This window comes from Centropristis striata, chromosome 11, assembly GCF_030273125.1.
Source record: "Centropristis striata isolate RG_2023a ecotype Rhode Island chromosome 11, C.striata_1.0, whole genome shotgun sequence".
NCBI lineage: Eukaryota > Metazoa > Chordata > Actinopteri > Perciformes > Serranidae > Centropristis > Centropristis striata.
In genome coordinates, this window is record NC_081527.1 from 31,406,416 (window position 1) to 31,531,984 (window position 125,569).

At 37.6% G+C, this 125,569-nt stretch overlaps 5 protein-coding genes across 14 annotated transcripts; 4 read left to right on the forward strand and 1 right to left on the reverse strand.

Annotated features, from left to right (window-relative positions):
* The first annotated feature begins 5,785 nt into the window (after positions 1–5,785).
* On the forward strand, positions 5,786–17,989 carry LOC131981005 (nucleolar protein dao-5-like). The gene is made up of 32 exons (XM_059345299.1): positions 5,786–5,825; positions 6,011–6,063; positions 6,314–6,340; positions 6,492–6,551; positions 7,613–7,666; positions 8,212–8,265; positions 8,545–8,604; positions 8,694–8,735; positions 8,826–8,891; positions 10,320–10,391; positions 10,479–10,529; positions 11,341–11,445; positions 11,859–11,927; positions 12,021–12,077; positions 12,583–12,651; positions 12,788–12,856; positions 13,017–13,088; positions 13,206–13,268; positions 13,378–13,518; positions 13,705–13,776; positions 15,085–15,144; positions 15,319–15,375; positions 15,712–15,780; positions 15,901–15,975; positions 16,057–16,122; positions 16,572–16,643; positions 16,755–16,802; positions 16,896–16,967; positions 17,342–17,401; positions 17,496–17,570; positions 17,657–17,722; positions 17,804–17,989. The coding sequence occupies exons 1-32, from the start codon at positions 5,786–5,788 to the stop codon at positions 17,879–17,881; spliced, it is 2,094 nt and encodes a 697-aa protein (XP_059201282.1). The 3' UTR covers positions 17,882–17,989.
* A 339-nt stretch (positions 17,990–18,328) lies between these two features.
* LOC131981006 (eukaryotic translation initiation factor 3 subunit A-like) lies at positions 18,329–29,417 on the forward strand. The gene is made up of 18 exons (XM_059345300.1): positions 18,329–18,351; positions 18,462–18,546; positions 19,273–19,344; positions 19,432–19,491; positions 19,858–19,926; positions 20,037–20,099; positions 20,189–20,260; positions 20,394–20,450; positions 21,210–21,281; positions 21,370–21,429; positions 22,064–22,132; positions 22,373–22,435; positions 22,742–22,804; positions 22,922–22,993; positions 23,594–23,633; positions 23,814–23,862; positions 24,472–24,886; positions 26,145–29,417. Exons 1-18 carry the CDS (start codon positions 18,329–18,331, stop codon positions 28,020–28,022), a joined length of 3,282 nt encoding a protein of 1,093 aa, XP_059201283.1. The 3' UTR covers positions 28,023–29,417.
* An 8,414-nt stretch (positions 29,418–37,831) lies between these two features.
* LOC131980771 (putative ferric-chelate reductase 1) lies at positions 37,832–47,376 on the forward strand. Its single transcript, XM_059345071.1, has 7 exons — positions 37,832–38,152; positions 38,609–38,709; positions 39,983–40,189; positions 43,137–43,247; positions 44,794–44,935; positions 46,033–46,167; positions 46,816–47,376. The coding sequence occupies exons 1-7, from the start codon at positions 37,933–37,935 to the stop codon at positions 46,866–46,868; spliced, it is 969 nt and encodes a 322-aa protein (XP_059201054.1). The 5' UTR covers positions 37,832–37,932; the 3' UTR covers positions 46,869–47,376.
* Positions 47,377–48,291: 915 nt separating this feature from the next.
* Positions 48,292–60,309, reverse strand: LOC131980259 (heterogeneous nuclear ribonucleoprotein C). 6 transcript variants are annotated; one of them, XM_059344479.1, is made up of 9 exons: positions 60,168–60,309; positions 56,875–56,977; positions 54,855–55,123; positions 53,012–53,045; positions 52,267–52,314; positions 51,907–52,073; positions 51,377–51,490; positions 51,095–51,255; positions 48,292–48,907 (listed from the first exon to the last, which is right to left on the reverse strand). In XM_059344479.1, the coding sequence occupies exons 2-9, from the start codon at positions 56,877–56,879 to the stop codon at positions 48,800–48,802; spliced, it is 906 nt and encodes a 301-aa protein (XP_059200462.1). In that variant the 5' UTR covers positions 56,880–56,977; positions 60,168–60,309; the 3' UTR covers positions 48,292–48,799. The 6 variants fall into 6 exon arrangements, with proteins under 6 accessions (XP_059200462.1, XP_059200461.1, XP_059200459.1 ...); XM_059344478.1 differs by having other exon boundaries at positions 52,267–52,317; XM_059344476.1 differs by having other exon boundaries at positions 52,973–53,045.
* A 1,555-nt stretch (positions 60,310–61,864) lies between these two features.
* Positions 61,865–113,706, forward strand: LOC131980791 (zinc finger protein GLIS1). Of its 5 annotated transcripts, none has more exons than XM_059345090.1 (9): positions 61,865–61,961; positions 84,935–86,064; positions 94,084–94,245; positions 98,837–98,950; positions 101,546–101,654; positions 103,643–103,799; positions 109,947–110,077; positions 110,167–110,265; positions 111,087–113,706. In XM_059345090.1, the coding sequence occupies exons 2-9, from the start codon at positions 85,174–85,176 to the stop codon at positions 111,227–111,229; spliced, it is 1,806 nt and encodes a 601-aa protein (XP_059201073.1). In that variant the 5' UTR covers positions 61,865–61,961; positions 84,935–85,173; the 3' UTR covers positions 111,230–113,706. The 5 variants fall into 5 exon arrangements, with proteins under 5 accessions (XP_059201073.1, XP_059201077.1, XP_059201076.1 ...); XM_059345093.1 differs by having other exon boundaries at positions 61,873–61,961; positions 84,940–86,064; XM_059345091.1 differs by lacking the exon at positions 61,865–61,961 and adding an exon at positions 65,810–65,885.
* Positions 113,707–125,569: the final 11,863 nt, after the last annotated feature.

Consider the following 125,569-nt stretch of genomic DNA (forward strand, 5'->3'; position numbering starts at 1 on the left):
CTATACTCCAAAATACATTAATATAAATATTATAGAAATAGTTCCTTCTTGAAAATGCTCAGTTCAAGATCTATCTGGGTGAAACAGGCCAAGTACCACATCATTCACACTAAATCAATCTAGACTGATAAATAGAACCATAGGCAAGAGTTAGAATATGTATTTTGATCTTTGGGTGCACTGTCACTTTAACTAGGCAGCAGCTACATGTGGAAGTTACTGTTTGTAAAAAAAAATGACTAGCAACTAAATCCTTACATGTAATTTTAACCAATCTGAGTTTGAACAGCTGGTGCAACACAATAAAGGAAGACACAAACATAAAATCTGTCTGAGGAGAAATAAAGGGAAAACATGATGGGGTTTTTTTTTATCAAGGCTCCTAAACGTTTAGCCATTGGTTTTTAATCATGTTATAGTAGATGGTTAAGGTTTTCAGGTGTAAAATTAATCTCTTGTTAGATAACTGGAAAAATGTCAAAAACAGCCATGTCCTTAAAAGAACTGTGTGCCATTTTCTTGTTATGTCATTAATATTTTAAAGACTCTTTACTTCAAAGTAAGCTCTGATGATGTCAGCTCTGTATTCTGTTAATGAACTTCATATTTATTTTTCTGGGTGGAGTTGGTAATTCGATGCTACCTTTTTATGTGCAATAAAGTACTGTAGTAAAGTCTGTAATGAAAGCAAGCAAACACTTGATTTCCTTCTTCCGACTGCTTTGCTTTAACTGAAACGGTATTTGTTCAGTGAACAACCAAGATTAACTTGTTTGTCAAAGTGTCCTTCAGCACTGTTTGCTTTGCTTCATTTGTAGATCTGGTAGCTGAAAACGTCTCAGCATTTCTGTCACCCTTTACAACAATTTCTATACTACTTTTACCTTGTCTAAATGCAGTTATAAAATGAGGTTTGCATTAATGCTGCTACAGAGAGCGGTGGATTTAAGTCAGCATGAGTATCTTGTGTTTTTTTTAAACCACACCCAAACAGTCCAAACTTGCTCTGTGCTGGTGTTGGCACCCAGTTACACTTGTAATCACACCCAACAGTGACATCACAGCGCACTGACCTCACCCTGAGGTACATTCATACATCATAACCACTGGAGGTAAAAAATAAAATAAAAAAGACCTTCAGCTGGTGTTATGTTTGACACCAAAGAGTATTATTGATAGGTGGTCAGATTTTATAAAATTATCCTATAATAATAATAATGATAGATAAGTTTAACTTGAAGACTGATATTTTGCACATACATTTAATACATATGAGGGCTGGGTGATATAGGAAAAAATATATATTTTTAACAAATTCAATATTAATAATGTTATGATATTGTAGGGTATTGGTGCTTTCAAAAATATTAACAAAATATATTTGTGTTAAATATAATCAGTAATGACTAACAATAGAACAGACAGTCTGGAAAATTCCATAATTTTACTGTAACGCAGCATTAAAAAGCAGGAAAAGACAGCGTTTATGCTGTATTACAACAATTAAAGTGTAAAATAATATCTTGTCTCGAATCACAACATCACTATATATCGATATATTGCCCATCCCTAATATATGTTGTTTTTGAAAGACAATTAATGAAAAACAAAAGATCTGAAATTTCAAATTGACAAAAGTATTCAGACCCTATGACTTGAGCTAAACACTTAATCTGAATTTTATCTATAATGATGCAAAAATGATCCTGTCCTCCAATATTGTGAATCAAATCACAGTTGTAATATCAGTCAAAAATAATCACATTTAGATACTTTTTGCAATTTGTTCAGCCCTACCTATGACACTTGAAATCTAAAGCTCGGGCACTTTCCATTTCTCATGATTATCTTGTTTCGGTATGTTTCTAACCTTGAGTGAGTCCACCTGTAATCAATTCAGTTGATTGGACATGATTGGGAAAGAAACACCTGTCTGTATAATGGCTAACAATTCATATAATAACAGAACAGAGCCAATACTGTCTGACTGCAATGTCTATTAAACAGTTCAATTAATAAAGACAAATCAAATAAAGTGATGTCAAACTCCTTGTTGTGACTTGTGTCAGTGTTCAGACTCCCAGCAACATGATTCATTAATGAGTTTTTTGTTTTCTATTTTTGGAGCATCACGTTTTAGGTTTTTCTACATGTTGTTCACTCCTGTGAAATTGATGAGTCAGAGTCACATAGTGGCTGAGAAACGCGTTTCTCTCACTCCCACGGATGGACAGGTAGATACGAACTGGCCACGCCCCACTCCCAGGTGAGTCGACAGCCGTCACTAACACAAAGGTTTCACATCTCGCATCTTCTCCTCTCGACTGCAAAAAAACAGGTGAGATGTTGGACTTTTAATGCAGCCTTTCATCTCAGGAACAATAATGAGTGACTGAGTTGTTTTATGTGGCAGGAAGCCGCTTTGTTATCCCACAGTTTGCGGATTTATGTCTCAGAAGCTCTCAGGGCGTGTTTAGGTTTGTCTAAAATGCTTTGTTTGACCTGTGAGTGATGTTGTGTTTGGGTGGTGTCGGAAATGTGTAGATTGCTTAACATGAAGGTAAATACTCTTGTGAAACATGGAGGCATGAAATGTGCAGATAGAGTGCACATGAGTAATTGAGATGTACATCAACCACTGATGCTGACAGTGATGTGGTTATGAGTTTTGCATTTTTATGTGGACTAAATAAATATTACTTGCTTTTTCCCCCACAATTGTTTATATTGTTGCATTTTGGGTGTACACAAAATCACATAACCAAGGTTTTTCTCTGATGTAGTGCTTGTGTAGTTTGATATATTTTCAGATTAAATAGGATGTTGACACTGGGGCTGGTTTTTCAAATGTATCAATACCATAGACTGTATAGATCAATACCTGTGTCAATTAAATTGTAACTAGTATAAAAAAAATTTGCTTGCTATCCAACCTTGATGAATATAAAACACATTTGAAACTGCACTGGTTTAATCAAACCGTAAACCATTTTTTTATGTTATTACAACCAAAGCTGCATTTAACAGCTTAATCTAAAACAGAATCAAGACCTAAAATATGACCAAATATTTAAAAGAAAGGATACAAACATAAAGGATAGAGCTTTATTAATCTGAAAATATGTTTAACACCAGAAATGCTAAGTGTACTTAATAAAATAAAAAGGTTTTGCAGTTTGCACAAACATTATGTAAAATAAATCAGATATTAATAGTCAAAATAATTGCATTAATGAATTTGTAAGGTACATTTTACTGTTATAAGTGAATTAACAAGAAAATAAAGTAGAATAATTATAGTTATCATAACAGAATTATTTTCCCCCGCCATAACACCTACTTGAGCTCCTCCAATTTGTAGTAATATTTTAGTACTGATGTGCTGTAATCAAACATGTATCTTCAGTGTCAAAGTAATATTTTTATTGTGAGAGAAATTGTAATCATGAATCTGGAGCCATTTTAATCATGGTGTAAATGAGAATTAAACATTAAATGATTCAAACGTGTTATTGCTCATTTATTTACGAATTTTATTATATGATTTATGATATATTTGGTTAATTAGTAACCGTTCAAACAATAAACTAAAGCGCTTAGGTCGGATGTGACTGGAGCGGTGAGATTTCGGAATTCTTTGCGGCGCTCCTGAACGCCTCATGCGTGCAGATGTTGTTGTGGTGTGGTGAAGTTTTTAAAACTCCTGGGAATGTCGTGACAGTGAAGGAGTCGTCTCAGCTTTAACATATTTTATATTTTTGGCTCAAAACTTGATGTGAATTATCTCTCAACTGTCTTCAATTAATCGGTAAGCGAAACCGCCCAGTCTGACATCAACGTGGCTCAGCTTCAATCTCTTTTAGACGTTAATTCTTTATAATTTACCGACCGTTTAAAAGTAGAGAAGCGTATTATTTTAACGGTTAGCTAACGTTAGCTTGACGTTTTTAGCCGTTAAACTAACGTTAGTTAATACTCAGTAACTTAACGTTTAGGAAATGTGCACTGTAGTACTTCTCCAAATGATCCAGACACTGTCACACTGTTTCTTCCTGTACAGTTTTTTCCGATCAGTAATAGAAGAATAAACTATGTAACTCGTACTTGAACTATACTCAAACGTTGTACTTGAGAATTAACGTTACTTTAGTGCTTATTTATACTCCATTACTTGTCATTGTATTGCATACTGCTGGTCATATAAACTTGCAGATCGTCACACTGTTAAAATAATCGCCTAAGTCATTTTTTGTCAAAATTGTTTTGTTTTTTTGCCTAAATCATCTCCTCATGACGTCAGCCACCTATGGTAAAATCACCTACATCCTCAGTTGATCAGATCATGTGATTTTACCCCTTTAAGATCATGACTTCTTTGACAATTTGCCACATTCATAGAACCCAGCAAAGAAGAGCTAGAGGGAGATTGTTTAATATTGGTAACACTTTACTCTGTCTACATAAGAGTGACATGAGCGTGTCATAAACATGACATGGGGTGTGTCATGAACATTAATGACATTTTGAAGTAACATTAATGCTCATGATACTTGTCATGTCATGTTTCTGACAGGCTTGTGTGACTCTTATGTAGACACCTTCAAAATAAAGTGTTACCATGTCTTGCTTAAGTCACAAAGGCATGTTCAAAAAATTGCCTAAGTCATTTATTAAGTTACATAATTCACACACAGTGTTATTACTATGCCAATAGCCATCACTTGTTACATCTTTTTTGAGTGAAATGATCAATAAATGCCATATGTTACACTTTTGGTAAACTTTTACAAGTTTTTTGTGTTTCCTGCAAAACTTGAAAAAAATTGATTATTTTAACAGGGTGACGAGATAAAGATTAAATTACTTATAAATATGATGGATTTGTGCTGAAACTGGAGTACTGTTGGATGCAGTAGTACCATAGACTGTAAAAGTAAGAGTAGTTCTCAAAGGACAGTTTCTGTCTGTTTTTATGTTCGCTATGAAAAACGTGTAAACAAATACTTCCAACTGTACTGACATGTTAAACCTACAGTGAGTCACTGGTACTAACGTAAACAATAACCTTTGTATTCCATTACCTTTCACTGTACTGCTACTGAATACTGTTGGTAGAAGGCCTATACTCTGTTATTTCATTTTGTTATTTCACTGTATTGCACACTGCTTTGTACTACAAACACTTTTGAGTATTTTTGGATGCAGTACTACTCAAGCAACATTTTAGTCGTTTGTGTTTTCTAAAAGCTTGATTTTGTCGATGCACAGTAATGTCCTAAGATGCAATGCACAATGGAAATAGTGGAGCTGCTGACAGCTGAAAAACATTACGACAGATTTTGGCCGGTGGTGGCAGAGCTTGAGGTAGAAAATCAAGACTAATCTTTGAAAGAAAAAAGCTCTCCCCTTAAAGGGAGTTTTTTTTACACTTGTACTTATACATAGTCAGTGTATTACTACAGTAGATGGCAAATTAATATTTTCACAGATTTACCTTGTAGTAAAAGCAGTACCTATGCTCTCTCCAAACCAATGACTCCTTTGTGAAAAACATCGTCATTTTACCTCACAGAACAGACCTTGGCTAATGTGACGCATCCATATTTTTAGTGTTCGTATTCTTCTGCCAATTTGAATATAACAGAGCTATCTAAAAAAGTGTAAAATGTATGTGTAACTCATAGTAACAGTCTCCCCAAACTCTAAATTACATAGATGTCCTGTATATACTGTATACTGAAACCAGTATACTCTGTCAACTACTCCATAGTACATACAGTGTAGTATGGAACTGGTACACAGTACCTGGCCTAAGCGGAATGCAGGTATTATCAGTGTTATTAATTGCACCTGTGCTTTCCTGTTGTGGCATGTCATAAGGTATGCTTTGTGTAACAGTCAAAGTTAGTGGTAGTGTTTGTCATTTACTTCCATCAGGTCCAGTTGGTATTTCAAACAAGTATTCCTCACAATTACTCCTGTTTAAACTTTATTTCTTCGTGTCTTACAGAAAGGATGGAGCCGTGTATGGTAAAACCAGAAGTCAAAAAGAAACCAAAGCCGGTAAGAATATTTACATCTAACACCTCATCATTCTTTAGAAGTAATTTCCCTGCAATGAAATTAAAATATAGCTTCACCAGCTGTCTACCTTATCTTACACTGAACAAATGCACAGCACAGTGTGAATACTCTCTAAAATGGATTGTAGATTGCATTAAAAAAAATCCCAAACTCATCATACTATAGATGAAAATATGACCTACTGCATCATGTAAACAACACACACTCATGCTTTCATCTGTGTTCACAGCCGAAGCCTCCACCAAAGCCTACAGAGGTACTGTAATAAACTCAGACCTTTGATTAGCTATGTGACAGAGTTAATCATGTGTTTGCTTGTTTGCTAAAGTGCATGAGCACTACATGAGTAGTTTAAAAAAATATATAACTGCAGGATGGCTTCACATTACAGTAAACTGTCTTTACAGGTCAAAAGAAATGACCCAGAAAAAACAACTCCTCTGGTGCCTCAACGACCTACAAGCACCGTAAGTTTAGCATTTATAGACCACCAGCATGTGATGTTGGCCAACTTTCCTTAAACATCTGGTAACATGTCTCTGATTTCCTCCTAGATGACAGTGTTTTATTGTTTACCAATCATGGGTTTATCTTATTAAAATAGACTAAAAAGTGTTTACATGTCAAAATAAAACATATTAACCCTTTTCTGACTTTGTTTCATGATATTTTTAAGCAGAGTTAAGTCAGCAGGTGGGGTTTCTGTTAACAATTAAATAAAACCAGTATTTTTTGAACAAGGTTTTTATTTAAGATTTTCACATTATACAAATTACAAACATAATACAAACAGAAACTAATCCCTAGTTGCCACCCCCCACCCTCCCATCCACCAGACCTGTACCGCTAAATCAAAGACAGTCATTTAATGTACTTGTTGATAGGGTGAGTCACGTAAACAAAAATAATGGAGACAGAAAGAACATATGTGAGATTACAAGTAAGAGGTTAACATGTATTACAGGGTCACATTTTCCGCTTCCATTTGGTCCACAAAATCCAAGAAAGGCTGCCAGGTTGCATAGAATTTCAAAACAGACCCTTGGAGAGAGTATCTTATTTTTTTCTAGCTTCAGATGTTGCATAGTATCTCTAATCCAATGGGAGTATGAAGGAGGAAGAGGGTCTTTCCATCTGAACAAAATCAGTCGTCTGGCCAGTAGTGTGCAAAAGGCCACCACATTAGACTTAGAATTATTAAATTCACAGCCTGTGGGGTGATACCAAATAGAGCAGTAAGAGGGGATGGATCTATCGGCTCCATTAATATTTTAGAGAGAGTATTGAAAATTGACTGCCAGAAGATAAAACCAGTATTCAAGCTAACTCTGCTTTCACTCCAAACACTGTCAGGCCTTTTTAGGTTTGAGTCACTTCTGTGAACTTCCCTTCTGTCACCTCAGACAGAGTTTGGAACATTTTAGTGCAATGCAAGCATTTTAAATTTTTATCATACAACTTTAAAATAACTGTATATTTGTTGTATATCTGTAAGATGTTGTAAGATGCTGTTGTGTTTTCTGTGCAGGAACTCAGTCAGACACAATACAGAATGAAAAGAGCAACAACAACAAACAATGAGGTATTTACTGTATGTTGTTGTTATTCAAATGATTTGTTTTGCTTGATAGAGAGACAGAGAGAAGAAATCGTGAGTGATAAAGGTACTCAGATTGAGCATGGGACCTTTCACTCTCTCCTTTTTTTAAATACTGGAATATCTTCGAAATGCCACAAAATAATTTTGGGGACAAAATTGGGGTAATTAAATTACATTTTCAATATATATTTTTTTTATATAACCCAAAATTACCATCTGCTGTCCTTTGACCCTCACTTCAAATGAGGAGAAACTTGAATAAAATAGAAGGGACTTTTGAAATGAAAGATAAGGTTTGTGTATTAATCATCAGTATAATTACTCATTACTCAAAAATGTTAAGTAATTAATATTAATATGCAGTATATATTCTTACTGAACAACACTCTTATGATGTCTATGTTATTGATTTTAACCAGTATTCTGTCTGCTGTTGCATTCATACACTTTGTGTATTGTTGTCCAGATAGTCGAAAACATTCTTTTTTAATTTGTGTATTATCACCTTTTTCCATCTCTCCAACCAGGCTAATGGAAACCTGATACAAACTCCAGTTGTGCCTCCAAGACCCACAGAAAGGGTACAGTACACCCCTAATACTCAAATACATAGTGATATTTATTATTACAACACAATGTTCGTCATCTTCAAAGCCTTTTTTTAAGTCCACAAATATTTCTAATTGAAATTAGAGGTAAATCAGCAACTTTGGAGTCTGTATTTCGGTGTGGGAACCGTTTACAGTAAAGAATCACTCTGAGTTACAAAAGGTTTCATGTTTCTTTCCTGTTCCAAATACCTTTATTTTTTGTTCCCCTCTGGGCTCTTTGCATGTGTGTGTGTGTGTGTGTGTGTGCAGGAACTAAACGCCACGACCAGAAACAGCCAACGTAGGAGGGTCCAGGATGAGGACACACAGGTACACACACAGAAATAATGAAATATCATGTTCCTCCTTGGGTTGTTTATGTACATTTCTGAGTGAATGTCCTTCCTCTACCTCATCAGAGCCAATCAGAAGCTCCTAAAGACGAAGCAGACTTCAAAAAGGTATACAGTTGGAGTTATTAACTGGCAGCTCTGACTTTTTTTAATAAAATGTCTTCTTCTTTATTGATATTTACATATCCTTTATTGTAGAGTGAGGAGTCGGTCCTAACTGGTCTGTTTCGGCGGAGCCAAAAGGAGAAAACGCCCACGTTCACTGTAAGAAATGCACCTGCAGTATTCTATATGTTTATTTTTACTAGTGCAGTGCCCGTAGGAAGTATGTATTGGTGTAGTGGGAGATTGATTAATTTTTCAATTATGGCCAAATGAGGTTGTGTGTGAAAGTGGGATTTACAATGAGGTGCAATACTCTTGCATAGTGTTAATATACAAAGTGTATATTGGGTACATGCAGACCACTACAACATCTGCAACTCCATGAAACACTTACTTTTCATAAGTTACGCACACCATTCAACACATACACATTGAACATTGATATTCGCTGGAATATCGAACCTTGTAGCGCACTTTAAAACTCCGAAATATAGGAAGGCTAAATAGACTTACAGATGAGATGAGTCAGCCGTGGAAATCCAGAGCGAATTGGGTTACTGACCAGGTGTAGGCCTATCACACAATGGGGCGGAGCTCCCCTAAAAGGCGTCCGATCGGAAACAGTGCAATGCTAATGCGAATAATGATATTTTGAAAAATGAATTAAAAAATCTTCAAAATGGAGGATGCACACCTAGGTGCAATGCACAAGCCACATAAGAAGTCTTACGGTCAGCGAGATATGCCCTAGAAACACATCCACACACACAGACGCTTCTTGCTTTTATAGATAGATGCTTATGATATTGAACAGGTTTATTTCTAACTGCAGTGTATACTCCATCCATCATGTATCCTGTTTAATAATCACTTTTATCGGTAAAAGTTGGTGATTAAGTATGAAAATAAATTCTTGCCATCATTATCTAGAGTTTAATACATTTTTACACATTGGAAAAGTATTTCAGTTTTCCCTATAAACAATTTCAAATTACACCTGCCATCAAATCAAGACTGGTATAACTGGGATTCATAAATGGGTGCGTTCATTTACACAAAGTTATACAAAATATATTCTAATATGTAACAATATTATATGTCATCTAACAGATGATGCAAATTAGTTCTTGAATATGTAGTTATTTATACACTGTATAATTATACTACTATAAAAATGTATTCAGAAAAATGTCATAAATTTAAAAAAAAGTTTCATCTACTTTATAACAAATAGAAAGTACAGATGTGTGGAAATGTTTCAAAAAGTGACAGTACCAAAGCTGAACAGGTTTCTGGTGGCAAACAGGTGTGTGTGGGTGTGTACACACATGAGACACAAGTGTGCATTATAGATACAGGTGTGTGTCAGCGGGAAAATCTGCTGTTCATGACTCAGTCAGTGTTGTACAGGAACTGTCTCATAATTAGAAAATAGAGGAAAAAAGACACATAAGGCAAAAACACAATATACAATACAATATATTTTGTTTCAGAGCCTATCTGCATTCTGCACAGTAGATAAATAAAGCAGATTGTCTTTTAATCAGCAGTTGTTGACGTGATGCTCGATATTTCTTTCCTCCTCAGACTTATGTGTCCCATGACTTGGAGGAAAAAACTGAAGATGTCCCGGCCAAGCAGGCTCCTGCCAGGAAGCCGGTGTGTGTGTGCGCGTGTGTGTTCATATATGTGTGCTCCATTGCTTATGTCATCCTCTGGTTTGTGACATGTGACTGTGATTGACAGGGCGGTCTGAAAGGAGTTATGAAAGGGTTGCAAATCAAATCATCACCAAAGGTATGAAGCACCGTCTGGTTTGGTGTTTTCTGCTGGTGGTGGTTGCAGTATTTTGTTATTTTGTAGTCCTCCTGATAACTTTTACATGGAAGCGCTGTTGCTTGTGTAGTGGTGGTGGTGATGGTGGTGTTGATGGTGGTGGGGTTAGTAACTGCATTTTTTTATATACTTGTTGTAAGTTTTTATTTGAAGGAACCTGGATCACTTTCATTTGAAAGATATTTAAATGTGTTGTCTGTGGTTAAAAAGATGCACCTTGATATTAAATGTTCAGAAATGCTTTAGTTTGGGTCAGTAGGCTTTGAGCTTTCTTGGCAGTATAAAAGCAAACATTTCGCTGCAAAGAATTGTTAGAAATGACTGTCATCAAGACTTGAAGCCTCTGTCTAGGCTTGCTAACTTGTAATGTTGGTGATTGTAATCTTGTATTTATTGCTGGAAGAAAAATTGATTTCTGCTGGTTGGACATCCCTTCTCCTCGAAAACTGTCTCGATGGAAGACAGAGATGGCGAGCTGTATTCCATTGGATTAAGTGTGTTATAAAATGAAAGGAAAGCTGGACATTCATGACACAATATGGACTCCTTATGAAAACCTTTATGATAACCTTTAAGGAATTGTTGCTGAGGTCTTCTGCCTGGTGAATTCTTGATGTTAGGAGTAGGATTACCTGGATTCTTTAGGACATTTAACACAAGTTAAATATATGATATTGTTTCTATGAACTCCACTGAAGCAGAAAATGTAAATGTTGGCGTCTTCTCTCCAGGATGATCATATCGTGCTGAAGATTGTTGTCTCTTCTCTAAGGCCAGCAGAGATCCAAGTCCAGATCCCAGCACGGAGGGAGCCGGCTCAGAAAAGGAACAATCGGCAGAAAAAAACAAGCAGGAAAAGAATGCAGAACCCAAACAGGTGAGAGAAAAAAAACAAAAAGTACTTTTCCGCCTCTGCTCATTTTAAAGAGCCAGTTCTGCTTCTGCTTTTTCCAGACAATCATCATTATTCAGTCAATGTCGTGATATTTAAGTTAAAGAGAACAAGAAAGTGGAAATGTATTTTTTTTATCTGATTACTTTAAAAGCGCACAGATGATAACCACAAGGTGCACTTCCTTTTTAAATACACCATTAATAAGTGTATGCATGCAGAAGTTGATCTACAAAGCTGAATGAAGAAAATCCTGCACACTGTTGTTGTACACTATTCACTGAATATTTCACATCAGATATTCAGAGAAATTTGAGCTAATATGTGCTTGTTATTATCAATTTGGATGACATAATTGTTTGTTATATTTTCATCACATTTCTCAACCTTTCGTTCAGGACTTCGGGGATATGATTGCTGGAATGTTCCGGAAAACACCCAAAGAGAAATCTTTTCCTACTGTGACGGTAACGGGAACTATTCTGCTCATTTTATGATCATAAAATCTTTCAGTTTGTCATAGCCTCTAACTATTTTTGTTTTTGTCACTTCAACTTCAGATCAGCCGAGGAGACAGTGATTCTGAAGATGAAGAAGAAGAAGAAACAGAGGAAAAGGTTGGTAGAGTTTTTCTTTTTCCGGTGTGATGGCTCATAGGACAGAAGGTGTAAATGTTGTTCAGACTGTGAAGGTCTTTGAGGAATATTTGGGATTTTTGGAATTGACAAGGTGTACTTTAGTGTAACGGCCAATCCATGTAGTTTTTCCTGAGCTGCTGAAGTATAATCTTTACAGACAGCTGTTTAATTATTAAAATGATATCTTTGAGGATTGATCAAGGCCCCAGAGTCACTATGAACTTTCTCATTTCACTTTAGGCAGATTCCTGATGCCTTTTACAATCAGTGGGGAAATAAAGTCAACGAATAAAAGCTTCCAGTACCTGCTTTACTTATGTGTGTTTGTATCAAAGTCAGTGGTAGAAAATGTTTTTTCCTCCTCTCTCTGAGGCAGAGTTTAAATAAAGTGTAAACTCTGTGTTTATTTCTGAGATGTTTTTTTAGTGTCTGCTATGTGTATCTGCATTTGTATTATCACAAACAAACTGTGTATTTTCTCCAGGAAAAGGGAGGCTTCTTCTCTGGCATCCTTAAAAAATCCAGTAAAACAACTGATGAGACACCTGAACAGGTGAGTGATGAAAAACAGCTTATTCCTTATTGAAATACAGCAAAAAAAAGTTGAAAGTTAATGTTCATATTTTATATATGTTGTCTTTTTTGTCTGTTTTTTTTCACTTTTCTGTAATATCACATTTGTGTTTCAGGACAATCTGAGCGCTCACAGTGAGCTGTCCGCCAGCAGCGACAGTCTGTCTGAAAAAAGCAGCAACAAGGTGAGCAGCTTTGTGCTAACACCAATAAAGTTATCTGTAATTACAGTGTAAACACAGACTAGAAGATTGTCCTGCAAAAGGGCCCCTCATTGACCTGACCATGACCAAAATAAATATTTCATATCTGAGCATGTGCACAATACTCTTGTGTCTGTTTCAGGAAAAAGGAGGAATATTCAGCGGGATGTTTAAGAAGGCACCGAAACCAACAGAAGCTGATCAAACGGACGAGGTGATGAGGCAGAAAAAACTAAATTTATAATCCAACTAATTTAAACAATGCCAAAAAGGTAATAGAAAAATCCAGTGGCCTGATGATAATTTTGAATTTGTTCATTTTGTGTTTCAGGACCAGCGGTCTCTACATGATGATCTGTCAGGCAGTAATGATAATCTGTCGGAAAACTCAAAGGTTAGCTAAGAAATATTGAATCTGTGAAGTGAATGGATTTTAACTGCAGCCTTGTTATCGTTATGTAAAAGTCCCTGAGGATGTAAATTAATGTATCTGATGTCAACAGGAAAAAGGAGGATTTTTCGGTGTGATCCTCCGAAAGTCTCCAAAGGTTCCTGGAGAGGGAACACCAGGGCAGGATAAACAGCTGCTACAGACAGAGCCAGCAGACAGTAATGAGACTGCGTCTGAGAACAACCCCACTAAAGTAAGAGGCTGTATGAAAGCTATGGGTGAAGTGGGGGCTTTTAATCTGAATATTGTAGCATTAGACATTTCTCCTCTGTTTTGCAAACCAAACTCTCAGTGAAACAAATAAAGAGAATTTCACAAGGAAAGCAATAATTCAAACAAAGACAAAGGCTTTGACAGGTAATTTCTTCTTTTTCCTCAGGAGAAAGGAAACGTTTTCAGTGGAATGTTCAAGAAATCTCCAAAACTGTCAGAGGCCCCCCGACTGGAGGAGGTAAAACATTTACAAACTTAACATTCACTTCTGAAGTCTTGGGTCTAATGAACTGTTGGACATGGAGGTTCTGCTCGATTTTTCTTGCCCCTGATCGAAGTAGTCGTTATATTGATATCTGAAAGTTCGGATCCTATTTCCCAAGATATAACATCTGGACTGTTCACACTTCATTTATATTTAATTAATCCAATGTAATTTGCTTGACAACTGAATGCCTTTTCATTAGGATAAAAAATGCCAATATCTAAGTGGAACAATAACGGAGTATTACATTTTTTTTTTTAAATGTGTAATGTCTATGGCGTGGTCGCTGTCTCGGGGCAATTTCTCTCTCTTTTTTAAAGTGGTCTCCTGTGTTTGTTGCTTTGGTGCAGCCTTTGTTTCTATTCTGTTGTTTGTGCTGACTAAATTAACCCATTGGCCATCAGAGTTTTCTTTGTGATGTTGTTAGAAATCTCCCAAATAGCAAAGGTTTTGATATCAAATCACAGCATAGATTTTACTGTGGGTGTTCCTCAAGATCTTGGTGTCTAAATGTGGTATTTCTGAGGGGAGGATTTTGACCATTTTTATCAGTTCTAGAAGTAAAAAGCAACCCAACGATGACAGTAATGTACGAGACATAATTGAACATGGGAATGAAGAAGAAGATTACCTTATTAATCCCACAATGGGGAAATTCAACCTCTACACACAATTGAACACACCACGCAAGGAGCAGTGGGCAGCACATTACTGCGCCCGGGGAGCTGTGCAGGGGGATTAGGTGCCTTGCTCAAGGACACTTCAGTCCTTGACCTGTCAGTACCGATTCGAACCGGCGACTCTCCAGTTACAAGCCCGATTCCTAACCTCTAGGCCACAGACTGCCCAATGAATGGTCTTCATATATACATGCCATAATGTTCTAAACCCTTATACACTTGCATCATTTTTAATAAATTAATACATTGATTAATTAATGAAGATTTATGACAAATTTTAGACAAGAGCAACTTGGCATCTACTGTTGGCCTGCTTTCTCCCCCTAAAAATCCAGGATTCATTATGTATAACTTTTGTGATTTGTGATTTATTCAAAATTTGATGCACTTGAATTAAAAAAAAAAAAATATATATATATATATATATATATATATATATATATATGGCATGTGTCCAGGGGAGAAATTGTGAATTGTGACCATCTTCTTGTAAAGCAGCACATGTAAACATGTTTCTGTGATGTCCTACTTTAACCTGTTTTTGCTCCAGTAACCGGTTTCATTGTTCACACAGGTTGAGTAACATTTTTGTTGTGTTTAGGGTGCAGAGACGCTGAACAGCGAGCTTTCCGCCAGCACTGACAGCCTGTCGGAGAACAAGGTGAGTCTTCATCATCAAACCGACAGATCCTCCACACGCGCCCACATGAGTCACCATTTAGTCACCAAGTGTTAACTAAAATATCCACAAACGGAAGATAAAGAGGTTCATCATTCTGAAAGCAAATAAAATAAGCAGTTATTTTGCTTTAATGTGTTTTCTGCTTCTCTGTAGGAGAGGGGTGGTTTGTTCAGTGGACTCCTCAGAAAGACTCCCAAAACACCTGGAGAGGTACAGCTTCATGTAGGATCACTGTAAATACTGTTCTTATTCTGAAAAGGAAAACAGAACAGCTGCGTCATTGTGATTGTGATTAACTCGACCATGTTGCAAATGAATTTTAATGCCATGTCATAATACCCAACAGGCTTTAATGTTTTATGTGATGTGTTACTGGGAATAAGGGAGATGGTTACATTGAGTTAATAAATGTTGTATGTTAATTTATGTGAATGTATTGAGTGTGGCTTAAAGTTGTGGTATTCAGGGTTTTTTTGGTGTTGTTTTTTACTCAATTTCCTGCTGAGCTGATCTTTCTTTCTAACAGTTTTAAAATTCTTGTTTCAGGAAAATCTGTCGGCACAGAAAGAGCTTTCTGCCAGCAATGATAGTCTGTCTGAGGCTGCAAACACAAAGGTCAGTTTGGTTGTAAGAACATTCTCAGGTATAAGTGGAAATCTGTCTGTTATTCACCTTTGATTCCAGGAAACAACTGAGTAATAATACTTTTAGACTGAATGTTTTTTTTTTCATCAGGAGAAAGGTGGAGGATTGTTCAGTGGACTCCTCAAAAAGACTCCCAAAGCATCTGGAGAAACAGCAGAGCCACCGGTGAGTGAGTGTGTCCAGTGAGTTTCTGAGTCTTCAACACAATTTCATGATTTTCATAAAACATCAATTCATGCGTTTCAGGAACGGGAAGCTCAGAAAGAGCTGTCGGGCAGCAATGACGACCTGTCTGAGAAGAACACTACTAAGGTGAGCAGAGCAGACTACAGAACAGGGCTGTCATGAAATCAAATTTGTGCTTATTCACAATTACAATATTATTGTGTCATTTATAGAAATTTGAAAATAATGCTATCATCAAGTTATTGCTTAAGATCTTTCACTACAATGTATATCTGGACTTTTATTTTGCTTCTTTACATATCACTTTAAGTATTTATTGAATTTCTTTCCCATTTATTGTGTTTTTCCATGTTGTTGTAATGCATTTCCCTATGTAAATCCCCATTGTTATTTATAATAATACCTTACTTTCTTGGAGGTTAATATATTGTACTTTATTCCTTTTTATTCTTTCTTTTTCTGTCTTTGTCATTGTAGTCATAATGCAATGTATTTTCATTTTATAATTGATCCGTACGTCATGTAAATATTAAGTGTGTAAACAAAGCAAATACAAAGTATAAAATCTGTTTCAGGAGAAAGGAGGTGTGTTCAGTGGAAAATTCAAGAAGTCGTCAAGACTTGCAGACAGTCCGCCCACAGAGGAAGTAAGAAGTCTCTTTTTTGGCCCCATTCAGTCATTCCTTTGATATTACTAATTTAATATCACTGTTATTGATGAAATATAAAAGGTTCTGATTTTTGATTGTTTTTCTCAGGAAACACAAGACGAGCTCTCAGGCAGCAGAGAAGCCCTCAACACCAAGGTGAGGTTTTTTTTCTTCAATTTAATGTCAAATGGAAACCATCCTGAATAACATTAAGAAAGATTACTCATTGTCTGAATGTGTATGTTTTAGGAAAAAGGAGGAATATTTAGTGGAATATTTAAGAAAACTCCCAAACCTGCAGAAGCTGCCACATCTGAGGAGGTAAACGTGTAATTTATCAGTGACCTCTTTCAACTCGCATGTTGTATCTTTTTTCTTTTCTTTTTTTTTCAATTGAGGGATGCTTAATGTTTGCTTAATTTAAATTAAAGTTATTATGCCTCATTACTTGATTGGTTAGCAGGATATCTGAAACTTGTTGACAGATTTCCAATCAAAGTTGTAGTGCTGCCACTTTCTTTTTAATGTATTTTGTTTTTAGATTTTTTTCATTTAGTCACTTTTTATTTTGAAGTGTGTTCTTCTTTAGCTTTTTTTTTTTTTTTTTTGCCATTTTTTGTTTATTTGGAGAAAAAGCACAGTAATTAACACGTTTTATTGTCGTTTGAAACTTTAAAAAAATATCCTTTTTTTAGGATGAGTCTCCTGACAGCGATTTCTCTGCCAGCACAGAGAATTTATCTGAGAAAAAACAGGTCAGTGAGTTAAAATCAAAGATGATTCATGATATTTTTTCTTCCTTTTTTATGTGTGAATATTTCAACTTCTTTCCCCCTTGTGTTTCATCAGGAGAGAGGTGGAGGCTTGTTCAGTGGACTCCTCAAAAAGACTCCCAAAGCGCCTGGAGAAAGGACAGAGTCACCGGTGAGTGAGTCCTGGATATGCAACAAGTCCATGAGCCTGCAACACAATTTCAGCAGTCTAATAAAACATTGATGTTTGTGTTTCAGGAAAGAGAAGTTGAGAAAGAGCTGTCGGCCAGCAATGACGACCTGTCTGAGAAGAACACCACTAAGGTGAGCAGGTTTTTTTTTTTAAAGCTTGTAGATGAAATACCTTCTGAGGAAGCGTTCACTGACAATGAACTTTTATTTTAGGAGAAAAATATTTTCAGCAACATGTTTAAGAAGCCACAGAAACCCGCAGAGGGCGCTGCAGCAGACAAGGTACTGTGATTTGATTTATCAAGGTGTTAAATTTCCTGTTGTGGAGGCTGTGGATATTTATATTATTTATATTTTCTGGTTTAATTCAGGAGCTGGAGGTGCCAACAGAAAAACAGTTATCTGGGAGCTGTGATAATCTGTCCGTCCCAAAGGTATTTCAGAAGTTTTTTTTTTAAATAACCCCTTTTCTGTCTCCCTGTTTCTGCTCTAGTCGTGTCCATGTGAAAGGAAACCTGATCACAGATATCAGATAATTTGAGATGATATTGTGTTTGTCTCATCATTGTTCCTGTCGTGCTTTGAATTCAGTTCTGGTTAAATGTGCATGTAATGAACCTTTGTTTGCAGTGTTGTTAGTTAAGTGCTTCACACGAGACAACTTAATAGTAACCAAAAACAATAAAGAAAATGGATACAAAATATAAATAAGACATTCAACTAAATTGAAATGTTTCCATGATCCTTCCATCAAATTTCAGGTCATAAATACATTTCGTACAGATTCATTTAACACCTCATTTTAAATTCTGATTTTTGACTTCTGATTTGCTTTAATTTTCTTTTGTTTCTGAATGTTTTCATTTGAGAGAAATAACAAAAAAAAATTGTTCCAGGAGAAAAAAGGCCTGGCCGGCATCTTCAGATCAGCCAGCATCGACAACCTGTTTGACGAGGTCAGTGTCCACCCTGCAAACACTCACAGCAGCGCCCTAACAGACTAAGGCAACACTGAGGAGACATTGTAGTTGCACATGACAATATTGTTACTTTAAAGATAAGGTTGCAAAGTTATAGTTACATATAGTATCATGTTTTGGGTCATTTTCCATTAGGAGGTCTTTTGATGAGATAAGCACAGTTTAAATTAAGTAAGAGTTTTTGCAGGACTTTTAATTTTGTAATAGTATGTAATGTAGTATTAATAATAGTATTTTTATACTGTGATTACAACTTTGATTACAAAAAGATTTGGATGCTGTGTAAAATGTAAATAAAAACAGTAGGCACCAAATTCAGAGTGTTTGTATTAGTTTGAACATAAGATATACTGTCTTTGTACAGTTTTCAAATACATAAGCAAATAATCACATTCTGGTTTATTTACATGTTAGGCAATGTCCTGAGTAAATACTTATAATACTACTGCTGAAAGGTAGACAATAAATCGACTGCATGCTCTGAAACATGGATGGCTTCCATGCAGAGCGAAATTTGACGTACCTGGCTAAAACATAAACACCCACCTTTCTTTTATGTCGTTTAAGTCTCCTTTGGCACTGACTCTTTACAAGAGAAGATTATCTGCCAATATGTCCCAAATTAAATTGTCCTGTCCAGTAAAAATCATTTATTTTATCTTGGTCTTAAACATTACACTCATTTGCCCTTTCACTCATCAGGAGAAAGGCGGGCTGTTCAGTGGACTTATCAAGAAAACACCGAAAGCGGCTGGAGACGAAGCAGCCGCAGAGGTGAGTGTGTGTGAGACTAGTGAACATCGCTGTCTGTCATGACTGTTATTCTGCATATTTACAATGGTCCATTTCTCTTTTTTCTAGGACAAAGATGACCTGCTGACAGAAAGTAATGACAGTTTGTTTGAAGAGAGCAACACCAAGGTAATGTGATGAGAAATTTTGGTTACTGAACCAAAAAAATGTGGTATGTCCGCACTACAAAATAAATGTTGATTTTAATTCGCTGAAACAAACCAGTCCTTGTGTACATTTTAAAAATAGAATATTTTAAGTTTTATTTTTGATTCAGCCAACACTGAAGGGATCCGTTCCATTCTGAAGAGTCAGCTTTTTCAAAACCAACCTGGCTCAGTTCAAAATTTTGTTTAAAAAAAGCTTGTCATCTCTTCTCTGACATGATTTTGACATCAGATGATTTGCTATTATGATGTTTTATTTTAATGTTCCTCCTGGCATATTTTTATGCAATTTATAAAAATTGATTCTGTTTTTAATGTCTGTTATCAGGAGAAAAGTATTTTCAGTGGCATGTTTAAGAAGTCTCATAAACCAGCGGAGGGGAATGCAACAGATGAGGTACAATAATGAGCCTTTTGCATAAAGTTTTCAGTATATCACACAATTTGGCTTTATATTTCTGTTTTTTTTTTTTTTTTTATGTTTTATTTTCTGTTTGTTGCTTTCAGGAATTAAATGATGATAGGAAGTTCGGCAGTTCTGAGAATCTGTTGGAAGCGAACACATCAAAGGTAGAAAATGTGTGACCATCACAGTCCCAGTATGTTCTTCTGCAGTTGATTATGTTAATATTAACATTTAAATGTTTCATATGTTTCAGGAGAAGTCTGGAGGACTTGCAGGAATCTTCAAAAAGTCTCCCAAACCATCTCCACGCTCAATCGCTACTAAGGTGACCTTTTTTTTTTTGTGATGTGAATGACTAATAGTTGTTTGGTTGTCTGTGAAAGCTCTTATTAACATTTTTAAGATATGTTTTTCCTGTTTGCCCATGATATGTCAAAGTTTTCTGGGTGTTTTCCCAGGATCCTCTCACAAAGGACTTGTCTGCCAGCTGTGACAGCCTCACAGAAAATGCAGAGGTGAGACTTGCTCCAAGTCAGTGTATACTCCTTATGCTGTAGGACACCGTGCCAGAGTTGTTGCCAGAAAACTTTTGAAAACTTATATCAGGGGAAGGCGGTAGAGGGGAAATGATTTTGATCATGCACAGATTTTGCTCTGTTTATAATTTTTATATTATAATAATGGATGGATGGATGGATGGATGGATAGATGGATAGATAGATAGATAGATAGATTAATCCTTTATAGGAATATACAGTGTCACAAACAGCGGACAGACATAACAAACACATTCCCTCATATAGCTAAAATACTTAAAAAAAGATAAAAAACAATAAATACAATAATAAATACTACAAAGTGCAAAGTTATTTTTGTGCATTATAAAACCGTATGGCAGCTGGTAAACATACTAATAAACTATAATAATACCTGGAGATCTTTGACCAAAATGTTGTGTTAGATTATCTTTATGTATTGTTACATATTACAACATAATAATCTTCAGCCTTTGCTGCATCACTTACGTTTTCTTTGTTTTGTTGACAAACTTGTACTTTGTAATGTGCAAACCACAACCCCTTCATGATACCTATATATAAAACCGACAGTAAAAGATTTAAAATAGATTTTAAAGCCATTTATTTACAGTTGTATTTTTACTTTCAAATCTCTCAGCAGGTTTTTGACCCTGTGTCGAACCATTTTGCCTTCTTATGTGAGCCCAACAACAAAAGTTTTGTCAGTAATAACTTGTTTTTTGTTTAATTTTACAGGATAATTTTTCAGCTCTTGGTGAAATGTCGAACAGTACAGATAATCTCATTGAAGCTACAGGCACCACAAAGGTGAGTCTTAATGTAGAGCGCATTATTCTATTTGATTGTATCAGCATGTCTTTGGTTCCTGAAATTAATCTTTTATTGTGTTTAACAGGAGAAGAGGGGAGGGTTTGCTGGAATGTTCAGGAGGACGCCCAAAACAGCTGAACATCAGGTACAATATTATCAGCAACAGGAGGCAGGAAATGTACCATCATGGTAGAAACCTAGAAAGAAGTAATGCTAATCAGAAGATAATTTTTTTTATGTAGAATAGTTTTCCATCGTTACATTTGATGTGATTAGTGAAGGAACTAATGATGCTTTTAATATAGAATGACCGTATTTAATGACTTGAATTGCATGTTATGACATTAATAGTTAGTGTTATATGCTTTTCTGTCTCTTTTCTGTCAATACCTAAGAAAAATCCCAAATGTATAATTCTAACAATATTCCCATAAACTCCTAGAATATGTGTCTGCGAAGCTGTGAAGCAAATGTCTCTGCTACCTACAGTAGTGGAAGAAGTATTAAGATGTTTTACTTAAATAAAATAACTAATACCACATCCAGCAATCAAAACATTAGGTAAAAGTATGGAGGTTATATAATGCAGTAAACTGTCCTTTTTGAATGTGTTTACTGCTGTAGAGATTTGAGGTTGTCCTAATTTTAAGTTGTTTATATATTCTACCATATTGTGGAAATACTCAAGTAAAGTATCTAATATGTGTACATAAGCATAGTACTTGAGTAAATATACTTAGTTACATTCCACCTCTGTCTATATCTGTCTTAATTTGCAGGACAGTTTAGACGAACCCCCAGAAGGAGGCGGGCTGAGACGCAGGAGAACCATCAAGAAGAAACGACGAGTGAGTTGATGTTTACTTTTCAGAAACATCCAGAGACGTGACAGAGAATAGCAGCAAGAACAAAGGTGTACTCCAGCAGCTATAGCACTGGGTGGTTTAGCTTTTATATCATCAAATGTTACTGAAGGACCTGAACTTTAAGATTATTTTTCTTTTGCTTCTCCATTTTAAGATCTTAACTTTAACATTTAAATGTCTTTTCTAATGGACAAACTCTTCCATTCTTGTTTTATTTCTCAGGTCGTGTCGTTCCGAGTCAAGAAAACTCTTCCCAAAATACCCAAACTGAATCTATTGTCACAGGTATGCAAGTTGTTCCACTGTTGCTTTGATGTTTTGTACCCTGATATTCTGTCATTTTTGCTATGTAGAAATCTATGTGCAGAGAAAAAAGTGTACTTGTTCTAATGGCTTGCAAAAACCTTCAGGATCAGTCCATGAATTTTATGAGAAATTAAGCTGGGTATTTTGTTTGTCAATCAAACTCTTCAAAATGCTCTGTCCTAACTTAATTCATATTTATTTTACTTGTTTCTGGTTTATTGTGGGTTCAGTTAGAGGTTAAAATTTATCTTAATGACATTACGGTAATCACATTTTCTCCCACAGAATTCAGACAAGTTGCCTGTTCTTGAGGAGACTCTTGAGCTGCAAGACCTGAACCCAGCACAGGTTAGCTTGTTAATGTTATAAAGTACATATACACAAACACGAACAAACATTTTAATGAGTTCACAAAAAGACTAAATCTTTGTTTCACTCAGGTGTGTTATTGTGTTTGTTTTCCAGGAGAGCACGGTGGAGGTCCAGCCTGTGGAGATGGCAGCTTATCCTACTGAAGGAGACACTTCATCTGAGCTGGTGTGTTTTAGGACATTTTGTCTGGCTTTTTTTCACCAGCTATGACAGCAAAATATGGTCCTGGAGACAGCCGCTGTAGCAGGAACGACCACAGGAGCAGTTTTGAGTTCAATGCTAGGTGTTTTTATGTCCGGCTGCAGTCAGTTTTTGTCACTGTGATCACAAGATGCAATCAGGAAACTTCACAGGTCTGTAGTTGAGATCGAGCAGGGGTGCTGGAAGAATTGGGGAAGGGACCATTGCACCCTTTCTACTTTACGCTCCTGGCTGGCGTTGCAGCTGGTGTGATCTCATCGCAAGATTAGCTTTGGCTTTACTGCTTCTTATGTATATATTTATGATTTCTGGTGCCAGAAAGAGCAAACATAGAAATACTACTAGGAATTGTTATTATACATAACATGCAGTTGCTTTTCAGTGTAAAAATGTTAATAAAGCTGTATCTTAAGTAGATGGGGAGTTTTACTGTGGGTCGCTATCTTATGCACTTTTTAATGGATTTAATGATTGTGGGACACAAAGTAGGATAAAGCATAAACACCTCCGTTTTAACTGCTTCTGTATACATATATTTTCATTGACAAAGATGTCTGTTTTCAGGAAAATGATGTTTTGATGGAGTGGTGGACCACAGTAAAAGGTCAGTATGATGATTGTTGGGACTGTTTGTGCTTGTTGTGTTGCTCCACCAGAAGGATTTCCACTAATTAAAAAATGTTTCTTTTGATATAAAAGTTGAGATATTAAAGTAATCGGCAGTAAAACCTACAAACAAAACCCAGTTCTTGAAATAATTGTTTTTTCTGTTGCTGGTTTCCAGGTTGGGCCGAGTGGAACCAGACAAATTTACATGCGGAGGATGAGGAAGCGTAAGTCTAGTTTCTTTTCTTTTCATTCAAATTTAGTCTGATTTTTCTATTTTTATTTATTTTAGTTTTTTTCATTTAAAATCTTCAATAAAATGCTGCTAAAATGTGTTGCACTGTGCATTGTCAACATTGCACATCTTATGAAACATTTTAACAAACTCGCTAAAGAAGAAAACATAGCTTTTATTAAAAATATGTTCTTTTGGAAGATAAATCTTTAGAAAAAGTTTCTGATTATTAACATTATTACCCAATGAATGCTTGTTTTTGACCAAGAAGACATTAAAATGTGTACATTAATACAACATTAATAAACAATTTTAACAAAAAGTTGAGCTTATATTTCTGTGGCAGACTACCATCGGTAGCAATGTTCGAGTTATCAGCTAACTTTTGTAACTTGGTGAACCCTGCAGATACCAGGTTATCAAATTGCTGTCAACACTGGGGTTCAAATCATAAATCCAGATATTTTAGAAGATGATGTTTTGCTTAGTCCACCTGCACATTTTGCTCAGGACATTAGACCTACAAGCATCTAACTTTAAACCTAACAAAAGCACTGTGTTGTGAGTATGTCGCCCTCACAGCTGTCATGTGTGTGTGCAGGGCGCTGGAGCAGGCAGCTGATCGTGTCTACATGGCAGCTCGTCTGTTTGTGCGTCTTTTCAACCACCGGGGGGCGTCCTTACAGCAACGCATCCTGGAGCTGATGGCTCTGGCCGACGCTGCGGATGAGTTCCACAAAAAAACGGTGCAAGCTGCCGTGGGTGGAGGGGTGGCCAGCGTCTGCGGCAGCCTGGCGACAATAACGGGGCTCATTCTGGCACCTTTCACTTTCGGCGCCTCTATCATTGTCACAGCGGTGGGGATCGGTGTGGCGACGGCGGGCAGCATCACCTCAGCGACGGCCAATATCACAGACACAGTTCACTCCAACATGGACCGAAAGAAGCTGGAGAAGATGATCCAGGACTACCAGGAGGAGATCAAAGACATCAGGGAGTGTTTGGAGTTCGTGCAGGTGAGGAAATGTTTGAGTTTGTACTTTTAGAAAACATCTCTGGTGCATCGGAGGAAGGTTTGAAAGGCTCACTAATCAAATATCTGTTTTATTCATTGTTCATTCAACCCCAGTTTGTCTGATATAGGTTGGACAGACCAAAATGTTGTAATTAATATTTTGTATTTTTTGCTTCATAGATTAATCTGTCAATTGATCTTTCAATAAGAGAGTTTCAAGTTCAATCTATAAAATACCAGAAAATCACACTCACAGAGCTCATTATGTCATCTTCAATTTTTTTGCTAAGTTCGACACCCAAAGATAATAAATGTACAATAAAAAACAGCAAATACTTACCTTTGAAGCCAAAACTGGCAAAAAAGGGGATATTTTTGCTTGATGAATAATTAATTCTGCATCTAAAAGATGTCAATTTATGTTTCACCACTAGTTTAGACACAAGTCAACTCATATGTTACATTTGAAAGTGTATTTAGTGCTTACTACTCACTACTTTTATCCAAGTCTAGGTGCAGTTTAGTTGAAGCTTAGTTGTAATAACTAGAGAGAGAGCCATACATCTGCTGGAAAGATGCATATGTCAGTCATTCTATAGCTTATTGCAGATATATTGATTTTGTGAAGCAGTCAGCTAAACTAGGTCAAAGAAACATCTGTATGTTTGAGGCATTGTTCCACTGTGTACATTTTTAAACCAGAATTCTTCAGAAAAATAATTGAAGGGAGCCCTTTCATATATCTATATAAGGGTATTTATATGTTAAAATATGCAATATTTTATGTCCAGTATTTGAAACATTATCAGCTTTATATAGGCTTTCAGTACTTACTTCAGTGTGAGAAAATCTCAGTTAGCGTAATCATTTAATTGATTTTGCCGTTAGCTAGCTGACATAACAGAAAGGTAGCTTTGTTAGTTAGTGAAGGTATTTTTAATTTAATATCACAATATTAATGGAATTAGATCCATTACATTAAATTGAGATGTACAACATTGTTGTTGTTTCTTGGGTTGGTTTACTGGGATCTCAATTCTTAATATTCCCAGAAATTCTAAGAGTATCATTAGAATATAAGAATATAAATTATTTTATTCTCAGTTTGTTTGTTTTTTTTAATTAAACCTGATTTTTGGTGTAGAATTTTGGGACGAAATTCTGAAATCAGAAATTCAGTGATATAATGCCAGGAAGTAATTAAGGTTTTCAAATCAATCACGGGACAGCATTCAACCCTTATTCTGTGTCTCTTATAGGACGGTATGGACACCCTGCAGGAGTGGGACTTTGAGAAATACTCAGAGAGCGCTGCCAAAAAAGCTCTGAACCACAACCTCAAGCATGTGATGAAGGAGGGCGGCCGTGCCGGGAAAGCCCTGATGATCAACACTGATAAGCTCATCAGCACCGTGCAGGTTTTAGGTGCTGCAGGCGGCGCCGCCAAAGCTGCCCAGGCCATCAGCGTCACCACAGGGGTCATGTCGGCGCTCTTCCTCGCTCTAGATGTTTTCTTCCTCGCCAAAGACTCCCACGAGCTCCGCAAGGGCGCCAAAACCAAGTTCGCCACCAAGATCAGGGACGTATGTAAAGAACTTCAAGACGGCCTCCTGGAGCTGAACAAAGTGAAGACGCAGCTGCAGAAGACCATGGACGGCATCGAGGTGGAGGAGTACGAGGAGATCGAGGAGGTGGAGGTTGAAGTCGACGACGAGGACGATTTGGAGTCTGATCCGAAGAAGCTGGCCGAGCTGGAGCAGGAGCTGGACCTCCTGGAGGAGAAACTGGACAAGAAGGCTGAGGAGGAGCAGAGGAAGAAGGCTGAGGAGGAGCAGAAGAAGAAGGCTGAGGAGAAGAAGAAGGCTGAGGAGGAGCAGAAGAAGAAGGCTGAGGAGCAGAAGAAGAAGGCTGAGGAGCAGAAGAAGAAGGCTGAGGAGGAGCGAAAGAAGGCTGAGGAGGAGCAGAAGAAGAAGATGAAAGAGATGGAGAAAGAAAATTTGAAAAGCAAGAAGGACAAGAAGGAGGAGAAGAGCATGAAGGAAAAAACAGAGCTAGAGGAAAAGGAGAAGGAGGAAAAGGATAAGCAGACCGAGGGGAAGAAGGGAAAAGGTGAGGGAGAAAGCAAGGCTTCTGATGAGGAAAAAGAGCAGAAAAAGGAGACGATCAAAGCAGTCAAAGAGGAAGTTTTGAAAGAACAATCTCTTAAAGGAAAGAAAGACAAAGAGACTGAGAACCGTATTACAGCTGGGAAAGAAAAGTATGAGAGCAAGCGAGATCAGGCAAAGGCAGACAACAGTACAAATAAAATGACAGACGAAAAAGAGAAAAATAAAACTGGAAAAGAACCCGAGGAATTAAAGAGCAGGTCAGGCGATTCAAAACGAGAGGACAAGAGCGGAAAAGGATATTCTGAGTGGGTCAAGGCCGATAGAGAGAGTGAAAGGAGTAAGAGCAGCAGGGACGATGAAAGAGCGATGAAGCCTGAATGGAGAGCAGCGAATAAAGAGAAGGAGGCGGAAAGTGCAAGTACAAGGAGGCACAGCAGCAGCAGGAGTGACAGAGATCGACCCCACAGGAGTGAAAGAGGGAGCAAACATGAACCAAAAGAACAGGAAAGAGGCAGCAGCAGAGAGAGGAAGCAAAGTGACAGGACAGAGAGCTGGAGGAGGACAGAGGAGGAGAGAGGAGCGAGGGACTGGAGAGCTGAGATAGCAAAAGGTAGAGAGGAGAAGAAAGAAGGAAGAGAGACGGAGAGAGGGACGAAAAGGGAAGATCATGGAAAAAGCCATGTGAGAAAGGAGTCTCACCGAAGTCACGACGCGAGGTCTGAGCATTCAGAGAGAGAGCGGGAGAGCAGGAGGGAAGACTCAAAGAGGAGTCACCACAGGAGAGAAGCAGCTCCACATGACGACCACCAGGAAAGGGGAGATGACAAACGAGGGAGCAGGATCGAGAGCGCGAGGAGGAAGTTTGAGAGAGCGGGAGGTGAGGAGGAGGAGGAGGAGAGGGGAAAGAGGAGAGAAGATGTAGCGAGGAGCGGGAGTGAAAGAGAGAGGAGAGGAAGCGACAGACAACACGGCCACCGAGGATCTCGACATCGATCCAAGGACCTGCTGGAAGACGGCCTGAATATTTAGCTTTAAAGAAACATTTTCATCCTCACGTTAAAGAGATAGTTGGATTTTTTGATGGAAAAACACCAGCTTGTTTGTAGTCTTTAAACCAATCACAATCGTCTTGGGTGGTGCTAAGCCCAGGATACGGTGACGGAGAATGGCGTCTAAAATAGGCAGCCAAGTGCAGGCTTATCCAACAGTCTACATCCAGTGAGAATAAACTGTACACTAAATTTAGAATATTTTCTTTAAGTCAGACAGCCGATCAGAGAACTGAAGCTGTTATCTACGCTCTCTTCAAAGCCACCAGACTCCACTGACAAAAACTGTATTTTTACCTTGCAGAACATGGGAGTTGCTGGTCTACTGCTCCCTCAATAAGTTAGTTCATTTTTCTAAATATTCTTAATTTGGTGTGGACTTATTTTCTTTAGGTGGCTGAAATATATTTTGCTGCTGCCCCCATCCGCAGCAGTATGCTGCTCAGCTTCTGTGCCAGTGCTATGCAAACTGGGGACGTAAATACAGTAAATAACTACTAATAACTACAGTAAATAATACACTGACTGTAAGTACCTCATACAGAATTAGAACTATCCCTTCATACGTCAGGAATTACATCACAAAATAAATTTCCTGCCAGTTCAAAGTGTCTGTTGTGAAAGAGTTCAGTATATCTGATTCGGTCATGCTGGCTCGGCCATCAAGATTTAGATTTGTAAGTTCTACTTTACTAGTGGGAGATGGACAGTGATTTTTCAGCAGAGAAACTAATTAATAGTGACTTACAGGATAGTTTTTTCTATCACATTGGCGTAAATGGGCTTCCAATGGGCTGCTACTATTTTCCTTATAACTTCTTAATGTTATGGTAAACCTCACACATTTAAATGTATTTTTAAAACCTCTGAATTATGTGTTTCTACATGGTGACTATTATTTCTATATTTCTGGTGTTTCAGGGTAAAACTATAAATTTTAATATGGACTGTTTTGTGTTTATTGTTTTTATTTCAGGAGAAAAACAGGTGTTTGTTTCATGCATTTGTTATATTTCAGGTAGTACAAAAACTTGCCCTGGGGAATGTACCTGGACGATAGACTTAGATAATGGTTTCTGTAATTACATCTACTTATTTTATTTTTTTTAAATCGCCCGTTACAGACAATTCTCACTCCGTGCACTTTAACCATGTGACACCTTCTTCAAGTCAAGTTAAATGTACTTTCTTTTTCTTTTGTATGTTTCTGGTATGTATGTATGTAATTTTTTCATTTTTGTCAGTTTTTTTAATCACTGGTGTCTTCTGTTTGATATTTTATATGTTCACTGTATGTATTTTTATATGGGTAAATATATTCTATGGTGCTGGTTTCTTATTGAACAAATAAATTATTAAAATTATTACAATCTAATGCTATTTTGGCTTTTTAATTTTGAACTACACTTTCTGCTCTTCACTTGACTGTACAGACGTTATTTGCTATTAGATAAAATAACATCCACAAAAATTAAATAAGCTCTCGATATTATTCACTCAAACATAATAAATCTATAACAAATATATCCATAACAAAAGTTAAAAAAAGAACAGGCTTGTTTTCAGACTTTCAAAATGGATTCCTTAATGATTTTCTGTGCTGTTCTGGGTTATTATAACTGATGACCACTGGGGAGCGACATAGAGCTGAACCAGAAGTTTACTAAAGGTCTGCAATTGTCTGCAATTATTTAAGTACAGAATGGATGGCAAACTCTTTAGTTACAACATTTATTTCACAGCAACAATAATTTGTTACAGATTGCAGGTTTCAACAATTTAATTTATACAAAACAGGATGGCCGATTGAATGTAGTTGAAGTCTTTAGATACAGAGAGTTTTAAAGTGAACACTGTCCTTTAATCAGAAGAAATGATTTAATAAAACATTTAGGATGAGATACCTATGTTACTAAACTAAAGAAAAAATAATTGCTCAAAATAAGTGAGATATAGATGTTAACACATAACCTTGTGTCCAAATCCAGTTTAGGAGGCTGGACAAGGTTTTTCATTGACTTACACGATTCCCCTTGAAAAAATATCCCCTATCCTTAACACAAATCTTCCCAAAACAACTATTTATATATATAGAAAAATAAAAACAAAACAGACGCCACATTTGATTTCAATCCGTGGCTTTATTTAACAAAGGTGGATCTAATCTTAATCTAGAGTCTTTTCTTTGTTATCGTAAGAAGATTTTCTTATCTTTACGGTCTGTTGTCTCAAGGCCGGATATATTTTACTAATAGTATGACATACAATATGATGGAAGACAGTGAAACAACAGGCCTATATTTTGCTCTGGTCCCTTTCAGGAGCTACAGGGTGTTGTGACATAAAATGTATACTAATATACATATATTACAGTGTTTCTTACAAGGGACATTTAATGTAAAAAAAAAATGCTTTTAATATGTCAGGTTTTTTGGGTGGAAATTAAAAAATGGGCATTTCAAACTTACTCATAGAGTAAAATTAGAAAAGGAATGGGTTAAAAAAAACGGTCAAAATCCAATCAGTTAGTCACCTGAGGTTTAATGAGTCACTGTAGATCGGATTATGTAATATTCAATAGAGAGAAATGAGCTGTTTCTGAAATATTTTCCACCTCGTCATCGTGTGGAAAAAAATTCAGATTCATCAGATTCATATCTCACATGTTCACAAGTCACAGGTGATGATAGTTATCTCACTAAAGGGGGGAGGAGTTTTTCACACAGTTGTGGCAGAATTAGAAAGAAATGGTGGCACAACAGTGTAGAACAGGAAAGTCTTTCAGGCTTCACAACATTTTCTATAAGACACCTCCCTGAGGGAACTTCCAGTATAACGTCATTTCTTTTATTCCAAAGCGAAGATCTTTTCCTTAAAACTTAACCAAGCAGTTTTGCCGCCCAAATCTACAATTAGCAACAGTGGCGGTGAGTGCATTTAAACGGTAATGGTGGAAGAACTGCCTGTCATGCTGTTTCTCAGTGTAGAGATTCTACAGACTCAAGCAAAGTCGTTCTGCATTTTGCTGATTTAATAACTGTCGGACTCAAGTGAAAAGCGTGGTTCTGATGATATAGTCCACTTGCCTTCCTTTTACCCGAGTGTTAGTCACACAAACAATACCACATATTTTAGGTCTCGCCAATTTACACCTCTGTTACTACCTCCAAAGGCGGTACAGAGCCAGGATCACTTGGTCCTCCAGAAGCATAAATATCCCGGCTTGAAACTGCAGTCTGAAAGGTGCTACTAAGTGGACTTTATTGTTCTTTATACCCCGTATTCTCACTTTCTCTTTTGCCTTTAAACCCCACAATGTAAGACTTTCACCTTGGTGATGTTCATGTTTCAGCGGCTAATAAGAATTAAGTTGTTTTTGGGCGAGGACAGTGTCTTCAACAATGCCGCTTCACACACAAGTTGAAAAGTGAATCTTTTGCGTTGGCACTGCAGAGTGATGGAAAACTTTCACTGCCTGTGTGTCACAGACAACGAGTCCGTAATACTGCAAATGTAAATACATTAATCAGTGATCTATAGCCTTAATCATTGTGTTACCTCATTTGGAGATGGATTGGGACTTAAAAAATATTTATTCAAATGACAATCTTTGAATGAATGAAGTATCTTTATTTTAAACATGTTTAAAAACAAAACAAACAGATTAAAGCCCACAGGCCTTACGACGAAGTGCAATGATGTAATGAAAAAAATAAAGAGCAAAAACAAGGAAAGCCTGTACGAAACCTTGACGTCAGTCCCAATAAACAAATTCTCCAGGCGCTTAAACTTCATGTTTGAAAAGGAGTAGGAAGAATTAAAAACGTATTTATTCCAACCCCTTATTATGTTTATATATACAATTGAAACCAGAAGTTTACATACACTATATAAAAAGACACATATGCTTTTTTTCTCACTGTCTGACATGAAATCAGACAATCACTTTTCCTGTTTTAGGTCCGTTAGGATTACCAAAATTATTTCTATTTGCTAAATGCCAAAATAATGAGAGAAGGATTTTTTTAGACAATTTTTTATTACTTTCTTCAAAGTCAGAAGTTTACATACACTAACATTATTATGCCTTGAAACAATTTGGGAAAGCCCAGATGATGCTGTCATGTCTTTGGAAGCTTCTGATAGGTTTATTGACAACATTTGAGTTAATTCGAGACACACCTGTGGATGTATTTTAAGGCACACCTGAAACACACTGCTTCTTTGTGTAACATCATGGGAAAGTCAAAAGAAATCAACCAAGATATCAGGGAGAGAATTGTGGACTTGCACAAGTCTGGTTCATCCTTGGGTGCAATTTCCAGATGCCTGAAGGTTCCACATTCATCTGTTCAAATAATTATACCCAAGTATAAACACCATGGGAATGTCCAGCCATCATAGCGCTCAGGAAGGAGACGGGCTCTGTGTCCCAGAGATGAATGTGCTTTGGTCCAAAATGTGCATATCAACCCAAGAACAAAAGCAAAAGACCTTGTGAAGATGCTGGCTGAAGCTGGTAAGAGTGTGTCATTATCCAGAGTGAAACGAGTACTGTACCAACATGGGCTGAAAGGCCACTCTGCCAGGAAGAAGCCTTTACTCCAAAAGAAACATAAAAATGACAGATTACAGTTTGCAAATGCACACAGGGACAAAGACCTTAATTTGGTCTGACAAAACTGTAATCTGTCTTTTAATAGAAATAATTTTGGTAATCCTAACGGACCTAAAACAGGAAAAGTGATTGTCTGATTTCATGTCAGACAGTGAGAAAAAAAGCATATGTGTCTTTTTATATAGTGTATGTAAACTTCTGGTTTCAACTGTATATATATATATAAAACATTATATACACACTGACCTACTATGAATGAGCTCTTAACGATGACCTCAATCACATCTGCATGTCTCTGTGTTCAGTTTCTCTAGGCAACGCTTTTCTAGTTGATCCTTTGCACTCCCTTCTTTTCTCTTTCTTGCCATTTGTTCTGTCTTTCTTTACTTTTCACAAACAGACGGAGCTTTCCTGAGGTGTGTGTTTTTCCAGACCTACAGAACAAACAGTTAGTCAGAGAGCTGATCGATGAGGCAGGTATCAGAGCTTCATAACCCTCCAGCCTGTTTGACGAAGGATCGTTGTAGGAAAACAAGGTTTAAAGTCAATACCTTCACACGTTTAACATTCTCTCTGAAGCAGCCCTGGGATGCAACGTTTGGTGTATTATATTTTGAGGACAATATTCTAGAGTTTCCATGGAAATTGGTGGTACAGTGAAAATCATTCAGATTAACTTAGGGACAGTTAATGTGAAATTTAAGGTGTTTAACAGAGTCCTGTTACCTGAAATTGATCAAAGTAAAATCCATATTGTATAGGGATGATTCACAGTTTGAAAAATATGTTTTTTAGAAGGCCAGGTTAAGCAAAATGCTTTTATACAACTGTATTGTTAACAAAAGATCTGTATCTGACATGAAGCCATACTATTATCACATTAATATAAAATCATAACTTTTCAAGACATTTAACAACATTTAAGATTAGTAATCATCAAAGTACCACCAGTACCTGATTCTGTTTATTTACATTTTAGACCAAGCCCAACTTTCTTTTTTATAATCGGGGTGGTATTAAAAAACTGCTATTTACACAACAAACAAAGAGCTTGACGTCACCAGTGTGCTGCTCTTAATCCTTCAATAGATGTCAGACAGCAGAGGAAAAAAACAAAAACTTAGTTTCAGTCACAGTCAGGAGGTTTCAAAGTAGGCACCTGCCAATCTGGTTCTTATTGGTGCCAGGAAATACAAATGTGGGCCAAGAAAGGGAGTGAAGAGTAATGTGGAGGCAGGGTGTGAATGTGATAAGGAGAACAAACATGATGCTCAACATACCTTGGTTGGTTCAGCCTTAATGATTACCACTAACGCAAGCATTAGGAGGGTAGTTTTCATTTAACTGCTATTTGAGAACACTGAGGGATTAAAGGATTGATTCAAGTATTTGAAACTCAAACTCCAGAATGTAGACTTTGATCCTGACTGCAGCTTAAACATCTAAATTTATGGTGTCTTTCAAAGCAAAATACAGTGTTTGTTAGCAGGATTACAGGAAAACATATAGCCTGATTTTCATGAAGTTCTTTGGAACAGTGCAGCCTGACTGTTAGTCTGTACAAAGTCTCTCTTTATCGTCTTTGTACAGTTTTTAAAATAAAAATATGTCACAGAGAATCATCAAATTGTCACATTCTGTTTAATTTACGTTTTAAGCAACGGCCCAACTGTTTTAAAATCAGCGTTGTATTTGAATAAGTAAATTCTAAGATTTCTACTGTGATAAAGTTTTGTACTTAACAACTATTGACAAACTAAAAATATTCGTAGCTTTCAGTTAATCTGTTATGTATGGAAGCCCATTTCAGTCAATGTGACAAAAATAATAATTCTGTAAATCATTATAATGAGAATTATCCCTAAGCATCTCATAATTAAGAATTACTATATCATGAGTTTGTTTATCACTAGATAGTAAGAGACTTAGTTTCTCATAATTATGAGATACTATAAAACTTTCTCATAATTATGAGATACTAAGTCATAATTATGAGGTAATAAGTCATAATTATGAGATGCTAAGTCATAATTATGAGATACTAAGTCATAAATATGAGATACTAAGTCATAATTACGAGATGCTAAGTCATAATTATGAGATACTAAGTCATAATTATGAGATGCTAAGTCATAATTATGAGATACTAAGTCATAATTATGAGATACTAAGTCATAATTATGAGATGCTAAGTCATAAGTATGACTTACTAACATAATATACTATCCCATAATTATGAGATATTATCTTATAATTGTGACTTAATATCTGATAATTATGATTTAGCATCTCATAATAAAGTTTGTCATCATAATGACTTACAGACTTTATTATTTTTACGTCACATTGGAGGAAATGGTCTTCCGTAGTTATGGCCTATTTGGGGAGAGCTTAACTGTTTGTGTACATTAAATACATAATTCAGTGAGTGAAGCCTATAAATGGACGGTTGAGCTCAGATTACAATGTCGTCTATCATCAACAAAGATTAAATAAACCAAAGTTCAGTCAGTAAAATTCAACAAATGTTGTTTCGCTGTTCCTAAAGTCCAAAAAAGCTGCTTTTGTCATTAACATGAGTCAGTTTTAAACAGCAGTGGGTAAATCTGAACTATCAGCTGAAACACACACTGTTTATTTACAGTCTGTAAATAAAGTCTTTCTGTACAGACACGTGAGTACTTCATGCTCTTCTCCATGCTGCGCCTCTGATTTTATTGTATCTGCCGGCCATACTAACTACTTTGTACTGTATTATAAAGGCACATAATATCCCTTTTATTATATCTGAGAAGAAAACCTGTTAGCTGCTCGCTCTGCTACTTTGTTTACCTCTGAGATTCAGTTTCAAGAAAAGCAAAAACTCTGTCTTTCCCTCTGTGTTATTGTGAATGGTTCCTATAGGAAGAACTATGGGTGCTGAAGGATCTGACCTTTTATTAACAATAGCCACAATTAAGATAATGGCAGCTTCTCTCTGGTGGCTCACAAACAGTGGCCCTCTTGTTTTCTAAAGGAATGTCTTTTGGGGGGTAAAATTCTTCATTTTCCAGAGTTTCCTCCTGTTGTTGAGCACAGGTACGCCCTGTTTTAAAGAACAGGTGACAACAAAAGAAATTTGATCTGTCTGGGTCTCAGGAGACAGTTCAGAGCACCACAATGGGTTAAATATAGTTTCGGAGGCTTCTCACCTTTGACAGGAGGATAATACAGGGAGAAACACATCGGCCGTTCAGTTTTGGTGTTTTAAAAGTCGAATCTACAGACTGCAGAACTATTCCACTACAAGTAAAAGTCCTGCATTCAAAACTTACTTAAACTTAAGTAAGTACAAAAGTATCATCATCAAAATTACTTGTTTCGCAGAACGGCCCAACTCAGATTGTTTTATGAATATTAAAGATATTATTGAATTCTTATTTTTGATGCATTTCTGTAAGCAGCAACTACTTTATATACTATTGTGTGGTTTAATTAAGAAAAATATTTGATCACTTTAAGCTGATCATGTTTTTTTATGTTAAATCTCGACCTTAAAAGTAACCAAAGCTGTCAGCTAAACGCAGTGGAGTAAAAAAGTACAATATTTGCCCCTCAGTACAATACTTCAGTTAATGTACTTAGTTACATTCCACCACTGGTTGGCACAGTTCAAAATTATTAACTTCAAGCATCTGGTGTAACATAAAGAAACATTTCTTTTATCATTTCATCTCTTTTTCACTCTTTTGAAGATACATCTTGTTACTGTTGTATTTGTGGGGTAGTATACCATTTCAGGAAACAAATCCAAACATCCTTGACTGGAAACATGTACCTATTGTAACAGAAATGTTAGAGCACAATGTTCCTTTTTGATTTCATCAGGAAGTTGTCGCGTTATGATAGCTAACATTCTGGTTTATTGTCGTCACTCAGACTGTAACTCTATTCTGTTAGGCAATGATGAATCACGTTGCAGTATGAGTTTCAGTGAACACGTTTTTTTGTCATGTTTGTGTAACACCACACTAAAAAACCCAACACAAAAAGTTTAATATTAGGAAAGCTAATGGAATGTAATTCCTCATTTGACTTTTCTTTACTTCTTGTTTACGTCTGCTCTCGACGTTGCATTTTCATATTAATTTGGGGCAACTTCTTACCACTCTGTAGCTGCACATGTAGCCGTATTTATGGCCTATTTTTTGTTTTTTTTAAAAAGTACATAGTTTTTATTGATTTTTTTTAAGCATTACAAAATGTATCAACCAAGTGCCTTTACATCCAGCAATTACAAAAAAATTAAATAACAATAAAATAAAGGGGTAAAATAATATTAATAAAAACAATAACAGTAATAACAACAATAACAACAACAATAATAATAATATATTAATAAAATAATTAATAAAATGTAAAATACAACACCATAACATAACATAAAAATAAAAAAGGGAAAACAGAAAACAACCATCATCTATGTATCAAAAGCAAAAATACAAACTTGCAAGGCCAATGACAATGTCACTTCATCATTCAATGAGATCCAGGTCCTATATTTTGTCTTTTTAAATTATATTTAATTAGATTTTTTTTTTTCATTTTATCATACCTAAAATCACCTTATGTAAGTATTTTAAATTCCGTCTAATTCTGCATCTATACATATGAACCATATCTTTTTTAATATCTTTTTGAAAAAGAAAACTCACCTGAATGTACTGCATTCACATTTAACCACATAAGCCAAGATTGTTTCAGTTAATCTGACTTATTTTCATGTGATTTTCAGCAAATTCCACGTTTGTTACAATGTTGTTTTTGTATTATTGGTAAAATTATAAACAAAACAAATCTCCTCTTAATAAGAAATAATTACAACAAACACAAAACCCCAAAATCCACAAAAGTAGATTAAAAAAAACAAAGAATAAAAGAACAATCACAAGATAAGTAACATTAATAAAGGAAATGTCTAAAATAGAACAAATCAACTGAAAATTAGTCAGAATAACCATCTTATTTGTTTAACTCACTCTATATAACAGGCCCCAGATAACCAAGTAAATAACAATGAAATAAAAAACCTCAGTTATAGCAAATAGTGATGTTTTTTCTTTGTATTCTATGATATATTTCAATCCCAATATGCATCTTTATTTGTCTTTAAGGTTAATCAGGCTGACAGTCTATAATGCAAACTTTTTAACTACAAGAAACGTATTAACTATTTCTTGCCTTGTGGGTTCAAATTCCTTTCCAGTGAACCAACAAACAGATTTCCCCAACAATGACAAGGCTCTTTTGCTTCCTTGATTACACAATGACTTCCAGGCAGGTGAAGGACACACCTTCGACAGGATGCTGCATCCTGCATCACCAGCAGCGAGCCTCAGTGCTGACGCTTGCTGATTTAAACCGTTCCCGCAGGGATCAGATTCACTCAGAGGAGCAGAAACTGCTGAACAAAGAACTCTACTGCGACTCTAACATTAACTTTTACAGCTCAGGTAAGTTCACCTGGATTCTCTCTGAGTGATAACTATTTATTCATTTATTTATTTTAATAATTCATTTTCATTACTGCTAGTTAGTTTTTTCTTTATTTTTTAGTTTAATAAGATTAACTGCAAGAATAATAAGTAATAGTGGAATATTTGAAAGTCAAAAAAATACTTTTTCCTGTGTCATTTAAGAGACTTTTGGACTTTTCAAAATATGATGATTTAATTAAAGTAGTATATTATTTGTTATAATTGTGCTTAAATGAATAGTTTGTACACATTTTTAATCAAGAAATGTATCTAGTTTAACTAGCAAGTTTTTTATTTTTTATCCTATATCTCTGGGAGAAAAACTTAAAACTTAAACGTTTATTGGTGATAGGCTCTCACATCAGATCTCATTTATCTGATATTTAATATAAATTTTCTGTGTTTTGTCCATTTCCTGTGTCTTCCTGTCAGGAATGGACCGAGGATTGATTTTGTTGGTTGCTGCGTTGGTGGCTTATGTGTCACCGGGTGTCCGAGGAACGGAACATCTGTCCTTTGCCAATGGTACAGAGGTGAGACTCTTTTTCACTTTAATCCTCCACCTGCTTGACAGTCGCACTTTAAACAGATCTTTTTTGTTTAAGAACCACTTTTAAAAATTGAAAAGTTGTTTACAAAGCTGGTATTTAGAGGAAAAAATAGATTTAAAAAAAATCTTATTTCTAAGATTTAAAAAAATGTCCAAATGTATAGTGACGTATCAAAGATCTGGCCTATTTCCTGTGTTTGGACTTCTCTTTTCTTGAGAAAAGTGGGTCAGTTTGCAGAGCAGCACATAATCCAGATTGTTTGCCGATAAGCAGTTTAACTCCCAAACCTGTGTAAATAACCTTGGTAAACAAACACCTTATCACAACGAACAAACAAATACCAGCTTACCAAGTAAAGCATCACAGTTGGTGACGGTATGCTTTAAAGCTGGTTTGTGATTCAGCATTAAACTCAGAAGAAGAACAAAAGCAGCATGTTTTTCACATCTTAATAAGACATTATGATTATAATTTGCAATTTGTGTCTTGCAAGGATTCCAAGAGGAGGAAAAATAGTTTTAACACAACAAACCTTATCAGTAGTAGTCTATAAAAGCTCTTTATTTCCAAATATTAAATACATTGAGATGTCTGATTTGACAAAATATGTCACAGTATTTGCATTATTTTCTATAAAAGTATGTTTTTTTTAAGTTTCAGAGTTGGAATGTAGCTAAGTGCATTAACTTAAGTACTGTACTTATGTAATAACTTAATACTTCAACTGCACTACATTTTAGAGGTAAATTTTGTACTTTTTACTTCACCACATTTAGCTGAAAGTTTTAGTTACTTTTCAGGTCAAGTTTTAAACATGAAAGAATGTGATCAATTTAAAAATAATTATGCATGTTTATAAATGAAACCACATAAACATATATTAGGTAGTTAAAATTAGCCCTATCTGGACAACAGTAAAACACTGCTTACATAAATGTATCAATAATAATAATAATAATAATCTAATAATATATTTAGAATATATATAACAATCTGAGTTCTGCATAACGAGTACTTTTTGATACCTTAAGTATATTTTGATGTTGATACCTTTGTACTTTTACTGAAGTAAGTTTTGAATGCAGGACTACAAGGACTAACTAATACAAGGACTAATTTGTTAGTTATTTCACAGTGTGGTATTAATACTTTTACTTTTACTTAAGTTAGAGATCTAAATACTTCTTCCACCACTGTTTACTTGTAGTTTTACCACAAAATAGTTTCAGCCCTTATTTGTGTGTGTGTCTACCAGGTAAACATCACTCGGGCTGGTTGTGGAGAGACTAAACTATGTGTGGAGACCCCAGACGACTGCGACCCCGCAGGAAACACCAGCTGTCTGTTTGCATCCGTGGTCACCAGCACGCCAATGGCTCCCAACGGCACTACGCTGTCCGTAGAAGTCAGAGGGTACTCCATGGGATACGTCGCATTCGGACTCACTATGATGGCCTCAGAGGTACACACACACAAAAAGCAATGTTATAGTGGCCAATTTCAAACATCTTTTAGTATCTGCTGTCCTTTTGAAGTAGTAAGGTCTTTAAAGGGAGACATTAAAGGTGAATGGGGGATTTTTTTTAAACTTCCCCAGTTTGTTATTTACATTGAGACAATATTTTTTTGCATTACAAGTTTTCTGGAATTTTTATGTTTAGATATGAAAATGAGGTGTTAACTCATTAAATATGTGCTAATTTGCATATACTTCCAGGACATGAATCTTAACATTGGATAAAGAAATTTTCAAAGCAATTATTTTATTTTGTTGATATTCCAAGTTTGTGAGAGAAGGTAATCGGGAAATCTCCTTTTATAATTTCAGAAAATACTGCATTTTCGACATGTTTTTAGGAACAAAATGCTCTATAAATCAGGGTATGAATGATATATAGACAAACCCCTCAGTGAAAACCTTCAGAGTATAGTTAAGAATAAAACCGGTAAGTTTTGTGTCTGGAAGTGGAGTTGAAGTTGAGATTCATGGTTCAGAGCATTAGAAAAAACTTATTTTGAGAAAACGGCCTTTAAAGATTTCATACATTCTTAATGGAAATGATTATTTGAAGACAAAATATTGAATCTAATTCATAACCACAACAATATAGAAGATATAAAACACATTATTTTGTGCAGGAGAGTGGGAGCTTTCTAAGGACGCCTGTGATGATGCGATTTTAGACTACGTTCATTCTGAAGTACAACACTAACTTTTAGTGATTTTAGGAGAACACTACAGGAGCAAATGGATCAAATGAAGAAAAAATGTTTGTTTTGGATGTTTTTTATTTGGGAGAAAAATAGCCCAAAACATCAAAACTTACCGGTGCCCGAAAAATATGTGTTTTTGCCTGTAGTGTCTCGCCTTAAATTTGTCACTTTAAACAGTAAACAAGTAGCCTATGTGTCTGAAAATGGACATATAGAGACCTTTGTACCTTTTGAGTCCAAAATTTAAATTTAAAAAAAAAAATTTCTTCCACCAATTAGTATTTTACTCAAGTTAAATGATACTCATCATGTAAATATTGTGACGCAGCATCTAGTTTTATGTAACACTCTGTTGTCATGTCCAGGCTCCAGGGAAAAGCATATTGACTTTCTGCTTCATTAATACCTTTATTGCTCTTTATTGCCGGCCTGAATGCAATTACCTGTTAAATATTACGCAGCCATGTGAAATTTGACGCGATACAATATTTATTTAGTTGATAAGAACGGCCTGAATAGTCCATTACAAACAAGATGGTGTCTCTGTCATAAAATACTGAAGGCTGTAAAGAAAAAGGCATTGTGTGATTCATAATTTGGGTAAAAGACGGCTCCATTTCTATGGAGCCGTCTTTTATGTCTATTATGTTTTCCGTATAAATTCATGGACCTTAGAGGGTCCGGCCTTTGAATTCAGACACAGCATGGAAAAATGTTTGTCCACCGTGTTTGAAGAAGGCAACAGGTGCTGAATGGCCTCCATTAAAAAGTAGAAGTGATAAACTGGCGCCTTTTTTTTTTATATACTGGATTTGGATTTCGCAATTAAATTTACTAGGACAGTGCCGTCATGCTTCAATGTCTCACCTGCTGTAACTTGACATTGCCAAGATACCAACTGTAATATTTTGTGCACTAAAACTAACACTTTAAAAGAAAAAAACTCACACACTGCCAACTGTCGCCATTAACTGTCCAACTAGCTCGCAAAGCTAACGAGCTAGCATTAGTTACACAACTATCAAGAAAAACACTGGTGCTGGATTGATTCATTTTTGGATGAAGTTAAGTTATTATCATAGATAAGTTTGCACATTTAAAATTACACTTAGGCAGTTTATAATGACCTCCAAGTGCTTCTGGACAGTTTGGTTTTGACACATCAGTTTTTCGTGCTAGCAGCTAACTAGGCATAGTAGCTAGAAGGAGGCTATAATGAAGCTACAAGCTACAACTGAATGTGATGTGAAATGTGGGTTAAGGAAAAGATTTCATACTAAAGTTAAACAAATAACAATAAAACAAAAAACCCTACAATCCAACTGCCAACTTTTAACAATGTAACTGTACAAATAGCAAACAAAGCTACGAAGCTAGTATTATTATTCCCCAATACAATTAAAAGATTTAAGCATTTAAAATTACACTCTAAGCTTTATAAGGTACTCTTGTGTACAGCTTTGACAAATAATGATAAAGAATATATGTGTAACAGATATTAATATAATAGATAGCCTAATATTATCTGTAACATATTCTGTTATGTAAGACTGCTTTGATAAATATTTTAGTTAGTTAATTATTTTTTAGTTGGTTGTGCTCTTCCAGCTGGATTGTTGTTTTATTTGTTGTTGGGTTTTTATTTATTTTATTTTTTTTTACAACTTTTGGAAACTAGCCACAATTATTGATAAGATCCATTATTATGTCATAAAATGTTTCGGGGGAAACAGTCTGTGAAGATTGTGTAAGATGGTGTAGCATCTTGTGGGCTAAACAATAGGAGTAAAAATTACACCTTAGTTATACCTTACTTATAGCTTTTTAATACAATGTATTAACATTACTGCATGTCGTTTTTCATATAAAGTAATTGATTTTTTGCTCTTGTAATGACAAAACATTTCTTAACAACAACAAATCAGACGCAAATTGTGCAATGACTTTCCAGAGCTTTGTGAAACTTTGACTTTGAGCACACAAAGAAATGAAACAAACCCGCAGGGCTCCAGAAACATTAGTCATCTCAGGTGAACACACAGACAAAACGAGACGAGCAGGAAACTAAACAGCTTCATTACTTTACTGGCTTATTTCCAGTCATAACAAAGATGCTGCATGACTGTTGGAATTTGTCATTGTCTTCACTTCAAGGAAGTCATCTCATCTCTTTTCTCCACTCTTTATTTCCTCAGGGTACCACCATGCTATTCATCTGCGCTCAGAACAGCTCAGACAACGGGACGTTCTTCTTCAGGACGATGGACAGAAACAACACTAACAATATGCTCACTCCATCAGAGACGGTGAGGCATTAAATTTAATGCCAAAAACGATTTATTCTATTCATACATAGGTCAATGAACTGGTTAATGTACTACAATCTATACAGATGATTAAGTCACAATTTTATAATTACAATATTAATTTTGATTAAAAAACAAAATCCCCAAAATAAATGCAGTATAATAAATGCACTTACTAAGATATTTTCCACTGATTCAGTTCTCACAAAAGTAAAAAAAAAATTCTAAATTTTTACTCATCAAATAGCTGGACTATATCATACATTTTTATTCACTTTTTAAATGTACTTATTTTATTTTTTCTTGATTCTGTTGTTTGACTTTTTTATGGCCTTACTGTATTTTCATTAGCTCAATCATACAATACTGGCACATTTTGTTTTTCTGATACCTTTATTTGTCTTGATGTATGTTTTGATATTTTATGTTAATAAGAAAAGAAAAAAACATCACCCTGTTCAAATACTTCTGTGAATAATGCTTAACAAAACAGATATTTGAAACAATATACAGACAGATAATGGAGAAATCAAAGAAAACATGTCCAAGAAAGGTGTTTGGGCACCATATGTCTCTTTTGGAGGGATGAGGACAATTCTTGCAAAACATATTCTCTCATCAAGTGTTTTAACAAAGGTGTTTTTGAGACATTTTGATTAAAAATATACCCATAGGTCACCAGTCTGGTTGATAGCTGGTGACTGTAAAGCCATAGCTTATAATTCTGTTGCATTTATTGAGGTTTTTCCTAAAATGTTCACCCACTGATTTCACCATGGACCAATAATAACACGAACAAGTAAATGTTTATCTGAAAAGTCTGTCGTTTTCTGTGTTAAAGTGCTGATAAGAAGTGGATATTTGGCCAGAAACCTTTTAATTGTTCAGTAAGAAGCTTTTATTGTTCGCTTAAGCACACAGCTTTAAAAAACAAAACAACAAAAGACAAAAGATAAGATCATAAAATCAGACATTCAAATCAGAATTAATAAAAACAAATTATTTTTAATTTTGTACCTTTAATGATGTTACTTTTACACACATCAACTTGGAAAATTCAGTTTGTGCTTTCAGCTGCTTTATTAAGAAGCAACAAATGGCAGAACAAATGTGTCAGATTATATTATTATACATGAAATATATTATATTATTACTCATGTAGGTTTTAAATATCTCTGTGTTGGTATTCTTAATTTGCTTACATAAATGGAAACTAAAAGCTAATGTAGTTAATAGGTTAAACAAGCTAAACTATAAAGGATATTAAAAATAATAATAATAATAATCTTATTAGCCCTCAGAGACGGAGCCATCAAAATATTGGACGACAATTGACCAACATTTAACATGTTTTTCAAATCAAATGAGGAAAATGTCTTTTTTTTTAATGAAAAGAAAAAAATTAAGAATAATTTAGGAAAATAATAAAATTCTGTGTAGATAAATTTCATGTTGTACCTTTAAAAAAAAACAAAAAAAACTCTACTGTATTCTTTTTCTTCATTTTTTTAACTTATCTAATCTGTTCTCACATTATCTTCTCTAGAGAACAAAAGAAATTCGAGGCATGGTGACAGGAAATGTGATCAAGTGTGAGTTTGACGTCCCATACGTGAACGCCTCCAACACCAGGTCCAGCGCTGACACCACCTTCACGATTCTCCTCGGGACGGGATCCTTTGATGGAAGTAAGTGGAAACACGTTAAAACACAGAAACCTGGATATATATCAAAAAAATTACACAATGATGGAATGTAACTTTGTACATTTACTCTTACTTACTCTTTACTGTGCACTTTCTACTGCTATTAAATATTGAACTTCTTTACTCCACTACATTTATTTGACACCTTTAGTTCAGTTACCTTTCATAGTTCATAACCTTATGTTTTTTTAGTAAATTAAACTACCAGAGGACAGTGTTAGGGGTAAGAGTACTCAGATTACTTTTTTGTATCACATGTGCACTTTACATTGTTTGTATGTTGCGCTCATGGTTTGTATGATCAATAGGTAAATGGAAAAAATTAAACTGAAGATGTTATGCTTTCCATGTTTTCTTTTGATAAGAGTTAAAGTGATAAAACATCAAGCATCATATTTAAATAGCATTTAAATAGGTCATTTTGAAAGTACTTTATTAAGGTAGTTACTTTCACTTAAGAGTTAGTAAAGTTAGCCTTAAAAGTTACTTTCCCCAAACACTGACGGAGTATAAGAGTACATACAAGTAAAGCTGAAATGATCAGTTGATTAATTATTATTGTTATTTAACTTGTTTTTCATGTAAAAACATTGATGACTTCAGCTTCACAAATGTGAATGTTGCTGCTCATATTTTTAATCATTTTGTTATTTAAATGTTTTTATATATATTTATTATGTATAGAAATATACAATTATACTTATTTGGCAGATTATATATATATAAACAATGATTTGTTGTTGTGATTTCATGTCTAATCTCCCACGGCTCTGACCTTCTCATGTCAAGTCAAGTCAAGTCAAGTCAAAGTTTATTTATAGAGCACATTTCAAAACAACCTCAGTTGACCAAAGTGCTGTACAGTTAGTAAAATAGAATAAATCATACACAAATAGGTATAAATAAAAACAATGAAAACAATAAAATACTAAAAACAGTAAAAACAATAAAATAAAATAGAATAAAATAGTAATAAAAACTCAATCCAAAACAGTGTTAGAGATAAAAAGACAAATAAAAGGGTAAAAAAGTAAAAAAGAAAGCCAAGGATTCTTACCATCATCCATGTAATCACTCAGATGCAATCGGTGCCTTCAACGTGTCGCTGGACAGCGGCCTCCTGAACCTGGCCAACCCGGCGAGCAACATCTCCCCCATGAACGCCACAGCAACGCCATCAACAACAGCCGGCAGTGGAGCCGTCCAGCCTCATGGTAAGCAACACACTACCTTATCATATTTTCACTTTAGTTGAAGCTCTTCAGACACTCTGGTCTCGAAGGACTGTGTCCAAATTAACCACATTTTTTCAGGCAATCCGTAACTGAATAACAGGATGTTAAAAAATCCTGAAAATGTAAAGACTTTGTAATATAATCATTTTCCACTATTTGCCATCCATTTAAAATTCTAAATAAAGCCTAAAGTTTACATTTCCCAAACTTCTTAAATCTGTATTCAGTACTTTAAATTTTGTACACCTGCATGCTTAACATTTCAGAGAATTTTTTTTTTTTTTTTTTACATGATCTGTAAAAATGATTACACAAAAAGGCCAACGTGAAAGGTATTACATTATCGGTAAAATGTTATTTGTCAGGACATTTTATTATATTATTGGTCATGTGATTATATTATTAGGTTTTATTACATTTTTGGGACCTACAGGAGATAAAAAGGAAACACTAATTGTAGAAATAAACCCTTGTCATTGCTAATAACTTTTTAGGATGAACACAAACATGCACCACCTTACAAACACTTTTCCTCTGAGACAAATTTCAGCCTCTTCAGGCACAAACTGTGGTCGCCAGATAACAAACATGTAGTGATAAATACTCTTTTGTCTCTGTCCCTGCCAGCTGTGCTGCTCCTGCTGAGCGTCCTCGGGCTGTCTGTCCTGCTGAGAGCCTGAACGGAGGAAGACGTGACCAGTTTGATATGATGAAGACATAAAAACTGAGTGTCAAACTTTGTATAAAATGTTTTTTAATGAGCTTATTTAGACATATTTAAAGTATATTTTGCACTATGTTTGTACCTAAGATGAACTTTAAGCTAAAAAGATTCAGCTTCACCAACACTAATAATATTGAAGAGGTATTTGCAAACACTTCTTGTGGTTTTAGTGTCATTATTCAATTTTCTGCAAAGGACTTCTACAGTCTAAACTTCTTCAACCGAAAGCCACCCACCTGGTCTCACAGGCAGTTTCTGCAAATACAAACTTACAGACTTTGTCATTTGAAGTTAACTATCAAGATGTTTGTTATACAGCTCAACTTGTCAAACCAAACAGCCAACATCCTTTGTGGCGAGCCTGATCATATTTTAATATTTACATGTGAAACGTACTGTGACTGTAAAATATTTAAGGGACGGTGGAAGAGGTCCACCTATTCTCAAATAAAGGTGAAATTCTGGTTTATTTGTTTTTGTCTGTCATTGACTAAATACTTTTTTCCATCAGGGCTGCAGTTAACGATTCTCAGTTACTCAATAAAGTGCAAATCACAATTTTTAAAAGCTACAAATGTCTCAGATTATGTTGTCTGACCAAGTCCAGATCCCAAAGACATTCAAAAGAGCCTGACAGATATATTATGCTGTACGATATGTGCCGTGATAAAAACGTATGTGGAAATGTTGCTTGGGGTGATTTAGAAATGTTAGCTATTAATTATTATTTTATAGTTAGGAATTGACTTAAACTGAATTATGTTTACTTAACTATTATTCCTAATCTTTATTTTCTGACAATGTAATGCATTGTATAATGTTAAATAATATGTAATACAGTTGTGTTTGAGAAAGTAGCTCTCTGGGTACATTTGGAGAGTAGCGAAAAATCGGTGCATAATCCACAAAGAAAGGTTTGTTCATTCCAGCTCAAACAATTACTATATCGGGCATCATATCCAGTATGGAAGACTATTCCCCTCTAAAATCAGTATCAAAATCCAACATCTGTCAGGCAAAAAGCAGAAAATCATCCCAATTTACATGTCGAAATAGGAATTTTTTTTTTTTGAAATATCACTTCATTAAAATAGTTTGCAAACTTTGTCAATTAAATGATTCGGTATCAGATGGACTACCACTTTTTGTTCTCTCCAAATAAATCCAGCTAGCCTGGGGGTCTTGTTACAAGCTGTAGGGTGGTCCAACAGCTCAAGCTTGTTGTTGTCCACCTTGAAACTTTCGTGATATTGCAGAAGGATGTGTTTCTTTAAAATTAAAACTGAGTTGTTTCTGTGGTGCATGACTTTAGTCTGTTTCATATGAACTGACTTTCACAAAAATTATCGCTGCAGAAAAAAAAAAATACAGAAAAGCGCTTTCCATTTTAATATTTTATTGCAATTTATTCCTTTACAGTTAAACCGAAACTGAATAGTATAAAAAACTGACATTGACATACAGACACACAAGGTCAAACGAACCCACTGATGAAGAAAAACAAAACACACAACCTAAAAACGGTCTTTCCGTAGCTGAATTTCGTCCTCATGTTAAGACATGTCCGTCGAGCTGTCGTCTCTGAGAACATTAACAGTCCATGTTTCCGTCTTCTCCTGAAGACGACGCAGTAAAAACACAAACCGAAACCTACAGCTAGTTATTCCCGTTACAGCAACACTGGACAACTGGCCAAAGTAACAAACAAAACAAAACCAAATCAGCTTTTGGGACAACAGAGTGTGTGCACCATGCTTGTGTGTGTGTGTTGGTGTGTGTGTGTGTGTGCGTGCACTGTTTGCTTTTTGTATCTACAACATGAGTGTTAAAAGTCCGAGTTCCTACTGGAAGCTGTGTGTACGCCGCATGCGTCGGAGCGCCCCGTGCCTACGAGTCCTCTTCGCCGTTGACACTGTCCGCATCGTCGTCACCTTCCACATGCTCGCCTTCCTCCTCCTCGTCATCCTCCATGTCCTCCCGCTCTTGACTCTTCACCTGCAGAGCAACAGATGGTTTATTAATGAGATGTGATTAACTGTCGAGCACTTTATGGGCTATGTTTTCCTCCTTGGAGATTGTACCCGCCTTTCCCAAAACTTTCCTGGAGCATCACATCTCGCTAATTTGACATCTCGCTTTTTCTTTCAAAGTTTTTCTGGTGCATCTTTACAACGGTCTCAGAGCCTTTATTTGTGCTCTGAGGAGTGAGGATACATGACAGCAGTGTTCACAGAAGTCTTTTTAAATGGCCGACATTGCCCTTTATTGGATATTAGTTATTGATTTGATGCTGCAGCTGATCGGACTGATCTGATACATCACACCATCCTCTGGAGTTTTCTTGCCGGAGTGAAGACAGACAGATTAAACTCAAGTTTGTCACGAACCAGTTTAGGTCAACAAAAGAAAACGTAAACTTTTATTTATTAGAATGATTTTTTGTTGTTCTGTTCTTTTATGTATTTTTATTATGTCACACGAGGCCGATCATTTCCAGTGTTCAAAAAAACCAATCATATTCTGAGTTATTTCATCATAATTTACCCATCAGAATATCAAATACAGGCCCAAAAACTAGATCAATTAACAAATAATATAAAACAAGTTGAGGGAGTAGGAATGTGGCTCTACGTGCGACACAGAATAAATACGGCAGCACTACAACACTGCTGCTCTGGCACTGATCACTGTGACTGACAGCTGAGATTCACTGCCATTAGAAAAGGACATCTCTTCATGTGCTGCTTCAGAGGGAAAGATGACTCATGTCCATAAAAACTTGGATGCAATTTAGAGACATGGAGAACCACTTTTCCTGCATGTTTTAGGTCTTTCTCTGATGCCATACAGCTCAAATAATCAACTCATTGTGAAATCCTGAAGCTGCTTATTAACGAGTTGATCATTTGAATCAGCTGTGTTACAACAGCGAGAGGTCTGAAACATGCAGGACAAGTTTTACTGCAGGAGAGGTTTGGAAAAACGCAGACTTGGCACAAGAGTGGGCGTTCAGGGTGTGGAGAGGGAAAGACAGACTCCACTCTCCCAATTACAGGTCAGACAGGTATTTTAAAAAGATAAGGAAGTTGTTTTAACCCATTGACGCCGGGAAAGCATTACCACATTTCTACCATTAAAGCCGGGAGCGATGTTGCGTCACTCTACCATTAAGGCCGGGACAGCGGATATGTCATTTTGCAGTATTTGTATTTTTTCCCCAGCTATTTTCGGTCCCCTGGCCAATGAAATGCAAATGAACATGATCAGAATACATGCGGGAGTGTCGCAATGCAACATCGGACTTTTCCAGAACTTATAAATCATGGAGGAAGACGACTGTAGCGGAGGAGCTCAGAAGTAAGTGACGGAAGAGATCTGATGAAAACAGCGCCAATCATTTAATTGCTGATCCGGACTTTGAACCCTCGGAACCAATCGACCGGCATTTATGGATGAGGAATATGTTTTTAGACGACATATTTTCACCAAAGAACAGACAGATTTGTGGCCATCTGGAGATAATAATATTATTAATAATATATTAATAATAATAATAATAATAGGCTAATTGATTGTGATGATGATATAAGAAATCATGACTGTTTATGTCTTATAATACTTTATGCGTCGTTGAGTACCCTGAAAAGTGCAATATATAAAATGTATTATTATTATTTATTATTATTATTATTATGATAATTAATTTTTTTTATTAGAGTAGGCTAATGAGAACTATGTCTTGTTCTTCCAGTGGTCATATCATGTTTGCATCTTGCTAATGGGCATGTATTAGTATTATGCATAGGATTTTTTATTCAGACAAATGTAACATTTGCTGAGTTTGTTGATTTAAAAAAAAAAATGTATTTAAGGTTTGAACAAATAAACTCAACTTTGTATGAAAGCCACGCGTATAAGCTCTCAAATGCTTTTTGAATTTCATTTTTATCTGCTACAGAGGCTGAAAAATCTATTATTTAGTAGGTGTTGAATTTCCAGAAAAACTTCAGGTTTTAGGGGGTCATTTGAAAATCGCCCATAGGTTTTCCAGGCATTTTTTTCCAGGCGCTTTAGGCCTTAATGGGTTAAAAAAAACATTAAAATAGTGAATGAAAAGAAAGCAGCTCATTAGCTTTGATGCGAAAGTACAAAAACAAAATAAAAACAAAAAGGCATTGGCACCTCTTCCTCCTCCAGCAGATCTCCCTCCTCCTCCTCGTCCTCCTCATCCGTGTCATTAATCTCCTGGCTCTCCCGGTCTCTCTTCAGCCCGTCGTCCTTCTTGTTGCCTGGGTGCGGGGGGGAAGTCACCTCTCCTGGCTCCGTTTTTATCCCCTTAGCTTCTGCCGGAAATGCAGAGATTAAGAGTCAGAGAAATCGTGTGAAACCAATCTGGTCAAATGTGAGTGCATTCGTTTGTGACCATTTGTTCTCCAATAAAACATCCTGCATTTCTCCAGTTACCTGACTTCTTGCTGTGGTCCTTCTCCATGCGCTCCAGGCTGTCCAGCAGGTCGTCCACTTTGCTTTTGATCTGGGTCAACTCCCGCTTGATGGTCTGCAGCTCGTCCACTTTCACTGCGGAGAAAACAAGACGGAGTGTTAGAAAGACATCTGGATGAGCAACTTGAGGAGACAAAGTGCTTATAAAAAGTAAAAATAATCCTTTCCACTGAACATAAACCACTAGAGCCAGGCCAAATGTACTTCTGTATGCGTGACTATTATGTTAAGAGTCACTTGAACGAGAAAAATGCTAATCATAACTTCCCAGTTTCGGCCCATTGAGGCGCAGAAACAACCAGATTTGGCCATTTTGCTTGCTGACAAAATAATTACTGAATTATCAGAATTGTTGCTGGTTAATTTAAAAAATCATTTCTGCTCTAAATCCATCAACTGCTTATTTTTTCTGAATGATATTTATAAGACCCAAGGGAATTTTAATTGATAATATCCCAAAAAAGGATCGATAAAGCTCCAGATAATCTTACTCGTTCTGGATGAAGAAGTCCTCTGGCTGCTCTTGGAGGAAGAGAAGCTGCTCTTGGTTCGCCGGCTGCTTCCTCCGCTCAGGCTGACCCGCGGGCGCTTGGACGGGATCACGGCCCGCGACAAGGGGGGAGGAGGAGCGGGAACACGGGACGGGTACGAATACATTCTGGCATCAAACAAAAGACATAAAATGAAGATTCTGGTGTAGACTTAGGCACTCTGTAGTGGGAATTTACAGTTTTATTCAGCTACTCTTACAGTCAAAAATAAAGGTTAGTTTCAACATTAACAAAACAGCATTGTGTAGACAAAAGCAGTTTCTGTTTATAAAAGGAGACAAAGGGAAGCATTTCACTCACCGGTCGTAATAATCTCTCTGGAAGTCATAGTCGAGTTCAAATGAGGAACTGCTGTTCAGAAAGGAAAACAAAAGAGTCGGTATGAGGATATATCTAGACTAACAATATCTTCTTTATTTAATTATGAAGTAATGTGCAGTGTGGCAGCTGTGAGTGTCAGTGTGACTGTAGGCCTGTCACGATAATGACTGATTACCTATCGTTCGACTCAAATGGACACAGTTTTTTTCTGGACTCAATATATTGTCGTTTACATAAACCATCACCATACTGTCATCTGAATCACCCGCTCACTCTTTTTCACACACGCCTGTTAAAGGAGCCATGCCACTCTTATAGTGGATGCGTTGTGGTTGTAACGCAGACTTTTTGTACTTTTTTTGTGTTGCGTTTAAAATAACGCTGCAATATTTCCAGAGCAGCTGTTTATATTATTAAATTATTTAAAAACGTAAAATTTATCTCAGTGCATTTTTTGTTGTAGGATATTAGGATATTTTGTTTCTAGGATATTTTAATGTTTCTTTTCCACGTTTCAAATCAACTGTAAATCCAAAATTTAATTGCTGTGGAAAATGATGCACTTGGATTATTATGCTCCAGTATCATTTTAACAGTGGCATAAAATGGTCCTAAAACGACATCAACGTTATTTTGATAGTTCGTCCTAAAAAATTTGGTATCGTGGCAGGCCTATGTGACTGACCTGTACATGTCTCCAGCTGAGCGTTTGGAGGTTTTTGACCTGTGTGGTTTGGGTTCTCCAGCCAGGTTGATGTCTGATGGAGGGGGGAAAAAAAGACCACAGATTGATAAGAAAATGATGAAGAGGACTTCCCAGTCCTATCCAGTCCCTCTGACTGCCAATCCAAATATTATTTACCTTTTGATTAGATTTTGAAAATTATTGAAAGAAACTGACACCAAAGCCAACATGTTGGAATGATTAAAAGGAAAACAATGCATTGCTTTCGTTTTTAAACAGCACTGGAACAACTCGTTCTCAGCAGATCCAGGAACTACTTACTTATTGCTGGTAATTACTTGCACTTAAAATATTTGTACACTCATTTCTCTTGAGCTTCACTGTGCAGAAGTCAAAACTAAAAGTCTCAGTTTTAGTAGTTTCAAATGTTTCCCTGGAGGAGGAAAGGTAATCTGGGCCAATTTTAAATCTGAGCTCAAGATGTGAACGGCAAAGTATAATTTGTTAATTGCAATTTACTAGGTAATTGCGCTCATTTGTGGAAAGATCATGTCACACACATGAATCAAATTATTTTTTTTGGTGCTAGAAAACCTGTCCGGATCTTTAATCTTGCAGGGCTTCAAAATAAAGGACCCATTTGAGTTCAAAGTGCACCAGAACTTCTGCAGACATTTTAGCGGTACACAGAAGTCACGGTTCAGTTCATACCTCGGTTCAGACATCACGGTTCAATACGAGTTTGGTACAATGGAGGAAAAAGAATAAAAATGCATAATGCAATTTTTTTATACTGTGTATCAAATTTTTTGCCGTAAAAGCCCAAATTTGGTGGTCTCGTCTAATGCCGCTATTCCATCATATACACTGATTTTAATCATTAGTCTTAAAAGAGTGTGCCTACATGATTGTAAACACGAGGAAATTATTGTTAAGGAGAATAAGGCTTGTATGTTCAATTTACGGCATCACATGACAGCTTTCTTGTACATATGTGGCAGACTCTTATTTTGAAAGCTCTTTTATTTTGAGAGTTATTTCTTTCTGATACAGACAGATAGGCACGTTTCTCTATCACCATGCTGGCATTGTTTGAAGTGAAGTGGGGTATTTAATGTACATGCTGAAGTGAATCACAACGTGTTAATAAAAAACAATTTATCAGAATTTAAAATAATGTAGCCTAATATAATAGCCGGCTGCATGGCCGACAGCCGGCACGTATGGAAAGCTCTGAATATTACACGAGAACGGCAAATCTACTGGGGTTCCCTCTGTGTTGGGAAATGAGTGCGCACAAAGTACTAATTTAGGAAATTCAAAGTGAATTAATTAGTTTTGTATTGTTGTATACTGCATTAACAGTGTGTGGTTTTCACAAAGTCCCACTGCAAGACGGGGTGCAGGGACACACTCTTGTGGATCTCCACCACTTGCCATACTGTAGCCTACATCGGCTGCCTACACGGGTCTGAAAATGGTTCCGCATTACATTAATTAATATCGCACGCAAGTTTTATTGATTTTTATACCATGTATTCTGTGTAAATTCATGCACCGAACTGTGGTGTCCGTACCGTGTCGGTTCAGTATGAATATATGTACCGTTCCAAGATAAGAGTTTTGTGTTACCTTGTGACTCTTAAAGGGGTCAAGTATGTTATGTAAATATCTTTAGACTTTTCTCTACTCTTTGCCATTTTTGTTGTTGATCATTTTACCTCCATAAGACCTTAAATAATACTCCAAAATAAATCAATAAACAAAAAGTACTCTTTATTCTCTAAACACGTTTAACGTGCAATCGGTGACAAAGGACTTTAATTTAAAGTGCTTTTTTCTGATAAGTCTTTTATTAAAAGTAAAGGGACTGAATTCTCACCAAGTACTTGTCCGACAATCATCCTGCCATCCTCTCCATCGACAGCGGCTCGGGCGTTCCTCTCATTGGCGAACTGAACGAAGGCGTAGCCCTTGTGCACGGAGCAGCCCACGATCTTGCCGTATTTGGAGAAGATGGCCTCGACGTCCCCCTTGGTGACCATCAGGGTGTTGAGGTTTCCAATGAAGACCCGGGAGTTGAGGGAGCGAGGGTCGGTCTTGTTGGTGACGTTGCTGCTGGCCATCAGGCTGGCGGTGGTGGGTGAACGACTAAGCGGGAAGACACACACAACAGAAATCCCAGAATTTAGTGGCAGAATGAGTGACAGTCACCCCCTCTGAACTACTCCTGCTGCTGTGGTCCATCAGCCGGCTTTCCTGGGAAATTAAAACATCAAATCAAAAATGGATGACAAAAGGAGAAAACCGTAGGAACTATCGAGTTGATGAGGCCTCCTTGCATAACATGTAGTAGCACAATATAATTCCCTTCTTATTTAATGACGAACAGTCTAAAAATAATCCAGAATGATATAAATTTAATGTGTTAATTTGGCACCATATCCTGGTAATTACCAACCAATTGAAGCATAATTATCACCTTTTCAAGCCAAATATAAAAATGCATACTGACCAGACACTTTGTGGTACTGTATGGCACTAAAATGACACTTGCTCACTGAATTATACATTTTAGTCCATAGCAAAAACAAAAAAAGATGCATTAGTGCATTTAATAAGAAAAGCGGCTCAGACAGTTTTTAGCAGCATCGTATTTCAAGTAGGCTTTTATTAAGTGTGATGCTGTGATTATCATTATGTGATTACAATGGAGTATTTTTTCACACTATAGTATTTTAAGATCATGTACAATTAGTATCAAGCGGTTAATCATTAGCCTTATTTAAATTCATCTAAATAACATATGCCACTGTGTATGATATTGTATTTAAGGACTTTTAAGTGAGCTTTAATATATTTTACATTTAATTTCAAAGACTATATATGGCATCATAACCACAGCTGGTCATGTGTTTTGAAGTGATGATTAAGCAAGGGCTTAACCAAATAGGACTGTATAAATGAAGTGGATGTAGCCTCACTGTTTTAAAATTTTGAGTTTGGCATTTTCTGCCAACACTGACATTTTATATTTAATGTTTACTTGTCGGAGAATATAGATGATTTTCTGAGTTGTTTTTTTAACTGACAAAATGTCTGACATCCTTTCGAGGCTGTTTCCTTTCCAAGGAATCTAAGACTGACATTTTTAAAGCCCAAGTGTTAAGAAAGAACACATTTCAGAACAAGTTTTTGTGAGGAGAGTAAGCCGCTTAGTTCAATTCAAGGTAGCCATCCTCGCCTCCACCTGATTGACAGAAATAAGGCCTGGATTTGACACATTACAGAAGGACATCAGGGCTTGTCAAAATGATATTTCTTATGTCTGTCAAGTCTCATTTTGCAAATCTGTAAGGCAGGCCTCTAGAGAGCTACTGCACTGTATGTTTTCAGGCATCCCCCTCCTCTAACACACCTGATTCGAATGATGACAATCTCCCACTGCTTGCTAACGAGCTTATCATTTGAATTAGATGTGTTAGAGTTGGGATGCAGACTGGTAGTTCTCCAGCAGCAGTTGAGGAATTCAAAGTTTAGCAAAGGTAGGCGATACTGTTTTTTAAACTCAATATTTTGACATTTTGGGAAAGTTTGTTAGTGCTTTTATACAGCATAAAATTAGGGGTGTGTGATTTCTGATGTGGTCGTTTTTCAGTATTATACAGGATTTCCCATAGAAAAGATGTGTTATCCCAGTCTTTACAGCACCAATAAAACCATTACCCAATAAATAGGGCTAGCTGCTATTATTCTAACTGAGGAGGATGTGAGTACTCAGTGGAGCCGAGCTTTGTGTGAATTTGGAGATGGGAAGAGAGCCCGGATACAGCAAACATGAAAACAGCAGTGGCATCAACAGTAACCCCCCCTGGCTAACAGGAGGTCTAATCATCACTCACTCCATAGCGTCTGTGTGCAGGGCTGTCGTCTGTCTGATGTTTGACACTGTGGGCTGGGATCAGTTTGGGCTGGTGTCTTGACCTTCGCCCCTCGCGATTTATACTGAGGTGACAGAAAACACACCTCAGTCAAGCTGAGCAGGGTTATTTTTTTACCAAGTCTTACCTGGTGGGAGTGTGCACAGGAGTTAAGTGACGAGGCCAAAAAAAAAAAAAACACCCTTAAAACTGGCCACTTTGGGACGACAAGGTGAATCTAATGCATGTCTTGAATGCAATATGCTAGTAAACATAAGCTTAGAAAATACAGAACACAAAACAGAGCTTAATCTAACAAAACCATTGCAGTCATATCAATATCCAGACAAAAAAAGTGTACTGTGTGAGTCCTAGCTGGTCCACATGTTTATATTTCCATTTGCCCTTATGATACATAGCTGTAGAAGGTGTTTGTACTATAAAAGCAATGAAGGTGAAGTGCTGTGATAGTAATGTTGGCAGAGAATTTAATGGATTATTGCCAATTTGTAGGCCAAATACGGGTTGTCCCATTTATGCAACACTCCTTAAACATAAAGTCGTATAAGTTAAAAAGGTTATGAGTTACTGGCTTCTAATATATTATTGAATCAAAACTACATGTCGGATATGGCAAAAGAGGTTAACATGAGTACCATTATTAATATAAACCCAATAAAATGCTACTGATGTAGCATTCAAATTTAAGAAAGAGGGAAATGGAAAGTAGATGTGGACAGACTTTCAGGTAAATTAGGGATTTCTGTAATGTGATAAATGCTGGGATACACAATGATTGTATTAATGTTCATATAACGCAGCCATGTTTTGACTACATTAGTGTTTCCCATGTAACAAGCTAAACAATATTTAAATTAATTGGCTTCTCTAAAGAAAATACTACATGGGACTTATAAATGTACCTGAGGCCCAGGAGTAAATGTGAGAGTATTGATTTTAATACACAAACAGCCACAATATTTAATCAGATCAATAAACGTTTAATTAATAAAATGTGTATTTGTAATGTGACATTGGATGTGACATGGAAAATATGTATATATGACATGGAAGATATTTGGACAGAATTTCAGGGAAAACTGAGATTTTGTAATTGGATAAATCATGGGATACAGAAATGTTCATGTATGGCCTTACAGCACCACCATGTGTTTTGAATGCATTAGTATTTTTGACCTAATATAGGATAATTTAATCATTGGTTTCTGTAAATAAAATACTACATTGGGCCTATGAGTGAGAGTATGTGTTGACTTTTAAACACATACAGTCATACTTAATCAGATCAACAAACATTTAATTAACAAAATGTGCATTTGTAAAGATATGTAGCAAAAACTGGCAGTCCAAAATCAGAAAAATCACTCTTGCATCAAGGGAGGGGAGAAAAAAAAAAAATCTACTCCACAAAAAAAAAACTGAGCCACCAATAGCATTATCTGGAGCAAAAAAGGCCACAAAGCAAAATTACCTAAACCATCCACATCACCCCCGACTGGACCCCTTTAATGGAGTTTTTCCAATTTATAGTCAGAACATGGGTAAATCCCTTTTAGGTAATAATCCTTAATAATGAAGGAATATCAGTTTAAATAAAAATGGGCTGGGAATTAATGACTGCTACGATATGAATAAATGTTAAGTAAATCTAAGATAGGACAATATTGTTAAAATTTGTTTCATTATTATAACTTACCCTGGAACAATATTAGTAATTTAGCATTTAATTTTAAGAAACAGGGACATGGAAAATAGAGATTTCTGTAATGTGATAAATGCTGGGATGCAGAACAATCTAATGTATGGCTTTATAGGGCCTCCATGTGTTTAATGTTTTAGTATTTACCACTTACTATAGGCTAAACACTATTTAATTCATTGGATTCGTGTGGCTTGTGGATTAACCTGAGGCCTAGGAGTGAATGTGAGGGTGTGTGTTGATTTTAATACAAAAACAGCCATAATACTTATTCAGATCAATAAACGTTTAATTAATGTGTATTTGTAACGTTGCGTAGCAAAAACTGACAGTCGAAAACCTCCAAAATCAGAAAAAAAAATCACTCTTCCATCACATCAAAGGAGGGGTACAAAATCTACTCCACAAAAAAAAAAGCCAGAATAGCAAAATCTGGAGCAAAAATGGCCGCAAAGCAAAATTACCTAAACCATCCACAACACCCGCCTGGACCCCTTTAATGGAGTTTTGCCAATTTATAGTGAGAACATGGGTTAATCCCTTTGAGGTAGTCGTTAAAAAATGATGGAATACCAGTTTAAATAACAGGTTGGGATGCACAACAATTTAATGTATGGCCCTATAGGACCACCATGTGTTTTAAATGTTTTAGTATTTACCACTTACTCTAGGCTAAACACTAATTAATTGGCTTCATGGGGCTTGTGGATAAACCTGCGGCCTAGAAGCAAATGTGAGGGTGTGTTTTTAATACACAAACAGCCATAATACGTATTCAGATTAATAAACGTTTAATTAATGTGCGTTTGTAACGTTATGTAGCAAAAACTGGCAGTCCAAAACATCCAAAATCAGAAAAATCACTCTTCCATCAAGGCAGGGGCGAAAAATCTATTCCACAAAAAAAACAAACTGAGCCAGAATAGCAAAATTTGGGGCAAAAAAGCAAAGCAAAAAATTACCTAAACCATCGACACCAGCCCGCCTGGAGCCCGACAGCGCCACCAGCAGGCTGCAGTGTGAAACACAGGCCTCCGGGGCTCAAAGCCGGCTAGCATGGCTAACGTTAGCCAACCACCAATCATTAAAAAAAATACCCATCAGACCAGTTCATCTGCTTGCAAAAAACAAAACCTGCAAAATTCTGACAATCTGTAGCCGACAATGTGTGAGGAAGCTTTGATGAGGCTCTAAACCCAAACGAGGCTCTGACGCTGTTAGCTAGCGCTAACTGAGAAGCGTGACAAAAACGCATCAGTCCCGGCAAGGAAAAGTCTTCACAATACACGCTACAAAAACACAGCTACACAAACTTGCAAAAAATAGATGAGACCGTAGCTAAGATGCAATCCAAAGCGTCGTGTTTCTAAAAACCACAACCAGTGTTCGTGTTTCTGCTTCTCCCGAGTTAGCTCAAGCTAGCTACCTCGCTAGCCAGCACATTATGTTCTGTCCACTCGCAAAATAGAAAAAGCATCGTTGGAAAAAATATCCAAAAAAAGAAAAGAAAAAGGAAGGAAAAATGAAAAAAAATGTCTGGGAACAAAATACTCACCACGACCTTTACGAGTAAAATGTCTTGCTTTCGGTAAAATCGGTCAAATTTGTTACTTTAGGTCGTCCTTTCTGAGCTCAAGCGGTTCGAGCTAGCTTTCTCCTCAACACCCTGCTGACGTCACCGGCGGTGGCGCAGTACTGGGAGGGGCTGCTGGTTCTGTATCACAGGGCGGTCCGGGGGAGCGGGGTCAATACCTGAGCCATTACATAAAACTACACTACCGATCCCGGTGTGGCCTGGTAAGTAAAACGTACTCACTTGTTGTCTTGAAAATCAGTTCGTCCTGCCCCCAGCCGACAAGGATTTTCGCCTTGATTTATATTTAAATTACTTTTAATTTAGCCTTGTTAAGACAAACGAACGGTGATATAAGTGATAATTGTAAATCTCATCAAAAATATTTTTTTTGTATGGGTTTAGTTCTCTTGGCAAAAGGAAAAATCAATTATACGCTACAAATAACAGCCAATGTTAACGAATATTATTCTATATTACCTTTTTATACCTTTTGTATATTACCTATTTCTTTATTTTATTTTAAAGGCTAAGCAACACAACATATATACGATCATAATTTATCTATTACAAGTTTAACTTGTTTAACCACTTTTTAAATAATATAAATAGCCTATATATTTAGACTTTGTGCTACATAGAATATATAATATATTCATAATTCAACCTTTTAAAATAAATGTATGCTGAATCAAACGTTTAAGTGATTGTCAAAATTCATGCATAAAAATAGCGACAGTGAAACTAATTAACAATCAAGCTTAATTTGAGTCACATTTGGAGCTGTGATTATGATTTTTCCCCTTTTGTTGTCAGCATAATCTGTAAAAAATAAGGTTGTGAGGGGTTTAACAAACAACCTCTAACTTCACTGAAAGTCTTTATTTCAATTACAAGATTAACAATATAATATAAAATCTGATTTATGATTGTCTCATTCATCTTCTCAATCATTTGATCTTCTCATACACATCAGTATATTTATTAAGTATGTTGTATTTAATCATCACATGTACGTTTGGAAAGAAAACATAAAGCAACAGCCCACTAGTGTATTATCACAGACAGGCAGGAGATGGCGCTTCTGTTCTGAATATAAATGAGTGATGACAGTGGAGATACTGATAATAAACTCCACATTTACAAAGCAAGAACTGATGTTTGACCATGAGCCACAAGAAAACATCAAAGTCAGAATAAAGAATAATGCATTTGGACCGATTACTTTTCTGTGCTGTGTGATTTTGGTTTGACAACAGCAGATGAACTGAATGTTCGGTCTCAGGTTCATCAACTAAAGATGGAAAAGAAGCTTCATAACAATAAAGGTTAATGAGCATTTATTACAAGCCTCTACACACTCAAGGTTAATATGGGCCAGTATTATCAACACTGATAATATTGAGTTTGATTATCTCACTAAATCCAACTCATAGCTGTGTCTTCCTTCAACCTGAGCAGAGGTCTAATCAGCCACAATCATTGGAAACACCTGTGTCGTTTTGCAAGAATGTAATGTCAGACGTCAGAAGTTGTCATTTTATCTCACACAAACCTTGGCGAATCAAACCAATCTTAAAAAACAGAAGTAACACATTGTTCTAACGTTGCAACATAAATCTAATGAATGCAGAAGTAAATGACCCGACATTCATATCCACAGAGAGGAAATAAGGAGCAAAAACAAGACACACCTGTGTAGGCAGGTGGCTGAAGACAAAGAAAGTCAGGTGATCAACAGAGGTGGGAAACTCGCCGAGGACATCTAGTGTACAGGTATGGTACAAAAAAACTTTTCTCACAAATCCAAATGCTTTTTCCTTTTAGTTTCAGTGTAGCTGCCCTAACAAAATATGCACCATTGTATGCGTGCAAACTACTTTATAATAATATGATGCCTTTGACCCCCTGGCCCATGAATATGCTGTGCAAAGGATTGTGGGCCAGAAAAGCATGCTGGTTTGTATACTGCAAATGTGACCGGATGCAGTACCAGGTCTTAGTATTTCTGCATTCGAAATTCTATGTACTGGGACAAACAAAATGTTTGTCTGGCATACTAAACAGCAGGGTAGGATGGGTGTTGGAACGTACAGTCATGAGTAAAATCGTAGCTTTAACTGATAACACAAGTAGTGACATAGCTGCATTACGTATCCCAATAAGTCAGCCTGCTGGTCCCTGGAACTTTACTTTAATGCTGTCATCATTTCTTTTATTAATAACGCCTGTGCTGCTTCTGTTATGACAGTTGTCTTTAACCTTTTCTTGGCTTAAGACTCTTTAAAAATGAAGAGATATCTTCCCACGATCCCTCGTCACAGGTCAGGTTAATTAAATTGTGATGGTTTAATTTATCATTTTATGGGTTATTTTTATATGAGCAGGTTTTTAAAAGGCATGTATTTCTTGTTTATTTCACAGCTGCACATTCATATTAATCCAAACCTTTTTTCAAAAAATCTTAAAAACATGAATGGGGCGCCGCTGTAGTTCACCTGGTAGAGAGTGCATGTTTTTTGTTTGAGTTTTACCCCCAGCCCTTCGTTGCACGTAATCTCCCCCCCCCCCCCCCCTTTTCTGTTTCTCTTTGGCTGCACTATCTATAAAGGTAAAAAGAAAAAAAAAAATCCCAAAAATGATTTTAAGAACACTAAATTAGGCCCATGTGTCTCAAATTTGTTTAATTTGCATCATCAGCAGGTTATTTACAGTTAAATGTTTGAAGTTTAGTTAAATTAAATTAGGTTTTATCTTCAATTAACATCTGTGCTCAATGCAAACACTATTCTCTGTTCCAAAGGTCTTGGGAAAAGCACAGGTGTAAATAATATAACAAACGATGGCTGAATTCTACTTAGCTGCTCCTGTTTCACAATCCTGCTTTTGTGCATGCTCGCTCACTGTCACGCTGTCCGTGGGACACTTGAACAGAAAAGAGCCTTTGGTAATATTAGTAACACCTGTGCTTTTTCTGCTCTGAAAGTCAAATATCTGCTAGGAGAAGAGGTCAATATTTCCGAATGACTTTATTGCACCTGAGTAGGAAGAGGGACAGAGAGAATAAGGATATAAAGCAGAAAAAGACCAAAACCAGCTGTTTTCTGTATCTAGTTAGGAGACGAAAACCGCTACAATGTCCCAATTTTTCACGGAGAATATGTTCTTTTGTGAATTGTTTTCACCCATCTGGTTCCGTTTTGATCACCGTCCCAGAGGACTTGTTTACAGCTTTGTGCATCATCTTGGGATCAGAAATACAACTCTGACTTGCCGTTTCACTGTGTAATCAGATACACAGATAAAAGGTTTCTGTGCCTCCTTTGTGTATTCATGTCAATCCTGACAGTGACAGGAAGGGCCAGATGTTTGACAGGCTGTCATACAGTATGTCCCAGTTTTGATATGATTGGTACAAATATGGGAGGAACAGGGAGTTTACTTCACCTCGCGAATGAGAGGTTAATATTAGCATTATTTTTAACCACAGTGCACGTTATACAGAGCTGACAGATACTGTAGGAAATTCTGCAAGCCAAAAACCATAATATAGTCAGTAGGCTATAAAATTATAGGGATACCAATGGTAATAATAATTGCAATACATCATTTTATATTGGTTTGGCAGATGTATTTGTCCAATGCAACTTATAGTCTTTTTGCACACATTTGGAGCAATTTGAGATTCAGTGTTGTCATTATTGATCAGATGACATTCACATTTTCTTTTCTCTGCCACCAAGCGACTACCAACCCAGTCGTAAGAACTGTTGGTTTTGGACATTTCTGCGAGCCACAGATATGTTGAATATGAACGATTCTGAACCACTGCCACCCGTCTTCATTGTAACCGATGCTTTAAAAATGTCAGAAGCGCAACATTTGTCAATGTGAAAATGGCTATTTTAAACTCTTGAGAGCGCTCTGGTTAAGGTTTGGTAAAAATAAGTTTTAGGCTTAAAAAAAATATTAATTCCAGTCATAACTTCCAACAGTGGGATGCAAGTACTGATTTCCCTCACCTATTTCGAATGTTATCACACAGTTGAACGGGGGCATTATCAGCGGTAATCAGTCCATTAGTTTGGGCAAGTAGGAGCCTGCTACACCTGCTGACAGATTGAGATGGTTGTTATCAGTCGAGAAATGGTTGCTCACTAAAAACAAAGTGTTTACTGTCAGTTTAAAGGCTGCAGTTTCCTTACAACTACACTACAAAAGTACTTATCTAAGGTTAGGGCAAAATAAATTCCTGGTTAAGAGAATATCCTTTAAAAAGTGAAAATAGATGCTTGATGTGAAGTTGTTACAATGATGTACTGGAAGTGATATTCGTCACGTAAAAACATGGCACACAGACGTTAAGTGGCGTTACTGCAGATCGTGACTTTTGTTTTGACATAGGACACAAACATCGGTCTCCTGGGTGAAAGTCCTGGGTTTGAGTGACCCATCCACCTCCCTTCCTGCAAGAGTAAAGAGCGAGTTTTGTCCTTCACACCACTTTTTATTAGCTTCCCCCATCCCTTGGCGTAGTTATTAATGACTATGGCCCCTAGAGGGCGCTGCTAAACAACACACGTTCATATAGCTGCCCATCGATGAGCTGATAATGACCTACTGGCCTACCGGCAGGCGGAATAGCCATAGTTTTTTTTTAGCAAGGAAAAAGTATTTAACAGCTGACCTCAAGATATCTGAATGCAAATGGCTCTATGGGTACCCATGAGTCTCCCCTTTACTGAAATGCACACTTTTTGCTAATGCCATGCAATTTTGCACAAGGTCCATTTTTCACATGTGTTATATATTGCTGCCTTTTTGTACTTAAATATTTCTGCATACTGGGTCCTTTAACAGTTTCATAAATTGGGTATTGCTGGAAAGATGAGACTCTTGTGGATTCAGTGAGCCCAATTGTATTCAGGTGTGATGATGTTTGTCCCTATAGTGGCATTTAAATGCAGTGAGAGCACATTTTTAAACCTGACCTCACTGTATAAAATGACCTCTAGGATAATCACCCCGCCTCATTAAACTTTATAACCACAAACTAGAAATCCAGAGCATTTAGAGGATCCATTGCTTTCCTTTGACAATACAGTGGGTTTCTGAGCAGGTTACACAACAGAAGTGCTCGCCATCCAATCAGCGAATATATATATATATATATATACACACACACACACACACACACATATATATATATATATATATATATATATATATATATACACACACACACAATGTAGATTTAATGAACTAACTCATTTATTATTGTATACCACTTCCATGTGTTTACCAAATTATCTACTGCCTCCCCAACTACAAAGAGCTAAAAGGAGGGGTGAAGTGGAAAAATTAGAAATTATTAGAAAATATTACAACAAAGCCCCAGGTGAGGCTAAAAAGTAGGGATTATATCAGCATATTATTATTATTGAGCTAAGCAGATATATACACATGTAAAAGTAGCCTAAAGTACCTCAGAAACTAACATTAAGTGAATTTGATTGGCTGCATTACATTTTTTGTTTATCAAGACTAAAAAAAAAAATGCTCGTGCGTGTGCGCGCAGCTGCAGACAGTGGGCTCGCGGAGCGGAGAGGCTGCTGTGACAGTGGGAAGCACAATCCGCGTGCAGCCAGCGCGAGGCACAGACCTACTAACGAGCTGTGAACTATGACTGGACGCAACACGGTAAGCACTCACAATGTTATCTTACTGAACTTATACATTAGTATAAAGTTGAAGGAAACGCGCTTTCACGTAGTCTTACAGAGACAATGAAGACATAACCACATGGTTTATTTATTTATGTTGTGTTTTAGCTTGTGGAGAACGTTTTGAGGTTCAGTTAGATAGCCCCAAATCAGGTAAAGTTACTGTTTTTTTATTTTTACAATGAGCATGAAAGTATTAGAAATGATATATTATTGTAAATGTTGGCATATGCCTGTAAACACTCAAAGTGACTTCAGCTGGCACGTCAACCATTGTTTGGTGCTTTGGCAACACTTTTACAACGACTAACATGTCAGGAGGTTGTGATAAATGAGAAAAACTTGTCTAAATAGAGGAAATGCTTGTACAATGTTGTTAAGAAATGTTGTCATCAGGTCTAATTGTACCTCTGGATGGTGGATTACACAATAACTTGTTTTGATTGTGCAACTAGGATTTTCAGGAAGGCAATTAATAGATATGCTGCTCTATACTGTAGTGAACTCTTACCCAAATGTGATATTTTTTCCCTCTTATTACTTATGGGACTCTTCCTTTCCACTCCTCTGCAGCGCACACTGATTTATGTAATGTTGCTGGAATGAAAAGTGCTGCGCAGGGGGTGGAAATCTGGCTTTTCTGGAAGCCAAACAGATGAGGAGGCTTGTTTTAATCATTAGTCTCATGGTATCACTGACATGGAGCTTGTGCTGGGGAGTCATGGTTTATACTCTCAGGCCTGCCAGTGCTCCCACTGCACAGAGGTGTGTGCAGTAAGTGCTGAGTCACACTTAATTTCATCACTCACCTCATTTAATCTTATATATGTGGCAATTAAAGAGGGGTAATAAACAAGATTTGTGCCGCTCCGTAAAGCACAAAAATTACATTATTATGCCTTTGGGGAGGGGGGGTTGATTAGGCTGTTGATCAATACTTTGCGATTATTTCACCAGATGCTCAGATTGTTTGTTCAAGTGCTCACATGGAGCATGGTGCTACGAGCTGGAGCCAAGATTTGTTTCACCCCCCAAAATATTTGTTTGCCCTGGCAGTGTATGTTCTCCTCGATTTCACACCAGGGGATGAAAATAACAAAAGCATTTCGATTTTAGTGCTGACTTTTCAAAGTGTAAACAACCGTTTCATAATGATTACACTCGAAAGTATGAGCTCCCAAAACAAGAGTCCATTGATTCTTCAAGAGAGTTGCAAGATTACTTCCCATTCATTTTAATTAATTTAGTGAATTGGCAGCTGCTCTTTTATATGTGGCAAAAGAAAAAACAACATAAAAAACAATCGGTGAGATAAGGAAATATGGACAGGGAAATCATCGTTTTAATTTTATTCTTTTTATTCATGAGTTCTTCTTATGAGAATCCAAAACCGACTCACAGCTCAGAGAGGAAAAATATGCATGTCAAGCTGTTCAATGATTAAAAAGTCCACAAGTGGATTGATTGAAAGTCAGAATTATAAACCAAAACCAAGTGAGGTTGAGGAAGGCTGAAAATGAAGGCCAGTAAATCGAAATCATGGAAGAGCAAAGCAAATCAATACAGTACGACAAAACTAAAATAAATCCTAGAATGACACCTTGACCTCTTACGTTCAATAAACTGTCCAGAAAGGAGTGTACCGAATTTCTTTAAGATATGGACAAGATGTCATGTAGCAATTTTTTTTAAAAGCAAGGAGAGGAAACTGATTTCCACTCCCACTTGTCCGGTTCATTCTTGACCTTAGAAACAGTCCTTGAATCTGCTGAAGACTGTGACGTGTTAGTTGACCTTGAGTCAAAAGTGTTAGATGAAAATTTGAGAGTGTTCCTGACATTGGACAAAGAAAAAATAATCTTACCTCAAGGTCCATTTACAAGCTTTTCATCAAGCTTTTTTTTTTAAAGCCCACAATCTTCTTCATCGGTGAATGAATTGTAACAACTTCAAAAAAGCTGGAAGTGGATAACAAAAATAACAAATATTTTGCCAAATAATCACAACGGTATTTTGGATCCAAATTTTTGGGCTCTGTGTCTGCATGTGTTGGAGCTTTGATTTGATCACTAACTACCCATAACGTCAAATCTTTAATTTGTGTCTTTGAAATCTTTGCCAAACAAAGAAAAATTGAGAAAAACACCTTAATATTAAAACAACAGTGTTTTCATACTTGTCTGAGGTGAAAAGTTATTAATATTTATAATGAAAATAGAACAATGAAAATACAAACATCACTTCCTTCACTTTCTTGCTTTATGTCAGCATAACATGACTCCATTAAAGGCACAGTGAGTAGGATTTTCCTAAAAAAAACAAAGTATAGACTCGTATAGGGAATCCTTCTCAATCATCTGAGTCCCTGCCCCCTTCGGGACATTTCCAGCCAGTGACCGTAAGGTGTGAGGTGACAATGTAACCAGGTGCCAGATCATAAGAATGCATCTAAGTGAAAGCTACAAAAATGGCCGATGTAGTGGCAAAAAAATGCAAGTACAGCAAAGTGAAACCAAGCCCCCAGGAAATTTGTTTTTTTCCCCAAGACTTGCATTGGGAAAGAGACATCTGTAAATCAGTAGATAATTTTTTTTTAGCATAACAACCCCCGCAAAATGATTCATTTTACCATCAGAATTTGATCCCTTCGGTCCGATAATAAAGTACATGGAAGAGCTGAACATTAAATCATTGTATACCCTGTCAAGTTAGCTCCGCCCTCCCTCTCCAGTGGACCAACCACTGCTGCGTGATGGAAATCAGCCGCTAATTTTTCGCAGCATGTGATTTTTTTTTCCGGGAATGTTGCCACAGACACGCTGTTTGTAATACTGCAAATGCAAGGGCCTTCTTTAGTGGGCCAAAGGCTCATTCACCATGGTGTTACCTTATTTTGCGATAACATAAAATTTTCTTTTACTTGTAGTGGAGTATTTTTTTTCAATATTTTTCCTTATTTTTTCTACTTTTGCTAGAATAAAAGATTTGAGTACTTCTTCCACCACTATTTGTGTGTGGATTAAACAAAGGAGAAACAAACCTTTTAATACGTTTTGAAGCTGTTGCTAGGAGTGGTATAGACCAATTATTTGTATACAAACATTGACAATGTGTGACATACCAGTTGCATGAAAAGAGGTTTTCATTATTTTACTGTTAAAAATGCTGTCTCAATATTATAGCAACTTGTCAGTCGAGGATAGGCAAGTATAAAACATGTTTATGTGAATGTATAAAATAATAACATGATGTATGAAAATGTATTAGTACCTTTTCGGCTTTGGAAACCTACCGCACAGGGACATGTTCAAAACAGATCACAACTCTTCCTGTGATTAATTTTCATGTCTGTTTAAGCCGACTTCTGATTCCTTCTGTTAAGGGGTCTAGGTCCTCTCATTTAAATCTTTTCAAGAAAGTTAGCTATTCTGCATTCTATATTTTATTCTGTCAATTATTTACATTACTCTGCACTTTACTGCTTTGCTTTTCTTGCACTGCTGGTTAGTTACTAAACTACAGTGTGTTTTCTCAGTACCAATACTATGTGCAATGACAAAAAAGTTGAATCCAATTTAATCTCATCTAATCTTTTCCAATAAATGTCAAATTATTCCTTCAACCAGCAGACATCCACACTAAAAACACAAATGGCAGTGAATTAAAAGCACCACATGTATAAGAAACAGATTAAACTCTTAAAAGATGTAAAAAGTTATTCGGTCTCTTTTGATTATGTAATCTTGTTACACCCTCTTCTAACGACTTGTGTAAAACCATCTGCTGCAAACACCTGTTGATCCAACTGTCCGTTTGTTGACTTTCACTAAACTGGATTAAGATTTAAGCAACATTTGGAGGGACACACGTTATTACTGCAATTCCCCCTGGTGGCCCATAGAGGTCATTTAAAGTCACAGTTTACTGACTAATACGCCTTTAATACTTGTGTTTATATGACGTAGGACGAGATGACCTAATGTATTTAATTAAGGGTTCAAAGTCACTGAGAGACTCCGATCATGTGGGACGTATTAGTGTTAGGCAAGAAACAAATTTACTCTCTCTTACACAAATATTTGTTACTAAGAAAAAAGCAGCCTGCAGTCTGAATTTGTCACATCCGATCTCATGCTAGTTTGAGCTGCTGTTTTATGACAGCGGTGCCTGTGTTCATTGCACGCTGATGAAATGCTTCGTCACTTGTTTTTCTCAGCTGTCCGGTCCCTACATACCTTTCACGGACATTAACAGTGATTACCCTACAAGCAGAGCTCATTTTTGGTTTGGTTCAGAAATATTATTCCTGGCATAGAGGTGCGTGCTATTTTGCAACACCCAAGGGTGACACAGCTGGGTAATAGGACCCGCTGCGAGTATCAGAGGTAACAGTTTCAACATTGTTTCTGGTGTGCATTAACTGCAGGCCAGTGTCTTTTTAAATCATGTTTACTTGGTAAATTATTTCAAGTCCCAGAACTTTTCTTCTTAGCACAGTCCAGTGAATTAGTGGGATTATAGGAGTTCCAGTTAATACATGGAGGGTAGTTTATCTCTACATGATGATTATAAACTCCAGATTCTTGCTTGGGGTTATTCTCACAACACTTGAATAGAAAACAAATGTATTAAAGAGATGTGCGTGTGCTTTGTATGTGAGTGTGTGTAGCCTCTTTGGTTTGATTCCATATTTAGTTGCAGGCAAACTCTTTTTCCTCCATGGTTGAATGATTTGTTGGATAGTGCTGCAAGAAATATCCAGGTCCTTGGAAAAAGATTACATTACAAGTTAAAAACTGCATTTAAAAGTATAGCTGCAAAATCTTAGTGTGAAGTGTAGAGAACTACCCATTATGTTCGGCAAACGGGAAATACTTTAACTGCAAATTTAGCTGGAAAAAAAGAAAATAATCTACATTTAGAAAAAATATATTTTAATTTGTGTGTATTGTTTTGAGATTGCAGACTAAAATATTTTAGGACATACAAAAATGATTTTGTGCATGCAAAGAAATGCCTGGCAGTATAAAAGACTATTAGCAAGAATTGCGTGAGTAGATATTGTAAACTATTGGTTGCAAATCTGTGGGCACTGTTTACAAATCTGTGTGCATGAATCATTAATCTGAGAGCACAGTTGTAAATCCAAGATCACAGATTTGTCAGTTTATAGAAATAACGCCTGACATTTGTTGCAACGTTTTAAGAGATGTGAGAGGTGCACTTATGTCACGTTACAGACTGTTGGTAATCATTCATTCAGTCAGTATGCAGGACAGGATTTAGGGCTGGGTGATACCAACATGTTCTCACCCCAACTCGTCAAATACTGATGTTTTGTCACGGCCAGCACACAAAACCCCTTTGCTTTGGTTTTGATTCACATTGGGGATGGTGCATGCATGGTACATGCACAGTGGCTTTTTCCACATGCCCAACTGATCCCGGCTCTGTACCGCCTTCGGAGATAGTAACAGAGGCGTTAAATTGGCGAGACTGATCAAGACAGGATCATTGTGAACCAGTGGAGCAGGTAAGATGGAAATTGTGTGACGTATGTGGCTCAGTTGGTAGAGTGGTCACCAACTGATTGGTGGTCCTGACCATGGGAGCCTACATGTCGAAGTATCCTTGGGCAAGTTACTGAACCCCAAATGGCTCCTGATGCTGCGTTCATCAGTGTATGATGAACGGCATTGTGTATGACCACAATGGTGGTAGGTGGCACCGTTTAGGGTTCGGCCACCAGTATGAATGTGTGTTTGAACGGGTGAATGAGCGCACTCTGTAGTGTAAAGTGCTATATAAGTGCAGTCAATTTACCATTTACATACGTTATTCCTGCAACCAACACGACCTGACTGAAAGGGTCACTCGTTAATCCGTAACACCCCATCATTTTTGGACATTTTGCTGTTATTTCTTTCATTTTGCAATTCAGAGATTGTGAATGTGAATGAATCCTATTGCTGTAAAAGATGTGTAGCTCTTTTAACATAATTGTTGTAACAGTGTTTATAGCTTTGTGACTACTTAGGGACTGGGAACAAGCTGAAAACGCACTTATCTGATATAGTATCACCTTATTAAGTTGATATGGTGAATTTCGTAGCAAACAGCTGTCTATTTAAACATTCTCCAGATATGGAGCAAGACTAGCGTTTATTTGGAGTCGTGTTTATGGCCACCAGATGAATCCAAATCTAATATTCACTCTCCTTTTATTACTGGCTTGGTTTCCACCAACTCTTAAGGGAAATATCTGGCTCTTTAGCTGCTAAATCCTCCACTATGTTCACCAACAAGTCACTAAGACAGTTTGACATCCTCTTCATTCTACTTCATAAAGCTTTGTTGTTTTTTTGTTCTTGAAGAGTTTGTAGAGTAAGACACAAGGCTTTCATAAAGGATAATACAATAAAGGTAATTAGTTAAAGTAATTTCCCATGAGGTCTTCAGTGGGAGGTCAGATTTGCAGCAGCACAACAGCAAGAGAGCAAAAAGAGAATTTAAAATTAAATCAGTGCAGCAGCAGCAAACTATTACAGCGTACATGTTGGTAAATATGCTCAGCAACAAAGAGGAATAGTCTTATAAATCAGAATATTATTATGTCAAATTAAAAGTACAGAGCATGAAGCCAGTAGCAACATAATGTACTGTTTTTGCAGGACTCAGTGTTGGGATGTGTATACTAAAGAGAGGACCATGTAGAGGGAGTTGTTGCAATAAAGTTTAAATATTATTACTGGGAGCTACCTAAAACTAACATACAAGCATAACAAATAGAGCAGTTAAATTAAAGAGATGTCAAGATTAATGATGCCTCACAGAATCGGCGAAGCAGATGTACACGTAGCTTCCCTCGCTTCATGCGCTCCCAGAGGAAATACGAATTTAACTTTTTAAAACATAAAAAAAGGTAGTGTTAACAATAATTCAGAGGTCCTGTTGGAAACACAGGGAGAAAGGTTTCATAGGAACTAAAAAAATGTGAGTTTTCAGTGATGCTCAGGCAGAATTTTTTTTGTTTTGGCAGGAGTACATTGTACATTGTAAAGTTGCAATCCTAACCTGGAACAAATGTATTTTTACAGCATTAATATTCATTTTGGAGTAATTTAATAAGCTTCTTTTTCTTTACTGCACTCTCTCAGCTTCATTCCCTCCCCCCTGATCCCAAATGTATTTGCAACATGACTCCAAAACTTTCACTGTCCTTTTTTAAGAAAGCTATTGTTATCTGCCTGCAGTGGTCTGGCACAGAAATCAGGGCCTCATATATGCAGCCTCAGTGGGCCCCTTCCCCTTTTTAATACATCCATTGTCTCGCCTGCACAAATGACTAATCAGCGAGGAAACACATGCATCTGTAATGGTTACTGAATTAATCAGTAGTGTTTATAATGCAATGCAAGAATGTTTCTTCTCAACATACACTCCTGTTCTCAGCCACCCTGAACATAAAACAAAGGTGGAGCAAGGCCATGATGCTTTATTTATCACGCAAGCTATGATGATATTGGTTTGTTAGCCATGTTGCGTACCGATGTTGAAGGGAAAGTTATGATTTTTTCAACTGGGGTTGTATGATTTACTGATCCATAGGCAGTGTATTATACAGCAGAAGGCAGTCAGCATGCCCCGTTTGGGGAAGCAGGCAGGAGTATTGGAGCAGAAGCTATACGCAATGTACTGCTGTGGATGAAGGCAGCAGCAAAAAGTATTGAAGCTATGTAAAAAAAAATATATTAAATATATTTTCGCCACTTCGCCGTCAGATTCCTTTCAGACTGGGAACTGAAGCTTTATGCTTTCTTAAAAACCAGACTATGTTGACCAAAACAGTAATTTTACCTTGCAGAACACAGGATTTGGTGGTCTACCGCTGACATAATTGTTCCGGTTGTTTGTGTAATCGAGAGACTTTGGTGTTTTAAAAGGTTACTTCTGATTCACCAAGGTCACACAATAACGCAAACAAATAGATTTATCAAGGCAGCAGTACACCAGCAACTCTCATGTTCTCAAATTATTCAAATTACTTTTTTGTCAATAGAGTCTGGTGGCTTTTATGAGAGCATAGCTAAAGACTTCAGTTTCTTCCACATAAAGTTAAACAACATTGTCTGAAGGCAAGTTAAAACGGTGAAGACAATCGTCTGCTGTAGATAACATACTGAGTTTGGATAAGTACCTCATACAACCCCACTTCAATAAATCTGAAGTATCCTTTAAGCCACTCTGAGGCTCTGCTTGCAATTTTGTCAGGAGCTGCTTTTTCTCTGATTATTTTCTGTCTCATTCCTCTTTTGGTAGCCTTAATTTACTTTTTTTTTAATGATATGTTTGCCTCAATCAGTGCTAGTTGTTTGTCCACTTACAACTCGTGGACTAAACCATCCAGAGGGGGTGAAGGGCCCTGAGAGGCTTTTACACTTTAAACACATAAATTCCTGTCTTTTAGGTGTTTAGCGCCACTATTCCCCTCACTACTACACTCCTGTCTACGGGTTGTGTAAAATGAATTCTCCCATGACATCATATGGAGGAGTGCTGCATGAAGAGCTGGAAAGTATTGCTTGATATAGTCCTGCCTGATCTATTGGCAGAAACACTGATGTTTCACTGAACGTAGCTCTATAAAAACCGCTAAATGCAAAACACAATCTATTTTCACAAGGTTTCACAGACCAAATACCACCCAAATTTGTTTTGAAAGACACGATGGAGTCAGTCAGTACCCACCACACAAGACTCAGTCTATTGCAGAAGAGTTTTAACAGACGTCTTGTGAAGCTGCTCCTATTTCAAATCTCTGGCAGGCTGGAGAGTCCAAGTCGAGTCCATAGGCGCTCCTACTGCTGCTGCTGGCCGCGCTGTATCTGGTTCACGGGCTCCGCTCACACTGTCTTGTGGTTTGGACCGAACCACTGTCATTTTACTGGAATTTCCTGCCATCTGCGCTCAGTCAAAGTTTCTCACAGATCCACACCTGCTTGTAAATGTTTAGGTCTGCCAGGAGGAGAGGGATAGGTGAGCGCTGATGGAGGAAAAGGGAGAGATCCACAAACGCCTCTTGGCTAGAGTTTAGAAATAATGAAACAAAAACTCACTTGTTTGTAAAGGAAATGTGATTTTGTTTTGAAAAGCTCTTTTGCTGATGCTAACACAGAACGTGAGAGACTGGTTTTAACACCAACTTAAGAAAACAACTGAAACATATTCACATTTCCGGCACTCATAAGTCATTTCCTGCGCTTTCACAGCAATGGTAATATTTACTACATACTGGTGGTGGAGGAAGTTTTCAGATCCTTTGCCAGCGTACAAGTGGCAACACATAAATGTAAAAGTACTCTATTTGAAAAAAAAGGTTGGACATTCTGGAAAAGTTAATTTATCTGTTTGCTTTCTTGTTGAAAATTAGATGCGAAGATTGATAGCACTTTCATGCCTGTATGATAATGTGTAGCTACAGCCAGCAGTTGGTTAGCTTAGCTCTGATATATTGCGTATTATCTACATAACTGGCTGCTACAGAGGCAGATTTTTGACAAACTGTAGCTGTGATTATGATGGCAGCCATGGGATGAAATGGTTTGGACCAGTTCTGTTTGTGGCTGTGCTTTGCTTGTTATGATTATGGCTGTGGCACACTGGGTTTCCCCCAGAAAAGCTGTTAGGCCTGGTGACAAGAATAGTTAGACTAAGGCCAGTGGTCCCGTGGCCAAATGTTTGTTTTAACTGGGGTCTGACGTGGGCCAGTGGCAGACTGATTGCAGCATTAAGGTAGGGCTGTATAGTTTCTTTGATAACAAATTGACAGATGCAGGGCTCTAATATGATCCAAACTGTTCCAAAATGAATGTGGAATGTCCAAATTTCAAATCTTCAACTAACAAAATCATTCAAATTTCAGTTTAATCATTTGCATATTTCTTTTGATTTTTGATTGATTTTGATAATTGCATTAGGTCTCATTTATATGCATATACAATATGAAACAGATCTGGTGTGCGTTCATGAGTGCTTGAATTAATGGCTGAGGTGGGGGTGTGCTCTTAGCAAAACAAGATCCCCCAAAAAGTTAGAAATGACCCTGCTAGCTGGTGCATCAAAGCTGGAAGAGCTACTGGACTAGAGGCAACTGTCATGAGGAGAGGCGCAGCTTGTTTGTAAAGTCAAAATGCGATGGAGACTAGCCACACTAACGGCAAGCAGAGGTTGTGTGTGTGCATTGGTTGTGCTGGTTGTACTGAAGCTACTAAACCCTGAATCCCTGTGGTGTATTGGTGACACATTGTGACTGTCATATCTGATAAAAGCACTGCAGGTTTGATACCCTGTGTGACATAAAGATGCTTTCTCAGCTAATATTAAAAGTAAAGCAGTCACAATACAGCTACTGTAGCCTTACCAACATGGATACAACCACAAAGCAGCCACAGCTTTAACCATCAGAGCCAGACAGAGCAGCTGCGGCTGTGCTCACAGTCGGTGCCTCTATACTGTTGGAGCTCAGCCTTTTGCAAGGAGTAATGAGCAATAAATGCCTGATTATTATATATATAATAATAGCTCTCCGTTCCGTAGTATCTGCAGTATTTTCCTATAAACTGTCTCTGTATTGATGTTTTTTAACTCTCGTTATAAGATATTAAATGTAACCAACATATTATAAGCGAGCTCATATTATGACTAAAATGGGGTAATCACAAAAAAAAGTTAAGACAGAAGCTCACTGTAGTGAAGTGTAGTCACTCAACATAAAAAAAACTGAAAAAAAAACTGGGGGCCCCACATTGCACAGAATTTGTTTTAGGCCCTTTCAGTGTGTGTGTGGTTTTTTTCTAACCTTATGCAGTTTAAAACAACTTTAATCCAAAGAGCATGGGAGCGTGGTGCAGAGGCTTTCCATCTAAGCATAATTCATCATTCATCCAACAAAGTGACAAAGACAATTTACATCCTTATTGGTTTTGGTCAGTTGTAATTTGAATGAGGAAACCCCAAATAATGCAATAAAAAGGTTTGGTCTGATCCGTGTGCCACTTATTTCTGAGTGTGTTAAAATGTTTTTCCAGAAACCAGCAAGAGATGGGCAGCACTAAAACATGTGTACAGGATTTGCAGGAGAGTGGTTACATCGTGCACAGTTAGGGTTTAAACTGGCAGTTAATTATAACTGGACCGGACCAATGCACCAGCAAAATTTATAGTAACACAAAATTTCCATTGTGACTCTTTTGTGAGCTCCATAGTACTTTAAAGTAAAAGTAGTTAAACATCTTGAAATAGAAGTACTCATTACACAAAATGGCTCCAATGACTGTTGTATTGTCATAAAAATATTATTGGCTTGTTATTTCTAATGCATTCATATGTACACAGCATTTTATATTTGTAGTTGGTTGAGTTGAAGCTAACTAACCACTTCAGATACTTATGACTCGTTTAAAACACTCTTATTTTTTTTATTAATTAAAAAGTACTATCTTTCCCTCTGAAATATAGTGAAAGAAGAAGTATAACGTAGCTTCCTCTGTTTGTGTGTGTTTTTGCATGCACACACACAATGAAAAGGTATCTGGTAAAGGCTTTTAACTAGTTTACAAAAAGTAGAAAATGCAGATATGAGAACAATTGAAGAAAGAACTCTCAAAATAAAATTAAACAGTGAGAAAAATTCTGCTTTTAGCTTGGAGATACAGTAGATTTCACATTTCTTGAAGAGCTATTATGTGTCTCACCATAGAAGAAGAGCCCTGGGAGGATCACTGTGTCTAAAGTTAACAGCAACTCAAGCCTCTTGCTAAGGTGACATGCATGAATTCTGATCCAATAACACATTCTTATTTTGTGCAACATGAGCCTGTGTTATTCACCTGCTCCCACTGAGTTTACTTTGACCCAAACTGCCTCTCCAAATCTGGAAAGTGCCAAAGAATTTTTTTCTGGCTAAAACCAGAGCAAAACAAAGAAGCCTGCAGTATTGTGGAACTGGGAGTGTTTGCATATTAAAGATACATATGATCACATTTAGCAAAATAACCTTTACCAGCGCAGACACTGTGAGAGTTTTAGTCCTCTGCACAGTGTGGCCACATGGATTTTGTCCATGACTTGAGGTCAAATAAGGTTTATCGGATGTGTGAATGTTTCTTGGATATTATTAATGCACTGAGATGGACAATACCACAAAATATACTAAGTCATGCCAGAAGCAGATCACACTGATATTAAAAAGTAGCCTACAGAAATTTTCACCCTCTAGGGAGTCCAAGGGGGTGCTCTCCTTGAAGAAAATGTTGTATATTTCAATCTGGTGCACATTGAGAGCAAAAAAAAAAAGAGGATAGATCTATGAAGAACTTTGTGTTCTTGTAAACAATTTAATCATGAACACATTGGTTGTACACGTATATATATAAATGGTGATGACACGGCCATGTAGAGGGGGTCCTCCCACTTCAAGCGACTGTCTCTAACCCGCCGAGTTGATCCCCACAGAAGACTGCACAGACCCAAACTGCTAAGTGTAAGAATATTTTGGTTCATTATGAAACTGTGGGGGGCCGACCTGTAGGTAATTAATGGGCTACACTGGAATATTCATAGAAAATGAGAACTGTCTGTGCAAGTTTTTCTTTTGTTTCAAGCAGCAAAAAAGTTGTAGCATGACGTGTTTGAGTTAAGTTGCCTTACTTGTCATTGCACGTCCTGTAATGCGCACATGTGTGTAGCCCTGCTGTGTTTTTTTCGGTATATTTTCATAGCTTCCTCTTGGATGCTCCCTTATGAGAGTCCAGACCTTACACCTTCGTGCTGCGACTTCACACCCACCACCCAAAGGCTCTGAAACATCCTAAACACAGCAAAAAGAGATAAAAGCAGAGGGCAGGGTTTCTACTCATACAGACACCACCACACACTTCTAGTGGACCTAAGTGATGATTGAGAGGGATTATCTTTCTATTAGTCCATCATTTTTTTTATAATTAATATCTTTTAGCAAAGGGTGGAGCATTAAGAAGTGTGTTCATATACAAAAAACCCCAGTGAAATCAGAACATCCAGTTTCTGATCTAGAATGTAAAAAAAAAAGAAATGATCATCATAAAGTGATTGTTTTTGGCTTACTCTTCAGAAGGAATTACTGTAAAGAAAAAAAACCTTGTGTCTTTCCCTCCTGCAGCATGTCTGCCTCTTCCAGCTGGAGTATCGATATTATCCCGTGGATGGAAGAGTAATCACCTCCTCTGTTGGGGTCTTGTGGTGGTTTTACATTCCTCGCTTCATTTCCAAGCTGTGTTTCCACCGTCATCAGTGCTTTTGTCACCTGGACTTTGAGCAAAGCTTCAAAATTTAGACATGACTTAGTGACATTGGCATCACCACGATATTGCTGCAGTTTCTGATCACTTACTTGGATGGTGCAGGGATTTGTACTTGGCATGTCTTTTGCATTTCTGGAAAAATGGTCATCAGCACCTTTTTCTGTAGACTTGGCTGCAGGAATGAGACTGGCACACAGAGCGGTCATGTTCAGAAATGAGAAGCCAACCTGCAGCCACGTGTCACTCATCAATGACAGTAAAATCTTTGAGCCTCTGGTACACCTGGCCATTGGTATGAGCTTATTGAAGTAAATGTTAAATTGCGTATAAGGCCTTCTTGTTCACAGTATACCTTTTTTTTTATGAAAGTCAGCCTCACAGGTCAATCAGTTCTTACAAACATCATATTAATGTGTCCTTTTTTGAAATTCTAGCACACATTCTCAGCATAATTCATTGCCTTTGTACTCAGTCCAGTTTTTTTTTTCAGGGTAAAAAGATATCGTTCAGCTCTAATCAACAGTCTTGGTTTTTGTGTAGCTCCGCAGCTTTCAGAGTCAGATCAGCAGCTCCAGGTTGGGCCTCTTCCCTCAGTATAAATAAATGTTTCAGGAGGCTCCACCTCATGATCCTCTTGTTTAAGTTTCTCAGCTGAAGCAGTTTGACAGCTCATATTGCTGTGAAATTTTTTTAAATGGTCAAAGACACAACAAAAACAGAACATTTTTCGCAGATGTTACATGAATTACATACAAAGTACAGCATGTTTTTGGAGGGACAATCTCCTGCATATCCTATAAAAGTCGGACCAAAATGAACCTCCATAGTTCTGAACAGAAAATCCAGCTGTTCATCCCACAGCGGGCCGGACTGTGCTCCCAACTCAGCAATGTGTTTGATCTGAAGAGATTCAATTTATCTTATTATTTTTCATTACTTACCTTGACTTTTGAGTTGTCATAAAAGTAAGATTTTTTTGCAGCTGTGTCTTATAATGGAGATGAGGTGAACAAACTGGGTGGTAATGTGCAGTTATTTCTTACAAGTTGCTATAAAAAAAGCTCTTCCTGTAGTGGTGAATGAGTGAGAACATGAGCAGCACTAGAACAGCCATTTGATGTGGGTACAAACTTTTTTTTAAGGCCCCAAATTAATTAAAAGATTAATACTCCTGTCTGGCCAAAGCTACAGATACAAACACAGTCGCTTCACTCCAACTGATGTGTGAAGAAAATTGTATTTTGGCATTACATTACAATATATGTTTTTTTGTTTGTATTTATTTATTTATTTATTTACCACAACCTATTCTAGTAACCATGCTGATACATCAGTTGGGCTTTAGTCAAAAGTTAAGTTTATTTTTTAATTTTTTAGTCATTATTCAAATGCTGGTTGGTAGTGTGAAATGTTGTCAGATAAATAATGTATTATCTGCATTTATTGAGGAATGTATGTTGCCTGATATTTAAGGATACTGAGGGCATTTCTGAAGAGTTTGGAAGTTCGAGGGAAGCAGCTGTTGCGCTAAAGCTTTGAGAAGTGGTGGTGTATCTGCAAGGTTAATTTCCCTGCAATGTTTGAAAAATTGTGGCTGGGGAAAATGAACAAGTAATACTCAACTGTCTCTCCAAACCGACTCTTTTAATCTCCGCCTGCACACTGTCTAACGGTAGAAAACTGTAGTCTTTTTGTAAGTTTCCAAGGTGTGAATGTGAGTAAGTGTAAGAATGTAAAGCAGGCGGCTGTGCTCACTCAATTTCCTCTGGATAAATAAAGGTTAATGACCAGAAAGTAGAGTACATTATGATTTATTAGCACACTCATAGCCCAGAAATTGGTTTCACAGGATTAACATATTTTGAAAATGGAGGCCCTGAGGCACAAATTATTTAGAGAAGTGTAAACTCTCACCCTCCAGCCAACTTTCTCTGTTACCGGGATACCAGTCTCTCATGCCGTTTATAAAAACACAAGCGACAGTTGTGAAACTAGTTACGTAATTCACATGTTTTCTTTAATGGTTAGCCAGCTACATTTATGAGAGTTTGTTCTCTTGCAAACATATTGTCCGAACCTGAAATATACTGCACCTGTGGGTATTTCTACTCACAAAATGTGTCCCCATGTATTTCTTTAAATCCAGGAACTAAGATTTACAACACTCATTTTCCCTCTCAAACACATAAAATCTTGTGATTTATATAGAAATGTAATAAAAAGCAATGTCAGGATTGCAAATCAGTACCTGGAAATACATGATGATAATTCCATATGTCGCAGTGATCCTGCTATTGTTGGTGATATGACAGTAACTTCCTGCTCAACAGAAACAAACTGTCCACTCATGAATGCATAGAAGAAAGACATATGTGATTAGATACAGCATACAGTAAAGACAGTGTATAACACCACATACCTGGCAGAGTAGATAACAGTAGATGCAAAAAAATAACACATCTGTATTTCTTTAATGATTATTTTTAAAGGACCAATACCACATCCCACAGCATCATAACCTATGCTAATTTACAATGCCCTTTCAGTATATGAATGCACATTTAAAGACACCTAGCATTAAAGTACCTTTATTTTGTTGCTGCTGTTGTTTTTTTTGGCCACTTGGGGACAGCAGAACAGCTCAGATTTTTTCCCCCATATTATCATATTATTGTCTGTCACTAGGAATGTTTGATCCATTGTTAATTGTGGTTAAATATTGTTGTTAAATATTGTTAAATATTGATCAGGGCAGCTTTAAATCCAAAGGGTAGCAGGAACGACCAACTTCTCTGTGGTTAGATTAGACCAACAATATTTTTCCTCTGCTGTATTGTTAAAAAAGTTCTCAGACTTGTCTTACAAAACAACTGATTTTCCCAGATCAGTGGTGTTCACATTCATGTGATGAACTGATAACTGTAATTCTCTGCTTTGCACAAACAAGGGTTTTTGTTTGTTTCCAGCAGATGCTGGATTTCTCTGTATAAAGACAGTTTAATAAGATGCACTTTCATCGACATATTTGCCTGTGTTGATGGAGTTCAGCTTCAGGACTCGGCTTCACCACACGAGTCTGTACAATCCACTCTGACGCCTCGGTAACACCGCTGACGATTATTTAAGAAGCACAGGATTAGGAAACTGGATTTTGTTTACTCTCTGTGTTCACATCTCTCACATCAATAAGGATCTTTTTCCCATGTTTGACCTAAACCAAAAAGCACAAAAAAAGTTTGTAACTTGAGAACCAAAGTGCTTATTGTTGAGACAAGTACACATTTGCTTGTCCTGAAATGCCACAGCTGTGTTTAGCTAACCTCAGCAAGTGAGTCTTTAAAAGACACCACATGAGATGAGGCTGCTATTTTATAAAGTTTGCTGGCTCAGTTGAGGCTTTGTGGGACACTTTTCTTAGTTTTACTGTCTGAGTCTTCTTTCTGGATTAGCACCAAAGTGCCTTGTGAACAGACAACTGCTAAAATAAAGCCTCCTTTTGCTATATTTACTGCAAGATTTCACTCTGGTCTTTTTTAGCATCAAACCAGAACTCGTGTAAACATCCACTCTGCCATAAATCCAACACTTAGATTATTAAAAAGATAATTTACCAGATGTATACTTGGATGTTGTTCTCAATCTTATATTTTGTTTGCGTCTAAAAATCCCACAGTTTGCCCTCAACTCTGTAATATTGGTTTTATCTCTTAAAGCCAGCAGGTACTAGGTTGCAATTATCATGTTGCAAACATACCAAACCACTTCTGCTGCACAAGAATCATTAATCCTGTTCAACTTGTTGACACACAGACACATCACAACCTCTCTAATTAAGATTCAACCACAGTTCCCATGACTGCACTGCTACATGACTCTGGTGGGGGGGGAACTCCAGCAATTTACGGGAAGAATCATAAAACTGTAAACCAGACTATACCAGGAAACTTTGGGCATGAACCTACACTTAGTGACTCCTTCGTCAGCTAATATAACTACAGAAGTGAACTTACTCATCATCTTAGCTGTGTCGGTTTCTGGCTCATAAAATAAGCATCCCATTGAATCTTTCCGATGACTAATTACACGTGGCGGGGCTCCTGTTTTTAAATTAATCAATATCTGGCAGATGGCAGAAAACAGTGGAAATGAAGTCTTTTCTAATAAACACTCAAGGACTCTTGCACAGTAGAGCTACTGTATTTGTGACAGGGGTGGGGGAACTTCTCTTTGACCCACTATTTTCCAGCCTCCCTGTCCTGCAGGACTAGCTCGCAGAGAGATGTGGTCCATTACTCGTCCTCTGTTAACAAGCATCTGGACCAGGTTCCAGGCAATCTGCTGCCACACAACGTCTGGCTGTTTGCTGCAAGGGTGGCCTTAATGCCTGCAGAAATGAATCAGCCCCGACTGTTACAGCAGCTCAAAGGAAACCAAATATACACTCGCTGCAGCATCGCACTCGGAGCTGTTTGATTGAAGCCTGTTGACAAGAAGGACGGACACGCTGTTTGTTTTGGTTTTACTTCATCTGGGACCTTCTCTGCTGGTCACTTTGGTCCATTAGTTGTTAACGATTGAACGCAGAGTTGCCGATGTCTGGAAATGAGCGGATAACTCTCAGAGTGTGACACATTTTGGGTTTTATGTTTCAGCCCTTCTGTTGGCATGGCAAGTTGTCACAGCGGCTTAGTCACAGCTTTGCAACATGGCAATAAAAAAAAATCCTGAGTGACATGTTGGAATGTTTTATGTACATTTACTCAAGAACTGCAGTTTTACACATCAAACTGTTTACAGATGTTGGGATGTACTACTTTATGTGAAAACAAAACTTGTATAAAGCCTTTTGTGGTTCCAGAGACAGGGGTGGAAGAAATATTCATATCCTTTACTTAAAAAAAAGTTGCAATACTAGACTGTAAATATCCTACATTGAACATATTACTAATAACTTACTGTGCGCCAAAAATTTTACGAAATATGATTGTTGTATTTAATGTTGTGAAATGGAATTACTTGGTTATTTTAAGCAAAAAGATCATATTTTGGGTGAAAAGTTAAAATGGGTACATATCTACGTAACACATGTACCTATAGAAGTCAACTAACAATTCATAACTTTAAAAAACAATACTGGCTTTTGTTTTTTCTGGGGACATAAACAGCTCCTTGGTCAAAATATTGTGTTTTTTTTATCCAGCCATCCATCCAACCATCATTCTTTCGCGGACTTTGACGCTCTTTATGCTACATTAGCTGACTTCCTCCTTTGCTCCTGTCATAATTATGACCGCCATTAGAGGTCATCGCCCAACAACAAACAGCAACATGGGTTGAGATTTGCCACACCTCCTGGCTCACGATTATGTGGTTTATGTATGAATTATAGTGAATTCCTTTTTGTAGGTGCAATCCATATTTTCCATAGTTTTAGACCATTTTGTACAAAGTGGGTAGTGCAACAGTACTTTTTAAAACACTTTTTGATCTATGTTTACTTGAGTAGGATTTTGAATGCCTGATTTTTACTTGTAATATATTTACATTTTGGTATTGGTACACTTACCTAAGTAAAGAATCTGGGTACTTCTTGCCCACTGGTTCTTATGTGATATGTTTCAGAAAGTGTTTTGTATTGTTTGTCTTCTGAGATGACTCATCTGGGTTTGGTTTCTGTGTCCCACAGTGCAGCACGAGAGATGACTGACCACGCAGCAGTTTGGAACAAATGACAGAAGATTACACATGCTGAATGAGATGATGCCAACCGCTGAAAATGAATCTAATTTGATTACATTTGATGACTGAAAGATGCTGTAGATGGGTTTTCTTCCAATGTATTCCTAAAGCAACTCCAAGATCATCATCATCATCATCATTTTACTGAAAGGATCTCTTGGTGGAAGTCAGCGAGCGGGGGCCAGGATGTGGCCCCCTGACCTCGGGCCTCCAGACGTCCAGCTGACTCTTCCTGGTTTTGGAAGTGTGTTTGAGGATGCAGAAGACCTTCAGGCGCCGCTGTCTTCTGTTGGCTTCTGTCAGTCCTCAAGTGGTCTGGGTGTTTGCTGTCTTCCACGGACTTCCCTGTCCCTGTCTTCGCTGGGCCGGGACCTCACCTCCCTCCTCAGCTGTAAGACAGCTGGATCCCACATAGAAAAGACGATGGAGGACTTTGCCACAATAGCACACACAGAACCTAAAAACAACACCCAGAGGTTCAGCTGTTACCCCCAGCCCTCCCTCCCTTTATCATACATGCTCACCAGCTGTGCCACATCGCCTCCTTTTGGCTCCCCACCCTCCTCTCTGTCCTCTTCCTCGTCATCATCTTTATTTTTTGCCCCTTCCTTGCCTCCTTCTGATGCACATGGTGACAACAAGACTCCTCATCTACAACGAAAGATACAGGAGGAGTATCACTCAATAAAACAAGAGCCTGCAGATGATTTCTCAACATGTAAGAGGGAACCGTTTCAAATTAACACCCAGCAGGGGGAGCTGTTCCACATGGGCCAGCCGCTCCAAGGTCAGGACAGCACCCCGCTTCAATTCCCGAGGCTTAATGGACCCGGAGGCCAGGACCCCACAGTGGACCCAACAGACCAGCTGTGTCACTGGATCGACTGCAGTGCCACTTACAGCAGCCAGGAGGAGCTGGTGAGGCACATCGAGAAGGTGCACATCGACCAGCGCAAAGGGGAAGAGTTTTCCTGTTTCTGGGCCGGCTGTGTGCGACGCCACAAACCCTTCAACGCCCGCTACAAGCTGCTCATCCACATGAGGGTCCACTCTGGAGAAAAACCCAACAAATGCATGGTGAGTCAGTTTGCTTTTGACCAGGTGATCGTGAAGAACTGATTTTCCTTTACTACAGAACCAGAGAACCATTACATTCTGATATATTTTTATCAGCATCTCGCACCTAAAACAAGTCGTACTTGTGAGACCCACTTTCTTGTCGTCCGTTATTAAGTTACTAATAATTATTTTATTAATGTTTAACCTATCCATTTATGGATTCATTTATTAATTAGGTCTTCTAAATTATGTTTTTCATTGTCCAGTTATGTACACTGGGAGCTCTTGTCCACATAAGATTTTCTTTTCTTTTACTGAGCGAGAATCTCTACAGCACTGTGTCTGGCTGCACCCATTAACATTTGGAAATAAGTGCTGCTCCCACGTGTTTTTATTTCTTTAAATCAGTAACAAACGCAGTGGGCGGCTCTAAGCCCAGGATGGTTTCTTCGGCAAAATTGATAGCTAAGACAGTGGAAGGCAAAGAATATTATGTCTGAAATAGGCAGCCAACACCAGTCTACCTCTGGTGAGTCAGACTAACTCAAGGGTGACCCCTCAGTGATGAAGGACGCTTTTCATTTACTTCACTCATGATTTATCCAAAATTTGCAGGGCTGAAACTGCCAACCTCTGCAACTCATCTCCACCAACACCGCTGCAAACATTTTCTGTCAGTCAAAACAAAAATCAACTTTTTCCGACTCCATGATGCCTTCAAATGCGGCGTTGAGAAATTTGAGTGGGTTTGAAAGGCATTAACCTGCTTACAGTACGTCTCGACTTCTCTCAGACTGCGCAGCTGATGATCGAGAGTCTGTTAGACAGAGAGATGATCAAACGGTTTCCTCTCCCCACGACAGGTTTCCCTTACTCATGCATACCAGAGGAAGAAACGTGGCAGTGTTGAATGAATGGAGGATGTGTCTGTTGCACTGAGCACCCTAAAACTTGCAGATCGCCCTGTGGTTATTCTGACAAATGCACTTAATTTATAGTTATTAGGTAGTGATGTAATACACTGATAAATCATTCATTCCTGTAGAAACTAAAACTCCTTCCTGCCCTTTTGAAGTTTCTCGTCTTCTGAAACCTGTATAAAGTTTGACTCCCATGGCCCTTGATTGATTGATTTGGTTTAACCTGTGGTTAGTGTGGCAACTGCAAGTGAGGTTTTAAGACTTCAAGTCCCAGAATTCCTGAGGCAGCAAGCTGTTTGTCAGAAATATAATAGAAGAGCAGACGCTTACATTGTCAATTTTTTCCCATCATTTCTTGATTAACCTGAATCAGATGTATTGTAGAGCAGCAACAATAACTCCATAATAGAAATTGAATGAACACTGAGACTATTTTATTAATTTAAAATCACGTTTCAACATTTCATTCACTTTTCAAGCAAAAATGCCAAATATTGTCTAGTTGCAGCTTCTCAAATTTTGGAGTTTGCTGCATTCTTTGTCTTTTGTGATTGTGCCGACCATAAATTGTATCCAAAAATGGGGTTTAATCATAGACTGTATATAAATAATCGACGTAGTCACCGTGACGTCACCCATTGGTTTGTGGACTGCCCGTTGGAAGCATCAAGTTTAGCGTTGCACTCGTCGCCATCTTGTTTCCGATATGGGGAGCAGACCATATCTGGACTTTGGAGGAGTGAGAGGGATCTGATCACTGACTACAGCCTCTCTACACCTCAACCTGACTGAGAGAAGCTGCTGCTAATTCATGTTAGCATTAACTGGAGCATTAACTGGGATGTTAGTTTTGGCTAGCAAAAAAAACAAAATGTATGTTACTTACCTCAGAAAAATGAACAGCGACTCCTTGGACTGTCTGTTAGTCCAGCCAAACGCTGAACAAGACATTTTTACTGAACAAAACGTTCAAATAAACTGCCATTAAGTGAAAATACAGTGTGAAAGGGTCAAAGTTGTGAGACCAAATCGGTAAACGTCCTCTTTTCTATCTATATAACGTTATATATAACTTTATTGACAATTTGCCGTGGATACGCATTGTTCTGCTTCTCTCCTGATGACGGCTCGCCTTGTTAGTGACCTGTCAATCAAAGGTAGCCACGCCCCAAATCATACGATTCTTTATCTACTATTTTCTTCTAAATGGGGCCATCATTTGAACGATTAACATCAAGTTGTCTTGAAGAAGATTTTTTACTAGCGATTGAGACCATAGTGTTGTCCTAAAAAAAATTTTCTGAGGTAATAAATCAAGTGGGAAGTTCTCTCATTTTGCACTGAAATGAATGGACAGCAATGTTTTTGCAGCCAAACTTAGCACCCCCTGCTGGAATTTTCATTAGAATGCAGTTTAAGGCACTTCCTGGTTTGGCCTCCCTGCTCAGACACGGAGATTGCCGCCTGGGTTTAATTTCAATAAAATCTTAAGGATTATCATTTCGAGTAGCATAAAATAATGTATTTTTATATTTAGAATGAACAAAACTCTATTCTGCCTTTTCAGGTATCTGAGCAGCTGCTGCAGGTTTTTTATTAGGATGATGGATTATAAAATCAATATGACTGAATTTGATAAAAAGAAGCACATGCGTTTTGAAAAACTGAATAAAGACAAAACCCAACCAGTTAAGGTCTGAGAATGGATGTAGACTGTGAGGTTTCTGCACTGACCATCACAACAGTGGCCTTTGAGCCCTGGCATAGCGTCACGTCTGTCATGAGTCATTCTCTGAGAGACAACTTCTTCCGCTTGACCTTCAGTCCGGCTCCAAATCCTCATCCCATAGGGTGAGTAACTCTCTCCGTTACTCCCCAGCGACCCCGCCGCTGTCATCGACCTGAGCCTCCGATTAATAATTCATTCAATTCATAATTCAGAAATCTTCACTCAGGGACACGCTTCCTACTTGACGTGAATTAGCTCATTATTAAAATGACCTAATGTGCGGCCAGCTTGTAAATATATTACTGTGGAGAGTCACCTGCAAACAGATTAATAAAATTAAATCAACATCAACACATAAAAAAAAGTCAGTCACACTTGAACTACATGAATAACGTAATTTTCTTTTCATAAAGCGCTCAAGCCAAAACATGTAAATTAAGTAATTCCTGATGCCGCAATGGAAAAATGAATCTCTCACATGAATGTAGTCAGTGTCTGTTAATGAATTCAGCCTCATTTACCAGCTCGTAATGTCAAGTCTCAGATCAGACAGGTGTTACTCAGCCTGTAAACACAAGCTCCCTAAGCATTTCTAAATCCACCGTGGTGGAGTCATCAGTCATAATTTATGGTGCTGAAATCACATTTATGTGTAGCTGCATTTAAAGGATAAATTCTGGATTTTCCTTACTGTCAACAAATCCAAGGAAAATACCAAAACCAACAATGAGTGCATTTTTATCCACCTGTTTTATGTGCATTTTCAATTTTGAAATTTGGAGTATTAGTATAAGCAAAATGCAACAATGTCCACGGGAAACAAATGTTGTGAATAAATTATGACATTCATGAAGCATGTGACTTCGATGTCCACTGAAGCTTCTGCACTGAAAAGACTAAAAGACTAAAAAATTGCGACAGATTTGAAACAGTCTCCTCATGGCATCACATATCTGATTATTAAAACATAAACTTACCAAAATGTCATATTTCCATCCAGTTTTCTACATTGTAAATTGAGGTTCATATTGTTGCATCCTCTTCTTCTGCAGTGTTATAGTGATTTCCAACTGCTTATCTCAATGCATCATCTCTTAAAAAAACAGTAAATAAACGGCACTGAGTGAAAACAAACATTCATTTCATTTCTTTCCTGGATTTTCTTGATATTCTACAAAAAAATTGTGTTCCTATCCGTCGGAAACCTGGAAAATGACGCTAGTAAGCAGTATTGTCTGTGAAGCCAAACCTGTTATACTCTTTATCTTATACCTATGTGCCATAGATTGTGTGTTTTCAAAAAACAAACATGGAAAACATGTAAATGAGCCAAAGCATTGTACAAAGGTCAGCTTGGTTTGATGGTAAAGAAAATGTTGGCCTTTAACATGAGAGACGATTTGGTTCCCGTCCTCGTCAAGTTTTTATAAAGCGCGACCACAATCATCCCCTAATCTTCACCAAGTGTTTATTATTGACATCATGTCTTCTTTAAGCTCCCATGACCTTAAAGAAGTAGTAATTTTAATCCAAACCATGGTCTTTCCCTAAACCTAGCCAAAATGTGTTTGTGCCTAAACCTAACCAACCAAACCTTAAACACAGAGTTGTCACATCATAACTGATTTATTTTTCAGCAGCGATTCGTAACAGTTTTAGAACACGCAGACAAATTATGTCGTCCAGCTGACATTCTACGTGTCATTAAAGGGCAGCTACAAACAGCTTATTTTGACAGTTCATTTGGAGGACCTGCTGCTAAAATCACCCACTAAAGCAGCTTAAAATGCTTCCCCAACAAATGCACAATTTTCTCCTCTTTGAGTTTGCCAAAACCTACAGTGCCCAGCTGTTTTAGGAATGTACTGAACCTTTTTCGATTATAAAGGGAACTCGACATTACTTATACAGCTTCTATTGAAACCAACTGGGAGCTCAGAGCCATGGACAGAAACTCCTGACAGATGGACTCACAAATTGTTGGTTTGGTCTTTTATGGGGATTGTTGTTGAATATTGCCAGTCTACACACATTCAACAACCAGGACTTGACATTAGCATCCAGCCCGCCAGCTAAATGCTGTTAGAATTCGGCAGTGTGGTAAAACTAAGTCCCTCCCAGTCCCCACTAAGTGTTTAATACGAACTCTCTTCCCTGCGTGGAGGGACTGAACAACCTGTCTTGAAACACAGACCACGGACTCGTGTGTGAGTCAAAGGGTGAAGCAAAGCATCTACAGTAATGAAAGTGAGGCCCTTCAGGCTCAGCCACACCACTGGCCCATGTCGACCATCAGGGAGGTGGAGTGAGGTGTGTGAAACCTGAAAGATGATGAACTATACCTGGGAGTTGATGGCAGGGAAAACTCAGCCTGTAGCAGCATGTTTGTGTACACAACCTTATCAGAGTTATTGTGTGTACATTTTATGTAGTCTTATTTTGGGTCATTTAGATTTAGTTCAAGTAAGTACTGCAAGTAAAACTGTAGCGAACTTAAACTCAAATAAAACACATTGTTCCAACAACTAGATTGTGGCTAGTGAAAATGAATGTCAAGTTCTCTCAATAATCATGATTAAAATGGGAAACATGACAAATAACAGTACTGATTTTAAGAATTGAACTAAATCTAAAGTTGCGGGACAAACCTCGGACTCTTTAAATGTCAGACAGTGGAAAGATTAATGTACAGTTTCCTTGAGTTTCAACAAATTCCTAATTTATAAGTAATAAAGGAAACATTATTCTCTTGGTGAGCGACCAGACTATACAGTACATGTACATGCTGTCATGACGAGGAAATACAGAACATAAACTGTAACAGAGCTTAAACAAAGCTGTGCTCATATTTCAGCTCTGTCAAAGACTTCAGAAATCTGTTTCTGTTTAGGAGCCATATATATTCGTAAGGGTGGGGGTTACATATGTTTGATTTTTTTTTTTTTAAATAATATTTCAACTACAGTAGCCATGGGGTGAACATACAAGGAAGGAGCTTTAAGTCTTTCAAACAACACAAATTGATGTGTTTAAATTTGACCTCACAGCTCAGTTCACATAAAGCTGCTACACATTTATATTAACATCTGATATGTATGTCCTCATTTTCCTACGACATGAAGACTTTCAATTTAATCTCTATGCATGTTAATATACCTCCATGTGTATATTCTTTGTTTGAATTTATATTTTAGTCACTAGCCTGTTTTATTTTTTATGGGTTGCCTTTATTTTCTGTTTTGTTTTTTGTTGTTTGTCAAGGCGATTTCAAGCCTTGAATCAATTAATCACCATGATGTAGTGTTTTTTATGTAGAGACTTATTAAAGTAAACGAGGTGACTGACATTTACTGACTCATTAGCGAGACCTAATAAAACCCCTGGAATGAATATTGGGTAGAAAAACCGTTTCCATATTTTCCTCTGGATTAGTTTAAAAAGGATAAAACGCTTTATTCTTGTGTTTTAGTTTGGGATTAAGACCCGGATGTCATTTAAAGACTTGTTTTCAAAACACTATTAATCCTTTTCAGAAACAAATCCGTACCTGAATTGAATTGTTTTGATATCTCTAAAGTACATGAGGCATTAATCTTATTTAAATGTCATGTTATTCTCCAACAAGCACAATGATTTGCTTTTATTTTGTTTCTTTATTGTTCTCTTTGTTAGCAGATGAAACTCTCTCTAAATGAGTGATGAATAACATGTTTGTAACATTTAGAATGACTTTATGTTTAGAATATGTTTGGATTGAGAATATGTTTAGATTGACCAAATAATGTGAATTTAGAAAGTTTGGCAGAGTAGAATTTTTTTTTAATTCTCTTGAGTGATCGTATAAACGCTCCCTGTTGGCGCTTCTGGAGGTTTAAATCAAACTTTGAGAAATATTTTCATTTAAACTTTGACTTGCATGTCAGAAATGAAAACATTTTTAAGTCCGTGAGATTTGAGATTGAATGTGACACAGTTTCTGTAAAGTTATAAAGCTTTAGTTTACGGCCTGCAGTCTGTAGCCCTCTGACTCTGATATTTGCTTCTTGTCTGGCTCCAGTCCAAAAGAAACTAAAACCTACCACAGCCGTGTGTGTGTAGGTGTGTGTGAGAGTGTAGTTTAGTTCCAATTTGCTATTTGGGAAAAGGCCATTACCTGAAGTTTATGATTCAATAACCTAAAATGTATGAATTTATAGCATGATGTATTGCCTCTTTACTGGCTATTTCTGTTGGACTTGACTTCAGCATAACTCATCTGTAATTCGAAAATGGGGTTTTATTATGTGTTAGTTACAGGCCAACATGCTTTTAAGTGATGGAGCAAGGATTTGTTTGGACAAGAACATAAAGGTTGTGATGTTTTAATTCCTTTTGGTTACCAGAAGTGAGATAAAACTAGGATGTATATACGAAATACTGAAGAGGTCCAATGCAAAGCTGCTTTTTTTTGACTGCAGGAACTTTCCCCAGGGACTAGGAACCTTTGGAGCAACTCATTGTGTTTGACTGCAGGGACCAGGGTCTGAGTGAAAAGTCAGAGAGAGAGCGCCAGAGAGAGAGAGAGAGAGATTGTGCAAGTGTTAGAAGAAATAGAAAGTACAGAGGTTGCTGTGAATGCTGTGAATGAGAAAGCCAGTGGATTGGAGAAAAAAAATGGCCGAAAGCAAAAAAACTGTCAAACACTAAAAACAGATGATTTACTGTGGAAATAGATGTTTCATTTTCCTCCTCTGCTTTCCGTTCATTACATTTAACTTGCAGCAATAAATACTATGCAGCAGTAAATATCGTCACAGTGAGACAAAAACTCAAGATTTTTCTTTCTTTAGATTAAACAGGTGGCTGTGTTTACTGCTGCGACCACCAGCAGCCCTCATGTTGCCTTAACATAAGTCAGCAGAATAGTTAGCCTAATATTCACAGGTCTTTAGACTGCTATGGAAATATAGACTGCAATGGATTGGAGGAATCTTTCAGTTCTGTGAAAACTTGCTCAAAATGCAGCTAAATTCAAACTGCCTTTCATTTTGCATTGTCACATTTTATCCCTAGTTGAAATGTTCTTCTGTGCCTGTGTGACATTCAAAACAAAGCATGCATTACAGGTATTTATGAATACACATTAAAATGTGCCAAAAGTTGGGTGAGTATTCCTGAGCCAAGTGTTTGTATTAGATGATGTTTTGACCTTTAGTGAGGCCCTGCAGTGGGCAGACCTCATAAATCTACCGGTCCCCCTGACCCCACTCTGTAGCTCTACCTTTAAGCTACTTTTAACTGTTATTCATATCCAAGAAATCCTTTTTGAATAAGATTATACATCACTCTCATCACATGGTAGAAGTGTCAGGTTGCAGTAAGACTGTTTAATTATTGTTTCTTTGTCAGTTTGAAGGCTGCTCCAAGGCGTTCTCACGTCTGGAGAACCTGAAGATCCACCTGAGGAGCCACACAGGAGAGAAACCGTACATCTGCCAACATCCCGGCTGCCTCAAGGCATTCAGCAACTCCAGTGACCGGGCCAAACACCAGCGCACACATCTGGACACGGTCAGTAACACCCAGCCACCCACCCTGCACGTTTTTAAGACCATTGAACAGCGTTTTCTATTAGTTACAGTATTGTACACCACCTCCATAGTCAAAGTGAAACATAAAGGCTGCAGCAGCACACAGTCAAACATCCAGAGAAAATAAATTTGTTCAGTTTATCTGGTTAGAACAATTCTAATAAATGTATCAGTTAACTGAGGAAAATGAAATCACTTCAATAAATCCTGAAGCACTGCGAATGAGCCAATTTCAAGTCGTTTCTCCCTGTATGGTTTGGTCTTCATGGTGTGTTGAAAAAATACTTTAATAAGCGGAGTTAAACAGCAGCATTTCAAATTACAGCAACCGAAAACCATTTCATTACAAACATGAGGTAAAGCAGAGTTCTAGCAAGAATTAGGCATTTTTTCATTCATAAGCATCACTATTGAGATGATTTGCAGCTATTACTCCTGCCAACTGCAAGGATGATTGAATATCACAGTTGGAGATTTACATACTGTTGGTGAGCCATTAATTCTCAACTCAATATCTTTTCATTTTCTGCTTTTGCGCTGTTGCAATTTATAAAAACTGGCAGCAGAATTCACCATCTAATAACCATAAATGATGAAACTGACAGGAGAATTTATCAGGGTGATCCGGAGAAGCCAGGTTGATGGTAGTAAATTAAGCTTCTTCAGCAAAAGAAGTTATGAAATCCACCACTGACGCAACCTGAGAGAGAACAGAGAACACAATCCAAATTTTTTAAACTTGCCACGCCAGGCTCCCCCTGGTGCATCAAGTGCCAGATATCATGAAAGAATCGTAGCTCTTTACGTGATGGTTTAATCATGTCCAGTGGTGGAAAACATCGAAGTAGATTTGTTCACGGACAATTTGTAGGTGCATATATTTCTATATTATTATGCTTTTTTCTTCTTTGTTTACAGACAATATCGGATTTTGATAGTAAATAAAAATCTACCTTTTCTCTGTAGATTGTGCACTGATTTTGCACCATTATGCCACTGCAGAGGTACTCAGAGGACTGATTTCATAAACAAGTAACATTATAAAAAAGCAAAAGTGGAGTTTACATGCCCTAAATGCATTTGCACCATGAACTGGAGACGGTATAGATCGTTTATATAGGGCCCCTAGAGTAATGAGATGCATTGTGGTTAATGTAGAAACAAGTGTAATGTAATATAGGTCTAGTTTTGACAAGGAATAAATAGACAATCTTTCTGGTTCTGTTGCATCAATTTTGATACTTTTACAATGCATAAAAAGGTGCAGTGGTCTTTTAGGTAAAGGAAATTCATTTTTCTTCATCGCATTCTTCTTTTGCATAAAGTCATTAGAAACATTTACAAAAAAGTCATGTCTAAATCAAAAAACGCTGCCATTTAACCCATGTTAAACCCACATAACTCAACCTATTTAATGTCTAAAATGAGCTGTAGTTTCTACAACCCTGATTCCAATAAAAACAGAATGCATCAAATTCAAAAAGTATATCCATTTCAACATTAGATATCTTGTCTTTGTACTGTATTTGAGTTCTGCACAGTGTCACAACTTTTTTTAGAATCGGGTTTGTAAAGCTTCTCTCTGCTCTCGGCTTCAAATACAGAGATTTCTTTGTGATATACAATATTTGTTGGTAATAAGGGGTTCGCTTTAATCTAAAGTGCCACAGCTCCCCTCTTTCCTCCTCTTTCTGAATCTAGTACAGAACATTCTGTAGGATTGTGAAACTACATACCTGCTGTGGATTTATTCTATAAACCACAGTTATTTTTACTCCTGCTGACAAGCGATGAGGACTTAGCAGTAATCCAGCAAATCAGATCTCTTATTACACGGGTGAGATGGAGCTGTACGTTGCACTCCAGTGTTATTACAACAAGAGGAGAAAGTTATTTTCTCCTTTTTGTGGTTTCACGCTGGCTAATAGTGGCTTCGCAGTTGCGTCACAAATCAAGAATCAGACACATCTGGCGCCATCACGGAGCCCCAGATGTGTCCCAGAACTGTCTGAATGTAAATAACTGCTGAATATAGAATAACCAGCCAAAAAGACTGGTGTCAATACAAGTTATTTAGGTTTGACTAAATATCTTGTATTGTGTTACTAATGTTACAAATAATAGTGTGTTATGAGAGATTTGTTTCCAGAATGAGGTCAGTCTCATTCCGATGTGTGTCAACTACAATTTTCAGCTCACATAACCTGAAAATTTTGCTCCTTTTGGATGTTTTTAATCCATATATATACGGCCATCTCTGCACGATTTTTGTGTTTTTAAGACTGTGTTGACTTTCTAGATAAATGTAAAACAGCAAATGTTGAAATCAAAATAACAAATTGATTTTGAAATGATAACTGACTGACTTTTGTTTTCCGCTTGTCTTTGATTGTCGATTTATGTCTTTTAACATTTGTATAAATGTGACACTCATAACTGCTCTCTGACATGTATATTCACTCATTTATGGCCTAATTTTTAGCAGCTGACAAAACCACTATGCATGCAAACACTAAGCATGCAAGGACAGTACAGTCTAACACTTAATTTATCCTTTTCGCCTCCCAGGGAATATTAGAAACAGTTCCATAATAGCAAGATATTGGCCAGTTTTTACGTCAGGCATGGTAGAGGAGTAGTTGCTCAGATGTCGAATCTGCAGAAGAGTAATTGGATGCCTGAAAAGTTATATCTTTTTTTTACATTTTAGGATTAATAACAACAAAAAGATGACAAAATAACAAAAAAATGTACATAATCAGTATTATAGTAATGCCAACATGACATTGTGATCATACATGATCATACTTTATCTTCAAACAGCTTTTTGTCTTAAAGTCTGCTAAAAATGTTCACTTCCTCTACAGCTGTTCCCTTAATTCAACCCTTTAAAAAGACATTTAATTCAACTCATTACATTCGATTAACTGGCAAACAACCTATTTTGTCTGTTTGTCTGTTGTTTAAAAACCTATAAGCCTCTGAATGTAAAGTTTTTCATTTAATAAACAGGTGGGTTAGTTGGTTATTGGTAGCACCATGTAGGTCATTATTTTTGACTTGTGATGTTCAGATTCTGGTACATAAACCTACAAGATTCAACTAAATAATGTACATGTGTTTTCATGAGAACTTAATTCAGTCCACCTGGTGAAACACTCAGCAATGACAAAGGGGGAAAAAGCTGTGATGAATTAGATTCATGGAAATTTGCTCATTTACTCATCCAAACGTACGACTCTGAGATTGTGAAATACAGACAACACAATCTCCAAGGGCAGAAATGTGCTACTTTTAAGTAAAATGGTGCAAAAACCCTCTCTATGTAAGAACTTATAAGCATGTTCCTTGATGTTTTTTATAATGTCTTTTATTTAGAAAATTACTCAATTTGGCTAAGCTATGAAAGTCTTCATCTGCTGAAAAGTACCTGCTGAAATAAATGGTCTTTCATTTATGTATACACTGAATACAGGTAGATGTTGAGTTTCAATGAATACGTTTGTTGAACTGGAGGAAATATATCTGAGCCGTTCCTCCTAACTCCTCTCTCTCTTCCTCTCCTTAAGCCTGCAGACGAAAGGTAAATATACATTTTCAGTTAAGGAGTGCGTCATGTAAAATTTGTTGACATAATCTTCCTGTGCTTCCTCTCTCTGTTAGTACGATGTCACACTGAGTAACCACATTTACCCTAAATGTTTGTGCGTACGGTATATTACACAGGAGGATTACTGTACACGGTATCACACCTGTAAACCATCTGGATGTTACTCAACTAAACTTGTACTATTGTTTGTAAACACAATTATATTTTGCGTTTGACATCATATCCATAATCCATATGGTGTGGTGAATGTTGTGACCTGACTTGAAGTATAGAATACATATTCACGGGTTCAGTCTGTACCGTTGTATCAGTGGGGGAAATATCAAGTAATGCCTACGGAACTTTCATGGCATTTTATGGTTTATGCACCTTATACTTTTCACTCCTCTACACGTATTTGACTAGTTACAAAAACAAACATATGATCAATTTATAAAAACCAAAAAAGTAAACCAGTGATTGGTCCAGTTTGACCTTTGCTTCCTTTTAACTGGCTCACGTACTACTCACTGCCAAACTTTGTGTGGGAAAATGTAAACGGAGGCTCTTCGGGTCTGTGTGCCGTAAATTGTTTTGTCTGATTACATGAGGAATCGGACCTGGTGAGAGACTTTCAGGATGTAGAAATAGCCAATTATCACTGATGGTCTCATTTAGTTATGTAGATCATAAAGTGTTAAACAAATGCTGTTTCATAATTGGCTAAAAAACTAATTGTAGCTGCTTTAAGTAAAAAACTTGAACGCTTCTTCCGGCACTGAGTTTGTCAATCATGAACCTAAAATATCATAAAATATCATAAATTAACACCCATAAAATGAATAAATATAAATCATGTTTTCCGAGTATGCACAGAATTATATTTTTGGAGCATAAAAAACACACTCATAGTACCATTTTTTCTCTCTTTCTTTTCTCCCACACTTTTTCTCAATTCTGCTTGTCATTGTTTCGTTCACAGAAGCCGTACGCCTGTCAGATCCCAGGATGCACCAAACGCTACACCGACCCCAGCTCATTACGGAAGCACGTCAAAGCCCACTCAGCCAAAGGCCTTCAGGAGAGGGAGGTCAAGGTAACTACAGCAACTGTGTTCTCACATGTTGGATATTTAGCTGAGAGCAGAACACTGATTACTTCTCACATCACCAACATCTATAATAAAACCTTCTTGTGTTTCTAAAACTAGATTGGGTTACATTATATTAGATTAGATGTGGTTGAAAGGCAAAACTGTAAATAAAAATCTAGTGAATTGGGCTTAAATAAACTGTTTTCTTTTTCTTTTTTCTAAAGTAGTTATTACATTAAGTGGCATTTTTCAAGCTTTTATTGGACAGGGAACACTGGAGAGTGATATACAACAAAGGAAAACTACTGGACTCAAACCAGTGGCATTGTGGCCACATGGTCAGCGTCTTAAACCGCAAGGCCACCATGAAGCCCCCATAAATACTTATTTATTACTTGATGGTCATGTCATCTTTCTCTTTGACCTAAGATGTTTCATTGAAATTGGATTTAGTACGGAAATAACATCCATTTCTATCGAGTGGTTAACCATAAGTTAGGGAGCTGATGTTTATGTAAATACTGTTTCAGAAGCTTTTCTGCCATAACAAGAATAACATTCAATATAAAAACCACAGTTCATGACTTTTTTATGAATATGATCAATTTCAAAGTCTGTATTATAGGCTACAGTATATTTTAAATATACTGGTATAAAATATAGCCAAATTCAGTGTAAATTTTCCAAACTCTTTTATTATAGGTGCAGAAGCAGTGACGGTAACTGAAAGAGCAGCCTGGTCTCTTTAAAAGGACATTTCCATATATTTTGTCCAAGATTATGTTTGTTGTTGTCATATTGCATATATGTTTGTAATCAAAGCCTGCAGGTCTGCAGGGTGGATGGGGGGATGTAGCTAAATGTATTTTAGCCACCTAAAAGGCCCAGCTAAAACCAGTATGAGTATAAGTGTGTGCTGTATGTTTTCACTGCTTTTCATTGCCGTCCGACAGCCCTGTTCATGCAGGGGGAACTAAGGTTGTTCTATACTCTTGCAAAGACCCCAGACTCCATTGACAAAACCAGTAATTTTACCTTGCAGAACACAGGAGTTGCTGGTCTACCGCTACCTAGATCGGTTAGTTTGTTTGTGTTACTGTCTAACTTACCCCTTAAAATACCAAAGTCAGACAATAACACAAACTGAGCAACCTGAACAAAACTCTTGTCTTAACTCCTGAGGTAAAAGTGTTTAGTCAAAGGAGTCAAGTAGCTTTGAAGAGAGCATAGATAATGGCTTCAGTTTTCTGTCTGACAGGACGGTAAGCAGGGAAAATTTAATGTACACTATATAAACTTTTTTTAAGTGGCTAAACTAAGTAAAGCTGCTGCCCCCATCCACAGCAGTACATTATTTGGCTTCTGTGTCAGTTCTCTTGCCTGTTTCTCCAAACTGTGGACATGCTGACCACCATCAACTGTAGATAATACACTGACTATGGATAAGTAACTCATACAACCCCACTTCCAATAATCCAAACTACCCCTTTAAGACAGTTTTGAAGTTTGTTCCCGTCTGTTAGAATTAAGTTTAATGATAAGAATGAAGAGAATGGTTCTTGACTTTAGAGGAAACTGAAAAGAGAAAGGTTTCTCAGGGGTCAGTGGTTCTAGGTAGCTCCCTTTCCCTGATTGAAGAACTCTTGTTTCTGAGAGACAGAGATGAAGAGCAACAGGAGGAGAGAGTAAGCATGTTTATGATTCAGTAGGATGAAATACAACAAAACAAAGTATTACACACACTCCCTGGAAGTCAGAATAGGGAGCCTATTGTTCGCCGTTATCTGGGCCTTGTTTGTTTTCTATGGACCGTGAGTGACACTGGGGCTTTGTGTGTATTCCCATGCCTTGTTTGGTTTAAACAGAAACACGTGTGCTTGTAAGTTGTGACATGGCTAACACGCCCTCCGCTGCAGTAAACCCTGTGGGGCTAAAGAGGACTTTGAAATATTAAACATGCACTTCATAAACTCCTCACGGTTGTACATTTCTTCGAGCTGATGCGCCACCGCTATTGAAGTTTGTATCTTCATAAACACTGGTTTGGGCGCACATTTTTAGCTGATTATTCATCCATCTTTTGTGGTTTCTGGGTGTCCTTCATGAGCTAGTCAGCGAGTCCTGGAGCTGTCTATAAATTGTTTTGGAAAGTCCTGGGGGATCCACTGTTAACGCTGGATAATAAAGTAAATTGTCTTGCCTTAACTTTGTTAGAACATCTTGGAATAAGATTGCCTAACAAGATTTCTGGATTTTGTACCTCAAGAAGCTGGATCGCGAGACGAAACAAGAACCAGGCATCTGGTTCAAGCATCATTTCTTTGAAAAATGAACAGTAGAAAACTGCCTGCAGAAATCTCTCTGTGTTTCAATTGTTCTACTGTATGTAATCAAAAGAGAAGTGAATCATTTCAAAGTTTAGCTCCATGGGAGCTGTGTTGCCCAACAGCAAAACACAATTGGAAGAGAACTAAGCTGCAGCTTTAACATAATTACTCTCATCCCTGCATGCAGGCAGGCAAACGCACACGTGAAAACACGACACCACAATATACTTTTATCATCTGTATGAACATCTGTATTTGGTCTGTTTCACAGGTTCAGGTGCACACAATGCTGGAATCGGATATTTTGAGCGATTGTCTGGCGAGGCAGCACCTCCACCAAGGAAACGGATCACCTTTACCCAGCTTAGATGACTTCACAGGTATGCACAGATGAAACAGTAGCAAAAGCAAATGGAAATCTGTGTTTAACCTCCAACACCTCTCTGAAAATGAGGGAAAACAAAGAGAAGGGTAATTGCCCAAACACCTGGGCTGTTTGCCTGTCTCTTCCATTTTCTCCCATGGCCTCATTTGCTCCTTTTCCTCTCCCTCCTCTCCTCCATTCCTTCGATGATAGCTCATCATGCCAGTGTTTACCTTGTCCAATTACCGGGCACTGACTGCGGGCGAGTTGGCCCTCTCCCCGCCCGTCCCTCAGCTTCTCCAAACCGGTTTTCCAGCCAAGCTCTTTTTCTTTCCCTTTCAATGGCTGAACTGGGATCAAGAAGCTGTCAGGTATACTGAGGCTCAGTTGGCAAAAGAGAGGGGAGAGTGTCCAGGAGAGCTGTCCATGTCTATTACTTCAGACTACTTGCAGTTTTACCCAGAAGACTTTGAGGGAAAAGCCTCAAACAGCACACTACCAGCTATGTTTATTCAGGGTGAAACAAGCATGTCAGTGTTTAATTTTGAAAATGTCCCAAGAGGACTTTCTCCTTATCAGAAACGGCCAAATGTTACTTTGTGACTGTTATGTATACCTCTGTATGTACATTACTGTATGTATGCTCGGTTTGTGGTGACACATGCTATCACCATCAGCCGCCCTTAAACTCAAAGCCAAGTGTTGAAAGCCCGGCTCATATTTGTGTTACAGCTTTAAATGAATGCCACCAAAAACCTGTGTTTTTTGTATCTGACACTGGCCTCCTGTAGGTTAGAAATATGTCTGTAAAATTCGGAGCTTGAGCCTTCACAGGGAATGGCAGCAGTCAGATTAGATTTGAACTGTTTAAAACAGACCTGGCTTTCAATACGTAAAAAATTGAAACTTGTCAAACTATTCTCAAAACTTTATCCACATTTTCTCTCTCCATGTTTAGGCTCAGTGCATTTAAAACACTTTTATTACTGTCTTAAATATGGTACTGCAGTTAGCCGCTTAGCTGTTAGCTGTCTATAAGTTGATCAACAGAAAATTAATTGACATATTGTAATAATTTGCACTTATTATCAAATACTCATCTCCCGTAGGTTAGGAATGCATCTGAAAAGTTTAGTTAGCTATCTGCTAACTGTTACAACTGAGCATGTAAAAAAAAAAAAAAATATATATATATATAGGCCTAGCTTATACATTATAATGTCCATAGGAACTTGGCAAACTACTCCGATAACATTATTCACATTTTCTCTGTCCATTTATATGCTAAGTATGGTTGTTTAAATTACTCAAATATGTGTAAAAAAATAGCCTATGGTTTAATATTGCTTGCTAGCACAATTAGCAACTTAGCCATTAGCTTTGTCGAAACCTTCCGTTTCTTTTAAGTCTTGGACAATAAAGTTATTCAACACAAATGTAATTCACATTTTTTAATAATTCCTTCATTAATAAGTTCCAGCTCATCATGAAGTATTTTGAGGTTTTGAACAGTTGGTCAAACAAAACAAGCAATTTAAAAACGTCAAACACATTTTTATTCTTCTGAGATTTTAAAGACACATTGATAAATTAAATACTTAAAAAGAAATATAATGACAGATTAGTTGAGAATGAAATAAATCACTGGATGGTTGCTTACGTTGGTAGCGAACAACATAGACACCTAACAGCTAGCAAAAGTCTAGCTAATGTATGTATTTAGCCATATTTTGGTGACAGTTTGAGTGTTTGGTGCAAACTGGCCGTGAAGACGGACGAAGCATGAAAGCACGACAGTGAATTATGCTGCTTTGGCAGTTTTGGAAGCTTCTGTGGACACCCTGGAACATTTTTCCTAAAACTCTCAATCATAACTTCAAAGCTAACTGCTACATAAACCACCACAAAGGATCAACCTTTTCAGAGCTACCTTACAAGCCAAAATGTGTTTCTTGCTGCTCAAAACATATATTGTCATTGAAGTAATCCTCGTCTGTCTTTCAGGTGTGTACTCAAACAGCAGCTCTGTCCACAACCGGGCAAATTCAGAGTTTCTCCCACCACCAGCAGACACCTGCTCCCGGTATCGAGGCTTGGAGGGAAACTTCGACGCCAACAGTCCAATATCTTCAATTCCAAGCGCAGAAAGCATGAGAGAGGGGTGAGTGTAAGGTCTTGCTCTTACGTAGATCATGATGTTAAATTTGTTGCAGCCCGAAAACGTAATTATTTATTTTTTTATTAGGGCTTCATAAGCAATGCTGCAGTTATTATTTGCTCTTTGAACTTTTTTTTACAGCTGGCAGTTGGATGTTAAGTGCCTTGTTCGTGGGGAGCACAACAGTAGTTGTTACAGGAGATATATTTTGTTGTTTATTTTTTCCCATTTTCTGTTTTATTGCACTTTTTTCATTGTTTCATAGAGTGAAGTCACCATTAAGAAAAATGACCTTTTATATCATGAGATGCAGCTGTTAAACAATAAATGTCAAACAGTATATTTTTATGTTCTCACTGTCATGCATTTTAAAAATAAATTGCTTTTATTTCTTGGAAAACAGAGTATTTTACTACTACTGTGCCAGCAATGGACCCAAAGGCTAACCTAAATGTTCAGTTCATCCAAATCGCTAAAAACAACATTTTCCCTTTTACCCCTGGTGGAGTCTGGCAAGGATTTGAGTTATCAACTGCAGGGACTTCTGCTGCCAACCCGATACAATGGAACTGAATGAGATTTTGTTTGCATTTGGCAGTTTTCATCCGGAGCTATTTTCTACGAAAGATAAAAATAGTGAAAACTGACCACAGTTTTCTGCTCCTCTCTGCATGTTGGAGTGAACCTTTTTTCATTTGACAAATCTGATATGTACCAAAGCATTTTTAAACTGCTGAAACCAAAGCAGTTCCACCCTGCGCTATGTCAAATCATGAATACATGGACGCCATTAAAACCCAGTTGTGATGTGACTTTTCTTCGCCTCTCTTGTCTGGAAAGCACATGCCCCGAAACAGGGAAAGTGATGCGAGCCTGTGCATTCTTGAATAAACCAGAGACATTATCACTAGAGATGGAGTTATGGCTTTGTGGTCACACTGATTGGATACTTGGAGGCCGCAGAACGTATGTGTACTGTAAACTGAGACAAATTTTGTCTAGCCCAGTATAAAAGTAGATGTGAGACTAAAAAGATACAGCTGAAGGCCTCCAGGGCAGCAGTTTCTGGACAATATGGCCTCAAATCATTGGTCATTGAAGAATAGCTTGTAAAGTTACATTTATTGGCACAGCAGTAACAACAAAGGCAGTCTGGTCAATAAAAGGGAGCTGATAAGGGCCAAAGTAACATTTTTGTGGTTTATTAAGAGGTATAAAATCTTCACATTTAATGCACATAGTTTCACATGAAATTGTCCAGTATTTCCACAGAATTGTGTTTTCTAATGGGCTTTAGGTCCTGGCAGAGGAGTACAGACGTGTAGTTCTCTCTGAACACATATTCAAACCTATAAGCTTGAGGTTTATTATTGACTTTGGAAACAACAGTTTAACAAAAGGTTCTTAGAACATGGTTAAATTACTGGAAAACTTGATATCTAAGACTTTCAGCAACATTTGATGGCCTTCATGCTGCAGATTTTTTTCTTCTTCCAGAAAATGAACCTTGTGCTTGTGAACCTTGAGCACAGTTTGATAGGGGACTTTGATTTATCAAAATACACTTTGACAGAAATCTTAATTAAAGATATTATGATAGAGTATCACAATATTCTCCCTATATTCCTATAATATATGTGGAGTGATTAGTTGCGTAATATAAAATTAAATTGTCTATTGAAATATTCTACCCAAGAAATTTTAAGTAATGATATTAAGTAATGACATAAACATTTTTTGTTTGAATGTACTGAGATCTTGGTAAATTGAAGATAATGCTACACACTAAAGTTGTCTATCTATACATACAAGTTAGCACACAGATTATATTACACTGCCTGTTGCTTTAGCTGATGTAGATCATTCAACTGTATAATCATTCAACACCAAACTTCTTCAAGATGCTTTAGCTGCAGCAGGATTTCACTTGTGTTTCTTGACTTCATAAGATCATGTTTCAGTGCGAAGCTAACAAGTTTAAAGAGTTTACCAAATAAAGTTAGTTTAACTGAGCCAAAAGCAATTTAATTTTTTTGTGGTTCGTTTGTGTTTTTAGGACATATAATCGTGGAAGAAGTATTCAAAACTTACTTCAGTTAAAATACAAAACAGTCAGAAGGACACTCAGATTGTTTTATATTTTATTATTAGATTTTTATTATTGATGCATTTATGGAGGCAAAATATTACTGTTGCCAAGGTAGGGCTTATTTTAACTTCCTAAACTTTTATGAGGTTTAATTAATAAAAGTAGTAATCATTTTAAATTGATAATTTTTTTCATGTTATATCTTGACATGAAAAGTAACTAAAGCTGTCAGCTAATATATGTAGTGGAGTAAAAAGTACATTATTTGCCTGTAAGTCTAGTAAAGCAGAAGTATAAAGTTACATATGTGGAAATACTGAAGTAAAGTACAAGTACCTCAAAATTGTACTTAAGCACAGTACTTGTAAATGTACTTAGTTACATTCCGCCACTGCATATAACTATAACTAGTGTTTACTTGCCTGAACGCAGCATCTCTCAGCCTCCATCTCCTCACAGTCTGCAGCCAGAGCTTCCATGAAGCTCTGCACAATCTGTCCATTGACGTCTCTTTATAGACACTGAGGATGTCATAGAATCCCACTGGTGCCCGCAGTACACTACGGCCTGCCAAAGCCAATACCAGACAAGCACTTGTTTTTCCCCCAAATGACTTAGCGAGACATTAAACACGTGAAAGTAAATTATCTGTGCTTCACGGCATCAAGCCCTGACCTCATAGCCAGGCGCGTGTTTACTCTGGCTGAGACGAGCCATTTCGACTTCTTTTTTAATTATTTAATACTTGAGGGATTCAGCGGCCCCGCGCTTAAAGCTTGTCCATCAGCGAGTATTTGTGATGTGCAGTGTTTGTGTGTTTTGCGGTTGGGGTGAGCTGGATTGGCTTTTTGGAGCAGCGTCTCCATCAGATACAGGCGCACTAACCGGGATGGCTCTCGCACAGAAACACTATTATAGAATTTGAAGGAAAGAGAAGAAATGAAGTTTACTTTGCAGAAGCTCCTACTGACATCGGATCCAAACAGCCGGTTTAACTGAAATGTTTTGACATGTCCACACATTTTTGTATTTACTGTATCTCCAACGTGCAGTAGGCATACTCTAGTTTCTTTAAGTGCTTGATTGGTAGCGCTTAGATCACATTAAATCTCAATCTGTGCTACATACATTCAACATGATCCTCTGTGATCCTGCAAATCTGTGTCACAGCATCTTTCCTCTGCCAAAACTGAAAACAGATCAGTCTAGCGTGCACATGCTGGCACCTTTTTGTAAACCGACTCATCCCCTCATCTGATCCAGTCCAAGTGTGTGGCTATTAAAAAAGCAACCATGACTTGAATACAAATAATGCACATAAATTGTGCAAGCAGGATTCTTCTCATTCCATGTATAAGGACAGCTGGCTGCAGTTACTAAGAAAGAAATGAAAAGAAAACTGATGAAGGGGTTTAGCCGGTAAAATATGATCAGAGAAACAGTTTCCTGAGGTCGTGCTGACAGCCGCTCCCTCAGGCGTGGGCTCTCTGTTAAGCTAATGCATCTGAGAAGTTTTGGGCACACTGGCCACAAAACGACAGATCGACCCAGCAGGGCCACGCACGCCACGGCTCAGACATCCCAGCTATGTTGTTGCAGCGTCGCAAGAATGTAAGCCGTGGAACAGCCGCGGTTGTTTATAGTTAAGGTCAGCTCTGATGGTTCTGGGGCCAGCGAGGGGGGAATCCAGAGAAGTGTTGAATTCTTGGGGCTCGCAGTCATCGCGGCACATTCATTTCAACAGTCGTGCTATATCAAAGCCCACTTTGTTTACATAATCCTACACAAAGCCTGGTCTTTATTACCTTGGGAAGCCGCAGCCATCTGTAAGTTATATCAGTTTGGGTTTCAGAAAGTCCTTCTGATTAATTTTGGCTTTTATTGTGCTTCTCCGCTGAACGCAGAGACTGTTAAATTAAATATAATAGCATTTGACATGGGAAATGGGTAATAAAGAGACCTGGGGTTGATAAATGATAGATATGTAAAGAAATCTCCAAACATTTCCTTTTTTTATAGCTGGTCAGATGCGAATATAGAAAGCGCTTTGGGCCAGCAGCCATCAGTATCTCTGACAGGGCCTGGCTTGTTTATGAAGCCCACTAAAACCCTTCCAGCAGGAACCAAGGCCATTTGGCTCTCGGGGGACCAATATGCTACAGTACATCATCCAGGAGAGTTCTCAGGCCACATGAAATGCTGAGAGCGAGCTCTTTGAAGGAGAAGGGGGGGCACTTCAAATACCATATTGGGGGGTTTTCAGCTGCATATCTCCTTGGAGAGATTTTCTTTCTTCTTGTCGACTTGGCTCCACTGACTCATTCGTTTCCATGTTGAGTCAGAGTGTTTGTGCACAGTCAGCACATTCTTGCAGCGTAGCGATGGATACAGCTCCACACAAAGCCCGCCTACATTAACCCCCCCTGGAGGTGGAAACGCTTCCTTGTATAAACTGCACTGTTTGTGTAAGAGGTTTAAGTATTTACATGTTTGTCTCTGATAACACAGCTGCTGCCACATAATGGTTATCAGCAGAAATGCTTAGTCTAGTTTAGTCTACTCTAGTTTTTAATAACTATACCTGCAGTGGATTAAAAATGTCAAACCTGTTGCTTAGTTTAAAAGTCCAGCGTGAAGGATTGAGATACATCTAAAGCCTTATTGGGATTAAAAATCTCCTTTACAAGAATATTCTGGTCCAGTCAGCAGCAGCATTAAACAAAGTTTCAGACATAAAACATGCAACAAATTCAGATAATAAGAAATTTCAGGTCACAAATTAGGATTATTCTAGAACCAAGACTCAAGTCAACATATCCTGGATCACAAAGGGGCAAATAGGTCAGTTAAAACATCTACTACCAGATGTACCTTCCTTTAACTCCTGTAATACTTTCATTAGATTTTAATTATCTGAAATTGTTGTATTTTTGAGGAATTATATTGAGGCCTAGTTTCATAAAAGAGAGTTTGAGACTGAATCTCACTTTTTACTACAGTGTGAGAAATCCACGTATCTGAAAGAGGTTTTCTTTGAAAAAATAACTATTAATATATATTATACCCTAGTTTATCCATCTCCTGTTGACTGTTGCCATACACTAATAAAAACATTGATTACATCTAAAATAATTTAGTTTTTGTCTTGTGGGTATCTATTTAGCTTTCTTAAGGAAAATGTAAATATTGAATAATATGTATAATGGCTTTGGCAATAAGGTAATTCAAACATTCATGCCAATAAAGCTAAAACTGAACTGAATCGAGTGGATCCTCTTCTATGGTCTCTGTCATATTGCCGACTTGGCGACTTTTTCACTCGATAAAGCGACTCTTCAGACCCTCTTAGCAACTTTATTTCTAAAAACAAACGATAACAACTAGCGACAATTTAAATGACATATTCCTACCATCAGGGAAAAAGCAAAAAATCTATTTTAATTCAATCTCATGCTTGCTGCTCAAAGTAACCAAAGTCCACGGCTCTTCTGCCAGCAGCTTGGGGTTCCTTCCCCTCCTCCTGTGCCTTGAGCAGGCAGGCAGTCAGCCGACACAACCACTGATGTACTGATGCACGGTGACGTCATTAATGTGCAAACGAGCCTATGATGTAATCTTGTGATTTTAAGTGACTTTTTAACTACTTTCATTGGAAAAGAGTTGGCAACACTGGTTACACCGCCATGTTTGTACAGAATCCCAGAACGGACAGACCAAACTCTGTCTCCAGAGAGAACCTTTCATGTTTTATGTAACCTGAAGGCCACCATAGTTGGTTCCAATCTGCAACCTTACCACTAAATACCACTAAATCCTATGCACACTTAATTACAAATGAATAAAAACAAAATATTGGGAAAGTGACTGATAAATTCAGTGGTAAAAAGCAAAAGTGAGTCCAAGGCTGCAATGGTTCTTTAATGTTTAATCTACAAAATGTATGAAAAAAGAACAAATCAAGTTTAAGTGTTCTTTATGGTTCTATACAGCATGGTATTAATTTTTCACAACTGGTCTGAGTGCATGTTGGGGTACTGACTAAGTCCTGGTGTTGCCAACAGGAACAGACCAACATCGTTGTACATGTCCGCTGATGTCAGCCCAGTGAGCTCGTCGTCAGACCGAGGGGACGTCCAGCTGCAGGGCTACCACAAAACCTACAACCACCAACAAGTGTTCTCACAGCAGCAAGGTACTGACCGAGTCCACCGAGCATGTGTCAACATCACCTCAGTCTGACGTATCCACTTGTTCCTCATGTTTTCTCTGTGGTTCCACTAGGATGTCTGTACGGAGAAGGAAAAGTGGTTCAACCAGTCAGTGACGGAGGCTTCGAACCCGCCAGTTACTTCACAACCTCCTCCGCCTCTCATTCTACAGGTAAGGCAGCGCGGTGAAGGCGTCCATGTGCTCCAAATCAGAGTTCTCATTGGTCGGACAGCATCTGAAAAACTTCTCTTTTTCTTGGTGCATTTCTATCCACTTATTGAAAATAAACTGAATGGAGACTGGAAAGTATTCACAAATATGTTTTACACTTGAGGTGAAAAAAAGGGGTATATCAATAAATTTGTAATCTAAAAAAGTACAATGGAAAACTTTGAAAATATATCATGACCTATATCGAGCATGTGACGTCCACTGAAGAGATGAAAAATGGCGGCAAACAAAGCATCATCATTTGAGAGGTGATGAGACTGTAATGTTCCTCAAATGAAAACATGAAATAAACATGAATGCCAAAATATAAATTTAACAATATTGTTTTCTCACAGTTGACTGGCATCCTTTGAATTATATTACCTTGTTGGGCCCTCTTTTTCTGCAGTGATTTAATGGGACCAACTCCTATTAATCACATGACAGAACTGTGCATAAATTTACACTTTCAGTCGCAGGTTTTCTGAAAGTTTGGTTAACATTTGCACTGACTTTAGCCTGTTTCACTCACATCTCATCGTATATATTCCATTCTATCACATCTCATCGTATGAATCTGTCTGTAGGTTTGGATCGTTCTCTGTTTACTTTGCTTTAGGAGATTTTTATATTATTTTTATATTAATGGCAGCACAAGGTAAGGTAGCAATAAGCTCTCTGTATAATGATTAAAGGTTATATCTAAAATAACTGTATGTGCACTCTTCTTTCACATGAAAAGAAAGGAGCCAAACATACATGTTGTGTTTTCCTCCCCTCAGGGTTCGACCTGCTGCAGGACCTGCAGGGTCAGGCCGGGGGCGGTTACTCCATGTCCCCCTGCTCAGACGACAGCTTCCTCTTCCAGGCAGGAGGCGTCGACCGCTGCCTCAACCAGATCTACTCCATCTACCTGGACTCATGATGGGCCGCCCAGGTCCAAAAAAAACTGAATGAGTAATCACTTTGTTTTCCTGAGGGCAAAATGCAACAGACAATCACAACAACAACACACAGTTTATTCAAGGCTGAAGTCAGAAAATATGTCAGTGGGAGTTTAAACGGTACAAACAGAATTGACTCGAGGCGGAGCTGCAGGCGAAAAGGTCAAATTATAAATGTGAATAGCGGTGACTTTTTTATTCAGAAATGACCTCAGCATTTGTGATCTGGATAGAACGAGCTATGAGCTTTTATTTGCTGGTTTGATCTGCTGGAAAGGTTGTTTAGCCGGCTCTCTGGCTCCAGTGAGGTTCATTCTGCCTCCAGGAAGATTTTAAAACAACATGACTCGTCAGGACGGGAACTCAAACTGTAGCGGTTCTCAACTTAAGGTCTCTAAATACAACTGTCGGGGTTGAAAGATGATACCAAAGAAAAGAACAAAACAATTGTGCTTCACAACCTATACTCATTTCAGTTTGACTTTTTGGTCCGAAATTCAAATTATGTGATAGAAGAGAGGAACACTTTTTGGTTGTACTGCAACAACTCAACGACATATGCAAGGTGTGAGAAGTAGCTTGCTTAGCATTTAAGCAGCCTGAGCAATAGAGCAAAGAGTTTTCAACAATTTGGGGGATGTCTTTATTTTTAAGATGGTTGATACCACTCTCATGTCTGTAAACTGAAAATTAAGCTACAGCAAAGTTATGTCAGCTTAGCTTAGCACAAAGACTGGAAACAAGAGAAAACAGCTTGCCTGACTGAAATATACTAATTTGACATAATATGTAGCCTGCCATTGGCTGTGTATTTCACCTAGCACTCTTAGCAGCGCTTCTGATTTGGCACATAACCTGTAAAACCACAACTTGTCGTCTATAGTGTTCGATTTTTGTACAGATTCAATAAGATAAAACCTGTTTATTAGTGAATTCACTATCATTCTGATAGTCATATTTGTTACCATTGCACAGAACCAAGCTAGCAGTTGACCTCCATTTCCACTTTTTGTGCTAAGCTAACCAGATGCTTTACTCATATTTACCACACGGACATGATGATAACAATGACCAGAAGAGTACTCAGAGCACAGACCTCTGCAATGTTAAAGAAAGTTTATAAGTAGTTTGTGTATCTGCACTGTGATTCAGATCCGCTCTAAACACTAATGTGTTCTTCCTCGGCCTATAATAAACCCTCCCACAAGGTTTAATAGAAATCCAGCTAGCAGTTTTTTTGTAATCCTGCTGACAAACAAACAAACTAAAAACAGAACCCCCTTTTAGCGGAAGTAATAATTTTATTTTTATAGCACTTTTCAAACAAGGCGCATAGTTTGGTTTTACTTAAGACAATCAATGATAGCCTGTTTGATAAAAACAAACAAAAACAGTCACATATAAAGGCATCTGTACAGTAAACAAAACTAAACAATAAAACTGATTAAAACAGTTAAAAATAAACATCTGGCATTAAAACAACAGAGCTGTATTATGCTTAAAATTGAGTCAATAAAAATGTTTTTCAAGATAAGAAAGTTGAGACAGTGCCAGCAGACTGAATACTTTATATCTGATCCAAAGCAGAGGTGAACCTGGATCCTGCAGCTGCTGAAAGTTCTAAATCAGCAAATCTAAGAGGCCTTTTGGGACAGTAAAGAGTTACATTTCACTGATGTACTGTGAGTAATAAGTAGGATTTTTAAATGGATTCTAAAAGAAACTGGTAACCAGTGCAAAGAGGCTCAAACTGAGGTGACGGGAGAAGTTTGGCTGCTGAATTCTTATCGCTCTTCTCATCTTACTCTCTGCCAGAAAGATAATCAGTGTATTTCCATGAATGTTAAACTATTCCTTTACGGTTGTGGCGTGTAACCAAAGTGTTTTTGAGAAACCTCCAACTGCTTGTCAATTTACATTTTGCTGCACCAGAGAGAATAGCAGGAGAAAGTGTAGCAGTGCTGCCACCAAGTGTCTGAATGACTGTATATAAACATACAGTACATATGGTCTGTGTGTGTTTGACTCCTGGGACTTAAAACTGACACACAAAACAACAAAAACTGCACTAAAATATATCGTCTGTAATTTTGTCTTTGTGGACTGAGTGGTGCCAACAAATAAGTTTCAATATGTGTAATCTAAAAACAATCAAGACAGTAGCATAATCTCCTTTTTTATTATTATATTGTCTCTTCTGTACCTTTACATGTTTGTTGTATCAGTGTTATATTCAGCGAGAGGGAGGTGTGCATTGTTTACAATAACTTCTCTGCACTCTTTTCTGTCTCATCACAGAGACTTTAAAAAAAATGACCAACCAGAAAAAATGTTTACACTGATTTTGTAGCAATTCAGAGATTTTTCTTATTATTGTCATTGAACAGTGTATATAGACTGTATAAAAATGCACCTGTCTTTTATATCTAAATAAATAATTCTGTTTGTATGTGTTTGTTTGTTAGTTTTAGGGCTTCACTAATGCTTCTTTTAAAGCTGTAGGCAGCCGAAAACTAGAAAACAGCAGAATTTGAAGCAGAGTGAGACCTCCTTCTGCAGCTCTCCTCGTCTTCTCTGTGCAGAGAACTGCTTGACTGTTTTCATAACATTGACGGGGCCACAAAATCTCATTTTACAGCTAAACAGTCAGTCAAATATGTTTCTGAAAACATTTGAGGCAAGAAATGGGAAATGCAGTAACACAATCTTGATCCATGTTCTATCAGTGCTGCCTAGTTTGAGAGCAAAGAGGGTAGAAAGAAGAGAAGTCACAGGTCCAAATGGCAGCATATCATTTGCACATACGTATTGTAACTATAGCTGTGTGGTGAAGGGTTACAGCAGACAGTGCTAGAAATAAAGGGATGGTTTCCATAATGATATGATGCCATTTTACCCCATGACTTATCTTTTTGTCCTCCATGTTTAACAGTCGTATCTAGAAGGGAACACTAGATTTGTAAAACTCTCGTGAGGCCTCATGGTTCAGGTTCAGATAAGTCGTCAAGCAATGAGTTTTCCCAAAAGTTGAAGCTAGTTTTGCTATGTTTTTTTACAAAAATATAGGGTTACCTTCTAGACATTAACTTGTTTGACAGACTGCATTACAAAAGCATTTATTGATTGACAGCTGTGTTCCCGACTGCTTGGCTCTGATTGGTTGTTTTAATCCTGGCACTGGGTTTGTACAATCCAGGAGAATGTTGGAGAAGTATTTTTTTTCCCAACAGATGATCTGTTTCATGTATTCCTGCCAGGATATAGTGAAAGTTTCATCAAACATGGCAAAAAAACATTTTCTTATAAATGTTACCAAATGAACCTTTAATTATTGACTTATTACTCATTTATTTCCTTGATTACAGTATAAAACATCCTTTACAATTTCCCAGAATCCAAGAAGACATCTTTAAATTTCTTGTTTTGACAGAATATCAGTTATATGCAGTTTATCATTGGAGCGGAGGTTGCCTGTCAGAGACACTTTGTGGCTCTTCAGGCCATCTGCTGTGGCTTCCTGTGGCTGTGACAAGGAGTTATTTTGTCATTGGTGTAGGCCCAAAACAATTTTTGTTCTTCAGTTATAAAAATGTGAAGCTTATATACGACATTAAAAAATGTGTCTTTAGTCAACTAAAATGTGCATCATAGTTTATGAAAGTCTCCAGCCCAGCACTCTAAATTTTGCGAGCTTTGAGTTTCTCTAGCTAGACTAGCTTACGATATTTCTTCGGTGTCGAGCCTTTCATTTGCACTTGGCACCTCGCTGCATTCTGATATGACCTGTTAGTAATGTTGGTAGGCTAATTTAGACTCAGTAGGCTGTTTCATCTTCATTATAAGGCTCAAAATAAGGTTTTCAGCTCCATGCAACAACATTTTTCTCTCTTTTTTTAGACAATGATGGCTCTTAAAGGTTGCTAACCCTTGATTTAAGACAAAGAAAAGTTGCAAATCCTCGTATTTGAGAAGCTTGAATCAGTGATTATTTTTGCTATTTTTGTGTGAAATGTTACAGCAATCAATAGATTGTCAAAAATATTTCTCTATGAGGGGATTTATAAATGATTCATCTTATTATTTCACCTTGTATTATTAGAAAGTGTTGAATATATTTGAGTTTGTGCTTTGAGCTTATTTAGTGCTGGTTAATACTGCCATCTATTGGTCATTCATTAAAAAACAATTGTAGAAACGAAAGTCATTATGGCTAATGGAAAGTTCTATTTAACATAATATTGAAGGTGTCTGAAAAAAGGAAAAAAGTTATTAGTTAATAATTACATGGTGAAGACTGATTCTGGTATGACTGGGAGCTTGACTGCTTCCTGGATTAATTTAAGACGCAGCAGAAGTTGGAAAGAGTGTAAAATATCATGTTAGCAATAAAACAAGAGAACGTTTTACTTAGATATTGCATTAAACAACTATTTTATTTTTCCTTGTAGCCTCTTGTAACAGTTTTTTAAAAGTCAGTTGAGCCACCAGGGGGCGCTGTGCGGTCACAGCGCTCAGTTCACCTTTGCACTGAAGTCAGTGAAGATCAAATCTGTCAGCTTCAGTCGCGGATAAACACACTTTAACTGCACGCTGTGTATGAATAAACATAATTAACACCCTCTCTCACACACACGAACACACGCACACACACACACACGGACTGGAAGCTGTATTTCCACATTCCGCTCGGAGGGAGACACACCCTCAGATCCGGAGGAGGAGAGTCTCAGCCGGGGACAGTTGATGGGATGCAGGGAGGAGAAACACGCCGCTGCAGTCGCTCCGGGTGATGTTTGAAAAGTTTCATGTCACATTAGTTTCTGACAGAGAGCGACAGGGCTGCAGCAGACATGACAATCACAGGTAAGACAGTAATCTTCTAATATATCAAACAGGTGTGCATTATGCAAATATGAGGGTGCAGTTTAGTGCGTTACAACCATAGACTGTATCAATAGGTTACAACTTGTAATGATGATGTTGGTGTGTTTGTGCAGAGCTGCAGCCAGATAATGAGTAATACTGAGGTCATTGGTTCAAGCTTTCCCCAATACAACCGCACCCCTCTTCTGAAAATATCAACAGAGACACCAAAAAAGTTCACTAAATTGTCTCATTTTTCATTTTTCTCAGTCTCAGTTTTATACATTTAATTGATTCAGTCAACTGTTAAATTACTACCTGTAAGATTTTTTACCCTACATGATGTTTTACATGCAAATTCCGAACTTCCTTATCCGAACTGGATAGATTTAAAAATATATATATTATAGGTATACTTCACCACAAAAATGTTTTTTTTTTAATATGAGATACTCACTACGTGTTACCGTACATTTCAAATAAAAAAAACACTTAAAAGGCTGGACACACTTACACGATTAACCAAGAACCCAAAACAGAACAAATTAATGATGAGTTTATTAAATCGGGGATGATTTACTTAAATTCTAAAACAAAATCAATATCAGTTTAAGTGTAAGGTATATTTACAATATTTTCACTGCCTTATCATTCTGTGAGGCAGCCCTGTTTAATTTACTTGGGGGGTGGGGGAACTGAAACCTTTCTACGCTCTCTTCAAAGCCACCAGACTCCTTTGACAAAAACAGTAATTTTACCTCCCAGAACACGAGAGTTACTGTTCAACCACTGCCTCGAAAAGTTAGTTTGTTTGTGTCATTGTGTGTATTCTGGTGTTTTAAAAGGTTAGTTTGGATTCACCAAAGTCACACAATAACACAAACTAACGTACTAATCAATGCAGCAGTAAATCAGCAACTCCTGTGTTCTGCAAGGTAAAATTGCTGTTCTGTCAATGGAGTCTGGTGGCTTTGATGAAAACAAAGTATGGCTTTAGGTCTCACTGCATAAAATCTCATGTGATGGCAAGTATTAGCATTGAAATATTCTTAATGTGGTTAACATTTAAACAGCTATTGATTTTGTTGCGTTGATTAAAATACATTTAGCTGCTGCACTGTCCAGAGCAGTACATTATTTAGCCTTTGTGTCGGTACTCCAGGCTGCTTCTCCAAAGGGTGTGCCTACTGCCATCTACTAGCTTATACTCAATATGGATAAGCACCTAATGCAATCATGCTTCAGTAATCTAAACTATCCCTTTAGTAACTGCCTCTGTACAAGCGTGAGACTGTTAATGAAGAAGTGTTATAAATATTATGATTCTGCTGTTGTTACTCCAATTCATCAAGAATTGTCTGTTTTTCTCACATGTCTCCAAGGTGAACGAAGAATCCAAAAACAAAGTTTTCTTTAAAAACTCAAGGTACCATGAGGTGAGTTATTGATATATAAATGGTTATTTTGGGAGATGAAGTATTCTTTTAAGCATATGAAATAAGCAAACCAGCCATTAAAACATAACAACTTAAATGTTTTGGGCACTAAAGAATTCCTAGAAAATATCCCTGTGTGGTGAGTGGTGCTGCAGCCTCAGCTCTGGTTTAACATTGAATATTTTATGATGAGAAGCTGTGTGAAAGGAGAATGGAGACCGTTATTTCAGAGGAAGCTCTGCTGCCAGAGAGGATGTAGCTGCTCACATTGTTAGCGAGTGAGATCACCCATGTTCTCCAGATTTAAACCTCGCTGCTCCTCTCGCTGCAGGCACTCTTCACACCCTGAGAGGAGATGAAAATCCCTCTGTTTAGATGAAGAGGCTTCAAGCTCGCAGCTCTGAGGCTCAGCAGAAGGTCAACAAGTGTCTGTTTGTAACTTCATAATCCAAAGATCAACTCATCCGCCAATATTTAGAGGGCTTGTCTGACACTAATGTGTAGAAACTTCAATAAATGCAGATCTCTCTGAGCTGTCAGAGTCGACTCTGTAACCTTTAGACCGTTTCTGTTATCAGGCCGAGATGGGAGTGAAGTTATCTTAACTGGTGAATGTGTGGAATTACCAACACATACAGAAGTCTTACTTCATCCTCGCTTTGCTCGTACAAAAAGTGGACCCAAGCATCCGAATCTAAGCAAATTACTACCTACGTGCAACCACACAAACTTTTCTGTTTCCTCTTCAGAGTGATTTTAATATATCGTCTGCTGATAGAAATCAGTTAGGACAAAAGCTTTCTGTGGAGCAGTGCAGCATGCAGGTAATGACGGAGTTAGAGGATATGAAATGCTGCGTACCAACAGGAGGTCAGTTCACACAGGAACATTTTAGTTTGAGATTTAAAGCAAACACAAGCTTATCTAAAAGAAATACTGCTTTTATCACACATTCAACTGAATTAACTCCTTCAAAGCATTATGTGATTGTTAAGGTGCTTTATAACTCAATTTCCCCAAACATGACCGCACTAAAGAACAAAATGACATCACTTAACTATGGACTTTTGTGATTCATGTCCCCCTCAGGATTATTATTGTCATTTTTTGGCACTTTCGGCTTTATTCGATAGTGGTTGAGTTCCAGAGACATGCAGAAAAGGCCTCTGACCCCGTTTTGAACTCGGACCCGTTATGTTGCAAGAACTAAGCCTTAATGGTTTGTGCTTGACCCATGATGCACCGGGACGCCCCAGGATGAATTTTAATCATTTTGGTGATCTCCTGTAAAAACAAATAACATTCCCATCAGCCTGAGCTGCACATTGTGTAGCAAGTTTTAGCATGCTAACACACTAAACTGAGATTGTTAAACAAAAGCTGTGTTCGAATTAAGGATTTGGAAAAAGAATACATGTGGTCAATGACGAATAAAAATAACAACAAATACTCACATTTGTGTTGCTCCAGATTTTGTGTCTTTCAATTCAATTCAATTTAATTTTATATATAGCCCAAAATCACAAAACACAGGTTTGCCTCAAGGAGCTTTACGGACTGTACAGCAACGATCATAATTAAAAAAAAGAATAAATGAAAAAATCACAGAATAACACCTGATTAATTCAGAAAATGTGAGGAGGAAAAAAATGTGTTCTAGTATTTAGCATATTTACAGTTACAGTTACGTTTCACAGCTTTTAACCATCACTCCTTAGTGAACTGCCTTCTGAAAGCATTTTTTTTGTTAAGTATCAAGTTATCATTCTGGATTTCCAATGTTTGCTTGGAGTCTGTTGACACTGATACAGGCAAATAAAAATAGCATGAATTTAGTAATAAAGTGAAAATATGAAACGATGATCGGCTATAGGCATAAGTACATTATTTCTTCTTCATGTGAAAGTTCGGCCCCCACAGTGTCTCCTAAAGAAAGTCTGTCCCTTTGACAAATGTAGAGGTTGACCCTGCTGTACAGGGTAGGACCCTCTGTCCTTTGACCCTCGCAGCAGACAAGAAAGAAAGAGGAAACGTCAGGGAGAGCAACAGAGGAAGGACCCCCTCCCAGGACAGACAACGTGCAATAGATGTCGTTGTACAGAACAGATCAACATAGAAGAACAGAGCAGATAGAGTGTGAGAGGGGAGAAGGAGGGAGGAGAGAGGGAGAGAACAAGATGAACCATGACAACAGTAAAGGCACTAACAGCACAGTGAAGTCTGTGACTAATAAAGGTGGAAGTGATGCTGGTAGATAAAGTCAAATGTCAGTGTTAGTAACAGCAGTAATAGTAATTTTAGAAGGAATAAGACTAATGTTAATCATAGTAGCAGTGCAAATAAAATGACTGTAGCAGGACCCAGGCATGTTCCATGGCTCATCACAACTTTTATTCTCTGAAAATGATTTCTTCCAGCTGAGGTGAGTTTAACTCGGCTCTTTTTGCTTCAGCAGGTGAAGTGAGGTGTTTTTGTGTTTAAGAGATCTAGATGATCACAGCTGACACCAGTGGTCCTGCCTAAACCCTCCACTGGTCATGAATTGGCCCTGTTGTTTGGGGAGTTAGCACATTCCTGCCTCCTAACTGTGGAGCAGCTTTCAGCTCTATTGTGGCGAGTGAGGAAGTCTGATGTCACGACCGAACACACTCCCTCTCGCTCTGTTTCTGCCCGCTTCACATGTAAAGTCTTTCAGAAAACACATGCCTTGTTTATGTCGACCGCATTTGCTTTTATGTTCGGGCAGCGTCACAGAGTGCATACAAGTTTTAGGAAGTGACCAGCAATTAGTTTTTTATGTCTCCAGCAGCAGGGTTTCCCAAATGTTGTCACGGTCTCCAGCTCAACACACGGCAGGAATGAAACCTGAGTTTAAAATAGTCCTACAGGGGTAATTTCTACATGAAATTACAGTGAAATTAAGCAGTTTTGCATTATTATTATACCTTGTTAAAGTCATTTATGCTGTTTTTTACTGTAAAAATGTGTTTTGATGTCTTGCATGTTCTTCCCTTAACCTTCCATTAACATGCCCAGACACTGTAGTTTGTCTAAAATCTACATACATATTGTGTCACTTTTACCATAAACAAGTAAACATGTATAAGTGGAGAGACAAAAACATATTTTAATGTTTTCCAACTGTTTAAAATATAGGCCCATTGCCTGACAAGCAAAGTATTTAAAGGGCCAGTTCACCCCAAATTACTCACCTGTAGTGCTGTTTATCCATCTAGAGCAGGGGTGTCAAACTCTGGCCCGCGGGCCAGATTTGGCCCACAGTGTAATTTTATTTGGCCCGCGAGGCAATCCCAAATTATTATATTATTATTGTACTATAAAAGCTGACCCGCCGGTATTATACGGCGCATTTACAGCTAATACTACAAATCCCACAATGCCCTGCTGTTGTTTTGGCGCGTCAATCAGGACAGGACCCAGAAACGCACTCCTCTGTGACAGTCGTCATAGCAACCTCAAGCTAGAGCTGTCTCTGAGCTACCCCTTCCCAAAAATGGCGAAAAGAAAGGCAGAATTTATTAACCTGTTGAAAAAGTTTATTTTGATTTTTAAATCAGAAGGATGCAAATAGAAAAGAGGCATACGATTTTTATTTAATTTTTATTTAATAAATTAATGACATTGATGTGTTTTTTCTTTGAAATTTGATTTTGCATGTCTGCACTATTCAGTTATATATTGTATGTTTATAAGCGTTGCTGGTTCCATATTTAATGTTAAAGCAAAACATGTTTGGTATATATTAAAAGGTTTATTTGTTCAATGTTGGCCCGCGATTTTATTCAAGTTTTAAATTTTGGCCCATTGTGTATTTGAGATTGACACCCCTGATCTAGAGTGTTTATGTGTGAATGAGTGTTGGAGATATTGGCTGTAGAGATGTCGGCCTTCTCACTCTCTCTCTGTTTACATCTCTCTCTATTACGCCCTAAAGTGATTGAAACTTTTCCAAGTGATCTTAGAGATGCCCGAACAAAAGCAGACTTTTTACAAGCTTCAGTAACTGTCTGCTCCTGTCTTTGGCTGGTTTTATTTGCACAGCCTGCTCATGTTTTAACTGAATTATTTTACACTTTCTCTGTCTGCATATGTTTGTCTGTTGCTGTGTGCTGGTGATATCTATGCTTGTATATAATGGCATGTGTCGCTTTTTGTATGAAATGAGGTTAGATTAGATTCAATATTTTGTCTTCAAATAGTCATTTCCTTTAAGAATGTATGAAATCTTTAAAGTCCGTTTTCTCAAAATGAGTTTTTTCTCATGCGCTGAACCATTAATCTCAACTTCAGCTCCACTTACAGACACCAAATTTACCAGTTTTATTCCTAACTATATTCTAAAGATTTTTACAGAGGGGTTGGTCTATATATCATTCATATCCTGATTCATAGAACATTTTGCTCCTCAAAACATGTTGAAAATTGACTTTTTGACTGTACTTCTGATTTATGAGATGACTAAAGGAGATGTCTCAATTTCCTTCTGCAAAAAACTTTGAATCTAATTTATCAACAAAATAGAATAATAACTTTGCTTTATCCAATTTTCAGATTTAAGTCCTAGAAATATATGCAAATTAGCCAATATTTAATGAGGTAATGCCCATTTGCATACCTAAGCATCCAATTTCAGAAAACTTGTAATGCAAAAACATTTTCTTTTAATGTAAGTAATAAACTGGGGAAGTTTCATGGTGATATCTATAAGTTAAAAAAAAAACACCTGTAGTATCTCCCCTTAAAAGATGACAATAAACACTGGGAGTTTAGAGCAAAATGTTTAGTTTTTGGCATAAAACCCTGCATGATTTTACATCACATGAAAGGAGGTTTTCATTATAACCTGAAAAGCTCCAGCTTTACCTTCAGGTAATATTTGTACAACTTAACCATCTGCCAATTAAACTGCACAGCCTTCACATGAAACTCATAGTAGCATCTGTTTCCTCTCCAGCAGCCAAACACTGGACTCCTGATCCCGAGTGACCCGTGTCACCATGCCAACTCCCACGATCCTCACAGCAACCAGGCGTCCTCAGAGAAGTTGTTAGGTTTACAGCTGTGAGCCTTCATAAAGTGGATCCCCTCCAGTGCAGACAGAGAAAGAGAGAGAGAGAGCAGGAGGCAGGTAGGGCTGTAAGGAAAGAGAAAGATGGTAATATGTCACGGTGAAGTTACACCCTGTTTTACTGTGTTTTCTGTTTCAGAGATGGTTCCCCTGCTGATTTTTACGGTGCTACTGAAGACGGGACTTGTGGGTGGATGTGTGTGTCCAGCCGCCACCATTTTGTCCCAGTTTCCCTCTGAGGTTCCTGCTGACGTCTGCTGCTTGAACTACTCCGGCTCCGCTTTCAGCCACGTGCGCTGGTCTGTGTTTACAAATGAGTCAAACATCGAGACACTGGATCTCTCCTTCTGTAACATCACTTCTGTTCTTATGAGTGGGGAAGGCGTCTCTACGCTGCAAAAGGTTTACTTGGGTCACAACAGACTTACAGCGCTGCCAAGAGAGTTTCTGGCAAGCCAGCCAAGAATGATGGAGGTGGATCTGAGCGGGAACCAGATTCAGGAGCTTCCTGAGGGTTTTCTTCAGGACTCAGACCGCCTAAAGAACCTGAACCTGCAGGGAAACCGGCTACGCTTCCTCCCAGGTTCCGTGCTGCAGAAGCAGAGGCTGCAGACGCTGGAGCTGGATGGGAACCCCTGGGACTGCTCCTGTTTGTTACTGGAAGGCCTGGAGGAAGGCCGGAAGGTGAACAGGACCACTACGCTGCAGCATCTGGTAGGGAACTTGACCTGCGTCTCTCCGAGGCACCTGGCTGGCAGGACTGCGCTGTCGGTGAGGCTGGGCGACGCGTGCCGCCCAGCTGGCCTCACCGCGCTCTTCATCGTGCTCCCTCTTGTCATCCTGGCTGCCCTGGTGCTCTGCTGGTGCTGTGGCAGGAAGAGGAAGGAAACACCGGTGAGCACCTCAAAAAAGAAGAAAGCTTCCAGCTGCAACGGCCAGAAGCATCGCAGCAAGCAGAAACCTGCAGCCACTGAGACAAATAAAGCTGGAAACTGCAGCACTGAGGGGATCCTGAAGAACCAGCTGCTGCTACGCCCGTCATCCACCCTCCTGGGCAGCACCAGGGACATCTATGAAGAGGTGGAGATAAAGCTGGGCTCGGTGGAGTCTCTTCCCCGAGTCTCCTCGGGCTATTCTGGCTCCGCAGACGGGAGGCAGGGCCCCCAGGAGCCCGACGGGGCCAGCAAGACGGAGCTGGACGCAGTCAGTGTGACGGAGGTGATGAAAGACTCAGCTGACAGGGAGAAGGCGTACCTCACCCAGTCGACTGAATACTACAGCCTGGTGCCGGGTATCGAACTGGAGGACTCGGACCACGGCGAGTACGAGAACGTTGACCTCTCGTGACACCATCTGAAAGAAAATATTAGACATTTTGGGGAGTATGTTTTCTAGGTGAGAATTAAATGAGAAAATCTGAAACACATTCAACTCGTCGGATATTGACGTTTTGTCACAGTCCTCTGTGTCCGATACTGGCGCCCTTTTGCCTCAGTTTTGAACGTGTGAGGGACGGTGTGTCACTTCCTTTAATTTACATGCATTGCAGTGGCTTATTAAAATAAACTTCCTTGTTCACAGGACACAGGTGACTTTAGACAGTAAAACCACTTGACTAGGGTTAGGGTAAAAGATCAGGGTTGGGCTTTTTGACTCCGAATAACAACACTGGCTCTTGGTTCCACACAGGACACAAAGATCTGCCACTGTGTGACATGCTTTACTCTAGGAGTCTAATATTACTATAGATGGGTTTAAATTGTGTCCCTTATGTTTCGGTATCATTGCCGTGATGCTAACTCATCTCCCGGTTTCAGGACTCATTCCTGCGACAATATAAGCAGATTTTGAAGTGTCATTTTGCGAGCCCACCACCTTGATGGCTAAGGGCTCAATATGAGTTTGTTATGTAGCCTATTTACACCATCGAGTTCACCAGCAGGTTTAATAGAAGTTGACAGCTACAAAGCAGTGATGGCAAACTTGGTAATTTTCTCACTAGATGTTGCAACTTTTCAGAACCAGACTTTATTTCTGAAAAGCGAAAAAACAAATTTACCAACTTATTCAGAAAATAACTTATTAAAAAATTGTGATTAGCATCTCTCTGGGTCCTCTGACTTCCTCCCACAGTCCAAAGACATGCAGCTTAGGTTTAATTGGTGACTCTAAATTGCCCGTAGGTGTGAATGAGAGCATGAATGCTTTTCTGTCTCTGTTTATCAACCATGCCTCTCAGCAACTCATCTTTGGATAAGCGGTTAAGGTTAATGAATGAATGAACGATAAATATATGTATTCTATGGGAGTTAATTCCCATGCATTTTACTCAGGGTAACCATGTTTCTTCTGCCAGCTGCATTCTTCTCTCTTGCACTGTGCTCAGGTAGACAGCCTACACAACCACTGAGCTTCATGCAAATGATACGTGATGTTGTCACCAATATTAAATAAGCGTATTGCCTCATCTGGCAACTTTAGCCACTTTTGGAGATTGTGCTAGTGTCTTTCACTGGAAACAAATTGGCAGCCCTGCTTCAAAGCTCGAATAATTTCTTCCGTTTTGGAGCAAACCAAACTATTCGTTAAAGAATTGTGGATCTCAGCCATTTCATTTGAAATGAACAGATTTTGCCACTACATTTTGCTGTTAATCACTGCTGTGACCGCTCCTTATAAGCTCATCGTAAGTTGATTTTTTACCATATGATAGATCCAGACTAGCTGTTCCTTCCTGCTTCCAGGGTGTTATCTTATCTGTACTGAACTCACAAACAAGTTCTTCTCATCAAACTCTCGGCAAAAAAGTGTTTCACCAAGTTATTTACTTTAAATGCACTAAAGAGAGACACTGTGTTACAGAAAAAGCATGTTATCTATTGACACAGAGCGCGGTCCGGCCACCGTGGTATCACAATGTAAGAGGAAGTGAT

Bases quoted from the DNA above. Each gene is read 5' to 3' on its own strand.
- LOC131980259 (XM_059344474.1), bottom strand. The intron at 52,318-52,972 runs GTCAGTCACATA...CTTTCTGAACAG, and splicing joins TCAGCTGGAGACATGTACAG to CAGTTCCTCATTTGAACTCG. The intron at 51,256-51,376 runs GTAACTGGAGAA...CATTTCCGGCAG, and splicing joins GGACCACAGCAAGAAGTCAG to AAGCTAAGGGGATAAAAACG.
- LOC131981006 (XM_059345300.1), top strand. From the start codon at position 18,329: ATGATCCTTCCATCAAATTTCAG. The intron at 18,547-19,272 runs GTCAGTGTCCAC...TTCACTCATCAG, and splicing joins TCGACAACCTGTTTGACGAG to GAGAAAGGCGGGCTGTTCAG. The intron at 24,887-26,144 runs GTGAGGAAATGT...TGTCTCTTATAG, and splicing joins AGTGTTTGGAGTTCGTGCAG to GACGGTATGGACACCCTGCA.
- LOC131980791 (XM_059345090.1), top strand. From the start codon at position 85,174: ATGTGGCCCCCTGACCTCGGGCCTCCAGACGTCCAGCTGACTCTTCCT. The intron at 101,655-103,642 runs GTATGCACAGAT...TCTGTCTTTCAG, and splicing joins CAGCTTAGATGACTTCACAG to GTGTGTACTCAAACAGCAGC. The intron at 110,078-110,166 runs GTACTGACCGAG...TGGTTCCACTAG, and splicing joins AGTGTTCTCACAGCAGCAAG to GATGTCTGTACGGAGAAGGA.
- LOC131981005 (XM_059345299.1), top strand. From the start codon at position 5,786: ATGGAACTGGTACACAGTACCTGGCCTAAGCGGAATGCAG. The intron at 7,667-8,211 runs GTATTTACTGTA...CTCTCCAACCAG, and splicing joins CAACAACAACAAACAATGAG to GCTAATGGAAACCTGATACA. The intron at 13,519-13,704 runs GTAAGAGGCTGT...CTTTTTCCTCAG, and splicing joins CTGAGAACAACCCCACTAAA to GAGAAAGGAAACGTTTTCAG.
- LOC131980771 (XM_059345071.1), top strand. From the start codon at position 37,933: ATGACAAGGCTCTTTTGCTTCCTTGATTACACAATGACTTCCAGGCAG. The intron at 38,710-39,982 runs GTGAGACTCTTT...TGTGTCTACCAG, and splicing joins CCTTTGCCAATGGTACAGAG to GTAAACATCACTCGGGCTGG. The intron at 40,190-43,136 runs GTACACACACAC...TTATTTCCTCAG, and splicing joins TCACTATGATGGCCTCAGAG to GGTACCACCATGCTATTCAT.